Source organism: Oryza brachyantha, chromosome 5 (genome assembly GCF_000231095.2).
Source record: "Oryza brachyantha chromosome 5, ObraRS2, whole genome shotgun sequence".
Classification (NCBI taxonomy): Eukaryota; Viridiplantae; Streptophyta; class Magnoliopsida; order Poales; family Poaceae; genus Oryza; species Oryza brachyantha.
In genome coordinates, this window is record NC_023167.2 from 12,911,180 (window position 1) to 13,052,749 (window position 141,570).

The window sequence follows — 141,570 nt, forward strand, 5'->3', positions numbered from 1 at the left end:
TTCGATCAGAAGTTTTGATGATAATTATCAAAAGTTTCGATCAATGCCCTCTGCCAAGCAGAGTGAGTTGATTAGAAGTTCTGATCCAGTCTTCTAAGAGTTTCTCTAAGTGCTAACTTGAGGTAACGATGGGCTCTATCAGAAGTTCCGATGTTTGAATCTATGAGTAATGACTAGTTTTTCAGGGGTGCGAGTATTTAACTTTCCATCACATCACTTTAGGAGGTTGGTTCTCAGCTCATCCAAACCCACTCCCTAGTATCTTTCCACCTCTCCTAACTTGGATCTTGAGCCAAATCTTTGCATGAGAGTTGGGTTTGAGGTTTTGTGAGTGTATATTTGTATTGAGCACTTCAATATCAACCTCAGGGTTACGCTTTAAGCTTATTACTCTTGGAGATCGTTCTCCTTGCTAGCTAGGCATCGCTCGCGAGCATTCAAATTGATTGTGCCATAGCTCAGGAAAAGTTTGTACAAATTCTTCCTTAACTTTGCAAGGATAAAACATAACTATAGTGAGCATCACACTCATTTCTAGAAGATCGATTGGTAGATCGGACCACATCGGAGGTTAGAGTGTGTTGCTTGGGTTGATACCCAAGAATGAATCACTTTGGTGTGGACTTGAAGACCATACATTCTCTTGGTTGTAAGCTTGACGAGGTAAAGACCAGACCAGACCTTCTCTTGGTCTGACTCCTTGGAGTCCCTCAACTAAGAGTAGGATCTTTGGTGATCCGAACTTCGGTGAAAGAATCATGTCTCCTGCACTCTTGTTTATTTTTGTGTGTTTGCTTGCATGTCTCGTGTCACGGAGTATTCACTTTTGTTTATCGCTTGTTCCCTGTCTCAGTATGGGTGTCGTCTTGGTTGTATCCTTGTAGAAAAAATTAACACATGGATCAGGAGCTCCGGTCACAAAGATGGGAATTTTTTATCTGTCTTCTCTACAAAATAAGGAAGGCTGATTGGAAATTCAAATTATTTTGATCAGGAGTTCCGATAAGTAATTTGATTATGCTGCTAAGTTTTTTCATAAAAGTCTATTCATCACTTTCTAGACGACTCAACCGTCCTTTTAACTAGGAGGCACTAAAATTTTGTATTAAAAATTTGATATATTTTGATATCTTCTCAAGAACCATAAAATTTCTCTTATTGAAAAATAGTAACACAGCTTGCCATGTATCCTCATCCAATTTCCCAATCTATTCAGCGAAATTTCTAACAGGGTTCTGATACTCTTTTGCCAGCCACAGCCCACAAAGCGTGTAGCCGCTGGTCAAGGACAGTTTTCAAACGGGAAGGAAAATGAATATGGCTGAGAGAAGATCACTTCAACTAACTGGGATTTGGATGAGACTACATAATTAGCTAGACTATGTATGCAACGGAATATAGCTTGCTGCAAAATCTTGGTTTAGACATTAAACTACTCAGGTAGCACACTACTAATAGACTAGTGCAGTAGTACTAGTGCAGTAGTGCTCCGCATAGCTTTAAAAAGCGCAAATGCACTTGTTTGCCTGTTAGGTGGTAAGCACCTTTCACCTTCCTGTAGAGCTGCGCTGGTTAAGGCCTGTTTAGTTCAAAAAAGATTTCTCAAAAATCACATTCGAATCTTTGGACATCTAAATAACATAGATGAAATAAAAAATTAATTGCACAGCTAAGAAAGAAATCTTGAGACGAATCTTTTAAGCCTAATTAGTCCATGATTAGCCATACGTGCTACAGTACCACCTGCGTTAATGACGGATTAATTAGGCTCAAAAGATTTGTCTCATGGTTTCTAGACTAGCCATGAAATTTGTCTTTTTTATTCATGTACAAAATCACTTCTAACATCCCGTCAAACATTCAACGTAACAATTCTCTCAAAAATTATTGTCATCTAAACAGGGCTAAGCATGCGTTCTTCATTTATGGATTATCGTGTGCGGGCTTACTAACCTTTTAAACGGTATGACTTTTTATCAAAAGAAAATCATCTTAGAGAAAATCTTGCACAACCCTTAGTAAGTTTATGACATTAGGATTTTCAATAGATATTTTCTTCCTTTTGTTTGTTTTTAAAATCATGTGCAATGTTTTCCTTTTTTTTAAACAAAAAATCATCATACAAAACAATAGGCATGTTCGCAGGTGTTACATGCAGCTTGGCTAATTAGCATATGTAAAACGAGAAATCCATTAGCGTAGGTTTAGTTAAGTATTAACTATTACGATTTGGGAAATAAATTGATCCGATTATTTTAAGCAAATTTTATATAAACTTTTTTCAAAATATATATATACCATTTAGACACCATTCAGTGAACATGCGCAATAAAGAGGAGAAATTAGCGTCCATTTGCGTTTGCAAACACGTACAACGTTCTGTGTGTTGCGAGTTGTCCCAATGTTTTGTGTGTTCGTGAGTTGTGACCACTGGCGCCAATCATTTCGTTCTTTTCTTCTTGCTTTCTTAAGAAAAGACGGTGTAAGTATTCGTGTTTGTAATTTCGTTTCTACTACTATGCAACTTCCATCTTTTGAGCCAGAAGAGCTGCTGGGTCCGAGTGATTTTCCACAGCTTATTATCTGTAATTGATTTGATTGGAACGTTTTGAAGTCAACTCACCAGACGACAGTGCGACTCAACGACTCGAGTAGGGCAGCACCGCGGCAGGGACTCGACCTGAACTGTTTTTTGTACTTCTAGTACTAGTATAAGGATACAGCATAAATAAAGGGATGTTTAGTTTGTAAAATTTTTTTACAAAAACATCACATTAAAACTTTAAACACACATGTAAAGTATTAAACTTAGTCTAATTATAAAACAAATTTTAGATTCCGTCTGGAAACCGCGAGACGAATCTTTTGAGTCTAATTAATCCATTAGCACGTGTTGGTTACTGTGGTACTTATGGCTAATCATGTCCTAATTAGACTCAAAAGATTCGTCTCACTATAATCTTCATAACCATGTAATTAGTTTTAATATTTATAATATATATTTAATGTTTTATTTAGATGTCTAAAGATTCGACGTGATGTTTTTACGAAAAATTTTTGGTAACTAAACAGCCCCTTTCACTTAGCTACTACTGCTATTACTGCGAAAAATTTAAGATGTACTACTATTACTCTATTAGCTACTACTGCTAAGAGACCAACGCTCTCTTCCTTTCACTTCGGATGTGTTTAGTTTTTAGAGATGGGACGAGTCTCTTATCCTGTTTAGTTTAGTTGGTGCATGAGTGGATAGGTTAGGTCATGAGAGGAATATTTTTCTCCGATTCAGGTTTAACTCGTCCCACCAAAACAGTGGAACGGGTCAATCTCAGGACGATCACAACGACGCACAGAGGGCTGTTCATTTATTTATTAAATTTATTTAAAATATATTACTTGTATAAATATACATCTAATTACTTTAGGTTATTCATATAGTAATCCTAGTATTTAATATTTTATTTTGGATATGAGAGATAAGCTCTATCCCATCTCATCCCTTCAATAAAAAAAACAGGTCTAGCTCATCCCTTCTATCAAATAAAAAACAGGGCTCAACTCATTCTATAATTCAAGATGGATCTAACTCAACCCATCTTATACACGAACCAAATGTATCCTTAAAATATCAACCACTGATCATGATCACATGAAATAGGCACGACTGTAACTTATGCAGTCCACTCCCAACTATTGGATTTAAATCCCGGAGCTTTTAATTTTAAATTTAGAGTTAATTTTGGAGTTTTTTTATTCTAGTTTATTTTTAGTCCTTGTTTTTATAGTTAAGAGCATGTATATAAAAATTTTATTTAAATTTTTTTATTTAAAAATATATCATTTGTTTTTTTTGAAAAAACTAATCGATGACCCCCTTTACTAGGATGAGTTAGTACAGCTTTAGCACAACCGCTCAATTTGTACGTACTGACTAGAACATGCCAATTTTCCATCGCTTATTCTGTTGTACCGTACTCCCTATGTCTCTAAATATTTGACGCTGTTGATTTTTTTTATACATATTTGACGTCTTATTCAAATTTTTTTATAAAATATGTAAAGTTATATATGTACATAAAAATATGCTTAACAATAAATAAAATGATATAAAAATAATTAGTAATTATGTAATTTTTTTAATAAGACGAATAGTCAAATGTACGTTAAAAGGTCAACGACGTCAAACAATAGTATTAGTTAGGCCCTGTTTTTTTTTCAGTTTGAGATTATTATAATCCAGATTATTAGGAGTAAGCTAAAAGAAACAAACAACTTATTAAAATAACTTATTATAATTTGGAGCCCAGCTTATTATAATCTGATAAGCTCGTTTAGGTGAGCTTTTTTCAGATTATTGGGTAAAAATTATCCACCATGCCACCCCACTCTCTCTTTATGCTTGAAAACGTCTATGCTCTAATAATTTAGGAAAGAAACAACTCACAATTTATTTTACTATAGATTATAATAATCTAGATTATAGTAATCTAACTTAATAATCTAGATTATAATAATCTTAAACCGAAAAAAAACAGGGCCTTAGTCCAGTTGAGCTATGGCGTGTCGGTGTGGCCACTGGCCAGGCGGCAGGCAAGTCATTCGTGAATAAACATCACGACCTATAATCATCATTAAACTGCAAAGATGTAAATAGCACACCCTTTGTTTCGTATCAAGATATTTAACTTTTCCTTATGTCAAACTTTTTGAGGTTTGATAAAAATTCATAGAATAAAGCAGGAATATTTCCAACCCAAAAAGTATACTATCAAAATATATTCAACATTGGATTAATTGAACGGAACTAATTTAGTATGGTAGATTTTGAATATTTTTCTATAAATTTATTCAATGTTTTGAAAATTGACTTAAGAATTCAAAATAGCTTACGACCTAAACGGAGGAATGGTTTATTTTAGCTTGAGGAGAAGATCACTCGCTTCTATTTTAGTTTTTGCAGAATAGAAGTACTTTTTCCTGAAAAGTTAGCAGTTGTATCAACAATTCCGCACCACTATTCATGATGAAAAAAATGGTGTTATTTCTAAGTACTGGTGACCACACCGACTAACCGACCTAAGCATAATATATACGCTCTATTCTAAAATATAAGCGTATCTACTATTTGAATATTGTATTAAGATATAAGTATTTTGGTATTATTCGTATATCTATGTTATCTCATGGATCAATCCGTATCTATTAAGGAGCAAATATAGTCTTTTTTTTTTTCATAACCTTAATCTGAGCTGAATAACTTACGGATACGTATATTTTAGGACGGGTTAATATCATAGGTTGACGGGGATTATTCTGATGCTTCACTGCAGCAGCACTAATCATGTCCCTCGTCCTGTACTCTGTCTAAACACATAGGCCCATTTTAATCCAATCATGGATTTTGGGACTTAGGGATACTTTCCAAACTATAATCTATGTACTTAAAACAAATTTTCTATATAAAAGGTTACCATTTGCTTTTCTTCTAAAATATTTTTTTACTCAATCATTTATGTAGGATCGAAACAGAGTTAAATAGACTTACCAGAGGGGGTGAATGGTAGAGAAAACCAAAACCTAAAAATCTTTTGCGGAATAAAAGATTACCTCTGGTTAGCCTCTCCTGCGATTACCTTTGGTAACGCCGTCCTATGCCGCCAATCTGGTTACGCCGCTCCTGAGATTAATTTGATCGCGCCGCTCCTGTGCCGTAGATCAGATCGTCGAGATCCACAGAAATACCGGTAGATGAAAGCAGAATATGTAGATTGAATATCTAAACTTTATTGCTTTCACTGGTATTTACAAAGTGCACCAACAGCACTCTTATAAAAATTATCGATCTAAAATAAAAACTAAATCTCATAAAAAAACACCAAAGACATACCCCTCGGTACCTACTTATATAAAAAAAACTATCCGACTCCTACTCCAACGCACGCACCGCATGGGCCTAAAAACAAAACGAACACCGCTCCTGACGTGCGGCCTGCACAGCGTCCGAACCGGACTCCCGCGCATATACGGCCGGGAGACCAACCAAATCAATCGAACCCCGTACGGCGTACGGTGCAGCACATATACCAGTCCTGCTACAGTACGTCCGTATACTGTAGCGCGTATGCAGTGTAGCAATTTCCTTTTTCTTTTTTCTTTTATCTCTTCGTCGATTAAACTCCAATTTACTTCATGATTTTTCCGGCGCTTACACATGCAACATGTGAAGCCCGTTATGACTCTATCCCACACGGTGTTCCTCCACCATGTGTCATCTCGTATTCAACATCGTCACCCAGCATCCTCGATCGTCCAGACCTCAGCTCCTCCCTGAGCTTAGTCACGATCCCACTGCCGTTGACCGATATTGACCTCCGAGAATCATAACTTTAGTCCAACCATGTCACATGAGATCCTGATCATCCAGACCTCGGTTTCTCCCTGAACTTAGTCATGGTCCGCATCCCGACCATCCAGACCTCAGTTCCTACCTGAACCTAGTCATGGTCCTCACCAGCCATTGACTACAGTTGACCTCAAGTCACCTGCACACACAGAGACAAACCAACCGCTTCCGGGCACAGATATCGAACCTGACCCACATTAGTCACACACACTCACACCAACACAATAACTGTTTACAAACTAAATCTATCAATTTACAAGCCAATTGTTCATCACAAAATATAGTGGCTATGATCTTACAATTTATCTATAGTCTACTAAAATAGTCGTACATTTATGGTTTTATCTCATTTATCGTAAATTACATGTTTATTATGTAAGGACATATACAGGAACGAGTTGTTTAAAAACCACAAGTAATTTGTTTCAAATCACAATAGCATGTATAATTCCTTTTTTCGGTAGCAAAGCACATATGTGTTTCAAACACCACCGACTACGGGTGTGTTTAGATTGCAAAAAAAAAAAAATGGTCACATCGAACGTTTGACCAGATATCGGAATAAGTTTTCGGATATGAAAGGAAAAACGAATTTCATGGCTCGTCTGGAAACCGCGAGATGAATCTTTTGAGTCTAATTAATCCATCATTAGCACACGTGAGTTACTGTAGCACTTATAGCTAATCATGCATTAATTAGGCTCAAAAGATTCGTCTCACGATTTCTTCCATAAGTATACAATTAGTTTTTGATTTTATCTATGGTTCATTTAAGTGCCTAAAGATTCGACATGATATTTTTATAAAAAAGTTTTTGGGAACTAAGAGCCTGTTTGTTTCCTCCTTATTTTTTTTAAGTCCCTTTCACATCGAACGTTTGGACATTAATTAAAAGTATTACTTTTTTAATCCCTGTCACATTAAATGTTTGGACATTAATTAGAAGTATTAAATATAGACTATTAATAAAACTCATCCTATATTATAGAATTTTTCGCGAGACAAATCTATTAAACCTAATTAGTCCATAATTAGCGAATATGATGCTACAGTAACATTAGCTAATTGTGGCTTAATTAGACTTAAAAATTTGTTTAATAAAATAACCTTTATTTATATAATTAGTTTGTTATTAATCTATATTTAATACTCGTAATTAACAATGTCTAACGTCAGACATTCGATATAAAAAGGGACCGTCTCTAGATCCAAACCACCGCTAAACGGGCCCTACGCCCGCTGTTTGATCAAATTTGGAGTGCTTAAATACGATTCGAATCATTCGCCTTATCGATCCGGCCCCACACTTTGCACAAAGTGCACGCGCGCACAAGACAAGAAGAAGCGAAGTCATGGGGCAATTGTGGTGCACAGTGTGGATCTGCAAAAAACTGTAGCCACACTGTGTCCGGTTAAGAAAAATGTGGAATACGACTACATCGTTTGACCCCTAGCACACATTGTCCATCCATTTTAGGCTGTGTTACGCGTACGGTCGCACATTTAAAGTATTAAATATAATTTAATTATAAAATAAATTTTAGATTTCGTCTATAAACCGTGAAACGAATTTTTTGAGACTAATTAATCCGTCATTAGCACATGTTGATTACTGTAGCACTTATAGCTAATCATATACTAATTAAGCTTAAAAGATTCATCTCATGATTTTCTCCATAACTGTGTAATTAGTTTTAATATTCATATATATTTAATGCTTTATTTAGATGTTCAAAATTCGATGTGATGTTTTTAGAAAAAAAAATCTAGGAACTGAGCCTTAGTTCCAATAGGACAGAACTGTTTCAATCCTTCTGCTTATGTTCCTACTTAATTATATGCCAACATTTAAATTTTTTACCTATTTTATTTTTGGTTTTAATTTTAGATCGCTAAGAAAATACATATTAATTGTTAATAAATTGTTTTACTTATGCTTATAATAAGCAAAACAACGAGCCTACAAAGTTACGCTACTGTTTATTTCCCAACTTCAGTTCAGTGCCTCAAGGCCCAGTACTTGCGTCCTACTTATAACACATGGCTTTTGTTGAAAGTACTCAATATTTGCACGGATTAAAAAATGTTGATTTTAAGACAACAACTTTGGGCATCCTATCAACGGAAGGATTTAACGGGTTTATAGAATTCTGCCAGTGTTTGGTAGTTGGTATATCAAGACCCAACAATCTACTGTTCGTATGGGAAAGGGAGGGTGGTTTCTAAGACGGAAACCCTCATTGTCCTGCTCGCAACAAACCCAAAAATACATGATATTTAACTATGCTGGAACCTCTCAGAGAATAGTAACATGACCGTACGTACTTCATAACTTGGAATGTGGATTTTTGAGTTCTACGTAGAGTTAAATCATGAAGAACTTACAATTATAGAGTCTACTTCTCCTTAGAACTATTGTGCACTTGTCTAACCCTCTACTATAGGAGTACCAAACTACCTAAACCCTCCCTCGCAAACCCCAAAAATATAGTGTATGAGAAGACACTGTGGGGTTGTTTAGATGGAGCTAAACTTCATCACATCGGATGTTTGGAAACTAATTTGAAATATTAAATATAAACTAATAAAAAACTAATTTCATAAATGAGAGCTAATCCGTGAGATGAATTATTTAAGCCTAATTAATCCATAATTAATAAATATTTATTGTAGTATCACATAGGCTAATTATGGATTAATTAAGCTCATTAGATTCGTCTCACAAATTAATCTAAGATTATGAATGAGTTTTATTAATAGTTCATATTTACTATTTATGAAACATCAGATATGACTACGGAATAAACTTTAGTCCGTATAAACAAACATATCATTCTTTACATTGTTATTATTGTTGTCGTGTCACTGTAGCATACGATTCTTTCCGGTCACATAGCCACGCTTCCCCTCGAGTAGCCCATTCCATGGTGCCATGGATGAGTGATGTGACTGTAGCGTTCAACTCGTAGCTAAAATAGGTCGATCAACGAGAGAGGTGAGTCATTTCTTCTGTAGGTCAAGTCCCGTCCTTACCGAGGGAGTTCACGCTCTATCCCACGCTCCACGTAGAGATTAATGTGTCAGTGCTTCCATATGTTGGCTCCACTTCTACTAGACCAAGCCATCCATGATGTATATCGAGCCATGACAAGATGGATCAATATCTTGCCTCCCTGCTTTAATCGTGTAATTAGTTCTAATATTTATATGTATTTAATGTTTCATTTAGATGTGTAAAGATTTGATGTGATGTTTTTAAAATTTTTTTTTGAAAACTAAACAACTCCTAAATGTTGGTTCAAAGATTTGAAGCATTGAAAGGATAAGGGAAAAAAATTCTTCATATTCAACGAGAATTCTAGCATAGGGGCCATCGTTATGTTTTCAAACTGCCTTGAAAGTTCTAATACATCTTCTCTCTATCTCTTTCCATTCTCCATCTAACAGATCGATTTTGTATAATTCTCCATCTAACAAATCCATATAGTATAATTCACCATCTAATACATTTTTCTGATACATCCAAACACATGTTTGGGTAGTACTTTTCTTTAATCTAGGATTTAACATGGCATGTCATTTTTTGTTTTTCATATTCATGTATTTTAAGAATATTGTGTTTAAAAGGAGCCACAAACTCTAACCATAGTAATAATGTTCCTCAGTTTTATTCTCGGATTAACCTGACCTATAAAAGAGATGACTTACTGATAAATCATATATTAGGACACAGTTCCTCTAACGCTACAAAGATATGGCCACTTACATATGAACCTCACCATTCAGAACCTCATATGTCAACCACGGAGTTTCTCTAACTTTACGTCAGATGATAGTGTTTCCACATATTATATGGTTCCAGCCGTCCATGTGACCACAGCCCACAGGCGACATTGCAGTATGAAATCTGAGGACGACCTGCAATTTCGTGTAAGCACCAAGTCAATGACACTATCGCAATAACAGAAAAAGAAAAGAACAATCAACAACGCTGCATGTTCCATTGGTCCCGGTCGGTTCCACCAGTCCACACACACCACACGACTTCCTCCTCCGTCTGCCTCAAGTCGTCCTCACCCTGCTCTGCTCTGCTCGCTCGCCCGCCAATCCTTTGCCTCGCAATCGCCGTGATTTTCCGTGCGAAACTTCGCTAAAACCTATATAAATCGGCAACCGCGACATGCAGCCACTCACCTGCCACCCCTGTCATTTCGCCGCCTATAAAATCCCCTCGCCACCCGCGCGCCGATCACTCCAACCATCTCGCACCGCGCACCGGAATTACATCACACGCGCCTAGCTTTACAGCAGCCGGCAGCGACAGCCATGGCCACCGCCACCGAGTCGCGCTCGACGCAGCAGGTGCAAGCCACCGACGCCGGGGAGGTGGCGCCGGCGGGCGGGCCCAAGGTGGTGGACGAGGTGTCCGGCTGGATGCGCGTGCTGGACGACGGCACCGTAGACCGCACGTGGACCGGCCCGCCGGAAGCGCTCCCGCTGATGCAGCCGGTGCCTGCCTACGCCGAGCCCCGCGACGGGCTCACGCTGCATGACCTCCCCGGGGAGCCCAGCCTACGGGTGTACCTCACCGAGGTGGCCGCCGACGGGGTCGGGCACGGGCGGCGTCTCCCCGTCATCGTGCAGCTCCACGGCGGCGGGTTCTGCATCTCGCGCCCGTCCTGGGTCATGTACCACCACTTCTACGCGCGCCTCGCGTGCGCGCTCCCCGCCGTGGTGGTCGCCTTCGAGCTGCCCTTGGCACCGGAGCGCCGCCTGCCGGCACAAATCGACGCCAGCCTCGACGCGCTCCGCCGGCTCCGCTCCATCGCGCTGTCTGACGCCGGCTCTCTGAACGACCCAGCGGCCGAGCTCCTCCGAACGGCCGCCGACTTCTCCCGGGTGTTCCTCATCGGGGACAGCTCCGGCGGCAACCTCGTCCACCTCGTCGGCGCGCGCGTCGGCGAGGACGGGGCAGGCAACTGGGCGCCCCTCCGCGTGGCCGGCGGCATCCCGCTCCACCCGGGGTTCGTGCGCGCCACCCGGAGCAAGTCGGAGCTAGAGCCAAGGCCGGACTCGGTGTTCTTCACCCTCGACATGCTCGACAAGTTCCTCGCCATGGCGCTGCCGGAGGGCGCCACCAAGGACCACCCGTACACGTGCCCGATGGGCCCGAACGCGCCGCCTCTGGAGTCAGTCCCGCTGCCGCCGCTGCTGGTCGCCGTCGCCGAGCACGACCTCATCCGCGACACCAACCTTGAGTACTGCGACGCGCTGCGCGCCGCCGGCAAGGACGTGGAGGTACTGATCAACCGCGGCATGAGCCACTCCTTCTACCTCAACAAGTACGCCGTCGACATGGACCCCGCCACGGGCGAGAGGACCCGGGAGCTCGTCGACGCCATCAGGAGCTTCGTCGACCGCCACTAGATCGACGTGGAGCAGCTAGGCGCACCTCCTAATTGTTTCTCGTGTCATGCGCGTGTCCGCCATTGCATTGCACGTTTGGCTTGACCACATGTGTGGCTGAGGCCTCTGGCCCAGCCGAGCTGTGTGCCGGTTGCTCGCTGTCTGTGTGTGTCGAGTTGATGCCATGTCTGCATCAGTGGCGCAGGCATCGTGTCATTTTATAGCCGTATTGGTGCAAATAAATGTGCTAATTGGGTCGTGTGACGGTGTCGGTGTGAGTGATGTAGTATCGAATAATAAGCGTGGCAGACTGCCATGGATGTGTATTATTACCTCCAAAATCTGAACGGAAATTGAGTCGTATGTATTGCGTGCGTCCAGAACGGCCCATCAACATGTTCTGAATTCAGAATTGGTTGTTGGCCCACGAGTCAGCTTACTTTCTAAACAAACCCAGTTAAGTGGTGTAATCGGTGTGGAATAAGTTCATCTAAGCTTCCCTATCTTGTCGACGAATTCGATTTTCGCTCGCCAATTAGAAAACCATATGCAACGGGTCTCTCAATTATCAAAACCGATGTCAAATAAGTAGCAATGCGGTTTGGACAATAGTTTAAGTTGATGTGACGTCTACATAACTAATTTGACTTGGTCTTCATCTGACATGGCATATAAAGCAACTAAAAAAATTAAACAAAATATGTAGGGCAAGGATGATGGGGAGGAAGAGAGGAGGTGGCCCTGACTCATTGGGAGAAAGAGGGTTGTGTGGGTTCCACCGTTTTTGTCTAACTAGTATTGAGACCCCAAATTTTTAAATTTCTATTTTTTATATTTGGCTTTAAGTGCCACGTTGCTGTCATATAGAATGAGGACTAAGTCAAACTAGTCACGCATACATCACGTAAGCCAAAACTATCATCTAAACCACCTAGGAATCTTGTATGCACCGGTTTTAAAAGTTAAGGAACCTGTTGTATCTGGTATTGCGGCTCCGAGACGAAAATCGAACTCGCTGTCAAGCTAAGGGACCAAATGAATTTATTCCAATCGGTGTGAATTAGTGGTACATTTGGTCGGCCCGGTCATGATCTTCTGTCAACAAATCAAATCTATCTAATGCTAAAAACTGAACTCGTTAGTGTGGTGGTAGGTCTGTCATTTCATTTGACAGTACTCTATCCCGAAGAAAAGTTTGATAGTGATATATCTCAGATACTCATGATGGTTTCTTTGCTGGGGTTCTATACTTTTTTTTTACCTTTTCAATGATCTATTACTCGTGATTGAAATCAGAGGTTTTCCACTAGCTGATTTAATCCCAAAAGTATTTATTTACCTTTCAATGATATATCACTCATGATTGAAATGAGAGTTTTCCACTAGCTCATTTAATCCCAACTGCATGATGGCACATCCAGCGCATCCTTCTATATGGTGCATAACGTATTTTACGATTGTATTGTGGCTTAGCAAACCGACTCATCTAGTTTTGTCGGGATGTGCCAATTTTGCATTTCTAACAGTTGTTTTTATAGATATGATTCACCATGCAAATGAACTTCTCAACAGCCAAACATACTCTTGTTGGCTACTTATTTTATTGAGCCAACTGTGACATGGCTAGCAATGGGTGTGGGGTGGCTAATGAGTAATTCAGGGTTGAATTGGATCTAATTCTAAAGCCGCATTCGTTTGACGTAGGTTGGAGGTAAGTTATCTGGCGTAAAAAACGTAATAATAGATTAGTACATGATTAATTAATTATTAAATATAAAAAAAATAAAAATAGATTAATATGATATTTTAAAGCAACTTTCCTATAGAAAATTTTCGTAAAAAACACACCGTTTAGCAATTTAGAAAATATGTGTACGAAAAAGAGGGAAATCTGGGTTAACTAGGTGCACTACCGAACGTGGCCTTAGAGCATCCACAACGTTAACATAAGGAGAGTCATATGAGTAAAAAAACTTCTCATGGTTGGTTGTAAACATTGTGGCAATGGATCATAAGATATTAAATGTAAAAGTTTGCTGTAAGCTTATGGTGTGGCCATAAGAAAAAACTAATACATGGAAACAGTTACACCATGGAAAAAATGAAGCAAAACAAGGAGAGAGAAGCAATCAAACAGATAGAACTAGTGGATAAAAACTATTTTTATAACGATATGGGCCCAATCATAATGGCTGCCACTGGCTATAAGCATTGCGCAATGTTTGATATCATTCAATGATTCTATTGGGTCCCAGCTTAAGTGTATTTTAGCTTTACACACATCGAGGATGCCCTTAAGTCATTTTCGGATCGATCTACGATTTAGGTCACGTTCGGCCGTAGGATAAGTTAACTAAGCCCTCTTGTTTTTCGCACGTATACTTCCCGAACTGCTAATCGGTGTATTTTTTACAAATAAATTATATAGGAAAGTTATTTTAAAAATCATATTAATCTATTTTATATTTTGTAATAATTAATAATTAATTAATTATGTACTAATCCATTACAACATTTTTCATACCAGGTAAGTTCCTCTCACCGCTGAACGTGGCCTTAGACATGCCCAGCGTGCTCCAAAAACTAAAGTGGTCCACAATGATCTAGACATGTCAACAATTTAATATACACTATAATATGTTATTTATAAGGATTGCCTTTCGCGGCATGATCATGATCGTCACATTTGGATCCTACTGGAGGATGCATACAGTGCTAGCTCCAAATTAAGACACCAATCCCCACTCTAAAGGCTCCAATAAAGATTGCAACCATTATACTGTGCATGCATGTGCAGCCAATTAACTAACAACATTATCCACCCTAGTGAAATTCTCTCCTAATCTACCTACCTCACACCAAACCTCCGGCGCCGGCGCCGCCATTTTTGTGGACGGAGGAGAGCTCACACTCCTTCTCGTCGCTGTCTTCGTCTGCCACCTCCAATGGCTTCATGGTGTAGAAATGGAAGCAGAGGAGGTAGTATCCAAGGTTGAGCACCATGAGGGTAGTGACGAGCCAGTAGTAGCAGTCCAGCCTGCCCCGGTTGATGTTGTCCTGGAGCCACTCGCCGCCGCCCCGCGTGGCGCGCTGCACCGCCGTGACGAGCACCGTGCCCATGTAGTTGCCGAGGGAGCTGGAGAGCCAGAAGAGCGCGGCGGCGCTGCTGCGCATGCTCTCCGGCGCCTGGTCGTACAGGAACTCCATGTGCGCCACCGACGAGAAGGCCTCCGCCACGCCGTGGATGGCGTACTGCGGCACCAGCCAGAACACGCTGATGGGCACCACGGCGGCCGGGGCGTCGAGCAGCCCGTGGCCGGCGGCGGCCCCCCTGCGCTTCACCTCGACGAGCGCGGCCGACGCGACGCCGAGGATGGAGATGCCCAGCCCGATGGCCATGCGCTGGAAGTAGGTGATCCCGGAGCGCAGCCCCGTGACGCGGCGCGCCAGGGGCACGAAGGCGCGGTCGTAGAGGGCGAGGCTGACGAGCATCGCGAGGGTCGTGAAGATGGACATGGTCGCCGGCGGGATCTGGAAGCGAGGGGTGAGGTGGCGGTCCATGGTGCGCGCCTGCTGGATGGTGAAGGTGTTGTTGTGCGACGCGGCGGTGGCGAGCAGGATGCCGGCCGACCAGATGGGCAGCAGGCGGACGATGGACTTGAGCTCCTCCACGCGGTGCACCGTGGACAGCCGCCACAGGTCCGGCTCGCCGGAGCCGGTGATGTCCCCCGGCGTTACGATCGCAGCTCGATCGAAGAAGCTGAATGAATTAAGACGGCACAGTTACTGCTAAAGTGATACACCAGGGTTAATCGCAAGAGTTTTTCTTTAACCTTAACTTACCATATTTACCATATATTATTTTTGAAACTTAGTACCTTTACATAACATGTGTAGGGAGGTCTAAAATTTACGCTAAAAATTTAAAACATAGTACATCTAAGTATATAAGATTTTTCTATCACAAAGGGTCTAGAACTGCTACACCTTTAGTTTTTAATAGATAAAGCCATTTACTTTTTATATGTTTGACCATTTATCATAAGTAAAAAATTATGCAAATATGCAAAAATATATGTTATGCTTCGTTTTGCTAATAAATTCTTATTATATAATTTACTAACAAAACAAGTAAAGAAAAAATAATTATATAAGTTTTTTTTAAATGATATAATGATCATAGGCGTGTTTACAAATCAACGGGCTCATACATCAAGGACTATCGCACCTCAAGTAACGGTACAAGATAATGGCTGAATAAGTTGACAAAATCATTTATCTTGTTATAATTATATCTTCATAGACGACTCGCCAGTCGCCATGGTCTAAATGTTTTTTTTTAAAAAATTCGTTAAAGCACCATATTTTATACATGCATAAACTGAATATATTTATCTTTGAAGACTGTTAATGGTAGCTTAGTACGTACTGCCATGGATAGTTACGAAAATTCTACTGTGCGAGGTTTTAAGATGCCCTTTTTATGCAGTGCAGTGCGCTCTTCGCACAATCTCTTTTATAACATTGTTATATTTAGATCAGCTAATAGCCTAATACCATACATGAATGTGGCAGTAAATTATTATTTTCTCTTTCTTGAGAAGTTGTGGAGTGAATCAATTGGTTTTTTTTTACCATTTTTAATATGGTAACTTGAGACACCATAAATTCCAGTGTAAAAAATTGGTACCTTTAGGTACTAGCTATGGTTACTAAAAATTTAATATCTTGGGTTATTTTCTCAATGACTGTGAAATTTCACAAATCAAATATTTCTTTGTCATATGATTTTTTATTTTTTTTCTATTTTGTCAATCTGATTTATCTTTATGCTAATACATATTTTCTCCTTCTCATATTAACAAATCCTATTTAACGTGCACAAAAAATTCTAAAATTGTCAAAAGGAATCCTGAACATTTCTATAGAGTACAATTAATATCAGTCCCACTCCTTTTATGTGGCCGACAACACTCTCATTACACGCGGATGAAAACAACGTTGAGAAACATGATGTGATTATTATAGTTTACAGCCGAAACCTTTAAACTTAGACATCATCAAGAAAATATTGAAATTTCTTAAAAGAAACTTTTAGTACCTTAGAAAGTTTTTAAAAAACACGACTAAATGTGCACGTGTAATACATGTTTTTACAATATAAATTGGTAAAAAATCACCAGGTTGTTCTGAAATAAGTGTTGAGAGTGACCTGATAAAGGCTATGTTACTTTATCTTCATTTCCATTTAAAGTGAAGTTGAACGACGGCACATTTGTTTCTGTTCCGCCTCCGAAACACAAATTAATGACAAAGTAGTACTAAACTTGGCCTTTTCTTTAATTTTTATACAAGAATCATCATTATATGGAGAAATTAAAACAAATCCACTGGATTAAAAGAAAATTTAAGGTTTATTCAGTTTTGAGGAATTTCACGGGAATTTATGATATCAAGTGGAAGCAACGGCCACGATACAATGTATCAAATATGTGCGTATGCATCGATTTAAACTTTAAACCTCAGTTTTTCTAGGTTGATCAGTTATATGATCACACACTGCAACAGACCAACCCACCAGACCCTTAGTCCATCCGATTGTTGATAGGCTAAAAATATATGATAAACGTAAAACACTGGATATTCCGGTGGCTATGTACATATGTCATATGGGAAGAGCGGACAGACACAATGAAACGTAGGGCAACTTCACTTTTCAAGTAGTAGAAATATATAATGAGAAATATTGTTTTAACAGCTCAAAACCGCAACATTTTTTTTTCTAAAAACTGGAAATGTTATGGAAGAGGGAAAACTAAGAGATGGTGTTTAGTATTCAACTCAATCTAATTTATCATCTCCACTCCTGCAGGTTTCGTTATATATTACAAGATATTTTGATTTTCTTAAAGTCAACTTTCTTTAGGTTTAATCAAGTTTATTCCCATGTTCTTCAAATATAAGAACCTAGATTATTCTAGCACTACGAGTTTGGACATGCTCCTGTCTATATTCGTATTATAAAACGTTTTGATTTTTTAAAAGTTAAACTTCTTTCAAGCTTGATAAAGTTTTTAGAAAAACATAACAAAATTTCAACATAGACCAAATATACTATCAAAATATAAAAATCAAATTTACCATCTAGTCATCGGTTTGTTAATATTGGATGGAAGGAGTAGAAAAATTGGTTAGTGTTTAGCAACATCTATAACATCAAATTAGTTTCATCAAAAGAGCATTGAATATATTTTGATAGTTTATTTAATTTACGTTGAAATATTGTTATATGTTCTCAATAAATTCGATCAAACTTAAAAGATATTTAGTTTTAAAATAAAATCAAAACATCTTATAATATAAAGCGGAGTATATATAATTTGATTTGTCACGGCATTACACACAACAGCTAGAGATAGAGATGTGATACCAAATATGAACTTTAGGGAGAATGCTTGCGAGACCGTGGCTTCGAAAGGAACACACAAAGTGAGCAACGACAAATAAATGGTAAGAAAGAGGAAGCACTGTCAAAGCGACGCGCACTCCTCGCTTGGCTTTCTCCCTTTGTGCCCTATCAATGTAACTACCGCCAAAAGCAGCCAGCATGTCCATACTGTGTGCACGCAGAACGCCAAGACACATCACGTGCACGCTATGCTAAAATGTTACGGCCTCAAGCCAAGAAAATGACACGTACGGGAAATCAGAGAAGGAGAGGGGCAAAAAGAAAAAAAGCAATTTTATAGCACTTGAGGATGTACTAAGAGATAAATTTGGTATCTCCTAATATCTGGCTACCAAGAGGTAAAAAAATTTACACTGAATTTTTATTATCTCTTAATAGCTTATTAAGAACAGTAAAATTGCTCGGAAGAAAAAGGCTTACGTGAGCTGATTGGTGTGCAGCAGCCTGCCGTTGGTGGAGATGAGCGCGTCGAGCTCCTTGTCCTGGAACAGCATGCCGGGGTCCTCCGGCACGGCGGCGCGGCGCTTGTTGAACGCCGCGGCGACGACCTGCGCCAGCCGCGTGAAGGGGCTGCCCCCTGGCTTTAGCCGGACGTAGAGCGGGTAACCGGCCAAGAACACCACGATGGAGACGAACATGGCGATGGCCGGGATCCCGAAACCCCACCCCCACCCAACGTTCTCCTGGATGTACACCACCACCGTCAGCGCCAGCAGCACCGCGAACCCCATGGTGAAGAAGTAGAGGTTGAAGTACCTCCGCTTCCGCCCCGCGGCCTCACCGCCGCCCTTCTGCTGCTGGTCGTCGAACTGGTCGGCGCCGAACGCCACCACGCACGGCCGGATGCCGCCGGAGCCGAGGGCCGTGCACAGCAGGGCGAGGTACAGCACGGCGAGCTGCCACCCGGTGGCGCGGCGGCACGCGGCGCTCTGGGGCGCGCACGGCGCGGGCCGGAGCGAGGGGAGCAGCGCGGACGCCACGAGCGCGACCATGCCGACCTGGTAGAAGACGGACCCGGCGATGATGGTCCAGAAGCGGCCGGCGAAGGCGTCGGCGGCGAGCGCGCCCAGGATGGGCGTGAGGCTGGACGTGCCGCTGAAGTTGGTCAGCGTGTTCGACGCCTCCACTAGCGGCAGGTGCAGCTGCTGCGTCAGGTACGTGATCAGGTTCGCGCCGAAGCCGGCCGTGGCGAACCGGTCGCAGATCTCGTTCGCTGCAAACGGAGACAATCCATGAGACTCTCGGCGGCAACCATACATTGATCTTCTCGTTCTACTTCTCGGCGCGAGGTGAGCGATTTGCAAATGGCGAGCAACTGTAACTCAAGTTTTTTTTTTTTTTACAGCATGTGTGGATAGGAAGAAGTGACATATAAACGATGCAATCCTCTTGATCGAGAGAATGTTGTTTGAAGATACAAACAATTTGTAAAAGCTCGTTTTGGTTATAATTATTATTTGAAATATTGTGTTGGATTTTGGACATACGTGATGAAGATAATATAGCTAAGTTCGTCATAATAAATACTCGCTTCCATAATATCACATTTCTCTATGTCTTATTTGAGTAAATGAATTCAATAGCAAAAATCATGTCAATTATTTTAGAAGATACACTGTTCAAAATTATAGTCACTTCAGGAGTTTTTCTTAGAGATTAAGGTGAAATTAAATAAGCAATTGTTACGATTTTTCTGTCTCCAGTTCCATAGTTCATATAACATTTTAGGTAAGATTATGACCCATCTTTTAAATATTTAACTATTAATAATTTTTAAAATATTTAGCTTGAAGACACTAAACACATGTACCTAGATTAGTTTGGGAGAAGGGTATACAAAACTGATTATTTTGTTACCGGTGTGTTTAGCTCACTCCCTTCTGCCGTTCGAAAGGAAAGATGAATAAAAAAACTAGAAATAAACAAAACTAGCAAAGTTACTGGCACCGGCAAGGCACCAGATCCAGATTTCCAACAACTGCGAATCGTACGTTTTCGTGCAAACAAAAAACATATAAAACGCAAACCACGGGCGAAGTTATACAACTAGCTTTGGACGGAATTACCGCCCAAATCGAGCATCTGTCTATCAGATATTGGGATTGCAACTTTTGACCCGGTTTAGATTTTTCTCGCATGATTCCCAAACCACTAAATGGTAATATACTTTTATATAGAATTTTATTATCTTATATTCGTATATTTTCTATCTTATTTGTTTTATTTTTTTTCCACAATCTACACGAAGAGCAGCTAGCACATGCTCCTGATAGCATGAGCAGCACCTATCTACAGAGCTACCACAAGTGGATCAAAAGAACATTTCATCACCAGATATACTCGGTTACTCACCCAGTATGAATGGCATGGTCCTGTAGCCTCCCTGCTTCGTCCTGTTCTTCTGCTCCTCCGCAACTCCATCCTCCCTTTCCACCGTTGTCGTCGGCATGGCAGATAACTGAAGGTCACTCACTCAGCTACAAGCCTACACTGAATGAGTAGGGTGGCCAGATGCTACTGACCTTCACATGCCCCTACATGTGCTGCGACGACGGAGCCATGTATATATAGCCAGCAGGCAGAGAAGGCGTCACGGCGTGGCCGACCAACCGTGACCATTCACTGTACAATGTTAGTTCAGACCAACCTAGCGTACGATGTGGTTTAATTGTCGAGATGTGGTTTAATTCACGAGGGGTTCTCTGGTATATTTTACTGGGATTATAATTTAATCAATATAACTGATCTATTTTTATCGAACAATCATGATTAAATTATACTACTAACGATATTACGTGCAGTCCAAATTTGAATGGGGTAATATCGTTCTTTTTATTTTGATCTTTATTAAAAAAACAAAGTTAGAAAATACTACTAATCAATTAATTAATAAAGTAAAAAATATCTTTTTTAATCTATGATTGAGATTAATTCTACTGGTGGTGTACTGGAGAGAGAGACTCTTGATTGTTAGGTTAAAATAAAACAGAGGAAAATGGAGGAGGGGGCTCCACGGTAAATCGATCAGCTTATCAAGCATAGTGGTCTGGTCAGCAACTCAGACTCAGCGTTATCCAGGGCCAGGCACTTTTCGGTGCTTGGTTGTGCATGTATCGAGCTGAAAAAAAAAGCTTCCAGAAACCTCTGGACATGGCATTCTGAAAGCTTATTCTATATCATCCTTTTCGGTTGAGTGATGACTAGGTATAAATTGCAAACCACAATTCTACCCATACCCCCACTAACATTTCAGGACTTCCATAGGCCAGCCACCCACTATCGAAAGATTGGATATTATTGTAATCAGTGGAGATGGTTTTCTGTCCCTCGAGGGAACCCCCGTCTATATCTTATATCATGTGTTCTTTTGTGATGAATGGTTAGAACAGAGAATGATATTTGGGACAGTTATTTAAGCGTAGAAACGAATGAAATAACTGTTATTGCATGTAAAGTTGAAAATATATTCAAAACAGTACTTCAAAATCATATACAGAAACTTGTGTAAGAATCATAGTGCATGAGTTTGGGATATATTCATCTGGTAAGCAGAAAAGAAGGTTAAGAAAATATTTTTTAAGAGCAAATTATGCTTTTGGTCATATTTTATTAACCAAGTTACACTTTGAACCACTCTAAAAATATATCTTTTCATCTTTAGATCGGGTAAATTTGACATGATTATATTTTGGATCACCCTAAATAATTTTTTGGTACACATGTGTTGTCGGACAAAGATATGGCTATGGTCTTTGAGGATATAAGGTTCAACCGATGCCAAGATATTCATAAGATTGTAGTGAGAAGAAATATATTGATTTTTTACAGGTTCAGCGCCTCAGATGATGGGTAATAGTCCTACTCTAGTTTATAATTATTTGATGAAAGTCATGTAGCGCACAAGGCGACAAGATTGAAGTCGGCGACTAACAGTGAGTTGGCTGCTTGAATCATAACTCAATGTGGCTTATGTTTGTCTTGAGATTCGATCCACCCCCTAGAGTCTTGTATTTATACTACTCTTAGGTGCCCCGATGTCCAAGTAGAATTAGGAAAATAAATATAAATACTATAGAATAGTCTTAGTAGAAATTAAATATGATTTTGCATTTGTTTTCTTATCGAAAACTTCTTCCTTGTCTGCATAGAACTTTATCCATGTGTATGAGCTTTCTTTCCGTATATGATTTCACATGTAATACTTTTGTCGATGTAAGTCCATGTCTATGGGCTAACCCATATATATATATATATATATATATATATATATATATATATATATATATATATATATATATATATATATATATATATATATATATATATATATATATATATATATATTACATTGACAACATCAACGACCGCAAACACATCAACTCTGATACAACAATGAACTCTCATCTATATGAAATCATTCTTAAAGATTTATTTGTAATGAATATAATATTTTAATTGGATCAAAAATATGATAAGTGAGTTAGGGAGAAATCATTTGAAGCTTCAAATTATATGCGTTGTAGCCAATCAAGATAGGGCACATCACTATGGCCGCGTTCAGCATGGGTAAGATAAGTTAACGTAGAGCATTTCCAACCGTTCATCTATCCCATACTCTATCCTGAAAATAGATGATAAAAACTATAAATTAAGCTCCAACAGAACATCCATCCTATCATCTACTTTTAGATGTCATCTATATTAGGAGAGAGAACCTTAATATTTGGATGATCTCTCTCCATCCTCCAAAGAGATATAGAGAATGTCATATATAGATGATTTGGTGGAGTACAAAGAGATATAAAGGATAAAACTGTTTTAGATGATCATCTAAATGAAGATATGGATGACAAAATTTAGATGAGCGGTTGGGAATGCTCTTATACCTGGCACGGAAAATGTAGTAATAAATTAGTATATGATTAATTAATTATTAATTATTAAAAAATATAATAAAATAGATTAATATGATTTTTTAAAAATAACTTTTCTATAGAAAATTTTTGTAAAAAATACACTGTTTAACAGTTTAGGAAGCGTGCACGCAGAAAACGATGGGACTTAGTTAACTAGTTGGCTGGGACGAACGTGTCCTATATGCAAAATATGGATGACTCTACCATACTTATCTGTGTTGATTCACTCATCCAAGATATTGGGTAAATGTTTACTTAGTGTCCGCCTCATCTTACGCTTGCCAACAAACCAAACACATAAAAAAAAGACGGTCATCTCCCATCCAATGATCCAACTAAACATCCCATCTCTCATCTCCCAAATCATCCACTTCCAATCCCAAGGCCAGTCTTGAACATATATAGACCATGCTTAGTCAGCAAGAGGGTGACATGATGCTCTTGTTAAGTGCAGCAAACTCCGTCACGCGTAGAGATGTGATAGGAAATTCACCGTGAAGGTTACATCTACGTCCTTACCCTGAGGAAATTAAAACATACGGTCCATGTCTCTACAGTCGGCATCCAACAGGGGAGAGGTAAATAAACGATGGTTGATAGCAGGTCGGCCTCAATTGGCAAGGTAGATGAACGACGGGATGGTGGTAGATGATGAGGTGGTGGTGGGCGACGAGCTCGTGGCCGATGGGCATCCTTGGCTCCTAGCGGCAGATGCTGCGGATGCACTGGATAATAGCTAGTCATCTCCAAGATGGCGTTGCGGCGTTTAATCGCTCTTTTGGATCTGGAGAAAGGAGGACTGGTGGAGGGCGTGTAGATGGATGCGACTATGGTGAATGGATGATTGGGTAGGTCTTAGGTTAGGAAAGGAATTACTTCCATATTTGGCCATTGAACCTTGACTCATTGGCTGACTGTACATGTTCGTATTGACCCGTGGCTATATTATTGAAACATTTTTCCCTGGGGGATGGGGTTGAAAGGTAGAGGATAGCTAGTCTTCGCCTCGGCCATCCTTGATGGAATAAGTTTTCTTCCTATTAATTTCACATGAAGGATGGATTGTAACCATCCTTATCCTCTAACGCGTGGATCTCCGTGGGGAATTAGGAAAGAAGTTTTATTGCCATCTCTAGTCACACGGACATAGCAGCCGGGCATCTACTGGTGCTGGTCATTCCCTTTTCTTTCACCAGCTGAACTAATGTTGTAGCAGAAAATTTTCCCCGATCGGTAATACCAGAACAGCATGCATACGCACCCATCAATCTAGAATGGGACCCGTCGACATCAAGCTAAGATAGGGAGCACCGGAGCATATGATTTATTGGTGGAAATGCACAGCACGGTGGTGTTGTTTCTTAACTGTCTCCAAATATAACTTTTTGTCACTCTTACGAGGGGTCAAAACAAATTTGTCTCTCACTGTCTATGACATGTGAGCCCTCATGAGTCTATAACATGTGGGTCCGGTGACAAATCTGTTATGAATATCAGTAAGAATGGCAAAAAGTTAAATACCCCCGGTGAGAGGCCGTGTGTGACCGTGCCACGTGAGAGGGCTACGTTGCAAATGTTAGAATTGAACCTTCAGGAGTCAGGACTAGAGCTCCTATCGTTTCGCTTTGTAGAAGAAAAAAAATGCGAAAACGTGCTTTTTTTTAAAAAAAAATTACGGGTAAAACTTTTATATATGTGTTCACGAGAACTCAAAAGCGAAAGTTATAAAAAAAACACGATGAAAAAACCATAAAATTATGCCTAAGATTACATTCTAAAATTAAAATTTTAACTTATAAGCAGTTGTAACTGTAAAGCGATTGGAAGCTAGGTGACAAACGGTTGTTCATGGTACATTTGTACCGGTGGCCGGAAACACGGCGAGCACATATCTTGGTGTCTATACACCGCAGGCCAGTTGGTTGGTACTGAGAGTCATGCTGTCCCGTGAGTACACTGTACTGGTCCAGCAGATCCTAGTCCATGTAGGGAGACTAAAATTAACGTTGATAGGGCGGCCGGAGCATTGAGGTTGAACACACGCTACTACTTTGTCCGATTATTTTATTTAATTGCATTGTCTCTTATATCTATGTTTAAATATTTCTTTATTTAAAAAGTATATAATTGTTAGTTATTTTAATAATTTGATTTATTACTAAAATAACTTTAGACATGACTTATGTCTTTGTATATTTGTACAAATATTTTGAATAAGACATAATCAAATAGAAATCAAAACGTCAATGGCATCAAATAAAAATAGGAGAGTACAAATCATGTATTGTACTCTATAAGTATTTCCAACTTGTTTAATATGGATTAAAATTGAGAAGAAAATATTATGGTGCCTCTTAATACATAATGTTGGATGGGGGTGAAAGGGTGCATAAGGATAAAATATAAAGAATCTTGTATGACAAATGATTAATGAGAAAGTGGAAGTGCTAAAAATACTCATATTTTGAGGAAAATTTAAATCTTAAATATATTTATACTATGAAACGGAAGCAGCATGCAGTATACTCCGTGGTAGTCTTGTTTGTAGCACTGATATCTGAGGAGCAAGATGCACGTGATGGATCTTAGATGATGGGTCTGCGATATGTTTGCCCGTTGAGAGAAAGAGGTAATTGAAAAAAAAACAAACGAGATATTTATAAATAAAAAATAATATATGAATAAAAAATTTTATGTACTTGTTCTTAGTGAGTAAAAAACTAAGGCTGAAAAAAACTATGATGAGAGCATAAAATCTAACTTTAAATTTAAGATTAAAAATTTAATTTTTTGGCTTATAAGATTAAGCAACATCTAAAATATGAAAATAAAATTCTCCGACAACCTCGTTTTTTTGCTTTTGCTTATAAATCAAAATTTGAATTTTTGAGTTGATTTTAGGATTTGTTTTTCACCAAAGTTTTTTTTTGTTAGTCTTTAATTTCAGATCGGTATCAACATATATATTAAAGTTAAAACACGACCTAGTAGAAGCGACGAGGTTGCTTACCGTTTGTCGACCTGACAACTCGGCTACACGTATATATATATATGTATATGTATATATATATATGTATATATATATATGTGTAATATAATAAGTGATATAAAAGTCAATGCTGAAAAATAAACTATAAAAAAATCTTAAAATCAATTTCAAATTTAGTGTTAAAAATTTAAATTTTGGCATATAAGTATAAACAAAATTCAAACGTGCATACAAATATATCTTATAAACCAAAATATAAATTTTTATCCTTAAATTTAAAGTTGATTTAAAACCTTTTCATCATAGTTTATTTTTTATTTGCTTTTAGGTCAATAAGAATACATGTATAAAAATTTTATTTATAAATTATTTTTATTTATAAATATGTCGTTTGTCTGTCGTCCTCGTAAATAATCACGGCATGACAATATTGACTGATGAATCATCACGAGAAAGGCGCCAGCCGGATTGTTGAAGGCACAAATGGACCTGTACAAGTTTCTGAATCCAATTGAGTCGAGACAAGAAGATCCTGCGCTGGCTGCCCTGAATCATTCGAATGTATTGGCTTGCATGTCTTGATCGACAGTTTAAATATATCGTACTAATGTATGCATCTCTTTCTTTATCAGCGTCGTTGTTTTTCTCTAAATAATTATAAGCTAAACAACTTATTAATAATTAAAAATAATTTATAGATAAAATATTTATATACATGTTTTTAACCAAGTAAAAAAACCTAAAATGAACTTTAAAACTTTAAGTTTTTTTTAAAAAATTAGCTTATAAGCATGAAAGTGAAAAGCGAGCGGCTAACTACTCGCGTTCGTTTGTTCACATTAGCATTTTGTCTTTATGCCGGTCCTCTGCTTGTAATAGGCCAGGTGGTTCTTTTCACTACTTGTGTATGGCTGGCTCGGCATTGCAATCACTCCATCGCTGATGGCTCCATGCGTGACAAATCAGTCTATGTATTATTTATTATGAGCAATTATAATATTATGCTAGTTACCATTATGCCATAAGAGAACTATAAACTTGTGTAGAGGATAAAGAAAATGAAAAATATGAATATTTGCTTTCAGGTAATTAAAAGTTGGTTCTGCATATACTCCAAATAGTGGAACCAACCTCATGGTGAATCTATTATATATATTAGCTCTAAGATAAAAATATAGCAAGTATTCTACTATTAACTTACACTTAGGTAGATATCTTAAAATCACAGTAGCTTTAGGATTTCGTTTCTGCCTGCCACTGACCCGACTCACAATAAAAATGGAATCAATAAGATGGAAATACAATTTACCTTTAATTTTTCTAAAAACAAGAATCCAGGTAGAAATACAATTAACAATAAAAATAAAATTATAATAGTGCTAGGATTATGTTTCTACTTTTTTTAAAGAAACCAAGTAGATGTTTCATCTAAATAGGACATAAAATCCGTGTCCCATTCAAATTTCAGTCCACCGTTACATAATTACACGATACATGTGGCTTGTGCGGGGATAAAAAAACAAAGTGTCCTTGTTTACAACATTCTTCTTTCCCATAATCCTATTGTATTCTCTATTTAATTAAACTACGTGACTACATGCATGTCCTATTTGTATAATTGGTCTTGCAGAGGGAATAAGAGAGAAGAGAAAATAAGAAAAGGAAAAGAAATATAAACGAAAAAAACAGAAGAGAAAATAAAGAGAAATGTAGGAAAAGTGGAAAAATAAATGTTTTCAGTAACAGTCATTTTGTGCTATTTAAAATTAAATATTAATATCAAATAAAAAATCAAAGGGATAGTACTCAGAGAAATTGGTTGAAGATGACCTAATAAGATTTAGTATGTCTATATCTTCCTTTGTTACCGAAAATTAACCCATCTTATTTATTTTTTATGATGTTGAGAAAAAACTACTATTTTTAACTATAAATTTTCTGAAGCAAAGTATGCTTTCCAAATCAATTACTATTCATAACTTGACACATACTTTATTTTAAAAACTTATTTTTAAAATTAATTTATATTATTAAAATTAACTTGACTTGGTACAACATACATGTATTCTGCTAGTAATTTGTGTTATATGGATGTGATATTACAGTTGTGAATGCATCTACTAGCCACTACTGATCATGGGACTAGCACGGGATATGCATTGGGAGGAAAGATGGAATCTAAGTCCCTAGGTTTATGTCCCCATAATTGACAAATAAGACGCACTTAGAAAAATTCATTTTTACTGTTTAAATGGGTTATGTTTGTCAATGAGCAATGATAAGTCGATAACACATCAACATCTGTATGGCATGTCACATTAGCGCTAAATAGGATCCTAGAGAGATGTTGTGATATGAGACTGAAATGACACATTTTAACAAATACGTGGATGTGTATTTTGAGATTTTGAAGACCCACATAACACACAACTAGTACAAATTTGATCTCATCTTCTACCTTAAAGCTAGTGGCATATCTTCTGCAAGTATTATATTAACCGATAGGAACATGTCTTTGGAGAGTCGTTAATGTATCTCTTAGGTTAAATATACCAATCAATTTTGCTCATATGGATGGAGGTTGGTGAATGGAGTTCAATCAAAGATTGCAAAGACAATTCTAATAGGGGCATCTGCTTTATGTTGGGTTCCATGGTTGAGTAGCTAGAAATGATATGGTTTTTGATAAATCTCCATCTAAAACATATATACTGGTATTATTCAGGGCAACATATTGGTTCTGGTTTTAGACGCAACTACAAAAGTTCGATGAGATCAAGGACTTGATCTATGATGTATGCTGGAGTTTTGAATCTACTGTCGTGCAAATCTTTATGAATTTCGGTTGGAGATTTAGCAACAGGATTTGTTTTTGATTTGTTATTCTCTAGTTGGTCTATGGTTAGAATCCAATGTCTTATTGTCATCACTTGTGTCTTGAATCTTGGTCATTTTTTGCTTCGCTTATGTGTGAACCTTGGGTTATAATAAGCGGTGGTAGCTTCTTTTGAAATTAAAACCAGATTATCCATTATTTATAAAAACCGATAGGAACATGTCTGTCGTCTGCACACGATAACCAGGCAATCATTCACCACCAGCACTAGCTAAGATGGTCCATGACTCCATGTTTGTATCGATGAAGGTGCAGCGCCCATGTCCAAAACTCCAAATTACCGATCAAAAGCACGCAGTGTGGTAGCAGCTAGCAGCTAGCAGCGAGCAGTAGTGCGGCACAGCAGGCCCGATCCCGATAGCGACAAGGCGATACGGCCGGTTGCTGGCTGCAGCGACAACTCTCAATCATTGGGGGCTCACTTTACAAGCGTCGAGGGCACTAGCGATCATGGTTGGTATCACGGCGCCCGGACCTTCCCGGCCGCTTGCTCCGCTCCGGCTCACTTTACAAGTGATGTGGCAGATTCCGCCGTGCACTCGTCGCGCGCGGGCTGGCCGGGTTGCATTTTCGGCCGGCTAGCTCCGGCCGCAAACGAGAGGATAGCGTGGCGGCGCCGCGGTGGACGCACGCACGCACGCGCGGGATTAACCGATGCCTCCGCGCCGCGCGCGTGTTCCCGGCCCCGCGACCCGCCGCCTATGTAGCTATTAGTACGTGCGTGCGTACGCGGCGGCTCCAAGGAAACTAAACGCGCGTCGCTGTCGGGTGGGGCGCGAGCGCTCGGGCCAGGACAAAATTGGTGGCGTCCTGCGTGACCTCACCTCGCCGCGCGCGGTGACCGGTGGTGTATTTGCCGACGAGGCGGGCTGATAGCGTCGCGGGACCGTGTGCGTGTTCACGCGCGCGTCGCGACCCCGCGTATACGTGGTGGCGCGGCGCCGGCGTACGTCGTCGTGGGTTGGGGGAGGAGCTAGGAGAAGGGAAGGACCGACCGAAGCGGCCTTCACGAACGTGTGCCTTACAGTCGTGATGGCCTGTGCGGCTGTGCTGCTTGTCTCGGTCGGTTGGAGTGGCTGAAATAGGATTCTCAAACGTGGGTGTTCCCGTTCCGTACGTGGAGAACTGGAGAAGGCCCATGTGTGTGGTGCGCGTTTGGTTAACACTGCATGGCAGGTTAGCCATTTGTTTAAGGGGAACGTATCAGGTGAAAACTAGAGAGCCTGTGCAACCTTGGAAACTCTGTATCACATCCATAGGATAAGCATCCGATGGCTAGGGACAAAGGTGGGCTAATTTTGCAAAAAACAGCCTGCCAGCCCCTTTGTCTGTTTTGCAAAACACCCCCTGTGCCATCCGCCTCCCATCACTTTTGCGCCCAAGTACCCCGTGCCTGTATCATCTCACCACGACTCGCAATCCAGTCGTCGCCCCCCATCCGCCGCGCCGCCTCAGATCCAGCCACCGTCTCCAATCTAGCCGTGCCGCCTCATGAGCCTCACATTGGGCTTCGCCAGCCACGCGGTGGTGTTCGGAGGTGGTCTTGCTGGCGGTTGACAGGGAGATGTCCTCGGCGGTGGTGGAGCCACGGGCAGCAGCATGGAGCATCATCAGCAGCAGTGCTTCACCGGCAGCTGCGCATCGCCGGCAAAAAATGAGAAGGGGCTTCACTCCCAGCGATTACTAGGACTCATGAGCAGTGAGAGGCAACGTGATAGGTTCCTACAGGTCAGGCTCGATGTGCAGCAGGATGCTATTTTGTCACACATGTGCAGCAGGCACCCAAGGAAAGTCCTGAACAAAAGGCATCCTCGTCTGGGACTGTAATGCATGAACAAAAGGCTCTGCAATGGCAATTATGCCTCCTATGTAATGAACTTGTGTGTGGAGCAGTGTCTGAAATTCATTGAAAAATTGTACCTCAGTTGCTTATATCAGAAAGCTCATATCATTGAAAATTCATACTGATTTTTTACTGATTCAGCAATGGTGCCTCATATGTAATGAACTTGTGTGTGAGATTGAAACAGTGAAACATACCAGAATGGTCATATCATTGCAAATTCATGCTGAATTTTTACAAGGTGTTTACAATCACTAAAACACTGAAACATTCATGTTGATTTTTTCAAGCACTGAAACATTGAAAAATCCATGCTATATAACTCACTGACACCATGAAAATTAGCACTGGTATAAAAAAATGTTTACAATCAGCCAACAACATTGTTTGGGCAATTCCGTGCATCATGATCCACTACTTGCTTGCATTTTCCACACTTGCGTTTTTTTGGTGTCGTCTTCTCCTTGCTCTTCTTAATTCTTTTGCATCGCCCTTTGGACTTGATATCATTTGGTCGATGTATCTTGACTTCATCTGGAATTTTGCTGCCAAGGAATGATTCAAACTCATCCTGTTTATTAACTGTAGCAGCAGGAATAATCTTTTGGAGAGGTTCTTCAAGGTTGGATAAACTAGAATATAAAAACTCTATCCCTTGTTCAGAGTTCTTGGCCATTTGGATAAGATCTTCAAACTTGTTGCGTGAATCTGAAATTTTTTTCCGCGTTTCCACCTCCATAGGATCTTTAGCCTTTTCATCCAGAAGGTTACCTTCGTCGTCAAAAAATAGTTCTCTGTGAAATTAAAGATCCGATCAACACTATTGCACATAGAAAACAAAATAGTCATACAAACTCACCTTTTACATATTTTCTCCCATCTCTTCATAATATAAATCAATGGTATCTCATTTTGCTTCTCGCCTCTAAGCACTTGAATGACATGACGGCACGGGATGCCATAGGACTCATATAATTTACACGAACATGTACCAAACATGTTTGACTTGTTCATCTGAACCACTCGTTCTTTTCCAGATAAGCTGCTGATGGTGACAGTTTTCATATCTTCAGACTCTGAAATTCCTTGAATAATGCAATGGTCTCTTGCAACTATGAGTTGTTCCTGAAACTTACTAAAAACTTCATGTGTATATATATCACTACATTGCTTCTCCATGGCCCATGGTGTCATCAATTTTGGATTGGTGTGAAGACTTGTATTGTCGGCTTTCAACTCCTCTTGGCGTTGGCACTCCAAAGCTATGTCAAACCTTAGCCAAAACTCAACAAATGTCAATTTTCGATGAATGAAACGGTTAAAAAAAGAATTTGCACTTTCCGATCGTGATGTAGTCCTAAGGATTCCCGCTAGAGGTATGTCCATAAAGTATGCCAGAATCCATGATTGCCGAATATCAAACTTTGTGGAAAACCATTCATTTCCAATGAGCCCATATTTTGCCATGATAGAATTCCATTGAGACTCAAAATCATCTGAATCCTCGGAGCCCCAAACACACTTGTGTAATCTATCCCAAAACTCACCATCCTGTCTTATGGAGGGCCCAACCTTCTCAGGTACCTTTTCCATGATATGCCACATGCAAAGTCTATGAATTGTATTTGGTAGAATCTGAGCAATAGCAGCCTTCATGCTTGCATCTTCATCTGTTATGATTAAACGAGGTGCTACTCCCCCCGTAGCCTTAAGAAAGGTTTGAAACAACCATACAAATGACTCAATCTTTTCATCAGCCAAGAATGTTGCCCCAAGGAAAACACTTTGCAAGTGATGATTGACTCCAGTAAATGGCACAAACTTCATATTATATTGGTTAGTGGTATATGTTGAATCTACCGAAATCACATCACCAAAAACACTACAGTTTTTCCTGCATATGGCATCTGCCCAAAAGACACGAACAAGTCGTCCTTGTTTATCCACCATAAACTCATAAAAGAAGGCAGGATTTACTTCCTTCTTTTGCTCAAGTTGTCCTACAAACATTTGTGCATCAGCATCCTTTATTTTGCTCCTCAGGTCACGGTAATAGTTCTGCAAATCCCTCAGTGTGCACCCAACATTATGAAATCCACCGTCACTGACTTGGAGAAGTCGAAATGCCTGGAACGTGCCAATGCTAGCCTTATGACAACTGAACAAAGTACTCTTTGCCCTCTCACTAACAGCACGGTTGGATCTTAGCAAGTGCCTCTTATCTGGCGACACAAAACCATGGCTGTGCTCCTCAACAATTGAAGATATTCGATACTTCTTGTCACTGCCAAGCTTGACAACAATATGTGCTTCACAGCCACATCTGGTTTCCATCACATTTGGTGTCTTTCTTTTTGTTTTCCAGATTCATCAGTAACATCTTTCATGCTCTCCTTTCTGTACCCTTCCCTTGAACAGTAATACCGCTTGAATAATATTTCCTCATTTTGCTTCTTGTGCTGACCAACACGAACAGAGAAACCAGCTTTATGTGCATACGATTTGTAAAATTTCTCCACATCTGTAAGTGTATCAAATATCATTCCAACCATAGGCTTCAAATGTTCTTTGCAACTTTCTGCTATACTCGGAGAAGATGTTGGCTGTGGTGTACTTGGTTGTTCAAGGTGGGCTACAACTCCGGCGTCGATGGCATCAACGGTGATGACGGCATGATCCATGGCGGCGGCCTCACCGTAGGCAGAATCAACGGCGACTACAGATTTACCGTCCACGGCAATGATCAGATTAATTTCTATCGAAGTCAAGATGCAAGTCTTACAAGAGAAAATTACGACGACATGAAAGTCTTACCGGAGTTGATCAAATCATCCATGTCACCCTTGTGGGGCAGTACGTCCTTTCCTTGTGTAGGAGTCCATGGCGTCGCGGAAGAGGACTCCATGCCGGCTCGCTGGCGTGCGGACTTGAGGGCTAGGTCGGCGGCGCCTCGTGTACGACGACAACATCCACTCACGGACGGCGGCGGCAACGACTCGCGAACGGGACGAGAGAAACAAAGAGGCGTGACTTTGGGACTGCACGGGAGAAACAAACCGGCAGCGTGCATGCTAGGGATTAGGGGGAGGGGTGATTTGCAAAAAAGCAAGATTAGTATGGCTAATAGCAGGCTGTTTTTTGCAAAATTAGCCCACCTCTATCCCTAGCCATCGGATGCTCATCCTATGGATTTGATACAGAGTTTCCATGGTTGCACAGGCTCCCTAGTTTCCACCTGATACGTTCCCTTGTTTAAGACGGTATTATGATCTATACTAATAAATTTAGACATATATATAATAAATATGGATAGAACTAAAACATCTTTATTATCGTCTTTTGGCATTTTCTTTTAAAAACTCAAATGATATATTTGCAACAAAATAAATTATATGAATAAAAATTTATATATGTTTTTAGCAATCTAAAAGAAAATACTAAAAAATAAAGAGTGAAGTGCACCAGCGGTCCCTAAATTTGTGTGCATGTGTCATCTATGTCCCTGAACTCTCAAAATGCATTTTTACGCCCCCAAACTTATCCGGGGGTGTCATATAGGTTCAAACGGGCTTCAACCCGCTCCATCCGCTGATGTGGCATGCCACGGTGGCGCCTACGAGAAAGGAGAGAAAAGTATAAGGAGAAGAGAGAGATACTGACATGTGGGACTCATATGACACCACCAACATGTAGGCGTCACCGTGGCATGCCACGTCAGCGAATGGAGTGGGTCGGAGCCCATTTGGACCTATATGACACCGCGGACAAGTTCGGGGACCCAAAAATGTATTTTGAGAGTTCAGGGACCTAGATGACACATGCACACAAGTTTAGAGACCGCTGGTGCAATTCACTTAAAAAATAAACTATAAGGTACAATAATCCCAAAATATATGTTAAATTTAAGATGAAAAAATTAAAATTTGGCTTATAAGCCCAAACAGAAACAAAACGGCGATACAATTTATCATACGAAGCAGATGGTGTACTTTTTGAGTTGTATATAGTGTCAATATTACCGCTGTATGTAACTTTATAAGATGGCACCCTAATCACCCCATATTGGTCTAGATATGAGATATCCCCGTTCCTAATTAACCTAGCGGCCTTATTCTCCAATTCTTTCACCAAGGAAGTGTGTTTGGATGCTGGGCTCGTTTAGTTCACAAGACAAGTCCAATGAACAGAAAAGACATAGAGAGAGCATCACGTAGAAAACAAAGGATTAAAAGATAAAAAAATATATATGAATGATCGGTTGGATACTTGGATGGTTGGCACGAAAAATGAGTAGTGCTTAGTATCCCGCACATCCCCGATTAGTGTCGATTCTTAAAAAGCTAACACTAATAAAGACTATTAATATTAGTTCATCAACAAACCAGTTAGACATCAAGAAGGAGGGGAGAGGGCATGATGGTGGCCTGGCAAGAGGAGCAGTGGTGAGTCATTCATAAGGAAGTCCATTAATATTAGTTCATCAACAAACCAGTTAGACTGTCGTTGTGTGGACTTCGGTAAACGATGGAATGAATGGTGACGCCAACTGCAATAATCTCTTTTTGATTTGTGGTTCGATCTGTTGCCTGAAATTTCTGTTGATGGTCCGTAGGATTTTGAAATTATTGATACATTGAATTTCTTGATCTGTTCTCGGCACATGGACGAGGTTCTGGTGTTTTTTTTTTTGCCTTCTCTTATGATTGAATCTGTGGTTGACGTTTTAAGAGATCGATTCTCGGATGAATTCGACTTTGTGATGGATCGACTCGAACCTCCTCCCTTTTTTTTCAAATTGATGAAACTTATCAAACCCGGTTCACAATCACCATTAATGCTCAGGGGTGATTATTTTAATTTTTTCCTATAAAAAGTCAAACGACATATTCATAAACAAAAATAATTTATGAATAAAATTCTTATATACGTTTTTAGCGATCTAAAAACCAAGCCTGAAAATAAAAGTTATCTTATAATTAACTTTAACTTTAAAATTTAAAATTTGTCTTATAAAAATAAACGGAGAAACATGAGGGTGCTAGTATCACTCGAGGACTCGGTACGAACAAATCTTCCCAACTGACACTAAGGGTTTTTTTTTCAACGCTAGTGAATACATGCAGTACGTAGAGCACCTGTGAATTGTGATTCGTCACGGCACGCACGCTCGACGTGTGACCTCGTCTCCTGACCGATCGACACTGATCCCCATAGGTTCGACGCGCGCGATGGCACACGACACCGAGCCCTGCGCCTTGGGCTTATGGCAACGTACCGTTACATGGGCTCCAGCCAAGCTGGCTAGAACTGGGCTTGATCAATCTGTTGTCTACCCGAGCGTACCGGTGTACCCTTTGCTGATTAGGAATGTCAATTATATCATGGGTCTAAAGGCCCTGACGTTAGAGATTTGTACCCATGAGTTCGGAGGTATAGAGCTCCATGAAGCTATGGGTTAGGTATGAGTTTTAGATTTAACACGTCCGTATCTATTGGGGCTAAAAATCTAGTAGCACCTTAAAATATTCGGCAGTGAGCATGCTTATTGTCCGATATTACAAGTCAGGAGTGTGAGACCGTTGTTGGCTTGCATTGATATGATTGGATGAGCTTAGCATTACTTGCTTTCTATGGTATCTTTTTTATTTTCTTGTTGCTATATTAATCAATTAACTTTTGTTTATTTGCTTGTTACCTACAATTAAATATTCAAAAACCATAAAATACTCATGAAGATGTCTCAATTAATATATCTTTTGTTTGACATGGTTTCACCCGGTGGGTATCTGTTGGGTTTCCGATACTAGCGGGTATGGGCACGGGTTTAGTTTTACACCCATGAAGATTTACGGGTATGGGTTTAGCTGATAGTCATGAGTTTTATGATGGGTGAGTTTTTACAAATCCCTTTCCAAACCCGACCCATTACCATCTATATTCATGATCTCCTAATCACAATCAGCGACTAACGGTTCCAAAGTCACTTGCACTTAGCACATGTTTGGTTGCTGCTTAGAGGTTGATTGTTTGGTTTTTTTGAAAAAATAAAACAACATAATTACAAATAAAAATATTTTGTGAACAAAACTTTTATATATGTGTTCTTAAAGATCTAAAAGACAATACTGAAAAATAAATACGATAAAAAATTATAAATTTATTTCAGATTTAAGATTAAAAATTAAAATTTTGCATAAGAACGAGGGAAAACACATGGGTGCTATTGTGCTGATGTTACCACTTGACACAACTCAGCTCGTCCGTGTTAAATGTTAAACAATTGCACAACATGTTGGTGGACTCCCTAGCGTGTACTGCAGTTCGGTAGAAGACGAATTGACTTGCTGCTGCCGATTGCCGGTCTTCCATTGAAGAAGTATAAACAAAGATATGTCAGATCTATAGTTCTGAACTACTAGTCGGTCTTGTATGATTTCCTTCTCCACCGGGTTCGTCGTCTCGCACTCACGCGGGCAACTTTGGTTTCTTCTCATTGTGCAGCTGCAGGATTCGCTGTTCCCGAATTACTACCAGCCAGTCAGTCACGCCTGGTAGTTCACTGACCCCCCGAAGCTTGCACCGTTGCAGTCTAAAATATGTTGCCACTTGGACGCAGTTTTTTTAGCACACGATCCACCCGTTCTTACATGTCATTTAAATAATTATTAAAAATATGAAAAAATTTGATAAGATAGATTAATATGAGTTATATCATTCCACGAATATGCAAATTTAAATTCGACTTCAACACGTGGTAACAAAAATAATTGTGAATGTGAGTATAGTAGTTTCAGTTTTTTTTTATTTTTTACTACAACTTATAAAAGTTAAATTTAAACTTGCATGTTTGTGGAGTGATATAACTCATATTAATCTATATTTTCTAATTTTTTTCATATTATTTTATGATTATTTAGATAACATGCAAACACACGGGTGGCCACCCGTGTGTTAAAAACAGTTTCCCAGTTGCCACTTGCCATGTGCCCAAAGACAGCATGGGTCACTCCAGTATCTAGTGCTTCCAAGATTTAGCTATCCGCGGCTCTTGAATTGTGATCATCTACTAGTACGCCATTGCTCGTGAACCGCGGTAAGGTAAGGAGGATTCGCATCGTCTGCAATGGCGGCTGCGAGGGTGGCCGAAGAAGATGGGTCGCCGAAGAAGACGAAGCAGGGTGGCTTCAAGACGTTGCCATTCATACTAGGTGATCCTCGTCATTTCCACTTGCATCTTGATTCTTGATGGAATTCTACATCTTAAGCATATGATGCAATGTTCTGAGAGCACTCTGTCAGTGCAGCGAACGAAGTGTGCGACAGGTTCGCCACGGCCGGCTTCAACGCGAACATGATCACGTACCTGACGCAGCAGCTGCACCTGCCGCTGGTGGAGGCCTCGAACCTCCTCACCAACTTCAACGGCACGGCGGCGTTCACCCCGGTGTTGGGGGCGGTCGTCGCCGACTCCTTCGCGGGACGCTTCTGGACCATCGCCGGCGGCGGCGTGCTGTACCAGATCGGCATGCTCGGCCTCGTCGTGTCCGCGCTCGTCCCTGCCCTCCGCCCCGCTCCGTGCGGCGCCGGCGCGGCTGCCGCCCCGTGCCAGCGCGCGGACGGCGGGCAGCTCGCCATGCTCTACCTGTCGCTGCTCTGCACCGCGCTCGGCTCCGGCGGCATCCGGCCGTGCGTGGTGGCGTTCGGCGCCGACCAGTTCGGCCTGGGAGGGAGGCGCCCCGGCGGCGAGCAGAAGTGGAGCTACTTCAACCTCTACTTCTTCAGCATGGGGCTCGCCGTGCTGCTCGCGCTGACGGTGGTGGTGTACATCCAGGAGACCGTGGGTTGGGGCTGGGGGTTTGGGATCCCGGCCATCGCCATGTTCATCTCCGTGCTGTCCTTCGTCGTCGGGTACCCACTCTACGTGAAGGTGAAGCCCGAAGGGAGCCCCTTCAAGAGGCTGCTGCAGGTCGTCGTCGCCGCGTTGAAGAAGTTCAAGGAGCCCGTGCCGGAGGACGCCGGCATGCTCTACCACAACAAGGAACTGGACGCCGCCAACGCCACCGACGGGAGGCTCCTCCACTCCGACCAGCTCAGGCAAGTAGTTCCAAACTTCAATGCTCCGTATGCGTCGATCTCCGTGTTCTTTTTTATGTACGTAGCTCGTTCGTTAGTTTGGGGGTGAGTATTCTAAACCCAGAGAGGATCTATTGCATACCATTTAAATAGTTATTAAAAAAATTAAAAAAATTTAAAGATAGATTGATATAAGATATATCACTGTAAAAACACACAAATTTAAATATGACTTATACAATCCACAACAAAAATAATAAATTAAACTCTGAATAGTATACATATACTCACAGTTATATTTGTTATTTTTTATGTATTATAGAAGTCATATTTGAACTTGCATATTTGTGTAGTAATATATCTTATATTAATCTATCTTTATAATTTTTTAATATCTATTTCGATAGCATGCAATAAACGAGGGGATGTTCTCTCAAGGGATTAAAATCTACGCTCGTTAGTTTGAGTTTTTGACGTGTCAGAACATTAATAACGTATTTCTCGCGCGTACTTGCCCCACGTGAAGATTCTTGGATCGAGCGGCGATCGTGACGCCGGGGGACATCTCCGGCTCCGGCGAGCCGAACCTGTGGCGGCTGTCGACGGTGCACCGCGTGGAGGAACTCAAGTCCATCGTCCGCATGCTGCCGCTGTGGGCGGCCAGCATCACGGCCGTCGCCGCCGGGTCGCACAACTTCACATTCGCCATCCAGCAGGCGCGCACCATGGACCGCCACCTCACGCCACGCTTCCAGATCCCGCCGGCGACCATGATCATCTTCACCACGCTGACCATGCTCGTCAGCCTCGCGCTCTACGACCGCGTTTTCGTCCCCGTCGCGCGCCGCTACACAGGCCGGAAGTCTGGCATCACCTACTTCCAGCGCATGGGCGCCGGCTTCGCGGTCGCCACCCTGGGCGTCCTTGCGGGCGCGCTCGTCGAGGCCAAGCGGCGCGCTGCGGCGGCCGAGCACGGTCTGCTGGACATCCCGAGCGCCGTCGTGCCGGTCAGCGTGTTTTGGCTGGTGCCGCAGTACGCGCTCCACGGCGTGGGCGACGCGCTCGCGACGGTGGGACACATGGAGTTCCTCTACGACCAGTCGCCGGAGAGCATGCGCAGCTCGGCGGCGGCGCTGTTCTGGGTCGCCGGCTCCCTCGGGAACTACCTGGGCACGTTGCTGGTCACGTTGGTGCAGAGCGCCAGCAGAGGGGAGTGGCTCCAGGACAACATCAACAGGGGGAGGCTGGACTACTACTACTGGCTCGTCACCTTCCTCTTGGTGCTCAACCTTGCCTACTACGTTGTTTGCTTCCATTTTTACACCTTGAAAACGTTCGAGGTGGACGCTGGAGACGAGGCGCAACGGCAGCGAGATGCTGCCGAGAGTGTAGAAGCGGAGAGTGAGCTCTCTGCTCGCCATGTTGATGTTGGGGTGTCCGGAAATGGTGGTGTAAAGCTCTAAGCTAGTGTAAATTTGTAATGAATTGGAGATGGATTTTTATTTCTCAGTTGAATATTTCTTGTATGTCATTTAAATAATTATAAAAAATTAAAAAAATCAACAAAATAGATTAACATGAGATATATATTGCTTAACAAACATACAAGTTCAAATCCAACTTCTAAAGGATGTAACAAACAAACAAAATTAAAAATAGTATGCACACATATATAGTTAACTTTTTTTATTTTTATTATAACTTTTGGAAGTAAAACTTGAACTTACAAACAAATGTTTGTGGATTAATATATCGGAGATGGATTTTCGTCGCTCGGTTAGATATCCACTGCTTTCTTGCATGTCACATAAATATTTATTATTTTTTTAAAAAAATAATAATATAAATTAATATGAGATACATCATTCTACAAACATACAAGATTAAAATCAACTTCTACGAGTTGTAATAAAGAAAACAGATTAAAATGAAACTATATGCGCATATTCAAAGTTAAATTTGTTATTTTTATTACATCTTGTAGAAGTCAACAATGGCCATGTATGCTTGTGAAGTGATATATCACGTATAATCTTTCTTGTCAATTTATTTTTAAATTATTCTAATGATAATTTAGATAACATGTAATAAAGTGTGGATATATAATCGAGTGATGAAAATTCTTTTTTGTGATATATCTTATATTAATTTATTGTTGCAATTTCTTGATAACTATTTAGGTGACATATAAGACAAAAATGGATATCCGACCGATGAAAAACATATTTCCCCTAATTAATTAAGGAGAGACTAGTTGGCATCAAACCGTAAGTGTTGTAATTTGGTGAGGACAGGCTCTGTTTACCAAGTTTATATCCCATCAAATTTGGTTTTTGGGACAAATAGGTTGGCACCACTTCCTTACTCTTTTTCATTTTTTGTGTAGACATGCACTGATCAAACATATGGGAAATCCTTTGAAGACATGAGCATATACACCTGTTGAATATGACACATAAATATGTTCTATTTGCCAGAGAGTTCTTAAAATCTCGGCAATTTTAATGGTGCAATTCAAGCATAAACGATCTAAAAGTGAACATTATTTTCGATCCAAAGCCGTCCAGGAAATTGAAATGCACCGTTCTACCTCAATCTTCCTCCCTTCTTGGTGTCGTCCTCGTTACAATTTCCACGGTAGAGCTCAATCTCCTCAGGTTTCACCGTCTCCAATGGCTTGAAGGTGTAGTACTTGACGCAGACGAAGTAGTAGATGAGGTTGATACCCTGCAGCCCGACGACGAGCCAGTAGTAGTTGTCCAGCTTCGCTCTGTTGAGGTTGTCCTGGAGCCACTGCCCGCTCCGCTGCGTCTTGGCGTGCACGATGGTGACCAAAAGCGTGCCGAGGTAGCTCCCGATCGACATGGTCAGCCAGTAGAGCGCCGCCGCGGTGCTCCGCATGCTCTCCGGCGCTTGGTCGTAGAGGAACTCCATGCGGCCGACGTCCATGAAGGCGTCGGCGACGCCGTGGATGGCGTACTGCGGCACCAGCCAGAAGACGCTGATCGGCAGCGAGCTGCCCTTGGGTGCGTCGAGCATGCCGCTCGCAGCGGCCACGGACTTGCGGCGCCGCTCGACGACCGCGGCCACCCCGTTGGCCACCATGGCGATGGTCATGCCGACGCCGGCGCGCTGGAGGTGGGTGATGCCGTTGGGGTGGCCCGTGAAGCGGCGGAGCACGCGGACGAGGACGCGGTCGTAGAAGGCGAGGGTGAGCAGCATGGCGAGGTTGGTGAAGATGAGCATGGAGGCCGGCGGGATCTTGAAATGCGGCGTGATGTCGCGGTCCATGGTGCGCGCCTGCTGGATGGCGAAGCTGCTGTTGTGCGATGACGAGGTCACCAGCAGGATGCCGGCCGCCCAGATGGGCAGCATGCGGAGGATCGACTTGAGCTCCTCGACGCGGTGCACGGTCGACAGCCGCCACAACTTCGGCTCGCCGGACGGCTGCACGTCGCCGTCCGTCACAATGGCCGCCTTGTCAAAGAACCTTTGCAAGAACAAACAGTTAGCTCATAATCGCATCGCCAGGTCGCCACTTGTTGCTAGGAAATAAAACTTACTTTAGCTGGTCGGTGTGGAGAAGACGACCGGTGGTGGAGATGCCGGCGTCGAGCACCTTGTCCTCGTAGAGGCGGCTCGGTTCAGGCATGACGGCTTTCCTCTTCTTGAAGGCGGCGGCGGCGACCTGCGCTAGCCGGACCAGAGGGCTGCCGCCGGGCGGCATCTTGACGTACAGCGAGTAGCCGGACACGAAGGCGATCACTGCGGCAAACATGGCGATGGTGGGCACGCCGAGCCCCCACCCCCACCCGATGTTCTCCTGGATGTACACGACGACAGTGACGGCGGTGAGCTTGGCGAGCTCGATGCCGAAGAAGTAGAGGTTAAAGAAGCTCCACTTGGGCCCCTTTCCCCGGCCCCCGCGGCGCCCGTGAGCGTCCAGCTCGAGCTGGTCGGCGCCGAACGCCATGATGCAGGGGCGCGTTCCCCCGGCGCCGATGGACGTGAAGAGAAGCGACACGTAGAGCACGGCGATCTGGGAGGACGACGCACGCTGGCAATCGGCGGCGTGCTTGGCGCACGGCGGCGGGCGGAGCGAGGGGAGCGCGGCCGAGAGGGTGAGGAAGACCATGCCGAGCTGGTAGACGACGGAGCCGAACGTGATGGTCCAGAAGCGGCCGGCGAAGGAGTCGGCGATGAGGCCGCCGACGAGCGGGGTGAGGTTGGCGGTGCCATGGAAGTTGGTGAGCGTGTTGGAGGCGTCGACGAGTGGCAGGTGCAGCTGCAGGGTGAGGTAGGTGATCAGGTTGGAGCTGAACCCCACCGTCGCGAGCCGGTCGCAGAAGTCGTTCGCTGTTTGTGTGGTGGTGGACGGCGGGAAATGTTACCACTTCAAAAATTGTTAAGAGCATCTATATCGAGGATGAGTTCTTTTATGCCAAAATGAACTGAACCAATTTGTTGACGCAAAATAAGTTGTGTCATTAGCGTATAATTAATAAAGTCGTTCTAAAACCAAAAACAAACTTATTTTTTGAGTTTAAAATAATTAATAATTAATTAATTATGTGAGAATGACTTAACTCATTTTACGTGAATAAATTGGTTCAACACATTTCATGCAAAAGAACTTGGTATAAAAGAAGTTAGCGGTGATACATACTTTTATTGTATTTTTAAATTTAATCATTAACTTATTAAAATTATTTTTATATATAGTCACATATAAAATTAAATTAATGTTAATATTCCCTATAAAAAAGGATGGCTGACATATTTCATACAAAATATAATTTTACTTATTTTAGATGGTGTTATAATATATTTTGTTTTATGCATAGCAAAGCACAAGCATTTAGCTAGTGTTTTTATGTCAACTATGTGAATCAAAACTTATGCAATTACTGCAATTTTCGTTCCACTATACCTTTGTGCTCTACTCGTACGCTAAAATGGGATTGTAATCTATTTTCTTCACTATTTTGTTAATGAAGTTTACAACCCAGCATAAAAAATTACAGGAAAATTTTATATTCCAGTCTACTGATAGAATTTCTATACTGGAAATGTAAGTCTGATATACTCAGAATCAGACACACAGGGACAGATCCAGATTATCAAATTAGAGGGGGCTAATTGTCTTCTTCCTCTTTTAGCCTCCCCTACTCTTTATATTTTCTCTATTTTTCTTCCCTTCATCACTCTTATTTTTCATGGGAATCCAGCGGGTAGGGGGGCTTGAGCCCTCCCAGCACCCACGCTGGATCCGCCCCTGATCAGACATATTATTAAAAGTACGGTGTCGAGCTCTCTCTGTATATTTTATCATTCTCGTGTACGTTTCTGGTGAGGGGTGCCATTAAAGTGCCATACTCATACTTTAGTTTTCGAGCTCTTTTTATATTGATCACAAATATCTGCAGATTCCTTCTCTTATATATATAGTGAAGTAGCAACTCAAAGGGGAAACTTTATTACTCCAGTTTAAATGTTTAACCTTCGTTGATATGTAAAAATGGGTGCTTCAATTTAGTGGTCATAAAAGTTTGCCGTATATCTAATTCTGCAGGTATCAAACGCCTAGAAAGGTTGCAAATGATCGGCACCAGCATCACTATTCACTACCACATGATAGCTACTGCTTGGCATTTTTAGGACTTCGCTACGCGTAAAGGTGATCCTTGATGCTGTTCGACAGGTCGAGTTCTTGGACATGATTCCAAAAAAAACGTCCTTTTCGGTCCTATATACACTCATGGGACCATGCAATTTGTCTTCGAATGTCGTTTTGCCTAATCTAGACGCTTTGGTTGACTCTATGAAATCAGAAGTGCTCCTCTATGCAGCTGCAGCCTGCTGGTATCCAGGCATCCAGCCAGCCCAAGATCCCAAAGAACACCAAAATCTAGTGGATCGACCTATGCCGAACCTGAAATCGCTAGTTCTGATGATCTAATCTTACATGAAACGGATGTGAGCCTGAATCAAGCTTGTGTAAGAAAAGCAAAAGAAAAGGGAGTGACAGTTCTGAAGCAAGAAATCAGATTACCTAGGATAAACGGCATGGTCCTGAAGCCTCCCTGCTTTGCCTTCTTCACCTCCACCACGTCCATGCCCTGCTTCTCCTCTCCTCTTCCATCCTCAGCCATTGCTCTTCTCCTTCCTCTCCTCTGCAGGCCAAGCTTCACTGCTGCAGCAGCCTCTCTCTCTCTCTCTCACTAGGAGCAGTGAGCTCTCAATACCGTGTGGGAGATGGAGATGCTTTTGTGTGCGCTCTTTTTATAAAGGGCTCGAGCTAGGCTGAGAATGGAATTTGGAGCTTTGGATATGGCCGAGTCCCGGAAAAGTCTCTTGGGACGAACAGGCTCCACCACTGGAAACAGTTTTTAGGGGTGGGTGTAGTCGTATGTTATGTAAATAGTCATAAAAAATATAAAAAAATTGACAAGATAGATTAATAGTTATATTACTCTACAAACTTATAAGTTTTAATTTAACTTGTAGTAAAAAATAAACAAAACTGAATCTAAATATGCACATATTTATAATTATTTTTGTTATTTTTGCTATAACTTGTAGAAGTTAAATTTAAACTTACATGTTGGTAGAACGATATAACTCATATTTTACTATCTTGTCAATTTTTTTTATATTTTTTAATGACTATTTAAATGATATGCAAGGTGTACATATGTCCATATGCTAAAAAATTGCTTCCACTCCACCGCTTGTTGATTGGGATATGACGCCATTGAGGCTATGCGTCCACTGCAGTCATGTCGAAAGGCATGAAATCTCCACTACTCCTATAAGTTAACGGTTTTTTTCCTGATCCGTCAATGATCTTATTACTTTGGAAATCCAGCTGGAAATGCGCAATCAGCATGGCTAATCATTTGCTCAAGATTAGTCTCAAGTCCAACTAGGCAACTACAACCAAGGCAAACAATATGTTCGTTCTTTTTCATGTTTGTTACCTTTGATATCGTCACATATCACCATTAGTCAATCATACTAATTGAGAAGTAAAATATGACCATGTCCTAGTACTACAATGCTCATGTGAACTCGAGTGAGTCAGATCCCTCACTCCTGTATAATTAGGATAGCATTTTTTAATGAAACTTTATTGTCTGATTCGTTAGCGTGATCAGCTTTTCCCCTTGATTGATCAGCGCGATTAAGGCCTTGTTCCCAAATTTTTTTTCCAAAAACATCACATTAAATTTTTGGACACCTAAATAAAGCATTAAACATAGATGAATAAAAAAACTAATTGCACAATTATGGAAGAAATCTTGAGACGAATCTTTTGAGCCTAATTAGCCCATGATTAGCCATAAGTGCTACAGTAACCAATATGTGCTAATGACGGATTAATTAGGCTCAAAAGATTTGTCTCGCGGTTTCTAGGCTACCCGTGAAATTCTTTTTTCATTCATATCCGAAAACCCCTTCCGACATCCCATCCAACATTTAACGTGACATTTTTCTCAAAAATTTTTACTATCTAACCACCACCCAAGAGTGACAGAAATCCACGAGCTAAGCTACCGGCGTCACCGTCGACGGCGACGGCTCGGCGTGCAGCGATCAGCTAGCGAGCTAGCGCAGTGGCAGCACCACCACTGCAGCAGATAGCAGATATTGCGATCTTTCCTGCTGGTCCGCTAGCCACTCTGGAAGAATTAAAAGAGAAGGACACTACTGCTACTTGCTTCCTCCGTCAGTTGCTGGAATAAGCGGGTGTTTAGATAGGGCTAAAATTTTTTAGTTTATGTTATATCGGATGTTCGGACATTTGCTATAAATATTAAACGTATACTACTTATAAATCTAATTATATAAATAAGAGCTAATATGCGTGACAAACTTTAAGCCTAATTAATCCATAATTAACGTGTGTTTACTTTAGCATCACATAGGCTAATCATGGATTAATTAGGCTCAATAGATTCGTCTCACGAATTAGTCTGAGATTACGGATGTGTTTTATTAATAGCCTATGTTTATATTTATAATAAATATCCAAACATCCGATATGACAGGACTAAAAATTTTTTAGCTCTATCTAAATACCACCTAACTTCTTACATGGTCCTCTGCATTATGTGTGGTGCTCTTCCTGCCACTTCCGGCGATTGGGAAGAATTGCTGGAGTCAACCTTTGCACTTTAAAGTTTGGCGCTAATCGTATGTGAGAGGCAGAGAGCCAGAGATATTTCTGTGGCAGTAGCAAGTACTACTGCTACCTGAAGCATATGCACATCTTGGTTTAAGACTTTTGAAGGGTTTAGTTTGCGTATCTCATCTGGTGGTTACTTGAACAGAAGTAGCTAATACTTCAGGCTCTCTTTAACATTACGATGGCAGCAAGTCAGAACAACGAAGGCCGCGTTTGGCGGGTGGTTTATTAACCGGCGCGAAAAATATAATTACAGATTAATATATAATTAATTAATTATTAATTTTAAAAATTAGAGAAATAGATTAATCTAAATTTTTAAAGCGACTTTTATATATAATTTTTTAAAAATTATAATATTTGGCAGTTTGAAAAACATGAAAAAAAAGAGAGAATATGGGTTAGTAACCCTCACTGTCGAACGCTGCCGAAGAAATATCTAGTTGTGATCAGTCAGGCGGTACACTGAGCAAGAAAACGCTCCAATACAGGGTTAGCACTGTTTGTAGGGTGACCGGTAGGCTACAATAGCTATAAATAAAATTTATACTGCATCAACTTTGACATCATGTGAGTAAAGAGATCATAGATCCTTATAACTTAATTTACAGAGTAGCAAAATTAGAGTCGGGGTAGTCAAATATGACGAAGTGTATGTCGATATAGTGGAAGTAGTGGATCTAATCTTCTACTCTACACGCAGACATCTCGCCCTTGCGCAAACTTATCCTTTTATTCCCACGCTGATCAACATCGCAACATAGTAGCGCTTCTATCATGCTAACTCCCTTGCACTGCTAGTGTTTTGCTCGTAGGGGAGGTGTGGCTAGGGTTTGCATGTTTCAGATATTATCTTTTATCTCAATCACTCGCCCCCATATATATATAGATAATTCTTGATTGGGCTCAAAGGCACATCCGGAATCATGCTTTGATCCCTATTGGAATTGTGCATATGTCGAATCTCCATCCAAATCTCTGTTCCAACCAGTTAATTGTGTAACCCGGTCGATTCATGCATACTTGGTTGCAACCTAAAAATACATTTTCGATTCATATATCAATGATGACCTCTAACAAGGAATGTTGATGGGCCAAATATACATAAAAATCACATCGACTGAACCTACAGTGTGTTAATGTTTGACTCCCTTTACCACACAATATCGACTAAGCATAAGATGAGGCATGTCTCATTCTTTCAATAGCTTAATCATTCACTCGATCGTATTGTAGAATACTTTTCTCGTGATTGACTCCTCAAACATTAGGCATAGTCATGTACTTCGGTAATCTATTAAACTGAGGGGCTTATGAGATATCTCTCATATAAATTAGAGGACATATCTCATCTTAATCATCCACATCTCACCGTATATTTCGTAGCAAACCCGAGATCACATTTATAACTACTCATTCACGGTGCATCGTTTGGCAGTCCTAAGTAGACCATTACACATGTGGAGAACCATGAAGATCTCAGGTCTAAGATGTCGGCATCATCGCTACTTGACACCAACTGATGACATATAGTAATCCTTGCAATTAGGCCTGTTCAAAACTTGAGCCGAGCTTGCAAAAAGTTCGGCCAAAAAACCAGACCCGAGTCTAAAAATTTCAAAAAAGTCAAAGCCTAGGCCCGGCTCAACACCATGTTTTTTTAGTTTTTTGGGGTTTTTCATAAGTTTCGTGCTTTTTTGGGCTTTGAGATTTAATATGTAGGCTCCGATCTAGCCTGGTGCATGGTCGGGCTAAGTTGAGCTTCGTTATTTTGGGGCTTGGCTAGGCCAGGCTAAGGGTGTAAGTGGACCGGCCCGCCAACCCGCTTATGGCCAATTAAGCGGGTAGCCTGCCGGATTACCCGCTTAATTGATCTATAAGCGGGTTAGCGGGCTTGCCCACTTACACCCCTAGGCCAGGCTTGAACATACCTTCTTGCAGTGTCTCATATGGGTATGTCCAACATGTTCTTTAAGATGTATCCATATTATTGATTTGTTATATTCCTATCATGATTCAGGAAACATGATCATTACTTAAAGATGTGTTAAACTTAGAACGGAATTCGTTCCATATATGATTAAGGATCAATATAACACATAAAAAATCTTATAAACGAGTCACATACCCATTTGATCAATAAGTTATCTATTTCAAAAAATAATATAACACTTTATTTGAAATATGCATAAATAATTGATACAGTCTCTATGGCACATCAGTAACACAGCTGGTGACTTGGTGTGCAGGGTCTCAAGTGGTAACATGCACTTCCAATATGGACGATCGAGAGGCAGTTGGTGGCAACACTAAGCTGATAGAAGCCACCATCCTAACATCATTAATGAGCAGCGAATATCAGACGCATGAAGAAGATATGATGCTCCTATGGTTTCGGTCTGATTTTTTATATACATGTACAGTGACAGCGAAAGGCTGGTGAGAGGAGGGGAAAAAGAAAAAGAAGGTCCATTGAAAAAGATAAACGGTATATTTGTAAACTAAAAATAATTTATAAATAAAAATTATATATTGATCTAAAAAATCAGGCTAAAAATAAACTTTGATAAAAAATCTTAAAATCAACTTTAAAATTAAGTTTAAAAATTATAATTTTGATATATACATATAAGCAAAAGCGAAGAACCAAGGCCAGAAGATCCTAGGAAGTACCTTGCTTCAGTTCGAAATTTCCACTGAAACAGTGAAAACTATCCCTAAACAAGGGTAAGAACCCGCGTCCCTACCAAATTAGAGAGATATGCTGGTTAACATAAAAGCTCAACAATAACAGGTCTTATATGTCAACGATCAAGTGACTAGCACAAATACATACTAAAGAGGAGGCGCAGCATCTCAAAGCACTATGAAGCAGACCTGAGGAGAATATTTCTGGCTATCTGGGAGCAAAGAGAAGCAATACCTAAAAAAGCGACATAAAATTTTTTTTAGAAAATTACTCGTCACCAACGCATGCATTATATGGGGCATTATAAATTTCCCAGGAAATAATTACTTAAACTGATATATCATATATTGAACCTGTATGACCATACGTACACGTATAATTTCAACGTTATGTGCTTTAGGGTTTGATTTTTGTGGATATAATTCCTAAGTTTTTAAATTGTTGTTTCATGTAAAAAAAACGTACAAAAGTTCCTCATATTATTTGTAGGGCAAAATTTCAACTTTATAGGTTACGTTCTTTTGAATAGATTATTACTCGGCTTTTACACACATACTTTCTAAATTACTTATACTAAACGATGTATTTTTAAAAAAAGATTTTAATAAAAGTTGATCATCCCATATTTCTAAATAGATTTTTAATTTTGTAGTAGTTAATTTTATTTTTTATATTATGAAATAGCTATCACATAAATCAGATATTTTTTGTATCTTCATCTAACAAAAAAAAACACAGCTGCAGTAATTAAATCGTTCGCCCATACTCCATGCACTTAATGGAAGAAAATTACATAGGACTAAAGTCTTACGAGGAGCCGTGCGCATTAATCCCCCAAATTATCTATCTCAAACAGTATCTAGGAGCCGTGCGCAAGCATGCCTACACAATACGCTTATGCGCGTATAACCTATTGATCGTGTGGGTCATTTTTTTTAAGATCAAGGCCATGCTCCCGTTTCCCCGTTTCCATTACGACAAATGCAACATGGCTACAAACTTTTTAAAGACAACCATCACATGTACTTATCTATTTTATATTATAAGATTTTCTAGACCTACCTAAGTTCCTATGTATGTTAATAAATCTATAATATAATATATATCTATATTTTAAAAATCTTATAATACAAAACAAAGAGGATACTAATTAGAGGCTTAGAAGATTGTGTGTCCTTCTACCACTTTAAAAACATACGTCTCTGTTCCCAGATAAACGAATTTATGGGGATAAAAATTAACACATAGTTGTCCATATTATTTTTTTTGAAAACCGGCAGAAGTACTATTAATTATATTTCAATAAGGAAGAGTAAAGACCCTAGACGGGTTACAGAAAGAGAAAAAACTCATGGCCGGAACACCTCATAGGCTCATAGCACACGAGCAGCACAACTCTACACCACCAACAAAAGACAAAGGTGTAGCCCAAAGGAAGACAATGTGGTTAAGTTTGGTTGCAGGCGACATCAAGGTTCTGATTTTACAATACCCATGTCATTGTTGCCGAACTTGCCGCCAAGCGACATAAAAGCTTCGACTACATGACTATTGTGTCATCAAGGACAAAAAAGTTGCTAAGACAGACCAAACCAGCAACAACGTCCCACGGTGGACCTCAGCCCAAACTACCAAGCACCAAAACCTACACCCAGGAAGCACTAGCACCTTTGAAAGGAATCTGTAACGCGTTATCGTTGTCAAGCTTCGCCGCACCCCAAACAACAAGACAGCTCTGACTCCACCTAACAACAACCAAACAAGAGAGCTGGTCATTCACTAGAAATAAGGAGGGACTAGGGCAGTGAAAGCCTCGCCGAATATCCTAGGCTACCCGAACAACACAAGGCAGATAGAAGACCAACAATGCACAAGTAAGTTTCTCCAAAGCGGTGCCCCCAAGGAGGGCACGACGTGAACGCCATTACCTCTCGTCCAAAGAGAACAAGGTTTTCCCCAGGAGAAGAGGCTGGGGGAAGGACGCTAAAAGTGACGTCTCCAAGTAGGGCAACAGTGCCTAGGAGGCGTCGTTGTTAGGTCAGTCGAGGGCGACCATGGTTTTCGCCAGCGCATTCCACCTAGCCCTACACAATTTCCCGCATGCCCCCGATCAATGCCTGCCACCCATGATGTCCTGGCGTCCGCATCCACATGCCGTCATCGTTGAAGTCGATGAAGAACGACCACAGTCCCTTGCCGCTGGGCGACGTCCCGGCATCCCTCGTCCACACACCGTCACCAGAAAGTGGCCGCAGTTCCCTGCGGCTAGGGGGTGGAGAAGGGAAAGGGGAGCGTGGGGCGTAGGGCAGGGTGCCGCCTAGATCTAGGGCAGTTTAATCCCCGCTCGCCCCCGGCTGTCGTCGTCACGCTTAGATTTGCCATCGGCCAAGCAAGGCCGCATCCTCACCCGTCTCCAGCCACCGCCGCTCAGCACGCCGATGTCGCTATGCACGCCACCGGTCTCCTCCATTGCGCCGTTGAGCGTGGTAGCACGCCCCTTTGGGCTCCTCCACCTCGACGGCTCCGGTTCCTCTGTCCCGGGCACTTGGGAGACGGCGAGAGCCCTGTCGCCGCTGTCATTGCGGCTGCCGACGGCCACTCGGGCGATAGCGAGGAGAGTGGGAGAGGACGGGGGATGGCAGCGGCGTGTGGGTTTGGTCACCCTGTCGCCCTAGCCCCTAGGGTTGGGCGACGGGGTGACTCGTGAAGTGCCTTTTTTTAGTTGTTCATATTCATTCTCATAAGTTAATTTTTTAAGTCCAACAGAGTATATATAACACATTTTAGTTTGGTTCATAGTATCAGCAGGATGTACAATGCAACACCCGCGATGGTACAGAGAGTTGACTACCCAAATTAAGTGACGAGACCAATACCAGATTTGACATATTTTAGCCACCACACTAGACAGTCTAGACTAGTACAGTAGGACCATCATTAGTTCACTACGACACTACTGTAACGAGTCTACGACCAGCAGGAGCAACTAAGGGGGTGTTCGTTTCTAGGTAGTCGTATCGGATATTTGGACATTTATTATAAATAGCAAACGTAGTCTATAAATAAAACTCATGCATAATCTTGGACTAATTTGCGAGACGAATCTAATGAGCCTAATTAATCCATAATTAGTCTATGTGATGCTACAGTAAACATTTGCTAATTATGGATTAATTAGGCTCAAAAAATTCGTCTTGCGGATTAGCTCTTATTTATGAAATTAGTTTTTTATTAGTCTATATTTAATACTTCAAATTAGTGTCCAAACATCCGATGTGACATGGGGCTAAAAAGTTTAGCCTCATCTAAACAACCCCTAAGAGCAAGTTCAATACTATAGCCAACCACTGGCTCCACTTCATCATCAATTTAATAGTCAACTCATACCATAGTTAACTACAAAACATCAATATATGACCCCATATGTCATACATATATTTTGTCTTGGAACCCATATGCAGCTGGCTACAAATTAGTAGTCCACCTCTCTTCTCTCCTCTCTTATCTATTTAAAATATACTTATAGCCTGCTATACCTGCTCTAACAAGTGCGCTTCCCACAACGCCGGTGCTCTGTAATGCTCGAAGATAACGTTGAGTGGGTTACGGGATCAAATGATTCTAGGGCATTTTGGTTAGGTCGCTGAAAATTTGATCAATTAATCAAATTGGAGTACGTACGGCGAGATTATATGAACTTCTTGTTGTTTGTCGCCTGATCATTCAGTGCATCAGGAAGGAGGATGGGAGGGATACGCTTCAGTTGCTCTGGTTGCATGCATCAGCAGTTTATCATTTCTCAAGTCTCACGTTGTGCTTTCCGTTGATGGAAGCAATTAAAAATTACTGTAAGTAGTAGCCCACATGGGCACGGACAGCTAAGAGGTCAGATTATGATACTGATTTCTTGAAATTTATCTGCCTCAGGAGCTGTGGATCGATGTATCGTCTGCCATTCCTGAAAGGCTGAAACTAACAATAAACAAAACAAAACAATGACTAATCTTGGAAAAATGTGTCCAGAATCAACGGAAACCAGGGGGAGGCATTAACCAAGAAATGTCAAAAACATGATCTTCCCTTTAAAAGATCTTTTTTTCACCGTTTTCATCGTCGAGGGATCTGAGGATCTTCGGCTTCACGGCTTGCAGCAATGTCGGAAGACGAGAGCAACGACGTCGACGCCGGCGAGCAGATGCAGCTGGGCGGCATCAAGACTATGCCGTTCATTCTAGGTGAGGTGTTCCTCTTGCTACCCCCATTTTGTTCTTGTGGATCAATGCCTGGACCCCCCCGAGGTGAGATTTCAGATTTCTGAGCTGCAGCGAACGATTTCTGCGACCGGTTCGCGACGATCGGGTTCAACGCCAACCTGATCACGTACCTGACGGCGGAGCTGCACCTGCCGCTGGTGGAGGCGTCCAACACGCTCACCAACTTCAACGGCGCGTCCAACCTCACGCCGATCGTCGGCGGCCTCATCGCTGACTCCTTCGCCGGCCGGTTCTGGACCATCGCCGCCGGGTCGGTCGCCTACCAGCTCGGCATGGTCGGGCTCACGGTGTCGGCGCTCCTGCCATCGCTGCGGCCGCCGCCGTGCCGCGGCGAGGCCGGACAGGCTTGCCAGCGCGCCACCCCCTGGCAGCTGCTCGTCCTCTACCTGTCGCTGCTCTGCACGTCGGTTGGCACCGGCGGCACGCGGCCCTGCGTCATGGCGTTCGGCGCCGACCAGTTCGAGCTGGGAAAGCAGCGGCGGCGCGGCGACGGCGAGGCCGACTCGCCGAGGTGGAGCTTCTTCAACCTCTACTTCTTCGGCGTTGAGCTGGCCAAGCTGGTGGCTATCACGGCGGTGGTGTACATCCAGGAGAACGTGGGGTGGGGGTGGGGACTCGGCGTCCCGACCATCGCCATGCTCGCCGCGGTCACCGCGTTCGTGGCGGGCTACCCGCTCTACGTCAAGATGGCTCCGGGGGGCAGCCCACTGACACGGCTGGCCCAGGTCGCCGTCGCGGCTTTCCGGAAGAGAAAGCTGGCCGTGCCGGCGAATCCCAGCCTCCTTTACGACGACAAGAAGCTCGACGCCGGCGTCTCCACCACAGGCCGTCTGCTCCACACCGACCAGCTCAAGTAAGGTCCCCGTTTCACATCAAGTCCCCAACTTAATTAACTATATGAATTAATGAAATACGACGCGAAGGCGTGCTTAAATTATCTACGCATGGCGTGTGGTTTGATGTTTTAAAGATTTTTTGACCGGGCTGCGGTTGTCACGGACGGCGACATGGAGAGGGGCGGCGTCCCGCGGCCGTGGCGGCTGTCGACGGGGCACCGCGTGGAGGAGCTCAAGTCGATCATCCGCATGCTGCCCATCTGGGCCGCGGGCATCCTGCTCGTCACCTCGGCATCCCACAACCACAGCTTCGCCATCCAGCAGGCCCGCACCATGGACCGGCGCGTCACGGCGAGCCTGGAGATACCGCCAGCGTCCATGCTGATCTTCTCCAACGTCGCCATGCTCTCCACCCTGGCGCTCTACGACCGGGTGCTGGTGCCCAGGCTGCGCCGCCTCACGGGGCACCCCGCGGGGATCACGCACCTCCAGCGCACGGGCGTCGGCCTGGTCATCAGCACCGCCAGCAACGCCGTGGCCGCGGTCGTCGAGCGGGCGAGGCGGCGCGCCGCGGCGAGGCACGGGCTCCTCGACAGCCCCGGCGCGACCGTGCCGATGAGCGTGTTCTGGATGGCGCCGCAGTACGCCATCCACGGCGCCGCCGACGCGTTCATGGACGTCGGCCGCATGGAGTTCCTGTACGACCAGGCGCCCGACGGCATGCGGAGCACGGCGGCGGCGCTGTACTGGCTGACGATGTCGGCGGGGAGCTACACGGGCACGCTGCTCGTGACGGCGGTGCACGAGGGGACCAAGGGGGAAGGGGAGTGGCTCCAGGACAACCTCAACAGAGGGAGGCTGGACAGCTACTACTGGCTCGTGGTGACGCTGCAGCTGATCAACGTCGTCTACTTCGTCATCTGCGCGAAGCTGTACACCTACAAGAAGGTGGAAGTAGTGGATCAAGAGAGCGCAGGGGGCAGAGATGAAACAGTTGATCAAGCGAGCGTAGGTGAGAATGAGATGGATGATGAGAAAGGAAGCCGTGTAGAAGATGTAGAGCTTCAGCCTCTGCTGCTATCAGATGTCACGCTAGCTTAGAGATGTTTTTCGAGATTTCAGGGGGTGATTTTGTCGTTGGAGGGTTGGAGGCGACTAACGTAGGATCAATATAACACGTGAACGTTCACGCATCCGTTAACCGTACGAACATATCTGCATGTTTACAAAGTTTATTTATACAAACTTTTTCTACTTTATGTTTGTTTGTGTATATAAAGCTTCGTTTTTTACATAATATAAAGCTTATATAGAGAAAAATTATACATAGAAATAAATTTAACATATAGAGTATCTAGTAGAAAAAACATCTACTTTAAAAATATTATTTTATAAAGTTGTGTATATAAATATTATGCATAAAAATTGAATATATAAAGTATGAATATAAAAAATTTATTTACTATCTCCGTCCCGAAAAAAGATCGGTTTTCTATTTTTTTGATACAATGCTTTGACTCTTCATCTTATTTAAAATTTTTTTACGATTAATATTTTTATTCTTACTAGATGATAAAACATGAATAGTACTTTATACGTGACTAATTTTTTTAAGTTTTTATATAAATTTTTTAAATAAGACAAACGGTCAAACGTTAGGCATGGAAAAACAAAAAATGAAATTATTATGGGACGGAGGTAGTATAAAAAATTACACATGAGAAGTGTTTACATGGATTAACGAGTGCACGACATTCACCTGCTAGTCTTTTCGACTAAGGACCTATTTACCATCCTTAAAAAGTATTTTAAGTATTAAGAATTTTAGTATAAATTTTTAGTTTCTCAAGGTAAAATATACCTCAAGATACGACATTTTTTACACTAAAAAATATGATACCTCAATTTTTTTAAGGACAGTAAAAAAAGCTCTTCGACTAACGCAGCGCCGAGTTCTCCCCTCTCCTCCCATGGCCACGCCTTACCCTTGGATGTCCTGCTCCATTTCTTTCTCCCCCTTAAATTTTGGTCCCTCGATCCCACCACAAATAGGAAACCTTTATGTCCGAAATTTTTAGAATTTTTTCCCTTTTAAATTTGGTAGTATTTATTCGAATTTGACCAAAAAATTTAAAAGTTTCGCATTGTTTCAGACCAAATATCTATCGAACCGGTGCCCCCCGTAAAAAAAGCAACCATTATGCCCTGTCCGCACCATTGGTGCACCGGCTCCTACACTGGCCAGTGGCCACTACCACTCTGCCTCTAACCCACACATCATTACATCACCTGTCTCGGCTCTCAAGACCGGCCATCACAGGATGCAAGTGGGTAGTAGACAGTAGTTATTTCTATGTACTGGTAAAAATGTATACATAAAAACAATTACCCGCCTGCATCATTTTATGTTGAAGATACTTTGCTTACCCAATAGTAATCATTAAACTTGTTTCTTCCATTAAAATATTAGGGGCTTTCAACAGCAGTTTTTATATAATTGAAGGCAGAATTCATGGTCAAATCAAAACGCAGTAAAATTCGGAAGTAACCAATCGATGTAATAACACGAAAGCTGACAAATATTAAACAATCAGAAGGATCGAAGCCTACCTCGGATGGGAACGGTCCAGGATAGAGTCAAGATCAGGTTGGTGCCTACCTCAGATAGAACACTACAGTCAGCATTATATTAGAGATCCGGATGATCCCAGATTCCCAGGTTATTTTTTTTTAGTATGAACCGGCTGCTGACTACATAAATATGTTAGCAATCATTTCTCATCTGTATATACATAAGTTTGTATTAGTACAACAGAGTTCTAAAAGGGCGTATATTGTTTTCTAACCATACATATCTACCTCACGAAAATATAACGAAGACTGAAATCAAAGCTGGGGGGAGATATCTGTAAAGTGCAATAGCAGTACACGAACTGGCTGAGAAATGTAGAAGGTCTAGAAAATATTTATTCGTACAGAGGCACTCGAGACATTCACAGAAAAAATGTGGACAGCACTATTATCTAATAATCTACAAGATTAAAATGTCATCCTGTAAGTTGATTACTAGTATATTGCTATTCCTAGCCCGAGATTTAACTAGTTTGTTACATTGCAACATGGCATAGACTCCTATTATCCTATACCTTTGATGTCCTCTACATAGCACATACACCAATTAGGCTCAATGTTTTCTATGCCTTCAGTTAGTACACCTGCTCTCCATAAGGAGATTTCCTATGTAATTTGCTACCATGGTGAGTTTTTTTTTTTCGATATATGATACCCGCTATGATCAATTAATTAGGGATTCATACTCAATATTTTACGAAGCCCTTTTGTTTCTGTGCTTTGCCAAGAGTTGACTCTATATCACCATGGAATAGAGAAAGCTGTTTGGCTAAAGCAAAACCACAATACATACCATCCACAGAAGCACTCAATATACCCCCTGCATATCCAGCACCTTCCCCAATAGGGTACAACCCTCGCAGTGATGTGCTCTCATATGTACTGGTATTTCGTGAAATTTGCACTGGGGAGCTTGTTCTTGTCTGGAAACAGGTAGAAAATTGCAATAAATAAAAGCAAATGTTAGTTAAAAAGATAGCATGCTAGTTAAACGGAAGGTGACACAATATATAGGTCCAAGCAAATGTTGAGTGAAAGATTGGATTGCTTTTTGAGAAATTATCTTATGCATTGAACATTTCATCAGGTCACCAGGGTGTGAGGGGCAACAAGGCAGTAGAAGACACTTGATCTGTTTAATTTCTTATGCAGAAGGTACTGCACAACTTAAGAAAGAAAAACGAGAAGCCTACATGACTATGGTTTACATAAAACAGTGAACAGGGAAAGAAACTGAATGTATTTTACTTCATACTGGAACTATTTTTCATTTAAGGGGTTATTAATTCTAAGAGCAAGGTAATAACATAAAATAAAAACGTAGGGATAGCCATAGCGAATATGCAGAAGGAATGGTAACTAATAAGGACATCAATGTTAAATAAAGCTCAGGGATAGACCTAAATTGGAAGGATAACTGAAGTGACGAGAAGGTGTGGAAGGTGGATGACTTAGTGAGAGATGTCTTTACAATGGAAATAAGTATAGGTCCAGTAAAAGTAGGGAATCTAGGGATGAATCCATGTATAGTTGCTGTGTTAAAAAATGATGAAGATTATTTTAAAGTCGAGCAATAAGAGAATCCAGGGAGAGCAACAAATCAGCAGTGTACCTCTTTAGGGAAAGTGGGAAACTAAAAAAAATTATGTCCCAATATCATAAAGTGTGGATTTTCCTGGCTAGCTAGACCTGAAGCTTAGCTTTGCCCAAATAAAATTAAGCAAGAGGTCTTTAAGAAGCATGATTCAGATGTAGGCTAATTCACAAGGGATTGCCCATAAACAATAAGTGATGAATTTATAGACGTATGGGCAAGTGCTGTGAGATTAAGTAATGCTACCATCCAATGCTCATGGCATTTATGGGATTGGAGTCATCAGACTATTTTTTATCTAACACAACTGGTTTCGGGATTTGTTGAATGAACCACAATAGGTTCATAAAAGTTTCCAGCTTATTGCATAAGAATTTGCATAGCATACCTCCACACCATGAAGTAAGGCCTCACTAGAAACAAATCCTGGCATCTGAACATATTGTGTTGCAATGTGTCAGAAAGATGGTGTTAAAAAACACAGAAGAAAAAATAGTTTATGTCAAACCTCTTCGTCAATCATTATTATTGATTGCTGGAGAGCTTCAGTTATGTGCGAAGGGAATAGCTCATGGAGTTTGGATGGCCGAACCCCCAGCCTGTAGCTTGATGGCGGGAGACTTGTAACTGGAACAGACAACAAATTTTAAAAAAAATCAAAAAGTATGTACTCCATATCGTTACCACCAAAATAAATCTTAGTACCTGACAATCTGTTACTGAGAAAATCTGTGACACACTGTGCAGGGACTACAAAATTCCCTCCCCCCATGATAGCTGCTCTTCTTTCAAATTCTCTCTGTTTCCATGAACAAATACCTCTTAAGCTTGCAATTTTGGGGAATTGAACACTAAAGCAAGGAAGCAAGCACACGAGACATAATTCTACTAAAGACTGGAAAAATAAATGGATTTTTTATGAGACGTGCAAGTCTTTTGCGCGTTCGAGAAAAAAATGAGTTTTGTCTTTACCCATTAACAGAAGAGGTTTGGGCAAAAGGCAGCACATGGCATCCCATATTCATGAGTAAAATAGACTGCGAGCAGTCGAGCACATGTGCACAGTAATCATAGTAATGACTCTAAGCAATAAGACCCCTCTACCATGTTGCATAACCAATCTGCCATGTTTGGAGAAATTATGTACTTTTGGTTATTTTATTTTTTCAGTCTTGATAATTCATATTCATATTAACCTCTTCCATACCACCTTATTGCTAAACTACTGGGTTAGCATGGTCAGAAAGACCATTCCAAATCCCAGTCCTGCACATTTATGTAGCTGTGTCTACCTTCATTTCTGCTTGCATCTACAGAGGGGTTATGTGTCACAATAGAATGCTCGACATTGCGCACCAGCAGTGATGCTCCCCTAGTCCCTCCCTGCACAGTCCAGGGTCTAGAATGGGAAATAGCATGAGGCCAAGGAAGAACAATTAGCTTATTTACCCTAAGGTCAGGTAGCAACTGTGCTGCTTTGGTTGCTTGACATAAAGCAAAGCACCGTATCTATTACTGCAACTAACATTCCAAAATGTAGGTAAAGGAACCAAACCATTGGTCAATCAAAATTAAACCCAAATTGTTTATCTTGTAAACGTTATTGAACATTTTGCAGAGAGTCACTACAGTCAATAATTGAAGAATTTCTGTTGTTATTATATGAGATTTGGAACAACTACCTGGAATTCAACACCTGCTAGAGAACCATGGTATTCAAATGGCTTAAAGTCATGAGATGACACAGTGGCCACAAAAGCTGAGTTTGCCCACTTGGATGCGCGCCTTGAGAATGACATACCATTGATGCACAATTCTGATGGGTTTGTACTAGTTAGAACAACCTGCAAGCATGTTAGTATTAGAATTTAGAAGAAATACGATTGCAATAAGTAATATATTAGAAAAGGAGGGAGTGAAACAAAAAAAGAGCAAATGACCTGTCCACCAGGACACATGCAAAATGAGTAGCAACTGCGATTTTGCTCCGGTAGCTCTGCATCTCCTTCACCAACAGACTTCACTATCTTATAATCTGCTACAGGTATCCGCCCACGCCCTTTATGTACTTCAGTAGCCAATTCAGAGTACTGCAGTTCATGCAAATAGCACATACCATATAAGACGCCATATGAAAACACAGTATGACACTAAAACCTTGTACGCATAATTGTTGCAGATTATCAAACTGGTAAATAATCAAGCGCTTACATGGTTTATGAACTAAACTCTCAATAAGATTATATATCAAAGGAGCCTGGTATAAGTAACTGTACAGGTCCCTACAGAAGTTTTTACACGTATGACAACATATCATTGTTACCACATGGTAAACAGTAATTTTACTGGTATCTATGTCATAGAAACACTTGTGGACGCAAGTCCTGGCCCTGCAAGCAAGGCTAAGCGCCATGCATTTTATAACTGAATCATCTAATATATACTTCTGTACTTCCCTAGCTACTTCAGTATCCAATTTGAGAAAGAAATGAATAAATACTTGAACACCAAAATAAGTCATTTCTTAGCTTCTTGATGTACCATTTCAGTCATAACAGGCAGTTTCACGTTTTTCACAGTTCAGAAATAGATTGTGCCAATAGTATGTCTCAGTAAGATAGCAACGTCTTAAACTTAAGTTCAATTTCAAGATTGTAGGGTAAGAGAAAAATAAACTAATGTAAAACAATGGGATATATGGAATAGTAGTAAGTATCTTTCAGAAAAACATTTATGTCAACAAAAAGGAAATATGTCTTACTTGGATGTTGTTTATCAATTCTTGGGGGTGTTCAATTCTTAAGCCAACCTGTAAGAACAATCGTGTTTAAATAATTGAGCCACATGGACTGAAAAGAAAGTATTTTACTATTGTTACCTTCATGGTAGAAGAATTAGTAATTGAAAAGATAAGGTTTCAACATATAAAAGCACAAAGCATACAAATTCAAACCCCAACCACTCTGCATTTCAGTGACCAAACAACAAAAGGCGTATTTTAGTGCCAGATTGATGAATGAATGTACATTAACCAGTTTGAAACATTAGTCTAACTCGGGTATTTTATGTTAACCATGTTATTTAATCGTCCCCTGCAACTTTTCAAACTTATATGTTAGCACTGTGAAACAGGGTATCGATAATTTTTAAGAATGTAACCAACTAAACAATATATTAGAAAAATTGTAATTATTGCAATATCATTTCAAATTATTTCCCTGTGCTAGTTTTTACTACATGTACTAGTTTCCTCTGAATCATATGCTTTATGGATTTGATAAAATAAGTGAACGAACTCTGATTAATATCTCTGGTTTTGTTTGGTTCAGAGTGTGATGTGTGTTTTACCTCTAGTACACAACAGAAATATGCCCTTAAATTCCTCTGTATGACTTGTTTCCCATGTAACCATCACATGGTCAGCTTAAGCCAACCAAAGTAGGAACTGCTCAAAGTAGCATAAGAAGACTTACAGCAAAACTCTTTGGGTTCATATGTACACTATGCCTCAGAAGCATACTATATGTGTCACGAGCTGAGTGACCAACTGCCAATACAACTGCATCAAATGATAATGTCTGGTCGGGAGAACCTAGCTGCTGTCTTGAATCAGATATGACAACTCCTTTTACTTGCCCACCTTCCACTACAAGATCATCTACTCTAGTATTAAATCTTATTGTAACCTGTAAAAGGAAAAGAAAACACATCAAAATCCATGGGGCCTTCCAGAATAAAAATACAATGAAGCTTAAAAACATATGTTCCACTCACACCCAACTCTTTTAAGTGATGCCTGAAGTTCCGGAGCATAGGGACAAGTTTATCTGTACCCAAGTGAGGTTTCCCATCAACTAGTATATTTGGAGGAGCTCCAAAGTGAACAAATGTTTTCATAACCTGAGATCCAGAACCATAAAGCCAATAGTTTAAACTCCCACACACACACAAACACAAGAAAACAACAGTGAACTTTGAACTACTAAGACTAGGATAACAATTTATGCAAATGCAGGCTCTTCTATTTCTAGTTGCCAGTTGGCGTTTGTTCTAAACATTTGGCTGAAACCAGCCTCCATGGTCGGCTCACAGTTGCAATCTCACTGCACACAGGATCTTGAGGTTTGTAATTTTTAATCCATGATCAGTGCATCAAGAAGTACCCAAAAAATATTCCATGAGGTTCTTATGAGTATGAAATTAAAATTGCTTTAGTCATTTCGGGCGGTTGGCCCCTGTGGAAGCATCAAAACGATTGCATTTTTTGGTGGGGTGGCTCCTAGCTAAGTGTTCTTGTTTTTGCCAAGAAGGAAGGCTCGTGTTTGGTTGATACTCGTGACTGTCCTTCTTGCTTTCTTGACAGCTGGAGTTTTAGCGTCCAGCCTTGGTTTATTATGTGTTTGGTTGCTCGTGTTTATGTCTGTTTTTGTTTCTTTGGCACACGTAATCCTAACTCCTTCTGTTTGAGTGTCTTATTTCTGGTTTTGATTTTCTTTTGCCACTCTTTTCTTCTTCTTAATATAATGATGCGTAGATCTCTTGAGTGTTCAAGAAAAAAATAAATTGCTTCATTAAAAAAAAGGTAATACCTATGGCTCTCAACATATTGACATGCTAAACATTAGTTGATAGGGAGCAGGGAAATAATAACAGTCCAAAAACAGTGATAAGAAAATGGAAAATCTAACTGTATTAATACAATAAACAGTGAATAAAGTAAAGAAGGAAGATTCTCACAGCCTGAACACCATCAGTATTTCTTCCTATCCTGGTCACAAGCTTCCCATCACTCCATGTACCTGCACCACCCTGTTATGATTAAGAGCAGAAGATCAAGGGTTGATGTGCTCAATCTTTGTATGAACATTGAACAAGGGACAAGTGTTTTGAGAAATCCTTCACTAGTGGGTAGTTCAATTGGAAAAGCAGAAACCAAGTACTTGAGAAGGGAGATCACAAGTTGAGCATACTGCACAGTGTACAAGTTCAATTTTGATCTGCTAATTTATAAGGAGCAGGTAATATGAAAATAGAGAGACAAAATGGTAATGATATATGAAGATTATGGCAGAGGAGTTTCCAAAATAGCATGATCATTAACTAGATTTAAATCATCCTTACATTATTTCAGATGCACATAAAGTCTAAACAATGTCACTGTACGTATTTTGCATGTCGGGTAATTAGGATAAATGCACCAAATGCCTTGGTCTGAAATCACTAGCTGTTACCACAATAGTACCCAAATGGACGTGGTAGTTAATTATATGTTTATCAAAAGATATATATCGCTAGCTGTTAAATGCCTCGATCACATTGTCGACAAAGTACCTATTTGAATAATTCTTTGGACAATTCTATCATGTATTTAGGGATGTCCTGTAAGCAAAATAGGGACCAGTAGTATACCTCTCCAAAGCAAAAGTTGCTTTCTGAACGGAGAATTCGTCTAACTGCTAATGCACCAATATCACGCCCCCTTTGTTCAACAGGTTGACCACGCTCTAATAAGGTAACTTCTGCGCCAAGTTCACCCAGAACAAGGGAGGCAAACAAACCAGATGGCCCACTTCCTACAACTGCCACCCTTGGTTTCTGAGTACAGATAGAGCCATTACTAACAGAATCGTTGATTCCCAGTTCACTATCAGAACCTTGCTTATGAACATTGAGCATATTGACCAGATCAGATGCTACTTTCTCATCAGGCATGTATTCTATTATTCCAAGTTTCGGCTCCAATCTAGCAATAAAATCCCACGTTCTTGGCTCCATATCCAGAAGTTTCTTAACATCCACATCAACAGTATATACAAATTGAGGTTCTTTCAAAATCTGTCATGTAAAACTTGGTTTCTTTAGTCACAGAGAAATTATAAAAGTGGCAAACTAATCAGTGTAGCAATGATATAAACAATTATCAACACAGTAGAACCAACACTGACACATGATTACAAATGCAACAAATATGAAGCAAATTGCCAATTGATATCACACAGAGCTTTGTAGAAGAAAATTATTAGAGTAATTGTGTATGACATAATAACTACAATTGTACAACAACGTTAAAAAAAGTCACTGCAATAAGGTAGTTGACATAATTGAAGATGTGTTTAATTCAGAAAAAAAAAGTCTACGCAACAAAAAACAACAACTTTAATGCAAAGTTAGAAACATAGATGAAAGGTGTAAACCAAAATCATCAGAATGTGCATAAATTCTTATAGCATTGAGCATAAAGCCACATGCCCACAAGTAGATGCAGAACACAGGGGGTGATCATTTGGCTTATTCAGGGAAAAGGTCAAACGACATATTTGCAAATGAAGAATAATTTGTGAATAGAAATTTTATATATGTGTTCTTAGCAATCTAAAAGCCAAGGCTAGAAAATAAACTACAATGAAAAAACCCCAAAATTTTAGGTTGAAAATTCAATTTTTGTCTTATAAGCATAAGCAGAAGCGAAAAGATAGGACTATGTGACTTCATCCTAGTCTTCAAGATCTGATATAAGACTCTCATGAATGACCGAACGAAGAACAGCCAAGCAAGACATCAAGATAAATGGATTTAGTAAAGAAGACCACTATTCTGAACAAAATACCAGGTACCATAAAAATTGTCACTGTTCTTGTTTTCGTCCTTAAACCCTCAAATGATTCTGCCACATCATAAACTGCCATTACAGGACCACCTAGAACTATTTCAAACTTGGGATGCAAATAAAGGTTACCTGGTGTGTGAGTACAGAGACATCAACAGAAAGATGGCATGTTAACAGGAGATCTGATATGGGAGTTACTACATTAGGTTTCTGTTAATCCAATTTGTGTACACTATTTAGCAGTTTCACATCAAGCATGTGTGTTATAACTAACCACCAAGTAACAATCCCATCTCTTTGCAGGACAACAAATACTAAATAAGATAGAGACAGCATCATTCCATAAAGAACCTTTCGTGCATCAAACGACTTGCGAATAACAGTGAAGGCCTCTTCAGGGAGCAAAGAAGAAACCTGCAGCAGAACAGAATATATTTTAGAAGCCCAACAACTTTAGAACAAGTCTAAAACAACATCAGCAGCATAAAATATGAGCGCATATCGACAAAAGATGCAAAGGCGTCTGTCACAAGATTCAAGGCATATCAGATATCACTAAAATATTATACTCCTCCAGTCATAAATATTTGACATTTAGAACAAGATTTGGTTAGACTTTTAAAATTTTGACCACCGGTTTTGTATTACAATAACTTTACAAAATCTAATAAGTTTATGATATTACGGTAGTACTTTATTGAGGCAAATCTACACATACCCTTTTTTGTTTTATAAACTAAACATTTGAGAAATTATTGATCGTCAAAGTTTCAAAGGTTTTGTTAGAGATATGGTTGTTAGAGTCGTATTAGGATAGGATTGATTTATGTGGACTTCTTCTATATCTGTAATCCTTCCTTATCTCTTCCCCATATACTCCTATATATACCGGCCCCCCGAGGCTCAATACAACAGATCCAATATTCGCAGTATTCTCTCCCTCCTCTACTATCCAACATGGTATCAGAGCGGGCGATCTAGAGTTGCCGCTCACGCTTCTACAGCCGTCGCCCCCGGGAGAGATCTAATCTCTCGGGGGCGGCCACCCGTTTTTTTTTTTTCCGTCACCGTCATCCGGGCTTTTTGCATCAACACCAGCAGCAGTGATCTCGCCGTATGGATCTACCGATCGTCATGGCCAGGCCACGTTGCTGCCATGCTCCTCGTCGAGTCGACGTCAAGCAGGCCGCTGCCTCCTCCTCCACCAAGCCAACGTTGTGGAAGGACATGTCAAAGGCTTCTGTTGACTAGTGCAAGCAATAGAAGATTGCTGCTGCTACTGTTCTGCTGCTTGCTGCACCTTTTTTTGGTTTGCTTCGCCCACCGCCTTGTCGACATTTGCGTATCTCCGACATTGGCTTCAACTACATCGTCCTGCTCCACGCATCGACGGACTGATCACCCGTTCAAGCGCTCGGCTACGACGACAACTCGCCGCCGATTGTCTTCGACTACGCGTCTACGCCAAGCTTCGGGTTGCCGCTGTGTCTCCCCCTCGGGCCGTAGCGCCGCTGCCTGTGGTCCACACATCCACTGGTTGTTGCAGTGCTGAGAGGCGTCCTCAGCATGGCGACATTACCCGTGGACTTCTCACCGCTGCATCGACATGGAGCTACAGTTGTGTTGTCCTCTCGGACCTCAGCTTCGCTGCTTTTGTCGTCTTCATCGCTGTTCGTGCATCGACATCCTCGTCCTCCGCACTGGTCATCGTCAGCCACTCAGGATCTTCTTCCAGCATCGCCGCCGCATCTCCGGCTACTATCGCCGCCGTCCTAGGCCGATAGTTAGCCCATCCTACATGGCTACCGACGTTGCTGCTCCAGGCCGTTGGTCCCGCTACTTTCTCTTCGTCTTCGTCCACCATGCCTCATCGCCAACATCGTCGTATCTTTCTCGACTACACTTCGCGCTTCTCCGGCAACTGCGTGCTGCTTCGGCAATCCCCCCCTTATGCCGTTCTCGCGCCGCGACCGTCCCGGAGGGCTTCTCTGCTAGTCTCCTTCGACATTGGCAATGACTCATGGTGGTCCCCTGCCTAGCCTGCGTGGTATTAGCAACACCGTTGCGCACGTTCTTCCCGAGTTGTCTCCAGGTCTAGCAAACCCAGCGTGACGTCTTGTCCTTCACGGTTTGACTACATCGGCTCTTCGGCGTCATCTTCCTCAACGACCGCCGCGGTTGTGTCACCGTCATCGTCTTCAGCGCATCCTCGCGCACCTTGGTCCATGATGCCCTCCCGTGCGTCCACGACCACTCTATGGCGCCCCATGCGCACCTTGCGGCTTGGCTACCTCGACATCAGCTTCCCAACTTCGGCTACATCGACCACGACCACTCTACGCACGGCTTCATCGACCACGACTCTCTCGCACCCATCGCTTTGGCTACGTCGACAATGGCACAAAGGGCTATCATCCGTATTGAGCACTCTTGTTGGTTTCTTCTCCAGTCCAAGTGTCCGCGCTGCTCACGCTTGGGCTGCGGGGGATGTTAGAGATATGGTAGTTAAAGTCGTATTAGGATAGGATTGATTTATGTGGACTCCTTCTATATCTGTAATCCTTCCTTATCTCTTCCCTATGTACTCCTATATATACCGGCCCCCCGAGGCTCAATACAACAGATCCAATATTCGCAGTATTCTCTCCCTCCTCTACTATCCAACATGTTTAACCAAATCATGCCCTAAACATAAGATATTTATGACCGAAGGGAGTAGTTTAAATTTTGAAATTACTCCAGAAACAATTGGATATTCGATAATAAGTTTGCACGCATCAACACTCATGGGAGTTCACGCGCCCAAATCCTCTGTTTCATTAACGTCTATCTATTCTAAAACCTCGGCAATTTCACTGCGTTTTTCACGAGCTACTACAAAATGCAATAGATTAGCGCACCGGGAACTTTAGTGCTTTGGCGATGGCCTGGAGGAGCGGCGGAGAGACGCCATTGAAGTCCTTCCCGGGATCGTGGCGGGCAGGCACGGCGAGCTTGGAGAGCCGCCAGTACCCCGCCTCCCGCCCCGCCGAGCCCTCCTCTGGTGCGGCCTGGCGGAGCAGCTCCTTTTGCCGCCTATCCAGCCGCTTCTTCTCCGACGGGTACCGTCGGTTGCCCGTGCGCTTCGCGCAGCGCACCGCCCCACGCGCGCCGCCGCGTCGGGGGCGCCACGCGAGGGCATTGGCCAAGCCGAGGCTGAGATGGCTAGGGTTTGAGCCCAGGAGGCAAAGGGGCGGGAGGGAGGAGGATGGGATGTGGAGACCTGAGGCAGCGGCGGCGAGCGCCATGGCGCGGGTTGAGGTGGAGAGAAGAACGGAGAACTCGGTTGCGCCTGAGGATAACGTGGGTTTTTAGGCTTTTAGCCAGTGCGTGACAGGTTTCCGCGGGGTCATTCTATACGAGAGAGTTAGGAGATGACGATGACAATATTAGTACGTCGTTTCATGTTTTTTTTTCAATTTTTTTATGAGTAACGGCTAGTATTTTCACCCATTGGTGGTGCTCTTTTCAATTTTTAGATTATTTAATTTCTATTGCTCACTCCATTTTAAAATATAGGACCAACAAAATGGTTTTAACCAAATATTGTTTTTCTAGGATATAATTTTTTGACACAAAATTAATATTACTATATTCATATTCGAAATTACTTGTCTTATTTACTATTATACTTGTGTGCCACATTAGTGATATATTAAGGACGTAGAGAATGAATTAAATTAACTACTAAAAAACTAGTAAAATCATATTATCATATATTTCCTTCGTTCTACGTTATGGGTGTGTTCTTGAGATCACATCTAATCTAATAACTATCTCTTTTTCCACGTGCGCACTTCCCCAACCGTTAAACAGTATGTATTTTGCTAAAAATATTTATATAAAAGTTGTTTTAAAAATCAAATTAATCTATTTTTATAGTTATAGCTAATATTAAATTAATCATATCCTAATGATATTTCTCGTTTTATATGCATCGCTAATTCCAACCACAACACTCCTCTCGAATGCGTCCTATAAGACTTTCTGCTCTTATTTAGATTTATTTGTTTAATAATAAATAATCCGAACCGAGAGAATCTAATTATGAGAAAATCTAAAAATATCATTGACAAACGTCTAAGTCTAAGAAATACTATTGACGAATACGAGTTCTAACAAATGTCATTTAACAAATAAATTTGTCTAAGAAATGATACCGCCGTTGGGGTTCCGTCCGTTTCTCCCGTTAAATACATTGTTCATACTATAGCACTTAACAGAGAAAATTTAGACGAAACCCTAACACCGATAACATTTCTCAGATAAATTCGTTTGTACGATGACATTTCTTAGAACTCGTATTCGTCGATGGCATTTCTTAGAATTAAATGTTTGTTCAATGGTATTTGTTAGATTTTCTCATCTATTATAATATACCATACTTGCGAAAATCTAAAATATAGCACAGAAAACGAACGAGGCCTTTGATTTGAGATTACGAGGGACTCCTAGATGCTTGTAGGTTGAGAACTTCACAATATATGTTTGGAATGGAACTTGTGAATAGCACGATGAGTCGACACAGAGATTTTCCTTCAATGTATGCTCTTCCTAGCAAGCTAAAACATTCTGACATGGGAAATTCCTTGCGAATTCATTCTAGGACATGTAATAGTTTACGCAGATCAAAGCTCGAGGAAATATTTCGCAGCAACCTGACAAACATTTGTCCAAGATAAGTTAAGAAGAAAAGCATGTATACTTTGCACTTGAGTTCTCGTCTTTCCATATTACTAGTTGGACTTTTATCTCAGCGCTCAAACAGTATTACCTGATTACATCACCGTTACAGTTGGAGTACAGCATAAGAACCTGATTATCACAGCGGTGCAAACCGCATTCATTAACTAGACTTGCACTCATCACTCCGAACCTTCGACAAACTAGAATTACCTCAGGCTGAGTGCATAGAAAGTTTAGGCCTTGGTTAGGAAAGATCATCAGATCATGGTATAAATCTACATCATCTGTCAGATTATGGTGAACTGTGCAGCCCTCAAGCACTAAAATCCCATGATTAGTTCACAAGATGTGGGCTGGCACTCTTGAATGGAAGCGTGCAGGAGTAAGTGACATATCTGGCACCATCAACAAGAACAACAACAAATATCTTGGATAGAGGTTTTGGAGATACTCTCGGATCGCCATCCCCGTTACCTGCCTCCCTGGGATCTGCTAGCACCGAAACAACAACGGATGATGCTGGTTTGCTATCAGGCAACTTGCTGCTGCTTTCAGAGGTTCTGTTAAAAGGCTCAGTGTTGTTCGCCGTCTTTCCAGTGAGTGGAATCGCTTCATTATACATGACTCTTCTGTTTTTCAGCTTGCCTTGGTAGGCAGCAGAATGTGCTGGAATTTTCTCCGTAGCATTAACACTTGACGAGTTCACAATAGGAGACGCAGGTATAACGCCACCAGGATTGCTAGAAGCTGCGGAAATGTCAAACTGAAATACCTCACTGCACATTCCTGAATTTAATATAGGTCCTGCGAAAGTTGTTGATAGCAAATAGAGTTAGGGACAGTGTTTTAATGATCAGAGAATGAATAGACAAGGATCATGGTAGAATAGGATGTAAATTAGTTTGAACCAGCTTTAGCACTGGCTAGTTTACCACAATTTCAGAAAAAGCGACCCCCCCCCCCCACCCCCACCACCACACACACCAAGTCACAAGAGCGAAATCAGGGATCACTACAAAAAGAAAAACAGTCCAAGTTGAAAATTACTCATTACTTTTTGGTCACAAACTAAAACTAAAGATCTAGCCCACCACACTGGAAGGATATGTTCGCAGAGAAATTTATGGGATAAAGGATTAACAACACAAACAATTTTTCGTGGTCTATGAATACATGGTTATCACAATTGAAAGCAATTCCACATTATAAATGGCTAATCCACTGATTCATTTTTATGTGCCTAAGCAGTTGTTAAATTTAAAGACGGCAAAATTTTATGCCATTTCCTTCTATTTTCTTCCAAGTGAACTGCCCATTTTGCTCTATATTTCACATAGATAATCAATCAATTTGACTGGAACGGTTCATAGATCAGACACAAATGCAGCATATCAACCAAGACATTGAGCTTCTATCAGGTGCAGAACAATCTGCTTCCAGCTCTCCGCTACAAACGCTGCTACCCTCCACCCATGCGAGTCCTCACCCCATGCCTTTGTACTTGGCCAAAGTTGTCCTCTGCATCCATTGCTGGCTAGCTGACCCCCCCCCCCCCCGGGCTTTCTCCCCATCATGTGCTCACTACTGCGCATGGCCGGCTCAACATCGTTGCCCCCAAGTAGCCACCCTCCTCAGTCTCCATCACCAGCTGGTATTTCCCTTTGCAGCGTGGGATCCGTTCATTCCTTCCATGTGCTCAGGCAACAAGAATGGCAGTGATGAAGAGATCCCATGATGTGGAAGCCAACAAGGAATAGCAGCAGCAAAGAACAAATAGTTGAATTGCTGCAGCACCATTTTAGTAAAGGGTAGAAACCGAATGGGTAGTTCAGTTGAAAAGAAAACAAGAGGAGAAGAGAAGAGAAGAGAAGGAAAGGAAAGAGCTAAAACTGATAATGGCATGATTCAGAGCAACAAGAAACCTAGGTGGTATTTCCAGTTCCAATAAACTGGGTGGTTGTCTCAAAATACATCTTTCAGAGTGCTGTAAATAAAATAATATACCCAATAGGGGCCTTCAATAAATAATATTCCCATTTCTAAATCAGTTGCAGTGCCCGATTATTACTTCACAACCTTAAATGCATGTTTCATTTCAGTATTATATATACGAGTATATTTGGATTAAACAAACAAACCATAGCTATGATCGAAATATTAAATTCAAAATTGTGCTGTCATAAATTAAATTCACAAAAAAACAAGAATACAAGATTGCAAACATATTGATCTGCTTACCTGCCATTCCTTCACGAAACCATTGTGGCAATGGCCCATCTGCCGAGGGTGTCTCCTGTCGATTCATATCCCTTCCAGGCAGTGAAAGATAGCGAGCTATGGCAACACTAGTCTCTTTGTGATCTTTAGCTGACTGGTCACTATCACCTTTTGAGGCCTTATGTGCCACCGCTTTCTCGCTCGCAAGCACAGAATGAATAATCAGGTTGCCATTGATCTTAACATGTTTTCCATTCCTTGGCACATACAACAAAGCAGGCAGGATCTCACTTGAATTCTGTGCAGGCTGATGTTTCTTCCCTGGCCCATCAGCATTCCCCGCCATCTTTCCAACATCAACACCAAACATCTCACTATTGTTTAAACCACTTTTATCCTGGCTACTGACACTCAACACCCTAGCATGAGACTGACCAAAATTCCTAAACACTACATTATCACTCTGCCCACCCATTCCAAAGTTATGATTGAACCCTGGAATGAAAGCACCAAAGACAAGCATAATAAGCAGCAAACCAAGAAGGCTAACACTAGCCACCTTCTTGGTCTTGGTCTTGGTCTTATTCTTGTTCTCTCCACTCTTCTTGCTCTCTGGTTTCTTTGCTACTTTGGAAGCAGGCACCGGCTGTTGCGGCTTCAACCGGGGGATTGGCACAAGAGGTACATGGGAACCATGGGGTCTCATCGCGTACCCCGGGGGCACCCATGGGAAATGCATGCCGGGAATTGGCGGTGGATAAACCCCAGGTGGTGGCAAATTCGCACTTCCGCCACTGAGCTGCTGCCGCAGCGTGGCGTTCTCGGCCATGACAAAGGATATCCTAGAATTGAGGTCATTAATCACCGAGTTCATCGATTTCACCTTGTCCTCCAGCTCCTCCACGTACCTCTTCTTCCTCTGCCGAGAAAGCTGCGCACTCTCACGGTTCCGCATCAGCCGCGCCGCTCGTCGCTTGTCCTCTTCCTCGCAGACCGTTCCCCCCTCGTCAGAATCCACAGCAGTCCGCGACGCCGACGCCGACGGAGAAACATCACCATCCCCGGATCGGCGGCACTTAGCCACGTCCGAGCTCAGGCCGGGGCTCGACTGCTTCCGCTTCAGGCTCCACTTGGGGTCAGCGCCGCTCCTCCCCTCATCCGACTCCTCGTGCTTGACCTCGCAGCTGCCGTTCGCAACGGCCGAATTGGACGCCGAGGTGGTCGGGGAAGACGACGGGGAGGCGGTGGGGCCGGATCCAGCAGCAGAGCCCTCGCCGGAGTCGTCGCGTTCCGGAGACCGGAGGAGGAAGTCCTCCACGGAGAAATCACCGGGCAGGTCGAAGTCGAGCCCGTCGAAGGCGCCCAGCGGGAGGTCCTCGTCCCCGCCGGCGGCGAGCGGGAGGTCGGGGTCGAAGAGGTGGGCCGGGTAGTGGCGGAGGTCGAACGGGGAGGGGTCCAGCAGGGCCGGCTCCGCCATGGCGGTGCTTCCGTCCCGCACTAGGGTTTTTGCATCGAGAGGTGTAACAACAACGGCGAGAAGTTGATAGGGAAATTTGGAATTCCGCGACTCGCCGCAAGTGACGAGACGACGAAGTCGTCGACGACGAGCTCGTGCTCGGCTTTCCCCTACCCGTACGTTTTCCCGACGCGGCTCTACTTAGCCCCGTGACATCTGGGACCCACCTAGATATGGGCCCACAAGTCATTGACAGTTTCGTCGAGGTGAGTAGGTGGCTGCGTGGGTCCCCGGGGTGAATGGCTAGATCTAGGATTTCCGTTGGTGGGGGGTGGCTGGAAAGTGCAGGTGTGTTAGTGTCACGTCAAATATTTGATCGGATGTTAGAAGGGGGTTTTTGGACACGAATAAAAAACGAATTTTACGGCTAGTCCACAAACTGCGAGACGAATCTTTTGAGTCTAATTAATCCATCATTAGCACATGTTAGTTACTGTAGCACTTATGGCTAATCATAGACTAATTAGGCTTAAAAGATTCGTATCAAGATTTCGTACATAACTGTGTAATTAGTTTTTTGGTTCCTCTATGTTTAATGTTTTATTTAAGTGCTTATTCTATTTAGGTGCCTAAAAATTGAATGTGATGTTTGTAGAAAAAAATTTTCAACTAAACAAGGCCGTAGTACTACTAGGACGACGCGAGCAACGCAAAAGTTAAGACACCTGGGAACTGTGTGCGATGGTATGTGGGCCGTGGGCCCACGGTTGTTAGGTGCAGGTGAGGTGGGTAGTGATGAGAAAGGTAAGAATAGTATAACAAGGGTTCTGATCGGGAAGGTTCTGGTGGGTGGTGCAGGAAATGTGACAAATCTGGGCAAGTAATTTTAGGTCTGCTTAGATTGCACAGGGTTTTCAAAAACATCTATCGAAATTTTGGATATTTTTAGAGCATTAATATACATAAATATTAAAACTAATTATATAGTTATGGAAAAAATCGTGGGACGAATCTTTTAAGCTTAATTAGTACATGATTAGCCATAAATGCTACAGTAACTCACATGTGCTAATGACGGGTTAATTAAGTTCAAAAGATTCGTCTCACAGTTTTGTTTGTAATTAGATTATGTTTAATACTTTAAATGTGTGTCCGTATATCTGAGTGATGGTTTTGAAAAAAAATTGCATGCTAAACGCGGCCTTACTATTCTGTGTTATTTTATTGGATTTTTCATATACGTCCTCTAGAATATGCTTATTACAAATTTTATTCTGAAAGGTATTCTTTTTACATCTTCGCTTAAACCTCTTAAAGTGAAAACACTAGTTTTTCCGCACAATTTACATAGTTATCTCAGTAAAAATTAATGGGTAGGTTTTAATTTGGAGGTAGTGTATGTAAATCAACTTGTAGATTTAAATCTACGTATCGTGTAGGTGCGAATCCAATTGTTTTTTTGATAGAGATAGTACAATGAAGTGGTATAGCTTTATTATACAACTATATTTATGTTTCTTATACAATAGTTTCCACGTAAGATATATGTCTAATCAGTTTTACACCATTAGAATTCAAACCCGTTGTGCAATCAACATGGTAAGTCATTTCTTTGTGATTAGTTGGTTTATAATATGTATTTGAATAGGCTTATTTCCTTGGTAGCACATTTGGCCAGGGTGAATATATCAGGCATATTCACCATTGTTGCCCAAGTAAACCTTACAATCTATTGGTAAAGCCAATATTTGTTATTGCCAAAGTCTTGTCAAGGTCAAATATGGTATATTTAGTTTGATACCTTACCAAATTTTGATATAGTTTTGTGAGTAGAACTTTTTGAAATTACCAAAAATATTGGTAAGGTTGTGATGGCAAGGTTTAGTTTAGTTTGTTACCTACAAAAAATTTGTGATTGATAATATTTGGAATGGTTAATTTTTGGTATTAAACTGAATATGCTCATCAGCTCTTGATGGCCTAGGTATACGACATGGACTAGGTTTATATTTCCTTGGTAGCACATTGGTACATTTGGTTGGCAAAATATATATGGTATTCCTTTATCCCCTTGTGGTAAGTTATACCCCGTCCTATTGCTTTTAAATGTGCTCAGTCAATCGGTGAAAACTTAATTTAGTAGTATATAAAATAAAATAATATTTCATATGTAAAAAATAACATAAATGGATAAATTTTATATTACTATTATCTTATAAACTATAAATATAATGTTAGAAAATGGATAATAATTATTTGTATTGTACCAATATCCCAAATGACACATGAAATTGAATAGAAGGAGTACTTGATAGGAATTTTATTCATAGGAATAGAAGTCTTTATGTTTAGATGGTTTCAAATGTGGCACTATGATGTGTGCTAATTGACACTTTTAACTTCAACTTGGTTCTATTACATGGTAAAGTGTGCATAGTTCATTGTAGGTACTCATTTAGAGCATCACTAATTTTTTTCAGACCCTTAGAATGTTGTTTGGTTTCATGGTTGAGATGGGTTAGAACTAGGACAAAGTCATCTTGTTTTTTACCCTATTTGATTTGAAGATGAGTGGGATGGTCTCTGGGAACAGGAACAGAACACCGAGGGGCGGAAATCGGGATTCAGAGGTGGAGATTGAACATGGACTAACATGGTGGACAAATATTGTCCATCCCATTCCTCTTACATCCCTTCTACCAAACAACAAACATGATTCAATTAATCTATCCACTCTAACAAATAGAATAATAGAACCAACTCATCTTATAATTCTGAGATAGCTCTAACCCATTTTAGCTAGTCCACAGACCAAACAGATTAGAATCGAACAAATGCTTATAATTATCCCACAGAAAAATGTGAATTCCCACGCCATCTATCCTTACTCCATTGTGTTCCTTGTGGCTAAATGTTAACTCATTTTCCTCTATGACTCCTTAATCAATCTTTTACTTAATTATTACTTGTGGTGGTTCTTTCTTTGGGAAGGGGGCTGTTGTCAAAGTGTGCATTTTAATTATTTTGTGATGCTAAATAAAAAAATAGGGTTAATTAGATCCGTGCCATTATAAATTTGCAAGTTTTAAAATATACCATTACAATTTGACTAATGGTAAGAATACCATTATAATTTCAGAACTATTAGAAATATGTCACTCCATACCCATTTTTTGGACCATATTGCCCATCTATTGTTTACTGTGACTTTGGCATGTGCAAAGGGCAATTTGGTCTAAAAATGGCATATCTGAAATAGTTCTAAAATTATAATGGCATATTCACAGTTAGTCGAATTGTAATGACATATTTCAAAACTAGTAAAATTATAATGGCATGTATCTAATTAACCTAAAAAATAAGTCGGTACCATATTACCAAAATCAGTGTTCTTATAGTACTTGATCAGGACCGAAATCCCAGAACACACATAAGCATCTTCGAGTTTACTTTTGTAATGTGAAACTATATATTTCTCAAAAATGTTGAGATGCAGATGCACCTCTAAAATTAGTGGCTTAGGAGGGTTTATCCGGAATATGCACAACTCTCGGCCCACTTCTTCTTTCCGTGGCCGTGTTGACGCCTGACGGAATTTCCTTTTCCACGGAACATGCATGGAGCTTTCCCAGTATATGCAATCGATGGCCGCGTTTTTTGCATGTGACGTGGCTTCATCATTTTGGGGCGTGAGCTTTCCCTTGCGTAGAAGCAAGACAAAGATCAACTCAAAAGAGGTGTAAAGGTCAGACCAGATGGGTATGGATCTAGTTTGGTTTGTTGTTTACCTTTTTCAGCCGGACAAGATACAACAGTCCTCTTCGATCACCCCATCTTTTTAACGACAGATTTACAAAAATGACATTGACATTTCAAACATGTACATTCGGCAGATGACATGTGGGTCCATTTGTGTCTATGAAATATGGTCCTAGTGTTAAATCTGTGAAACAACACAATTTGAATGTCATTTTTGCAATTAACGGCTTTTTTCGTATACTTATATTTATAAACCAAAATTTAAATTTTTAATCTTAAATTTAAAGTTAATTTGAGGGTTTTTATTACAGTTTATTTTTCATCCATATATTTTAGATAACTAAGAATATATATATATATATATATAAAAGTTTTATTCACGTATTATTTTTCGTTTACAATAGTCGTTTGGCTTTTTTTTTTTTTGAAAAAGCCAAAAAAAATCACCCCTTATAGAAGAGTCAATGGGGAATCATATAATTTTGAGAATTATCAGCTTTGGAGTTGTGTAGCCAAGCGCTCATTCAGTTGGAAGGAAAATTCAACCTATAAAATTAGAGAAAAAAGATGAAGGAATAGAAATGTATGCACACACACTAATTTATGGGATTTTTTTTCACAAGATTTGAGTGGTTGTATAATTTACAAGAAATGAAATTGTTTTGGTTTTTCTATATTCCTTTCCTACCAAATGAATGGCACTTGTAACAGTTCTCTTAGAAATTCTAGTGCTTTGTTTTTTTTTTCTAAATCAAACATGTCAGTGTGGCTTCTGTTAGACCTGGGGACTCATGATCTCTGAATCGAATGGGTGCATGGGAGCAAGCAGCCAGCAGGCACATATCGATATGCGACTGGGAGAATCGTTCGCAGAATTGGTAGTTATAATCCTCAAATTTTTACTACTTCAGTAGACAACAAATTAGGAAAATTCACCCTTGAGAAAGAAATGGATAATTTTTTACTTGGGTGGGAGATTCTTTCATCTGATTATCACTACTCTATTTAGGATACAAGCAGCAATAAAGTTATGGGTTCAAATCTTCATAGTAGCATGAATTTTAGATTAAGATATTTGAGTGCTAAGTTTCCGAATTTAAAAAATAATGGTATATATCCGATTGTATACAAAGGCCGAGTAAAAATATCATTCTCTAAAATAAAACTACTCTATTTAGGATAGATTGAAAAAAAAATACCCGAGAAGATAGATTTATCAAAGGGTAAGAATCTGTCCAACGATACCCTAAATAATGTAAACATATTCCCTATAGATAAATGTTGGTAATATGTTAAGACCAAGTCTTTAATAGGTATCTAAATTCACTTCAAATTTTGCCGTACGCCTGATACCGATGTCAATTTGACACCCCTTGATGCTCACAATCAAACAATCACGTGGAGAAACATCAACATTCAAGCAAAAAGGACACACCTGAGATGGCGTGGCCAAAACATTACCCATCTCGGGATGGCATAGTTGATTTAAAGATTTTCGAAACCAAAAATAGGGGACTATTGAATGATGTGGTTATTTTTTGGTCTATTTTTATGGCTCTAATATAAATTAATTGGAAGTAAAATATTAGATACTCTTGGAAATGATATACTCACTTCGGATTTTTATTGACGTCGTTCATTTTTATATTTATGTTTAACCTTTCGTCTTAATTAAAATTTTTGTGTAAATAGGAAAAATTATAAGCCATGTTTAAAGTTGCCTCGGTAAAAAATCAACTCATAACAGAATAATTAATAATTATATACTTTTAATAAAAAAATAAAAACGTAGACACAAACATCAACGAAGTCAAATAAAAGAAAAGTGGAGGAAGCATAAGATATCCTTTCGTTTATTTTTGTGAAAGTTCGTAGCTTCTCTTTAGTTGATTTTTAGTGCCATTCTTTCAGTAGGTGAATGTATATAGAGTTTCTTCTCATTTATTCAATCCACAAAGAGTCTGAATAGATTATGTGTGATTTATCTGCCTCGGTTAAGAGTCCCAGAGATAACACAGATATCATGACCACCCATCTGGATCTCATTATAAATATCAAGTCATCACCTCTATGCAAAACGCATGAAAACAACTTAGGTTTGCCACCTCTCTTGTACCGTGTCATCGTACGTTGTCTACTCCTTCATGCTCATATGCTCATCGGCGTGCACCTGTGGATCGGGACAATAGGTCGTCAGAATTACTCATTCCGTTCTATATTATAAGATTTTCTGAATTTGCTTAGATTCATTCATATATCAATATATATGTTTTATATATATATGTCTAGATACATTAGCATATATGAATCTAGGTGAGATCAGAAAGACTTATAGATAGAACAGAGGGAATATTGCTCTGACGTACGTCTTGCACCAGGAGTTTTTTTTAAAAAATACTATACATGGCTACTTGTTGTCCATTTACTATGGCATGTCTTCCTTCTCCGCAGTAGCCCTGTTACGAGAACCATATTGCCACATATACAACATGACCAAACTGCTCTAGATTAAGTTACGATGGTTGTTCGAATTTAGGGGTAATTTAATTGACCATAATAGTTCATGAGATAATTCTTATTACTTTTAAGGAAAGAGAGTACCATTTCCTACTCATGACGGGCGTGCCACTGTGGCAGTAAGAGACCGTGTGGCTTGTGCAGTTGTGCGTGCTTGCTAGCCCACACACACAAAAAAAAAAAAAAGAAAAAACACGGCAACTTTACGTCCGTCGCCCGCTGAGAAAACGGAAAAGGTTTTCATGTGGATGCGCGCGGTGCTTCTCCTTGATGCCGAGGGCGAGGCGCCTGCGTGTTGGACCGGAAAATGGCCGAAAGGTTCGCTGGGCTACCCGCCGACGGAGCCGCTCAGGCCGGCTGGCCGCACACGGGCCTTTCGCTCGCCAAACCTGTCATGTCATACCCAAGCTGTACTTGTACAAAAACTTAAAAAATGCGAATGTGTGAATTTAACAACTTGGCACGTCACGTAGGTGTAATATAATACAGGAACTCAATAAATGAACGTACGTGAACAAAAACTTGGACAGTGGGTGTGATTCTGGCACGATAACTTAAGAAGTGAGCTGTGTCGGACGCAACTAGATGTGGCTGAGATACTCGATGGAAAAAGCTATATGCAACACAAACCATATTATATTTATATTGCAAATACATAATTAAAACAAAAATAAATTGAGAAAAAAATATCCGAGACAGTAAACCTTATTTGGAAATGAAACAATAATATTTTGCATAATATGTAACTCATCAAACATAAAAAGATAGTTGTAAAACTATCAATTTTAAAAAATAGTTAATTTGTGAAACATAAGTAATAATTAAGCAATCATCAATCTTTCAAAATTTGGATCAGTAGATGAGAAGACATACACCACTAATAAATCAGCATGCCCAGTTCCTGTAGTAGAAGGACGTCTAGGGCCTTTAGAGGCTTGAACAAATTTATTCTCCAATCGCACATGGTTTGAAACCTCTTGTTATCTTTATTAAAATCAAGTCCTCTGAAAATATATTTCTCAATACATAACAAGAAATCAAGTCATCCATGGTTCATCGTATTACGCAAATTGGTTTTTATTATTATTCTAACTGAGAACGCTCTTTCAACATGTGATTGTACGTTACCGATAGAAACATCGCTAACTTTATAAGATGGTAAATCGAGGAAAAAACAATATGATTATGTTTTAATCATTTTAAGGCCAAACTACTAAAATCATCACAAATTTAGAAATTATCAATGGTAGTAGGGGCCCGAAGATGCGAAACAACGCAGCCAGCCAACCCACCTGTCCAATGGGTGGGTGTGTTAGTGCAATATTTTGATTATTTTGAGCAGTTTTCTATACACTGTCAGTTTGTGAATAGATATACTTGTGTAGTTTTATATAAGCATACTTAAATTTATCGTTAATTGAAAGTCAATTAAATTTTATTATGAGGAAATAGTATATTTGGTTGAGGTTTCGGAAAGTGAAAAAAAAAGCAATCTGGTGATGCGGATAGAAGTAACGATCGAAATTCTATTCAAATTTTAGCATATTTTAATCTAGATATTGAACGAAATAAGCATGAATCAGATAAACATGAGTCATCTAGGGCTAAATATGTACTCCATCTATTTAACAGTATAAGACTTTCTAGGCTTGTCTATATATATATATATATATATATATTAGATTCTACTACCAGGTATAACTACTCCCTGCATGTCCATGATGAAAAATATTTTTATAACTGTTTCTGTTTCTATTGAAGGGGTTAGCTACACCTGGTAGTAGGATAGAGGCTATTCTACACCCCCTCTCTTTCAAGACCTCTCAAGTCACATCCCACCTCTCATCCCTTTTACTAGGCCAAAAATCATCTCCACCTCAATTAAAGGTTGGTCAAAAAGTTCCCCTCGTAGGTCAACCCTTTATGGGCTTCTCCTCATGTTTATCTAAGCCCAGCCCTCGTCTCATAGGAATTCTACAGTAACACGGCTACTAATTCGCAGTAACAACGTCGAAACATACCCATGAGAGATCTATTTTTAAAGCACTTTTTTCTAACAACGTGGTATAAATATTTTTTAAAAATAATATATGAGGTGAGAGATAAAGTCATTTAAAGTTTGAAATCTTAAGAAATATCTATATAAGATTTGTATTAGTATACACTAATGCTATGGCAGATAAAGTTGTTTAACAGTGTCTTGAAATTACTGCTCCCTCCCTCCTAGAATGTAAGAGCTTTTTAGGGAGAAAAATGGACAAGCATCCTTAGAATCCCTTATATTTAAAGATGGAGGTAATATGTTGTTAGATTTACTAAAACAAAGGTTTTTCAACTTAGCAACGAAGGTGACATATAAAGTAGCACAATTCTTTTAAGGTACTTTTGGTGCAATCTAGTTGCTAGAGTCAGCTACACTGGATTTTATGGGTTAGCCAACAGCAAAGGGGTGACAGTGCAAGATTGATGCGGGATAGAGCTGTACATCTATACCAGTATGAAAAGTAGGACTTTGAAATTTGTACTATAGCTATGGATTTAATATGTTGTGTCTAACCGTTGTATCTAAATCATGCGATCTAAACTTATAGTTGCATCAAAATCCTTATGTCAGTAGGCTACATTCTTTTAGAATATAAAGATAAAAAAATAGAATATTCTTTGATTTTTAATATTTATTTTATGATATAACTGATAATATTAACTACTGCAAAGTTATAAATCTACTTTAGAAATATAGGATGACGAAGTTCCATGTACGAACTTTTGTAAACTATTTATTGTTTAGCAGTTCGAAAAACCTATGTGAAAAATTTAAGAAAAATCTAGAAAAAAAACACAACCTAAATAATTGTCGTACACAGTAGTTCTCCTTTACCACATTTGCTTGTCAAACCAATGGACTAGAGTTATTTGTGCCTAACCAAGAGGTAATGCCCTTAATCACCTTTTACCCTCTTCATTCCCCTTCAGTCTAATGAACAAGTTTGATAGGATTTTGTCATTTTTTGCTTGTTCAATGTAAAGTTCTGAATAAGATATGAAGAAAAATGTCAATGTGTTACACTTCTTTTATATAACAAATGTCAATGCCTAACCAAGAGGAAATGAAGCTTTCACAATGGTTCTGTTGGATGGTAAAATAATAAAGTTTATTTTGTTAAACTAGAAGCCCTCGCAATGATTCTATGGTAACATTTACGGAGTATGTTGGATCATTTCTCACGTTTTTTAGAGCGGTAAGCAGGCATCAATATGCCCTAACGCATCTACAGTATCTCTTACGTGTGCACATCGTCCCCTGCAATATTTTACATGCTAACATTTCCAGCCCAGTCTCCTTTTCTCGTTAGCTTTATTTGAAGGCAAATTTTGCTACAAAATTTTGTGATTTTATAGAATTAGCTGGGGACTGCACTACTAAGAACGAAAATTAGCCAATGGACACCGCTCCTATTATTTCAGTGCATTTGGTCTAATGTAGGGGGAAAGAAAACATATTTTAAATTTGACGAGGCCAAATTATTCCTACCTATTTGCGATACATGGAGATGGTTCGGTTGCAACATAGCACGGCACATTCGAGGAATAATTTCAACATATTGCGGTGCAATCCAATTGATCACCAAATATATCAGGCCATGTATCAATCAAACCATCTCTACATGTGCTCAAATGGATAGGGGCGATTTGGCCTCGTTGCGTCTAGAATTTGGCTCTCTCCACGTTAGACTGAATGCACTAAAATGATGGGGGCGATGCCCATTAGCTATTTTTCACTTTTCAATAGTGCCTTCCCCAAAATTTCGCTTCGACAATATCATCTAGTTAACTCCATCGTGATGTCGTATATCAAAATTTGCCTTATTTAAAAATGATAGAACTCATCACACTGCCCCCTCAAGCAACAGTGCAATACGTGCACATATATGCATATGGCTCCACTCTATAAGCTAGATATATTAGATATATTAGAGACACGTAATCTCTAGACCGAGTAGTGCATATACATAATAGCTCTATCATTCACAGCACATTATGTCAATTTTTAAATCACACAACGAGATATAATCTATTAGATGTAAAAAAAAACTTGACCAGTGGACCAAGACGCTCCATGGCATTCAACTAAATCGAGAAAAATTCGCCCATAGTTTACCGGTCTTTACAACATGTGGCCAATAGTTTAAGACGACCCGAGGCATTCAACTAAGCTAAAAGAAATAGCTTTAAATACATCGTGCAACTTGACACACTTTTATACTAACTGTTAGGAGATTATGCTTATATGAGCACCAATAAGGGGAATTTTTTTTAAGAAAACCCGAGTAAATGTCCTCTCTAATAGTCTCTACCATTTATGAGATGGGTGTTCACTACTCGATACATGACATAAAAAGCCAAAACTATATGAAGTTGGATACCTGAAACACCCTTCAAGAATACTATATATGTTCTGAAATAACTATACTTTTTAAGTTTATGTAGTTATTCGAAGACGTAGAGAATAAGAGACTTCCATAAGTAAAAAGCTAAGTAATAATGCAAGTTACCATAAGAAGGTATGACCGATAGAGCTTTTCGAAAGTAGGTAAACATAGTTACATAGTAATAAGGACATATACAGAGTTGTTTATTAGTTGACTCTCTCAATCGACACATAAGTAAATTTGATGATATGGGGAAAGAGAGGGAATGAGAGAGAAAAGCCGCTGTCATGGCAACGACATAGAGTCGACTCTAGCATTTATTAAAGTAAACTTTTCTACATGAGGGTGGATAAAAAGGAAAATAGTATAATAAAAATTATTTTATTATATTAATGAAGAAAACATATCTGACTCTACCTTTATACATATTATTATAAAATAGGATCTTATTGTTACTGTAGATCAGATAAAAGTTGATAATAACTCTACATTTAAACATGCCCTTTCATACCAGATATAAAATAGAAATGTGTGGACCTGACAGCTCTCCGAGAGTAGATAAACAACACGGTAGTATAATTCCTATTCAGACTGTGAATAGGACCAAGTACTACTCCAAACTTACTTTGGAGCGTCGGATCCCACGCGAACGGTCGACGCAACCCGACACCGAACCTGTATCCAATCCACCCAACGCGGCGTCAAAAATCCGGAGCCGTGCTGCCGCTGCGAACCTCTCGCTCTTTCTTCCTTTTTTTTTTTCTCGTTTTTTCTTTTGTGCTTTCCCTCGGGCTACGCCTCGCCTTCTCCGCAGGCCGCACCGCAGCCGCTTCGGGATCGGGAAGCGGGAGAGGAGGGGAAGGGAGAGGGGCGGGCGAGTCGCAACCCCGGCCGCGCAGCTTCCCGCCCTCTCTCTCTCTCTCCGCCGCCCCCCGCACCCCATACTACCCCGCGCGCCTCCGCCGCCGCACGATGAGCTCCGGCGCCGCCTCACCCCCGCCGCCCGCCGCCGACGAGGGGCGGGTGACGGAGTTGGGCGGGAGGGTCACCTCGCACGTGGATCCCTTCCTCGTCGAGGCGCTCGACAACCCTCGCCACCGCCTCATGGGTACGTAAGCGCAGGCTCTCACCTTATCTGATGATCTCCCCCCCCCCCTCGACAGCTCTCTGCCCGTGGCTAGGGTTTCGGTGGTTGCCCCCGGTGTGTTCGTGCGCGAATACGTTGGTTGCGGTCGGATTAGGGCTCGGATTTGCGCTCACTGTTGCTAGAGTTTTGGTCCTGGTGTACTGGTGTATTCTAGGTGTGCAATTTGGGGACTAGTTTTCCCTCCGGTTTGAGGTAGCTTGGGGAGGGGTGGTACAGTTGATTTGCGCAAGTCCGTTCGAAATTGGATTGAATTCCACCAATATGTATACCCCCTAAGCTTGAAGTACATTCCTTGTTGCAGTTTGCTAAAAATTTGTTTAGTTATGCTGCTGTTACACATTTTTATAAGTGAAAGAGCCATGCTAGTGAGCCAGGTGTGCCTTCATTATTGGCTTATTGCTGTTATTTGTAAATGCATGGATATTATTGCTAATTTTTGTGGTAGGGAAATGAACTCATCAATAATGGTTGTATAAATATACGACTGATGCTGAACATAGGTTATAGTTTAGAACTTACATAACACATACCTGATATTTAACATATCGTTGTGTGTGCAAATCCATCTTGAACGGTAACATACTATTTGAACCTGTTAAATGTCTTGACAAGTTGATTCGGGAAAATGGTAGGCGTCAATTATAGGCATCATAACCTTTTAGTGAAATTGTGTTATACCAGCATAATATGTTTATTTCTAGTTCAATGCATTGTGACTACCATTCTTGTTTGCATTGGCTAGGGAATTATATTTCCAGCCAACTTGTTATTTGCACTATTAATCTGATTAGTCTATTACCAATAGAGTCATTCTTGGTGACATGACTGTTATAATTAAGTACAAGGTGAGAGGATGATGATTGGTGAGCCTCATCTCAGTATCGCCAAGAGAGGATGAGTATGAGCTGAACTCCTTTCACTTACAGCTGTTTTTCTTTATTATTTTCTTTTTCCGTTTCTTTTTAGTTCATATGGATGATGGGTACCTGGGACTATGCTGTTTATGGTAAGTCTGCCAGTCTTGTTGTTATGGCTGGTGTTCGTAGAACAAGGCTGCCATGAGGGAGTATGGTTATTCCTCATTGGTGAGCTTCATTTTAGCGTCTTCATGAGATGACGATTATCAGATGAGCTCCTTTAGTTTGCAGCTTATGCAATTTAGGACAACTCCCTTGTGCTCTTTTTAATTTATCTACGCGCGGCGCATTTTGCCCTTTGCTACTTTTTTTCCCAGTCCTGGTCCATGTTTGGCAGGGAGGCACCTCAAAGACATTACTATCAGATGCCTGGCCATGCTTCATCCAAGTGCCGAGGCAAAGCATCCAGCCTTTGTGTCTTTCAGCACTATGTATATGTTCTGCATCATACTACATTTTGTGCTAGTGTTGTCATATTACTTTTGTATGTTTGTATGTACTAGCTCAAAAATCTCCATGACCTCATACTGTGAAACTTGCACCTGAATTAAACCTGTCCTTTTTGTGATCCAGTTTGCCAATAATTTATTTTTTATTTGATTACTTTTCTGATTACATAGCTCACTGTCATACTATACTTAATTGCAGTTTTGCGTATGGAAATGGATATACAGAAATTTATGCAGAATCCTCAACTGCATGAATTTGAATTCCAGCATTTTCCAACTTCTTATCTCCGGTGTGCTGCTCATCGTGTTGCGCAACACTATGGTTTAGAGACTACAGTAGCAGATAGCTTAGTAGATGGTTCAGTTAGCAAGATAGTTGCAAAGAAAACACCTGAAAGCAAATTTCCAGTTATTGCATTGTCAGAAGTTCCCAGTAAACAAACAAGAACTGAGCATGAAGCTGCAGAGAAGCTTAAGTTTGTTATTTGTCAAAGGCCTAGGGCTTTCCAAAATGGTGCAGGTGATGCTGGTGCTAAAAACGGTGCAGCAAAAACCGTTGAAGAGAGGATAGAGGAATATAATAAAGCACGAGCACGCATTTTCAATGGTTCCATTTCAGATATTGAAGGAACAAGTGATTTGGGAGCTTTATCTGTTGTGAGAGATGAACCAGTTAATGTTGAGCCTCCCATTGATGAGAGCAAGGTCAACACAATTAACAGCCGTTCCAGGGTTGCTGTTTTTAAGGATACTGAAAAGGATCGTACTGATCCTGACTATGATCGCAATTACAAAAGGTTAGCATGCACACCTGTCAAATTCTGTTGCAACTACTGGATTTTAGTGACGAGATTATGGAAAAGTAACATTTAAACTATTGCAGGTACGTTAGGGGCCCAGTGCACGACTTCAATGTGAATCCTGGTGGCTTCAATTTTGTTGTGCCACAGTTTATGCAGTATGGTGTTGGTTTTATGCAGTCTGCTAATATGTCAAGAAACCAACCATCTATGTACTTTGGTCAACCTGATTTATCCATGGGCTCCTCTTCTGGAACTGCTGTCTACCAGTGGCCAACCTCAGCAATGATATACCCGCATTGCTATGACAATCTTGGCCATATGATTTCTCAGGTGAGCCTTTCACTGGGTTTTGACCTTTCATATTGTTAAGTCAGTACATCCTTGCAATTATTGCCCGCATTATAGCGTGCACTTTATCCAGTCTAACTAGATGTGGATTAGAGTGTTTTTCAAATCTTGCAATAGTTGCCCAATTTTGGAAGGTCGTAAAGTCAATGACTTTAGACAGCTGGAAACCTTAGAAATTCTACTACTGCCATTCTTGTTAGCTAGTTGCATAAGTATGTTCCATCGCTCCGAAAGACCCAAACAGAATAAGATGTTATGATAAGTCTTACTCATATTCAATGAAGCTTCCCTTGATTTATCCTAAAATGCTTTGTTTAGGGTAGATTTGGTTACTTGTTTTTGCATATGGATCGTTCACAAATTGATTTTTACTGTGGTTGTTATGCCAATAGTTGGAATATGCCCTTGCAATCATCATTTGATGCCTATTTAGTTGGTTCCTCAAAACAGGTGTAAACATTTGGTTTACATCTCCGATAATCTATTTGAAGTTGGTAAGCACTAAAGCAGGAATGTGGTGTTCCTTTTGCAGGTCCCGGTTTACCAGTCCTTCAATCATGGTTGAGAGATCCTACTTGCTGGACTCCAAGTTTGTTAAAACTTGCTATGTTGTGTTGTCATATGCTGAGTCTATTTGTACTTTTCCATCGTCGAACTTCCGTGTAGCGTCAAAAGATAGCTGTATAAGAAGTCCTATTTCGATGAGACGTTATTGTGCACTGATTTACAAACGTTCGTACTAGTCTGTGTGCCATATTTCGCTCGCTCACTGATCCATCTTGCTAAAGCGGTACTGGACCGAAACCGTCGACTGCCGCCTGACGTGTTAAAATTCGCCAGCGTAACTGACTAAATGCTTTGCTTCCCTACCATATGCGGGCCTGGATCTTTATATATCTGTTCGGAAAACAGTGGCAATATCCTACTCGCAGAATTTCCAGCTTCGCTTATTTCTTAAAAAGAAAGAAATCGCTCAGGATGCTCTTAAGAGGAAAAGCAGAAATATATTTTCACTGCATAGGTCTAGGGTTCACATGACCGTAGTTATCGCCCAGGTAACCACGGTGACCGGGCTTATTGCTTAGATGGGGTAACGGTAGCGAATGGTTTTATTTGGATGAAATTTGTCAATTCAATTTATTTTTGAAATAGTAAAAGTTTGAAAAATTAATGGTAATAGCTAGGGTTTACAAAACCGTGTGGGTTGGGGGGGCGGGGGGTGGGTTACCGTTGAAAACCACTATTAAACAGCTTAAAACTACACCAAATTTAATGGAAAATTTAAATTAGGATGGTTAGGGCATGATCAACGGTAGAGCCCATTGTGGGTTCTATCTCAAGCTATGTCAGCAACAAGAGTCTATCTTATAATGATACGTACGAAGGTAGAGTTAGGTGTAGTTTCTTCATTAATGTAATAAAATATTTTTTATAAGCTAGTTTTCTTTTTATATATTGCCATGCAAGAAAGTTTTCTTTAATAAATGCTAAAAATCGACTCTAAGTTAGTTTTTTTCTCTTTCTCTCTCTTTCCTCCACGTCATCAAATTTATTTACGTGACGACTAAGAGAGTCAACTAATAGATATCTTTCTACGTGCCCTTATCGTGGTTTTACCACCACAACCCGCTAGTGACAGCGCGATATCCACGATAAACACGTGGTTTTATAAACCCTAGTAATAGCTAAGAAATTGTAGAGACCTCTAGTGAAAAATTTACGAAAATAACATAGGTAACATCAAATTCCATGTCAAAATTAAAAATAGTTCAGAGACGTTAATACAAGAAATTGAGAGTGTGCACGGTTCATGGAGGCCCAATGCAGCCCAACTAGAAGAATAAAAGAAATAATATTTGTATTATGAGACTATAATATTTTCATATTAACATTATATTATCCTATGTCGATGAATTTCAAAGGTCAATCGTGTTATATATTGGCCGGTCAACCACAAAATTGTGATTTAGAGCAAGGTCAATAGGACGCCCGCTGCTTGCTCCAATTTACTGTCTAGCTCAGCAAGAGTTAGCTTATAGCTAACAAAATACAACAAGTTAGCTTTAAGATGTTAGAGACTAAAACAGTAAACTATCATGCATGCCAATAGCAGTTGTTGTCACTGGCATGTATATCTGTGGCAAACGGGAGGGATGTGATCTGCCTAGGGGCCGACGGGCTTCAAGGGTGTACGGGATCGATCTGATTTCTGGCGGGACCCATAAACCGTGTTTTTTTACCACCCATCTCGACTGCAAGCAAGCACTATCACCAGATAAGGTGTGTTATAGCCAGGCGACAAATTTGTCGCTCGCTCTCCACTCTTTCCTTAATCATTGCTCCTCCATGTAGGAAAAAAGATGAGTTGGCAATTTTTGGAGCCAGTGAGTCAGCCTTACTGTACCTGCTCGAATGTCCAATATTCGGTAAAAGTTATGCTAAATTTTTCTATCTAGCAATTAGTATGTCTTGCATATAGTGTGAAACTAGAGATTTACTACATATGGGGCTTAGTATCTTTTGGAGAAATTTAACTAAAACATAGTTAAACGACTAAGAGCATCCCTAGCAGCTCATCTAAATTTGGTCATCCATATCTTCATTTGGATGATCATCTAAAACACTTTCATCCTTCATATCCCTTTGTACTCCAGCAGATCATCTATATATGACATCCTTTATATCTATTTGGAGGATTGGAGAGAGAACATCTAAATATAGAGTTTCTCTCTCATAATATGAATGACATCCAAAAATAAATGATGAGATAGAGGTTCTGCTGGAGCTCAGCTTTTACTCTTCGTCCTCTATTATTAGGATAGAGAATGAGTAGGTGGACTGTTGGGATACTCTAAGCAGGTACAATAAGGCCCACGCCTGATACCGACCCTGCTTGCATGTATCATACCTATCGTAACATTTTTTATTTTCTTAGTCAGTTTAGCATTTTGCCCTTTCAATCTCTTCTCGGTTAAACTAGCCGTGTTTTTCATTCCAAAACATTTTATTACCACGGTGAAACCGCAACAAAATCATCCATACCATAAATTTTCAAAATTTAAATTTAAATTCATCGTGGTTTCACAGTAACTGTAATTACCATCCAATAATCATGCTACCGTTGAGAGATGGTAACGGCGTGACATACGATACTCCAAACCCTGCGTAGGCCACTGAAATGGACGGTGCTTTTAACTTTTTGCCACTTTTACGAATGTGCATAACGATTTTTCAATAGACACATATGTCATAGACTTATGAGAGCCCACTTGTTATACAGCAAGTGGCAAAAATTTATTTTGACAACTCGTAAGAGTGGCGAAAGGTTAAATTTCCCAAAATGGATGATGAGCCAACGAAGGCTAAAGAGTTTAGAAACCGGACGAGCGTACAATTCCTTTCCAACCGTTGGACTCAAGTTGGGCTGGGCCGAAGCTAACCAAAAAGTAATAATCTCTCAGGTTGGGCTTTGGCTACTGGACAAGGCAGCGCGGAGCGTGCGCGCGTCCTTGGCTTATCCAGCAGAAAGCGATGCATCCGACCGAAGAACCACTCCAGTACTGTTCCGACCACCGGGCCCGATCCACGACGCCACGCAAAGTACGCAACACGTGACGGCCTCAGGTGCGTGCGACGAGACACAGTACAGGAGCACGTACACGCGTTACGCCGATTCGACCTGACCGACCGACCACCGATCGAGCGAGCAACTGCTCGGCCTCCCCCGTGTCAATCCAACATCGTCATGACAATCCATGTCCGTCCGAGCTGGAGTACTGCTAGGAGCAAGGTTAACGAAAAAGCTAGCTGCTAATTTTAAAATTATTTCGTATCATTAGAAACTAATATAGAAACATTTTTTACCATATGTGCATATAAATATAAATTATCTCATTATATATGTATGATCTCTTCTACCCACATTATCTTGAAGTCTATTTTGTACCTATTTTATAGCTGACTGTAAACTTATAACTCGTTTTTCTTCTCTTTTTCTCTCCACATAAATATAAATACAATATGATAATTTTTTTTAGCATTGCTTACGTTCACTCTATCTTTTAACTTTGGGTTATATATATAATCAAAAATTTCAATTTTCAACCTTATATTTAGAGTTAAGTTTGAGAATCTTCACTGAACTTTATTTATAAGCTTAAGCTTTAAATTTACTATAAGCACGTGTATAAAAGTTTTATTTAAAATTTATTTTTCGTTTGTGAATATATAGTTTGATTTTTTTTCTATCTTTACAGCCTAGAAATGACCCCGTTATTTCGTGTGCTCACTCTAATCTAGTGTCGGGGCGCAGCGCGGCGTCCGGGGGTGCGACAGATCAGTACTGGCCACGTGTTTCGCACGGATCACGGCTCTACCCTTCGGGCAGCTGCAGCTGGGGTCTGCAGGTCCATCGTGATGATTCTTTCGGCGCCGATAAGGCGTGATCGCGGAGAGGTTGGGGGCTTGGGGCCTGGGGGGCCATATCATCCATTGATTGGTGTACTTGATGCTGATGCTGCCGCCACAATCGTGTTTCAGCCTGAAATTAAATCCCACTCATTTCTATCAGTAAGATACCACGTATTGTGCTGACATTTCTTGGTTAGATTAAAATGTCTCGGTTTATTCCGATCATCTAGTCTAATTGTATAATTGCTGGTTATCGTATCAGATTCAGCTTAGGTTATTCCTATATCTTGGATTGATGTGATCGACCACTTTGGATGATCTACGTTTGTTTGATATTCAGGAAACCTTAGCATGGGGGGACGTCCTAATCCTTTTATTAGAAATATTTAATCTGATACTGTCTCAATTCGATCTGATCTATTAGATTGCATTTATCAGATAGTTTATATCATATCAATGTATCTTGCTCATTGTTTTATCGGAGTACCAGCCGATAAGTTATTAGTCATTGTCTCATCGGCTTGGTAGCAATATAGATCTGTTTAGTATACATTGCTAGGTGTAATCTTGAATTTTCTCGTTTTGGTCCAATCTTCTATGATTATTCTTAGTAATCTAGGATAGATATTTTATAGATCTTGATCGTTTGCCAGTCGTTTATAGCCGATAATATTTACCGATCTATATGTTCATTATATTTATATCAATAGAGTAGTCGAATGTCTTACTGCATTGTTTTTACACCAATCGGCTTGATTTATTTAGATCGGTAGTTATTTACGTTGCATCGACTTATGAGAATTACATGCTAATTGATTTTGGCCGGTCGTAACAAATAATTTACTATTTATTTAAACTATTTGAGTTTACATATATCAGATTCTCAGCCGATCCAAGCTTTCAACAGCCGACCGATCAGTCTATCGGCTTTGTTATATCAACGTCCGATCGGCTGGTTTCTCAGTTACCTATCGGCTCGATAGCCGATCGGTTTGTTTTACCGATTATGTTGTCAGTTGTAGGTCAAACTAACTGGCACGCCCGTACATTCTAAGAATTTAGGTCATGCACTAGAGTTCTAAGAAGTGATTCCCAGGCCTTCGTGTGTGACACGTCATCGGGTCAAATTTTGACGTCAAATAGAAACCTAATCGACAAACATGATCTAAATTAGATTGGTTTCGCATGAAACACGGCTAAGCAAAACAATGACTTACACAACGATCTACAGTAGCCAACAACAGAGAATAGCAAACTGTGCGAGAAACAGCAGCGGCACACCAACGTCAACACATGGCCGGCAGGAGCAACAACAAGAGCATCTCCATGCGAAAGTAAGGTTTCGCATAGAGAAACAATGCTGGTGCACCAGCAGGAGGCACGGGCGGCTGGGCAGCGACCGAGGCAGCTAGCACGTGCACGAAACTCGGCAGGGTGCACGCTAGGGCTGGAGGGGCTAGCGGCTTGTGAGGGTATTGGTAGCCTATCTTGTATTGAGCTTTCATGACCATTTTGCACAACTTCGCAAATATCTCATTTCGAAGGACCAAAGCTTATACCAAACTTCTAAACACGTTAGTCCTTCTTAGGGCATTACAATTAATGCTTCTACGATTACAATTAATGCTTCTACGTGGTAAATTATCTCAACTCACCACGTAGGAGTGTAGTCTTGTCAGAACTGGGGCAAAGCCGTGCTCGAGATACACATTAGGAGAGCGAAGACATGTGGGGACGTACTTGCCCTGACCCTACCGTCACCGCTTGATCGTTGTCGCCTATGTTGGCCTAACCGGGAGGAAGCCTTTCTGCACCCCAAAAGCTAGCCCATGAGTGAGGGACCCCTCCTCTTTTAAGTTGGTGCCACTCCCCCTAATTTTTCAATATGGGACTATTCCCAACAGCCTAAGCTCCGCTTTCGTAGCCTAATCGCCGCCGTCGTAGCTTGACCGTCACCGTCTCCCAAGCTCCACCGCCGCTGCCCATTCTATGTCATTCTCGCCCGAGATCCACACCCTAGCCCGATTTACTCCGTCGACGTCACCCGTTTTGTGTCCGTCACCGCCGCCTTACTCTGCTAGGCCGCCGGCTAGGGAGGTGGGAAGGAGAGATAGGAGAGTCCTCTGGTGGTGCCGCTCGCTGCCATGGCAGGGAGGAAAGTCGTCTGCAGCATCACGACAAAAGGAGGGCGAGAAAATCGTTGTTCACTGATGAAAGGGGAAGGGATGAACCGAGCTGTCAGATGGTAGGGGTTAGGAGGGTTAAATTATATGCTTATTTCATGTTACAAGGTTTAATGTGCTAATTTTTGAACTTCTAAATAAAATGAAATGAATATAAGGACTAAATTAAAAAATATCAAAGGCTGACATACAAAACTTGCTGGGAGAATTTTTTTTAAAAGCCTCCTCAACTTATGTGGCATCTAAGACTACTCGATTGAGTGGCTGTTTGGATTCAGGGACTTTTTGTAGTCCCTTGTCACATCGGGTGTTTAGACGCTAATTAGGAGTATTAAATATAGACTGAACAAAACTAATTGCATAAATAAAGACTATTTCATTAGACAAAATTTTCAAGCCTAATTAATCCATGATTAGTAAATGTTTACTGTAGCATCACATTTGCTAATCATGGACTAATTAGGCTCAATAGATTCGTCTCGCGAAATAATCCAGAGTATGTTGTGAGTTTTATTAATAATCTATATTTAATACTTCTAATTAGTGTTCAAATATTCGATGTGACAGTGACTAAAAAAGTTAGAGGGAAACAAACAGGGTTTGAGTTCACTTGTATTGAATGTCCTTAAAGCAAGGCTAATAATATAGCCAACAAGCTGACTATAAGACTCTTTGTAGTTTTCTTATAGCCCACTCATACAGTAAGTTAGCCCTTCATCATTAATGCAGGAACCACATATCTCTCACTGAGGTTTTTTTTCTTTTGCCTAAGCTAGCTATAAGCTTACAAGCTTATAGTCCGCTTCCTCTCTCTCCTCCCCTCTCTGCTCCACATCAGTATTTAGCCTACTTATAGCTTGTTATTATATTTGCTCTTAGGGCACCACCAACGTATATTTTCTTAGTAATGTATAAATCTTGACACATGATAAGATTCTAAGTTAGGTAAATATACTCCAATGTTTAGACCTATATAACTCTTACTAAGATGGGTCCCACTATATTAGAAAAATGGTATATTCCTCAATTTTTTCCAACATGAGCCAATGAGCCAACCAAATGCTAAACTAAAATTATTTTTTCACCTTAGCACTAGTTACCCAAACAAGCAACATGTGCTTAGAATTTCTATCTTAGCACCTATGCTCTAATGTATAGCACATCTTCCTCTAGTTTATGTTTTCTCCATGCACCTCCTTGGCAACAACATTGGAGCTGACTTTATGTCACCTCTAACAATAGAGATAACATAGGCCTCGTTCGTTCACAACCTTAAGTTAACTTATCCACTCGTTTTCCATGCACACGCTTTCTAAACTGAGAAAAGTTGTTTTAAAAAATCATATTAATATATTTCATATTTTTTTAATAATTAATAATTAATTAATCATATATTAATCTATTACTACGTTTCCGTGCCTGGATAAGTTAACTTATACTCACCCAAACGAACGGGGTCATACTGTCTCTAAACGTTCTAAAAGACAACTTCTTCAATGTTCTAGCTCTTAGCAAATAACTCATAGCACAAATGACCCCACAATTCATTCTCACTTGACATTAAAACATATGCAAGAAAACATTTGATTAAGAGATAACCTTTATCTCTTTTCTATTAAAAAATTATCTAGTATATTTATAGATAGCTTATAGATATTTATGTGGAGATGTCTTTTGTCTCGAGCATTTAGCGAAGCACAGGAGGCACAGGGCGAGGCGACGACGCGATGATGCTGTGGTCCCTGCTCACGCGGGGCACGAGCGAGCATAGCATAGGCAGTGGCGGCAAGCAAAGCAAAGCAGAGCAGAGCAGCGAGACGGGCGAGTGGCAGAGCAGAGCAGCGAGCCGGGCGAGTGGCGCCTGCTACGATCAGATCCCCGCTTTCTCCTCCTCCTCCTCCCCTCCTCCACCCCACCTTGACAGCTAACGACTCGGGGGGCATCGATCCAAGCAGATAGCGCGCGACGAGCCGAGATAAGGACAAACTCAGATTCTGATCTCATCTGCCGCTGGCCCCACCCCAGCGTCCGTCCGTCACTCATCACCCACAGCGGGATCCGGGCCCACCACCACCGCACCCCCGGCGTGGGGCCCACCTGCCTGATGGTCTCTCTAGGGACAACAGGCAATGTTTATCTGCAGAGGCGATGAATGAATGAATGCGATCTCCTTGATTTGCTTTGCTTTCTTTTTTTTTTTTCTTTCTTTCTTTTGGGTTCTCTCTTCTCTCCCTGAGTCCTGACGGTGGTGCGCAGTGTGGCACATGTTGTTGGTGATATCTCTCGCTCGTGTACTTGCTGCGCCTGGTTCTGGGGGTTGTGATCCTGGCTGCCTCGCTGGCTATCATCAGGAGAAGCAGGGTACATTGGTCGGGATCCATCAATCATCCTCTCGAGTCTCGCGTGCGTGGGTTCCGCAATTAAATGCTCACTCATTACCACTTTTATAGTAGTAATTACTGCATCGATCCCTGACATAAGTATTTTTTAAGTTGTTTAGTACAAAATAAGGGGTGTAAAAAAGTATCTTTTATGTTATTTTAGTGGTTGGTTTTTGAATTTTGAATTAATTATATTATTTATCTAAGCATATGATTAGGTATGGAACAAATGAAATGATTGAAATCATAGGAATAATTACATAAATGTTTATATTGTTGTACAAAATTTGAATTCTAAACATAATTATATTTTGAATGGAGGCAGAGTTTTTTTTACATCATGCTTAAGAGCATCTCCCAAAATATTGCTATTTTTCACTCTCTAAATTTTCATTTGTTCAGGTTGCCAAAAAAAATGGAAGCCAAATTCTATTACGGAGAATTTTGTAACCTCTTAGACCTCATATGACTAGAGAGAAAAATCCCTATTACGGAGTATTTTGCAAATTTTATTTATGCATGGTTAATTAAAATTTAAAATTATTTTCTCACTATTTTCCAAAACTACGCCTACTAAAAATTTAAAAATATACCTGTGTGGACACTTAGTTGTGGCAACATCCCTTGTCACCACAAGTAAGTTGGTTAAGCTTTATGAGTTCGAGAGACTCTTGTCACCACAGGCTGTAGCGACGAGGTGTTGTTGCCATGGGCTATAACCATTTATGTATATATTTTTATTTAAAAGACTGTATGTTCTAAAAGGTTGTAAGAAAAAAGTATATTTTGAAAATGGCATTATTATAGAATTGCTTGATCAACTATTATAGGCTTATAGTTTCATTAAACATTTACTCTCATCATTTGCTCTATAACTCCGTGGAAAAAAAAACTCTCAATCTCAAAATGTAGATACTAAGGACCGGATACGAGGATTCCTAGTAAAGCGAATCCTTGTTCTACTATAGTATGTCATATCTGATCCTAGGTAAGATATATTTTGGAATGAATGGAGTAATTTATAGATAAAACTTTCATGTTTTAGTGATTTAATATGTTTAAAAACTGATGGAAAAATAATTCAACACTAAAATAAGTTTTTAATTTTTTTTTGTTGGACCTGTTAATTCAACGATGAAAGTGCTCGCAAGTACGTACAGGCAGTCTTCAATTTCCTTAAAAAGGTAAAAGCAAAAAAAGATGTGTTGCTGTTTGGTTTTTCCTAATGGAGAAGTTTCCCCGCAACAAAAACAGTTCAAACACGTTAAGTACAGAAGTTTAACGTGTGAATGGCGGTGACAGCACAATAGAATAGCAGTGGCAGCCACTAGTGGAGACCTTGAAAAATTGACAGACACGTGTTTTATCACTAAAAAAAGCTAATAAAAAAATTTCTATTCATTAAAAAAATTTCTATTCATTACGGACAAACGGGGGTATTAGATCAGCTAAACACATCCACAAGGATAAATGGTTTAATTACACCCTGGTGCGTTAGACCGACAATAATTAATGAGAAGATCGCTGTGGCTGCTAGCTGTTACCAAAGACCAGATGACAATCTACAGAATAAGATATTCTCATCACATGGCTTTGCCAATTGCAATGCTTGTAGATTGTGTCTTTACCAAACTAGTGCAATTTGGGTTGATCTAGTGCCCACTTGTTAGGTCCTAAAAACTACTATAGTTATCTTCCTTGTGTGATTTTGCCACTTTTGGCCAAACATGGAGCTCTAGGAATAAAGATCGCCGTGAAAGACGCTCTTATCTCTAATTTCGGTATTGACAAGTCGATCAGGTCTCAAATTCAGCAATGTCGTACTCATAATCTGCTCCTCCGTTGTAGCTTAAAAGGGTTCAGGTGTTAACTTCACCAGCTTAATCTACCCAAGCCGGGTATGTACTTCTGGCTGGATCTATCATCCACTAAGCACCAAACCACGGTACTCATGCCTTACAGGGAAAAGCGTGGTGCCCACACAAAATTGCAGTTACGAACACTTGTAGCCACATCTTTTAGCTGTCTAGAAGTACAAGTAAAGGCACTATTAATTGTTAATTTGTGGATGATTTTTTATACACGTGTTCTTAGGCCGGTTTTTTTTATTTGATGAAGATAAAAGATTATCTGAATTTGTTATACCTATTTTATGATATAAACAATAAAATTAACTATAATAAAGTTGAAAAACTACTTTAAAAATATATGATGATCAACTTCTATATAGTAACTTTTCGCAAAAAAATACTGCTTTGCAGTTTGAGATACGTGCATGCAAAAGCCAAGGAATGATTTAAAAGTAAATACTGAAAATAAACCAAGATGGAAAAATCTTAAAATTAACTCCAAATTTAAGTTTTAAAAATTACATTTTGGACTATAAGCGAAAATATGAGGGAATGATTGTTCTTGGTTTTACCCTTGTCAGTGTACATTAAGCCATCATCTCGATAAATTGATCTAAAGCTCAAGCGGTGTTGAGAAAGTCTACCAAGACACGAGGGACGATTGTTAATTTATTATGTGTCTAATGTTATAGAAATGTCACATTATCTTAAAAGGAATACTGTCTCCATCCAACTTAAGGCTTGTTTTGCACTTTATCCTAGAATCTTTAACTCATCCAAACAATCCATATTCACAGATAGATCCTAAGAATCTATAGTTATATAATATAGAAAAATAAAATAAAATAGAAATAGAAATCAAAAGCTGAAAGGCTCAACCTTTTCAGATTCTAAGAGTTGAATTCTTACCAATTGCTTCTCCAAATCCATCCTAAGCTCCTCTAAACGGGGCCTTTGATCTACCTATAAGAGAAAAAATTATGAGATTGGTAACTATATAATGTTTTGGGAGCCACTTATGACTCGGTAGGCTGCATGGGTTCCTTCAAGCCGGTTGTGGAGCCAATGCATCGAATTCCCTAAGCACCCTTTCACATAACATGTATGATGTACGTCTACGATGAGATTAGAACAAGTTTAGTAGTGTAGATAACTTGATGGCTCTAAAAGTTGACTTGCCTACCTCTCATGCATATAGTGTTTTGGAGCTCATGTCACAACTGGTTACAAATCTATAGCTCATTTTTTCCCTCATCTTCTCTCCTATCCATCTAAGCATAAACCTAATATGGTTATTTTAGAGTCTACTTATATCACTTATTATTCTCACTATTAGTAAATAGAATATATGGGAGTTAAGTTATCCTCAATCTTAGTGATAATACCTTACATGTTGATCAATGCAGCATGGAGCAATACATAAAACAATAACTACAATCCATTGAGAACTTACCTTTTCAAAATAAATAGCGTTTGAGTAAAACCATCAACAATCATACCACAAACCATACCACTCATCTTTACTTTTTCAGATTAGTAGATATGCCATACACTATGATCATGCCTACAAGGTTGTTAGAAATATCATATATCTAATATCATATGGAAAGTGATAGTATGATAAGGATATAAACACAAACATAGAAAAAATGTTGTCCTATATTTGGAAAGTGTGTGGTAGTCTGATCTAAGTATAATGGGGCTTACTCTACTTGTATGAAGGAAGGGTGTCCCGAGGTCCATTTGGAGAAGGGATCACCCACTTAAGAATATCAAGGGCTCCATGAAGGGGACAACATCAAATCAAGACCAAGACAATCCAAGTCATGTCAAATAAGTCACCAAGAAGATATAACCTTTAGCCCTCGACTACAAGTCAATCTTCTCACCAATATTAGTTGTTAGGCTATGTTAGACGCTCCACATATATTGTAACTTTGTGTGATGTCGTCATTCATGGCCCATATAATCTAGACTAGGGCTATTATCAACATTGGGAACCTCGGTCATTATAAAAAACACATTTTCCACTTTTCCCTCTACATATTATTGTGAATACCTTGGTACTAGAGAAATATACATCCCCTGAATACCGTAGCCGATATCTTACTTATCGATAGCTTTAAGTCTAGTAATCATTCCTAAAATGTTCCTATTATCATTAAGTGCATGTTAACCATCGAATGCATAGAACAAAAGTTGTTTGAAGCTCGGTTGATGCGGTGTTGAAGTCATACATGCTGAACATGCCTAATTTCATACATAAAATTTAAGATTTAATGTCTAGTACAACTACAAATATATGGAGGTTTTCAATAAGAATTCTGTGGTGTTTATGGATTTGGCATACCCCTTTTCTATTTGAGTGTGTTAGGGTATTCATAGTGCAAGTTATTTGTAGAAGTGATATTAGATAGCAATGTAGACAGAGGCCATGTCTAAAATATGTCTTTCTCATAATGCAGAAAATGCTCTAAAGGTTTCTTCAATTTTTCATGTCAACTTATTGAAGTCCGAGGGAGATAGCCTAGAGGGGGGGTGAATAGGTGTCCTGAAATTTTCTTCGAAACAACAGCGGTTAGTACGGTCCGGACCGTCCAGGCCTGAGGCCAGACCATCCGGTCGGCACTCTCCGGTTGAGCCGAGAGCTCTGGGCGGACCGTCCTGGTTAGAACACCGGACCGTCTGGTCAGTGAGAAAATGCAGACTTGATAGTCTCCTTTTTCAGTGAGGTTCTAGAGAACGTGAAGTGCTCATGTGCAGAAAATAAATGCAGAAATATTGCAGGAATAGAAAGAACACGAAAATCACAAGAACGAAGACACGAGAGATTTTATTCCGAAGTTTAGATCTTTCGATCCTACTCTCCGTTGAGGCGCTCCTACGAGCAGGATCTCTCTCAATCCTTTCCCTCTCTTGGCTTCCTCCCACAAGACCAACGCGGGTCTCCGAATTCACACCTAAGGACTAGCAAGCCCTTGATCGACCACCAAGGTCAAGATCAAAGCGCCTCGCCCAGCCCTAGGTTACAACCCGCTCTACCCTGCAACCCTCTATGAAGAAACACAAGAATCCACTATTAATCTTACCTATTTCCTTGCGGATGTTAGGCACCAACCTTCACAACTTGCTCCCGGGCGATCCACAAGAATCGGAGACTTTAGGGCGACGTCTATCTGTCTAGGAGATCAATCTCAAAGAGTAATAGGCCACCTTGACTCCACATGCATCCATCTTCACCCAAGAACAACACTCAATCACTCACTAGCCTAAATCACCTTCCTAAATCATGATCCAAGGGTTAATCTCTCTAGGAAATGTTTTGGGTTAGTGAGGAGGCTTGAGAGGTGTTAGGTTAACCCTAGAAACTAGTAGAATCGAACAGAAAGCCTCACCAACGGCTAGATCCGAGGGGGTCTTTTATAGACTGATAGATGTCATCTAGCCGTTAGGAAAAGTAACCTAATCGGACCGTCCGGCCAGCACTTAACCAGACTCGACTTGAGCAAGGGCTAGATAATGGGCCGGACCGTCCTGCCACCGGACTGTCCGGGCAAGAGGCCAGACTGTCATGTCCCTGCTTCTCATGAAATCAGCGACAAGCCTCCAATTTAGACTAAGACTCAACCCAACTCACTCTTGGATGCATGTAGAGATTTCAGTGATCCCTCTTAATAGTACAGAGATCCTACGACTCAAAAATGAAAAATAAAATAATTCCGCCTTCGATCATTTTCAACTACGTAGAAACTTTGCTTTGGGTCACGTACGCTTCAAATAAGATCGCGCACTCTTTTAAATAAAACGATTTCTTTCCTTCTTTGCAATCACACAACATTAGCGCACACATGCTTTTCTAGCATTATCATTAATCATCCAAAACTCCGTTTAGGGACCAGATACACTTTCACTCATAACATATTTTCATTTATGTCCACATGCACAAAGCAACATAAAAACAAGGAAAAAATTCTCACCTCTCCAATTCCCTCCACTATCATTTCTTTTCCTTACCAATGACGATCCCCCCTTTCTTCATCATTGCTATCTCTCCCTTTCTCCCGAGGGTCGTCGTGTTGTTGCTAATTACTTCTCCCGATGGACCTGGTCCACACTGCATCGCACTTTTCCCATCACAACATCTACATGGAGCTTATATCTATGCCCTTCTCTCCCGGATGCTAGGTTGGCAAGTGGATCAAGGATGAAGCTTGGTGGGGGTGATGTGGATTTCAGTGGCGCAACCTCGATGAGCTCGACAATGTGGAGGCTCGACGACGCAGCGCAGGCGAGCTCGACGACACAAAGTAGTTCTATGCACAAATCCTGCTCGAAGTCCTTCCCGGCATGGTTGCTCTCCTTTGATGTGTCACTCAAAATTGCCTCGTCGTCATCATGGGACGTCCTGATTTTATCCTCGGTGACCTAATTTGTTTCTTGATCGTCCTATCTAAACCATGTTCCGCTTACTTTCTCTCCTCCCTCTCCCTTTTCTCTTCCGGACCACCGAAGCACCGTCTCTTTTGTCGTGGTCAGAATATTCTGATTTGGCAAGACGAGACCACTTGCTACATTTCCGTATGGTATACGGTTTTAGAGGCACACTTACATGTGTATAATACGCTGCACGTGTGCAGTGGAGCATTTATGCTTTTTGAACGTAACTAGAAAATTCCGTCAGCACCCGAAAGGCAATTCGATCAAAAAAAAAATCCTACTTGCACAAGAACTGAAAAAAAGAAACCAAACCCACCACCACCTTACCCGAAGAGAAGCCCCATCGACATCAAGAGGCATCAGATGCGGAGCTGAGCGAGCCCATCCGTCGCCGAGATGCCGGTGGCCTTTCGTCCTCGTCCGTCGGATAACAAAAGGCGCAGCATTTCGCTTTTTGGCAGCAGCAGCAGCAGCAGCAGCACATTCCCCCTGCGCCAGCGCCGGCCGGCGTGGGAAGGAGGGAGGGAGGGGGGATCGTTGATCGCGGCGCAAATCGCAACGGCGAGCTGCCGCTGCCGCGCATTAGATCCTAGCTTTTGTCCTCGCTCGCTCTCGCCTTTTTTTCTCCCTCCCAGAACTAGCAGGGGGAACTGGCCTTTCTGCAGAGCACATGAGGGAGATGAGGTGCAAGAGGCTTTTTGCAAGAAAAGGAGCAAAAGTAGATTGGGTGGATAAAAATAAGCAAAGTACCAAGTGGCTTTTTGTTGCCCCAGTTGTTGCAGAAGCTAGTAGCAATAATGCAATGTGCTCTTGGCTGGATGAATGCTGATGCTGCTGTCACACTGCAGTGGTGCAGATGAGATGGGAACTCTTTTTTTGTTTTCTTGCTCCTCATTCTTTTGTGACTTTGCTTTCTTTTTACCAACTTCTTGCTCGGGTAAAGGGTGAAAAGGGGGTAAAAAGAACCGATCAGTTGCAGGGAGGGAGAAAATCGCGGTGAAATTTGCCACCGTACGAAGGACGCAATCAGTCACATGTCCACCCTATTTGGGGAGACTGAAATTGCCAAAAACCAGTGTATGAATAGCTGGAGATAATAGGAGAATTTTTGGAGGTCGAAGCTTCTCTCATAATCTTTGGATTCTCGCCGGGACTACGAGAATCAGTAAATATAAAATCTAGAAAAATAAACTAAGTCAGAAACTAACAAATCCAGCTTTTGCAGATTTTCATTTGTTGCTTCATATAATCTCCTACTTCTTAAATAGGATTCAAGTTTCTAGCTTCTGATTCGTTTATAAAAAATAACTAGATTTTCATAATTTAGGTAATAATCTACTATTTAGGAAGTTGTAGATTATAGAAAAAAAATAATAGCTAGAAGTTCTCTCAAACAGATCATACGTATAGTAATATGAAGAAACATTATTGGTGCAGAACTTGTTTGACGAAAAGCTCATGGCTTGATAACTCGATCAACTCAACTTGTTTCAATTTCTTAACGAGTCAATCATCATTTTAGCTTGTTTAGGATAACGAGCCAGCTCGAGCTAGCTCGCGAGCTAAATAAGCAATATCAAAGGAATAATTTATATTGTTTTATACTTTAATACTTAGAATTTATGCAATCTTGATCATAAAATTATTGAGGCATGGAATTAACTTAGATTGTTTTTTTATATTTGAATTAAACTTATATTATGTTTTCTATGCTTACATTTTTATAGTCGTTGCAAATTTTCAGTGCAAAAAATTCATCTAAATATAATGGCTCACGAACCTGACGAACTAAATCGAGCTGACTAACGAGTCGAGCGGAGTTACTAACTGTTGGTCAATGTCCCCTTATCAACCAATTCTGTAAGCTCGAGTTAATGTTGGTCAATGTCCCATAAATATCTTTTATGATCCTTGACCAGGTTTGTGAGTGCGATAACGATCGAACTGATTCACGTAGAACTACATTAAAAAAATCACACTAAAATTAAAAGAACTCGTAAAATCGACAACCATATCACACAGATGAAAAGGAAAAGAAGCCGAGAGCTAGGCAGGCAAACACAGCCATGTCCGAAGGGCGGAGCGGAGGGGAGAGTGGAGACAGGAGCGACAAACTCACCTGACCTGAACAAAATCCACACGCCTCGCTTTCGCGGCCTCGGCGCGCCGAGATACACACAAGCCAGCAAGTCAGTCAGTCCGTCCGTCAGTCAGATTTTTTCTTTCTTTTTCGCATCATCAAAACCTGGTCCGCCCTCGTGGTCACATCACTTAACGCCTCGTCACGCTCAGCATGCCCCTCTCCCTCTCGTATCGTGTCATCTCCTAGCCTCCTCCTCGGAGAATCATCAATACCCTCCTCCCCTCCCCTCCCCTCCCCTCCCAACGCATCCTGAAATCAACGTAGCAGCGACACGCCTCCGTCTCGTCCACATTTGCGCAGCAGCAGCAGCATGAGGAAGAATCTCTGATCTCTCTCCACTGGCCGGCCATCGGTATCAGGAATTCAGGATACTCCCCATCCTTGGACTCGTCAACCCCTCCCTACTTGGATCAGATCAGGTGAAGAACATCAGTACTCGGTACACTGTAGCTGTACTAGTTTAATCGATGAGCAGGTTCACAGCTTGGTATATCCGGGTTTCGATCCTCTGTCATTCATTATGTTAATACCACGTTCTCCTTCTTAGAGCAGGTAAAATAACAGAGTATAAAATAACAGACTATAAGTTATAAACAAATTCTAAGAAGATAAGAGAGAAGAGTTGTAAGCTCTACGGCATGAAGCCATGGACCCAAGACACGATCTGCGTATGACATATGAGAGGTAGTTATTATATGAATTGACTATTAGATTGACTATAGATGAATTGAAGCTATTAGTTAGCTATACTATTGAACTTCTTATGTGTGTCTATATGTCAGTGTGTAATGACAGTACTTCCGATTGAGGGTTAGATTTTGACTCTTCACTTAAGATAATTTTCAGTAAATTTAGATCACATTCAATAGAATTTTACTGTTTCAAATTTGAATTGACAAAATTATTTGAAATGTCTGTCAAATATTTTTTCTTCTCACACGAAAACCTCAAATTTTCACGGTTTTTCGATCTGGAGTAAGAAATAGAGTGGTGAATAAATGCACACGCTTCCCAGACTTCTAATGGGGAGATTTTTGTGAAAATTTTTTATATACGAAATTTTCGAAATCTGTTTTTAAATCCATTTTTTAACTTTATAATAATTAATTAATTAATTTTTAAATTCGAATAATTATCACGAACTCTTCTACTATTCAGCAGAAAAGAAGATGCCCGGTTGCCCGTAGTAAATTATGGTGATTAAGATGGATAAAGAGCTCCATTGCTGAAAAGCGACATGTTTGTCATCCACTAGGGCATGAGTAACTACAAGAGTTGCAGATAATGTGAAAATTTTGACTTGAACTGAACAGCGTTCAATGTACAAGAACACAAAGCATCACTGTACTAGCACACAACTCAAGAAGGTCTTCTTCTCTTCTTTCTTTCATCTCACGGCTACGAGGAAAACGAAAGGCAATTTACCGCTGATTTACAAGTGATTGCTACTACAACGAACTCCAATTCGAGTTGCTCTGCCCAGGGGGGGCTCTGAAACCCTTCCTACACATACTCCTCTTTAGCTCTTCATCACATGGAGGAGCAGGACAGTAACACCGAAGAAGAAATTAAGCTATGGATAATCTCTCTGGCCTCTTAGATGATTTGAGCTCACTAAGAGAGGCCTGATTATCATCATCCACCACAGCAAATAGGAGCTCAATCCTCAGAATTATTCATCTCCTGGGTGGGTCCTTGCAATTATTCAACCCTCTGCCTATATCACACTTGCCACTTACACCCACGCAATCTCTCCGGTGGCAGTTGATTGCATCACTTGTTTGGTTGGAGTTGTACTACTCAAGAACCAAAGTGTGTGACAGACACCAGGATGAGCAGAGCAATTTGACCCCTGGATCCTCCTTGGCACAATCACAGATATTCAGATTTTCTTTCTTTTTTTCCGACGAGGAGTTCTTGGACGACTAAGATGAAAGTACCAAACTGTCACAATTCCTTTTTTTACCCTCTAAATAATCCTCTCTAAGACTAAGTTTAATTATGTCATCAAAGAAAAGAACAGGAGAAGGGGAGGAGGAATTGGAAGAGCAATGACAAATAGCAGCAACACACGAGGCAGCAGCAACAAATGAGGGGGGGAAGAGGTTTGGAGCAATACGGATTGGATTGAGACATGGGGGGTGGAGTGCTAATTCCCAAGAATTCTTGCGACTCGATGATGCGATGGGACTTGCTCGATTCCTATGCCGATCTGGTGGGGAACTAGCAGAGGAGAGGAAGCGAACGAATTGTATGTACCCGAGGACGGAGGAGGAGGCCGCCCGGTGTCCGTCGCCGGCTCGCCGCCGTCGGTATGTTGCCTCAGTGGTCGCCGGACGTCGGGAACAGAGTAAGCTCGCGCCGGCCGCCGCCGCCGCCTCCTCGGGACCCGAGCTCCAGCTCTTCGGCGAAAGGGGATGGTGCCATCATGGCCATGCCGGCGCCGGCGCCAACCATGCGGTGGTGCATCCCTGGCGGCCCGACCGGCGGCCCGCCTCCGCCGACGGCGCGGCTGAGGAAGCCGTGGTCGAAGCCGGCGGCCGGACCGGAGCCGAAGTGGCCGAGCGGGCGCGCGGCGGGGTGGTGGAAGTGGCCGATCTGCGACGGGTGGTGGTGGTGGTGGTGCGCGGCGGGGTGGGTGGCCGGCATGGGGGCGAAGGGCGGGTACGGGTCTCCGCCGGCGGGGCCACGGCCGGGCGGGAGGAAGGGGACCGGCCCGGTGGCGAACAGATGCTCCGTGGCGGCGTCGGTGCCGGAGCCAGAGGAGTGGCTGCCGCCGGCGCCTCCTCCTCCGCCACCGCCGCCGTTGCCGACCCCCTGCATGCGCTTGAGGTAGAGGCGGTACTTCTGGAGGTGGGAGGCGACGTTCTCGCGCGTGAGGCCGTCGACGCTCATCAGCTGCATTATCGTCTTGGGGACGGCGTTCTTGATGCCGAGGTGCGCCACCGCGTCGACGAACCGCTTGTGCAGCTGCGGCGTCCACACGAGCCGGGGCCTCTTCAGCGTCCGGGCCGGCTCGTCCCCTCCCCCGCCGCCGCCGCCTCCGCTCGACCCCGCCGCCGACGACGCCCCGCCGTTCATCTCCCCGCCCCCCACGCCACCTCCCCCTCCTCCCCCCACTCCCCCCGCCCCATCACCCCCCACAACACCCCCCGCCATCCCACCTCCCCCTCCCCCACCTCCACCCCCATGCGTCGGGATATCAAACGCCACCGCAAGATCGGGCGTGATGAGCGACTGCGACAGCGGCATCAGCTCGTCCGGCGCCGGCAGCTGCTCCTCCCACCGCGCGAACCAGTTGGGCTCCTCCTCCTCCCTCATCCTCGCTCCCCCACCCCACCAATTCTCCCTCCCTCCCTCGTCACCGCACCCCGCACCGCAACGACGAGGAGGAGGACGAGAAGTAACTGAGGAGAGGGAAGGCTACTAGTTCGAGGTGGATCTCTCCTCTTCAAAGCCCTTTTTTTTCTCCCCTCTCTCTCTCTCTGGTTTGGCTGGGCCTTTCTCTCTTTCTGCCGCTGCTGCTGCCGTGATGATGATACTACTACTACCCTGCACACTCTCTCTCTCTCTAGTCTGATACTCTCTAGGCTGATGAGAGTATCAGATGGGGTTCGGGAGTGGTGCGGCCGTGTAGTTTAACTAGTGGCGCCTGCGCTGCCTCCCTCTGCCTGCTGCCCCCCTGATGCCTCCTTTGCCCCTCACACCTCTCTTCCTTAAAGCTATTTTTGTGCCATCCTCGGTTGCTTTGTTTGTTTCCTCGCTTGTTCCCTTGCGAAAACGAACAGAGATCGAGAGGAAGACGAACAGCGATCGATCGCGGTGTTGCGAGCAAGGGGAGGAAGAACGAGGCAGCCGCGGTGGTGGGGGGATGCGTGTGCGCGCGCGCGGAATGGATGGATGCGGTGAGATGAGATGTGAGGAGGAGGAGGTGGTGGTGGTATCTTAGCTGGAGTTTGGTTTGTCCTCATGTGGGCATGTCGCCCCGGATCACATCGATCGATCTCGGCTCGCTCTCTCTCTCTCGAACTGATGATCTCGTGCCTGCCTGTGACCTTGGCTCGTGCATATATCTTCGAGGTGGATATCGTCACGTTGCTGGCTTGGCTGGCTGGGTTGGGTGGATGAATCCGCGGATTTTTATAGTTCCGGTGCGAGCACCATGTAGCGCATCTAGGAGAAATATGCGACTATTGTACGCCTACGTATGGTACTATTGTGGCTTTTATGGGGGTGATGGAATTCATGATCGGCTAGGTGGGGTTTCGTTCAGCCTTCCAACCTTAAAATCCAGTTTGGGAAGCACTCGCTCCGTTTCCAAACGTAATGTATTTATAATAATATCGTAAACGGTATAAAAAATCCTACTTTGTTCTAAAAGTATAAACTAATGTAAAAATTATTAAAATCATTGGAAAATATCCGGTTGGCTTTGGAATCACTAGAATTATTAAAATCATGGGAATCAATGAACAAAAGTTTATATTTTGGAACACAGAGAATTTTCTAGAAAACTAGTGTAAAAATGATATGTTTTTTGAGCATTTATATTTGTAAAATTTAGGTTTCTTAAACGTTGTATTGACGTCGTCACTAAATAGTTAAATTCATGAATATGAAAATTTTCCAAACCATTTTTTAAATATAATACGATATGTTTCTGACCGCATTCATCCATAATTTCTACTAGTATTTGGATTTTTTTACAAATATAATAACTTTTGGTATTTTACTTTACTAATCCAATCACCACTCATGATTCCTCGCATTTACCGCTGGACACGATCTTTCCTGTAATTTCGTAAATTTTTAAGGGCGTCAAAGTAATTTCACTTTAACCTTAATGTCCGCTAAAACTCCAATAAATGTTTGTATCTATGGACAGCGTGAGTCATTAGGTAAAGATGATTTGTCGAAGGACATCACATCATATTTTGAATGTACACAATAAGAAAGAATTAGATGAAAATGATAGAAAAATACAGCAAGGATAAATGTGGGTCTCAAATAACAATGATATAGATTAACAAAATTGTTTATGATTATATAAAATACAATTATATTATTTAGACATCGCAAACGTGTGGGAGGCATTGCAATGCAATTTGATTTTATAGACTGCGTATGAAAATAAAGACAAAAGAGAATATAAATAGGGGGATTATTTGGGTGTTTCACCGAAAAAACCAAACAACATATTTACAAACAAAAAATAATTTGTAAATAAAATTTTATATATGTATTCTTGGCGATCTAAAAGACAAAGAGAAAATAAACTTCGATGAAAAACCCCTAAAATCAACTTTAAATTTAAAGTTAAAAATTTAGATTTTGACTTATAAACATAAGCGCATGCGAAAAAATAGAGGTGCTAGTCATATAAACACATGAATTATCCTACTGGTTTTGATGATGAAACGGATACTACGGTTATCTGTTACGTGTTACTTAGCTCTTTAACCGCGCGGTTGTTCCACAGAAGTTTCACGGTTATTTTGGACATGAGTTATATTCCTGCCATTGTTGAGGGTTAAAAAAAATACTGATAACATATTCCAGTCAAAGTGGACATTATATAGAGACAAACGTGCATATCCACCGGCTAAGAACGTTTTTTTTTTCTAAAATAGTAGCTGAGATTCCGAGAAAGAGATGCATTCAATTCAGTTTTGTTCCGGTTGCATTTAACATCCGGATGGTTTCTAATTTTGCAGTTCAATGGCTTGTGTTTTGGCCGGTGTTGTTTCTTTCCCATGATTCTAACCAAGAACCGTTGCAAAAAGGATGAACAGCTGCTGAAAGGCTGAAACCACCAGAATTGTGTACCGGACTACCGGTAATTCAACGGAAACAAGGATATAATTAACGAGCCAAAAAAAGTATTTTTTTTAGAAAAAGGCAAATAAGGATATGTATTGTAGAGGATAACTCTACATATTCACTTGTGGTAGCTACATTTCTCTTCCAAAGAACAATATTTTCCCAATAAATATGCATACATTCAATTCAGTTTTGTTCTAACTGTATTTACTATCCGGATGGTTTCTAGTTTTGCATTAGAATGGCTTCTTTGGATCAATGTTTTTGTTTTGTCCCTTGACTATATCCAGGACCAGGAGCCATTAGAATTTACAAACAAAAAACATGCCAGATTAGGATTGTTTTTTTTCCAGACCTCTCATGACCTACTTGTTAGCCTATCCACCACAATCAAAATTTAAAACATATTTGTAGAGTTGGTTTTGTTATTTTTATTGTAGTCTATTTTTTCTTTATTTGTTTCTCTACATCTTATCAACCGGCAGCTGTAGCTCGAAAAAAATACACCAGTATTTTAATATGATCAAGGACATAGTCGATGAAACAAAAAACATGGCTTTTTTTTACTCTTAAGAAAACAAATATGGATATGTGTGTGGTATCTATATAGATGTTGATTGGGTAGAACCAAAATCATGTGGGTCTGTTTCAAAATTACTGCTAATTGTAGAAGCCACTATCATATATAGCTTGGGAAGAGAGAGTTTGATGGTGAGGCTTGTTGGGTTCCTCCTTTACATCCTTAGATTATTTTCTTGCTTGTCTCTATCATGTTTAAGGTATTGCTTGACCTAGCTTGCTGGTTAATGTCCTGGACGCGCCTAACCAAAAAAGTACAGTTGATATAACATACCTTGAGTTCAATTTTACCTTAGATTAGCTTTTTACCTTAGATTAGCTTCCATACATGAACAGAACCAAATCACAATTACTAGCACGAAAAAGACAATGATGTTATTGTGGCATTCAAGATTTTGAGTACCAAGTAGGCAAGTACTAACAAGAACAGTTGACATGTCAACCGAGGAGATACTACCATCCTTCAGATAGGTACTGTACCAAGCCATCAGTTCCTCCTCATTGTTTGCTGGTACTACACTACTACTGCACATTGCCCATAGAATATCTTGAGCCACTTTAGCACCCTATAGGCAAAGCTCCCCCTTTTCTTAACCCTACACCTCTCCTTTTCACAAGACATTGGCCTTGGTGAAAAAGAGGCAGGCAGGCAGGCAAGCATGCTCTTGGGAAAAGAGGATCAATCAGGGCCAGGGCAGCAACCAAATCAGCTCCTAATCATTATCTGCTGGGGAAAACGCATGCAGGATGTAGATTTGGAGGTTTAATCCCTTGATCCTTGGGGGGGCCAAAAAAATGCCATGGAAAAAGGAAATGCAGATCAGCCGCATGCTTTGTGCAGCCCAGTTCATGCTCCACTCTGCCCCCTTGCAGTAGTCCCCATTTGCCCCCATCAACAAGAATCCATCACAAAGAGGTGAGCACGCGCTAAGACTGCGGCAACTACCAGTGGCATGCTCACAATGCAGCAACAGGTGACCACAAAATAGCGCTTTCTTGTTACAGAAAGAACGTATCGACAAGCTATCCGATTTATCCGCATGATATATGTAGAGTCACTGACGTATGAGCCCACCAAATCTTTTTCTCTACTACAAGCTATCCGATTTGTTCTTATATTGCTTTTTTTCTTGATATTTTACATGCACGATTCTTGAATGCTAAACGGTATAATTTTTTTAAAAAAAACTTGTTATATAGAAGTTCATTATCTTTATAGTAGTTTATTTTCATCGTTTATACCATTAAATAGCTATCAAATATTTTTTTATCTTTCAACACCAAAAGAACACGGCCGAAAGTCTACCACTAAAAGAAGAACACAAGCCAAGAGTGACCCAACTACCACCTACATGCTCACTAAGTAGAACCTGGTAACCACAAAGTGGTGCTTTTGTTAAAGAAAGAGCACGTCCAATTTATCCATGTGTACTATTTGTGTGAGCTATTGCGTTATGGGTCGCTAAATATTAGCCTTTTAGTGCATATTTGATCCGCTCATAGTGAAAATGTGAAGGAGCGAAAAACCAGTAGTTATGCATTTGGGATAATATTGCTACCAATGATAGGTCCTGGAATTGTAGTGTCTATCTTATCCTCCCCAGCTTCGAGTTGCATTGGTTCTCATAGGCTTTTTCCCAATGTGATTGGCCTTCACCAAGCCCATGGAATATGGGAATGGACAGCCGGACATGACCGCCATTGGAATGTTCTTGCTTCTCTAAGTGGTATAGGCGTATAGTGCTTGAGCTCCCATGATCCACTTGAACTCCTGATGGTCCTAGGAGTGGATGTTTACGGATGCATCCATGTACAATTCCCCAGCCAAAGATTATCAACGGATGAGCTTGCTTTTAGAGCTAGAGTGCTTAGAAAAGTTTTGTTTGGATTGAAAGAAATTAAAAGGATTCTAACTTAGAATTTTTTCCCCATATATGTGTTGTTTGGAACAAAGAAGTTGAGCATGCCAAATTCCCATGGATTGCTGTCCTATGCTGCTCACCACTTCCATGGGAAATTATGCCATGAGTTCAAACCTCATTATATTTTCTTTTGAGAATTTCAGTACATCTTTTCCATGTCTCTCTTCTCTGTCTTAATTCCATCAAACCCCTATCATTAGATGCCTATAAACCATCCAAACACAGATTGTTTCAAATTCATGTGTGTTGAATTCCTACAAATTTGCCCGTATGTGGCATTTCGAATATTTATCTTCCCCGTTCATATGTGCATTCCAATGGAGCCATAGGAGGTATTTAGGCCTCCAATTTTAGAGGGATCTTGTGAATTGTTCTAATTGCTCTGAATTCCATGAAATGCATGTGTTCTGAACTAGTTTTACACCCCTATTGTTTGGTGTTTTTTTTGAAAAAGTAAAATGACATATTTACAACAAAAAGGTAATTTGTAAATAAAAAATTTATACGTGTGTTCTTAGCAATCTAAAAGTAAAGGCCGGAAAATAAACCATGGTAAAATAACGTTAACATTAACTTCAAAGTTAAGATTAAAAATTTAAATTTTGACATATAAGTATAAGAGAAAGCGAAAAGGTGAGTCCCTTTACTTCATGAAATTTTCTTCTGTTCCGAAAGGATTGTGACGCGCACGTCAGTTTCTCTTCACAGGTACCTTGAAGGCCTGATCAAAGAGGCCTTTTCAAATCATGTGACAAATCTCGGTGGAACATATTATCAGGTCAATTAGACAATCTGTGTAATGGACAATACACTGTATAGTGGCTGTTTGAGCTTATCCCGCGGTCCCGCCATCCAGCATGCCGTTGGTTTCGCTCGCTTATCTAATAGGACAAATCCTAGTGTATTTTCTGTGTGAAGATTTTTTTTTAAAAAAAATGTTTGTATGAAATATATGAATATATCACTTATGTGCCACAAAAGTATAATAATAAAAAAGTACTTTTGAATATGAATCTAATAATATCAATTTTATTTCATAAAATTTATATCCTAGTATTAGTATTTTTTAATCAAACCACTGTCCTAACAGATGCCATATATTTTGATTTGAAATATAGAGAATAATCTCTTTGAAAGAAATCATCTTCACAGACAGAAGGAATTGCATAGCCAAAACAATTCTGGTCAGAGGTCATTGGTTGAATAGGTCGGAGTTCCAAGATATTGTACTACTAGGAAAACATTAGCATTACTGAAGAATCAAACCACAAATTTATAAGAATAATCAATATCTCTTGTTTTGTGAAATATATAGCACATCGTGTCTTAAACTACTTTGGTCGACGCCGAATCTTTATCCCCTTGAGTAAACAAGCCAGCGTGCAATCTCTTGCTCACTCTCGCAAAAAAAAAAAAAACAATATTTATTTGGGCAAGTCATCGATACTCTGTTCCTCCTTATCATCATGGCCATAATTGATTATAATTTTGTGGAGATCAACCATTGAAGTTTTTTTAAATCCTGTAGGTACGGCGGTGTTCATGTTCGGAAAAGCCAATGGATTGATTAACTATCATGCCATGGCTTTGCTTTAGCAGTAGTAATAAACAAGTGGAAGTTGGAGATTTGAGCCCATCAACTAGCATGGAGATTGCATAATGACAGCGATTCTGTCCAGTGATGGTGACCTTCAGATTCTCTCCATTTTATTCACTGAGAAAAGGACATGGTGGTTTGACACCGGAGTTTGTTCGTTTACCTGCTTGTACAAGGTATTGATGTGGCAGAACTGAATCCTCTGCCCTCCTTCACATGTTTTTCATGAAATTGACTCAGAAGTTTTCAGGGCTACGGCTGCCATGATTTGTTTATTGGCTTATCAGCCACAGCTAAACTTTAAATTTTGGAACTTAATTAATTTTAATCGTTCATAAAACTTAATTTAATTTCTGAGCTGATTTGATTTTTTTTGTTGCCTTTTTTAGACTTGTCTTTTATAAAAATATACATATAAGAAAATTCTACCCACTTTTTGCTTTTTATAAGTTAAGTGAAATAATTTATTAATGATTAAAAAATTATTAGTAAAACTTTTATATACATGTTCTTAGCATTCTAAAAGTAAAGATTGAGAAAAAAAAAGTATGATGAAAAAACCCCAAAAACAACTCCAAATTTAAATGTTAATGTTCAAATTGATTGGCGGCTATTACTTCATTCATCTTTGTATGGTGTGTTAGACTTAACCCATAAATTATTTTTAGTTACGTCATTCGTATTTATAGAGTTTAGTTTATAGGATCGTAAAGGGTCTTTCTCGTCTCAAAATCTAGCCATTGAGATGAGGGCTCCATCACTTATATCCTAGATCATTTACCCCTCCACAACCAATGTGGGACCATTCAACAATCTCTCCCTTCACACATTAGTGTCCCTCAGCCCTTCACCGCCCCTTTGCCGTATTCGGGCTACCACTAGCTCACGGTCCATAAGTATACATGCATCGCATCCCCGCAGGCACCCTACGATTATTCAGGCCTTCAACAACACAATATGTCTATCGGGCCAGAGATGTTAAACTAGCCAGGCTCTGATACCAATTGTAGGATCGTAAAGAACCTTTCTCACCTCAAAAACTAGTCATTGAGGTGAGGGACTTCTACACTTATATCCTAGGTCTTTTGTCCTCCACAACCAATATAAGACTATTCAACATAGTTTACACTAAATTATCAAAATAGATAGTGAAGCCGTTAATTCTGCAGTTCCCAAGGGAACAAACAAATTCGTCTGAGCTGTTTCATCCCAGTTTGCAATTGCAGACCTTGGATTCTTGGCCATTTGATGGTGGGCCTAGATTGTAGATGGTTGCTTTCTGTATTCATATCCTGTCGGCCCTTGGACAGTTATTGGTGGGTATAGCATCTGCAGATTCGTCTAGAAAATCTAACTTGTTAAAAGCTTGCAAATTCCCTGGAGTTAGGTCCAAAGTTTCACGCGCAGGTGAGGTCTGGTCAAAACTGCGGCCAGCGCCAGCTTTCACTTAGGTTTTTGGAGGGAATAAACTAGAGCAAACATGCTTGCTTTGTGATGTGAAAAGCAACATTCCCTTACTAATCCCTTGTAATTTAATCCAAAAGCTAGCTGATGGGTGCAGCTCTAGTCTTCCTCTAGATGGGAGGATAAAAAGTACTAAGCTGGGAGCTAAGCATTGCCTATCCCTTAAGCCACTCTGCCTGACAATTTGGTTTGCATTTGTTAATTATTAGTCACCATCATCACAAGCAGGTGAAAACTCTTTCATGTACACCCACTGCTGCTGTTTGTTCCTCGCACATCCAAGTGGTCCTCTTGGGGTTGAAGTTAACAGTGACAGAACTTAGTTGTGAATTTAAGTTATATAGTTTCTCACTTACTATTTGTGTTTATTTCATCATCTAAAAATTCTGTGATTATGTACAGTGATCCTATGTCTTTCTACATTTATAAACTGATGTTCATCAGTTAGGAGGCTAATGGACAAAAGTGAGGTTGTTTTCCAATATTGTCTTCTTCTAGAATAACGAGAATATGGTGGGAAAAGAGGGAAAATGTTCATGTCAGCCTTCTTGCATGACAACATCGCCTTTGTTTGTTTGTTTGTTGTTGACCCAAGTTCCCAACTAGATAACTACTCCATTTTTGCAGACAATGAACAACTTTTACATTTATTCAGAAATGGTCCCAGAATCTAAGCTGCAAATCCATCTTATTATTTCAAATAGGAGATGGTTTGGAGGGGAAAAAAGAGAAAGTGAACTATCAGAGTTAATATTATTTCAGATCACATCATGGCACAAGCTAAGATGCCGACAAATTTCTGTGTTGCCCACTTGCAGTGTTTTATCTTCAAGAAACTAGAAGATCTGATTCCTAGTTATGATGCATAATATATTTTACTGCCCCATCTCAGTCCACAATATTACAAGCTGTGCCAGATAAACCTCCTAGTGATGCATGTGTAGCGTCAGAAGCACATCCACTCATCCAGTTGCTTAGTGCTGTACTGGTGTACTGTTTGTTGTAAGGTCATCATCTTATTGTCGGCCCAGGGACATAAATTATATTCTCGATGCTAATCAACCGGGTTTATAATATTCTGAAGGACCATGCCATGCGTCCCTAATTGCTTCCTCCATTGGCAGGTAAGCAAGCTGCCAATGAGAAGAGATCCACACATAAATAGTGAAGTGACTGATTCTCTAGGCTCACTTGGACAGGTGGACAGAAGGGGATCATCAAAGGGGGTAGCTAGCTACAGAAACATCATGCAGTAAGTGGACAGTTTTAGTAAAGAAAATCCCTTTTATCTTTGTCCATCTATATCCTGCATATGCAGGAGGAAGCTTCACAGGATCTTCACAGGCACCATCAGAGCCAGGCACCTCCAGGGCACCAAAAATCTTGCAGGATCATCAGAATGTGCAGGTGCAGAATACAGAGGCAGTAGATGCTTCTTGCTGGGGATACAGCCACCAGAAGATGCTGCCGTTAGATATCTTAATCGTGGCACCATATGCCCAGCTCTTCCATGAAGGGCTATTTAATTGTTCAAGGATCAAGATCTCGTACACTCACATCACACACACCAGCAGCGATTTTTTTAATTGGCTTTTGTTATTGCATTTTTAGGCCTACACCTATCATCGAGAGAGGACGGGATAAGTTATACTAGTACGTGCCAGCCACTGGCGTGTAGCCGAGGCTGGGAGAATCTGATCGCATTTTATATGCGTCCCACTGTGTTAGTGTGAGCTCATGCCGTAATGGAATGAGTGACTAATCTATCCCGGAGATATGGGCTAAATATATCTATACCTACAACGTAACAGTACTGTCTGGTGGCCACATTGGCTCTGGATGTGTCTGGTCCGAGGTACACTGCATCTAGAGACAGATTATTACATTAGAGCTCACGGTAGTTTTAGTTTTAGTACATGTCAAAGAAAAGGTGTTTTAAGTTTCCCAGAGAAAGAGAGCTACTACTTCTGGTCAAAATGCACGTTATTTGGGGGCATCAAGAAGGTCTTCAAAGAGCAACATTGGTCACTAATTCATATCATGATATGATTCTCATACATGGACCAATGCAGGAGTAAATATTTAAGAAGATGACTGGTACTGCTCCAGTAGTTAGTTTGGAATTGGGTGTCAGGAAACCAGGTGGCCTAGTTCTGTTACCGTTGGGCTGCGGGGGAATTGGTGCTGGGCTGTTTGGGAAATGGGCTGGACCAAACAAACACCAACACGACATCTGTCCAAGGGCTTGTGAAGTTCAGCGCGAGGTCTGGGCCGCGCAGAGAATCCAAAGGACTTCTTTTCCTTTTGATTTGCACGAGTGGGCCTCGTGCCAATCCATTGTGCCTTCACTGGGGCCTCGACGCCTCGTGCGGCCCATGAAGACTGCTGACTCGGCTGGCTAGGAGAGCATGCTTTCGTTCCAAAACGACACAATCAAGGTCCAGTCCAGTCCAGACCGCACCACGTCTCCTATACCACTCACCGTGGCGGAGGAACCGAAATTTACCTTTGGCTGTCTTCCTTCTCCATATTATTATTAGTTTTTCTTTGTTTTTTACCTCTTGAGTTGTTAAATGGTATGTTTCTTTAAAAAAAGTTATATGAAAAAGCTCATCATTTTATATTTTAAAATATATTTTTAACTTTATATTAGCTAATCTTATTGTTTACACTATTAAAACTATAAAAGTAAGATAATATTTCATCAGCCAAGGGTAAAAGGCAGTACAACCTTAACAAAGCAACATATGCATTCGCAGTAGATCCAGGCTCGACCAGGAGCGCAACTTAAAAAAATTTAAAAAGGCTTGACCAGGAGCACGATTTCATCAGGGTGGGGGAAGATCCACCATCCGGATTATTAGGCGCTGTTTAGTTCTCGAAAATTTTGTCAAAAACATCATATCAAATCTTTAGATACCTAAACAAATTATTAAATATACATGAACATTAAAACTAATTACACAGTTACGTAGGAAAGCGCGAGACGAATCTTTCGAGCCTAATTAGAACGTGATTAGCCATAAGTGCTACAGTGTCACACCCGGAGTTTCGTCCTAAGCCTAAGTCGTAAAAAGAAATCCGTAAATAACAATTGGCTTAATTAACTCAGGAAAAATCCCTCTAAAAGGATTAATTCACTTAAATCGAGGCTCGCAAATCGACTAACAGGATTTAAATTCAAATTGCAGAAGTATAAAATTTGGCCAAACAAATTAATTTAAAACTCGGCAAAAGTGGGGTTTTCCTTTTTCCCTCCTTTTTCCTTTCTTTTTCCCTTCCTTCTCAAATTGGGCGGAAGTCCAATTTTCCTCCCTCTCTCTTTTTCCTTTTTCTTTCTCTTTTTCTTTTCCTTCCCGGGCCGGCCCAGCCGAGCCGGCCCATCCTCCTCCTCGGCCGGCCCAGCCGACCGGCCTCCCTCCGCCCGCCACCGCGCGCTCCGCCTGGGCCGCCGCTCGGCCCAGCTAGCCGCTCGCCCGCGCCGCGAGTCCGCGTCGCCTCCCTCCTCTCTCCCGCGCCACTGACAGGTGGGGCCCACCCGTCAGTGACTGTTCCGCGCCCGCGCCCGCGACGCGCCGCGTCCGAGCCGAACTCCGCCGCCGCGCCGCAACCACCGCCGCCGCATCTGCCGCCGCCGGGACCGCGTCGTCGCCGACTCGGTCTCCAACCTCCGCCCGCCCTAGCCGGTCGCCGCCACCCTATAAATCCCGAGTCGCCGCGCGCCGTCGCTCGCTTTCCATCGTCGCTCGAGTCGCCGCCGCGCTGCCGCCGTTCGTCGCCACCGCGCAATCTCGTCGCCCGTCGCCGGTCGTCGCCGCTCTGTTGCGTCACCACCTCCGTCCCTCTGTCGTCGACTTGTTGCCGCTCTCGCCGTCACCAGGGAGCCTCCTCGGCGCCGCGCGTTCCCTCGTCGCCCGGCCGCCGCCGCGTCTCGCCCGTCGCTGCCGCCGATCGATCTCCACCGCCACCACCGATCTCCCGCACCCGCCCGCGTCGCCACCTTCGCCTCGGTCTCGCCGACCCGTCCGCGCCCTCGCCGTCGCCGGTGAGCCACCGCACCCTCCTCCCCTCTTTCTCCCCCTTTCCGGCCGACCGCCGCCGAGTCGCGTGCCGTCGCCGGACGAGGCCGAAGCCCGCCGCTCCCGTCGGCCACCGTGGTCGTCGTCGCCTCCGCGTCGCCGACGTCTGGCCGCCGTCTCTTGCGCCCGCGCGTGCCGCGCTGCCGCCGCTCGCCAGCCGCCGTCTCTTGCGCCCGCGCGTGCCGCGCTGCCGCCGCTCGCCAGCCGCCGTCTCTTGCGCCCGTGCGTCGCCGCCCCGGCCGTCGTTGCCGTCGCGCCGTCACCGCTCGCCGGTCGTCGCCGTCGCCGTCGCCGTGCGCCGCCGCCGCCGCGTCGCCCGCCGCTCCCGCCGGTCGCCGCCGTCCGCCGAGCCGCGCGTTCGGTCCCCAGCTCTCTGTTCCCTCTCGCTGACGAGTGGGTCCCACTCGTCAGTCACTCCCCGCGCCCGCTCTCTCTCTCTCCTCCCGGGTCCCGCATGTCAGTCTCTCCCTTCCCCCTCTCTCTCACCGACAGGTGGTCCCCACCTGTCAGCCGTCAGCTTCCTCTCTCCTCGCTGACGTCAGCAGCCCCATTAATTGCGCAATAATTGATTTAGGACTTTTCTGTTTAGTTAAAAAACCGAGAAAACTTCTAAAATTCATAAGTAATTCATCTAGTCTCCGTTTAGGTCCATTCAAATTTCATTAAATTCATAAAATTATCAAGAATCCATTAAAAATAGTTTCTTTTGCTGTTTCAGTAGAGTTTGTGCCTGTTTTATTTATTTTTGTGCTTTGTCGCTTAGATTCGGACCCCGCCGAAGAGCCGGTTTACTTCGAGATCGTCGCCGAAGTTCCCCAAGGGCCAGAGCAAGGCAAGTGACACTCATCCTTGAACATATTGAACCCATTATTGCAAATTCCCCGCTTTATTATTTCAAATATGCATTGTTTTAATTAAAGTACTTACTTTATGCTATTTTCGGGTAAACCTTATTATTATGCCGTTGTTTATCCAACTTTGTTCATTGCTGGACCAGGGGTAACTTGATTAGAGTCAGGCCTAGGTTAATGCTTAGCCATGCTTAGAACAAGTAGCTCATGGGATCACATTTAATTGTGCTTAGTTCTGAATAGCCGAGATAATGATTCACTACCCGGTTCGGGTTAATGTCAACTAAAATATTGATAATGGTGGGCTGTGGGTGCATGGTTTTGAGAGTCGCACCCATGGCGATTAAGGACCGGTTCACGGGAAACCCTGGAAGTCGATAAGTGCTAACCACATGCCGAAATGGGTAAGGTGGGATTTGGAGCATGACTTCGAACTATTTGACGTACCCAGGCAAGGGTAGGCGTGATGGAGTATGGACGGGCAATCGTGGTGTAACGAAAGCTTCTCCTGCTTCCGGATCTACCGAGGCGCAAGAGGGGACTGCCCGACTTGGTGTAAAGGAGGGGGTGAAACCTGAAGTGTGGTACGATTAAATAGGGAGGGTTGTGTAACGGGTCCTATCACGGTCTCCTTTCCGGTATGCCGTGGTGGTATGTCGGCGCACGTTCAAGTGTAGTGGAGTCGTGTCTTGTGGGTACAGTAGTACACCTCTGATCAGAGTATAAACTATTCGAATAGCCGTGCCCACGGTTACGGGCGAACTCCCAGCTTCACTGTGATTAGTGAACCCTAATAACTTGAGTAAAATCTGTTGTCACTTGGGACTACTGCAGCGTGGGGTAACGTTGAGTAGTGGTTGGGCCTGTTGCAACGTGGTGTAACGTTGGACAGTGTTGTGGTATTTTACAACTGCTTATTTTATTTATGCTTTACTGTATTTAAATTACCTTTATTTCTTTCAGTCTCTGTTATTTATTTAAATTGCTGCTTTGTCGCAACTAACCCGAGCCTGTCCTTGTTAATCCCATTGCATCATTTGTTTCCCCCTTGTCCGTGTTACTTGTTGAGTACGGTGGTTTGTACTCAGCCTTGCTTACCTTTCCCAACCCAGAGCTAGAAGCAGAGTCCGATGGAGGTGCCTCTCAGGAGTGAGCTGTTCCGCCGTCGAAGTGTTGCCTGTGGACTGGAGCCGTACCCGCTGGAGCTAGTCTGCCCCTTTGTTTTTCTTTCCGCTGCATTTCCGCTAGAATAAGTGTAATTTTTCAGTTGTTTATAAGAACGATGGTTATGTAATCAACATTGTCTTTTTGTGTACCCTGGCTGGTCCTGGACAGGGATTCAATACACAATTAAGTTCAGAAATTCGTGTGAGTAATTTCTGGGCGTGACAAGTTGGTATCAGAGCCTCCTTTGACCGTAGGATCAGCCCAATGGAAACCCTAAGAGCCCTCTGCTTTTCATGTTTGTGCATAGTTTGCGAAAGTGGGAGTGTTTTTCAAAAGCGTGAGTGATTTAAAAAGACAAAACCCCTTTTGTTGAAAAGCGTGAGTAAATCGATTTACGGGTAAAACTTTATTTACTTTTTTTTTCTTTTATGATTTATTTATCTTGAAATAAAATTTTGCATCTATTGATTCCAAATCCTTGTGCTCTTTAGATGGCTGACCACCCCTTGTACCATCGTGGAAACGGAATGGCTGGATTCGTGGCAGAGTTGGCAAGAGTCTCATTCACCGCAGGATACCCCTATGAGCCGGAGTACACCACGATCCATCCTCTTGAAGGCGAGTTTCCCCACCGAGTAAGATTGGAGCTACATGGAATCCCCGGTTTCCTCCCTAACTTGGAAGCAGAAGGAGCTGGAGGTTCGCATGAGCATGCCTGCCAGGAAGCTGCCTACAGTCTGATGACAACGCTCAGGGCCAGGCATGACCTGACGTTTCGGCATTCGGCTTATCGGTATCACCCTGGTCGTGGATCCAATTCCATGGTCAGTAGGTTTCGGTCTGCCCGAAGTGAGCAAGACCCTACCTTCGGTAGGATGTGCACGGTGCTGCAGGGCCTCGACCAGATGCATCACGACCTCCACGAAGCGTCCAAGGCTCTAAACGACGCCAAGCTCACTCAGATCGCTCGTCTGCAAGATGAGGTCGACCGCTTGAAGAAGGAGAATGCCAGGCTCAAAGGACTCCCAGAGCCCGAAGGTGCAAGGTGTCGCACGACGGCAAGGAAGCGAACCCGTGGACCGCCCAGAGTTCAGTCCTACCCCGGTGCCCCGGATGGATCAGGACCCCTGATGCAGATAGTGCCAACCTCTCCGACCCCAGTGCCCGAGGAAGGTGTCTCCCCGTTCAACGCAACAAGGAACCGCAACAGGGTCGTCACGGTCTCGAGCAGCAGCGAGTCCGCTTCTGGTGAAGATGAAGATGGCCTCCCCAGCAACTCAAGAAGCCGCTCTGAAGACGAGGAAGAAGATCCGTCCCCTGTCGTCGATCGTCGCTCTCCTTCCGTGCCCTAGACGCCGCCCTTAGCTTCGTTTTAGTCGTTGTGTGCTAGTTTTGGTGTGTTAGGTTTGCTTCGCTTGGGGCTAGTGGTGAACCATAGCAGTAGTGGGGTTATGGTTGTGCCGCCAGGAGTTGTGTGGTTTTTAAGTGTGTTTCTTAAGCAAGACAATTACAGTTCACTAATTAAATAAAGCCCCTGTTTGCTTAGTCGTTTCTTTTTCTTCTTTCTCTTTCTGTCCTCCCGCCCCGCAGATGGTGAACACCCGCCACGGCAACCGCGACACCGACCAGTCCAGCACCGGAGGACCGCCCCCGCCGCCCCCGCCGCCCCCACCAGAGAACCCGTCGCTTGCCCAGGTTCTTGCTAACCAGACGCAGATGCTCTCTTGGATGATGCAGCAGATGCAACAGCAACAGCAGCAACACCAACAACTGCTACAACAGCTTCTAAATCAAAGTCAGAATAACCAGCAACAGCAGGGACCACCCCCAGTGCAGTCCAAGTTGCCGGAGTTCCTCCGCGTCCGTCCCCCAACTTTCTCAAGCACCACCAACCCCATGGAGGCAAGTGATTGGCTCCATGCTATCGAGAAGAAGCTCAACTTATTGCAGTGCACTGACCAAGAGAAGGTTTCCTTCGCCGCACATCAACTGATGGGTCCCGCCTCCGCTTGGTGGGATAATTTCCTGGCTACCCGCACTGCTACCACAGAAGTGACTTGGGCGGAGTTCTGTCTTAACTTCCGCAAGGCCCATATCCCTGACGGGATAGTCACCCAGAAGAAGCGTGAGTTCCGCGCTCTGCAGCAAGGTACCAAGACAGTGACAGAGTACCTTCATGAGTTCAATCGCCTAGCGCGATACGCTCCCGAGGATGTCCGCACCGACGCCGAAAGGCAAGAAAAGTTCCTCGGAGGCTTGGATGATGAACTGAAGAAGCAGTTGCTTTCGGGCGACTATGCTGATTTTGAGAAACTAGTGGACAAGGCCATCCGTCAAGAGGACCAGCACCTCCAGATGGACAAGAAGAGGAAGGCTTCGCAGTTCAGGTCTAACCAGCCGCCTCCTCAGAAGCCCCGATTCCACACCGGTCCCTATCCTCAGAATCAACAACACGGGCAATCAACCTTCATTGTCCGCCAACATCGTCCTTACAACCCCAACAACTTCTCCAGTGCTTCGTCCCAGCGTGCTCCACCTCAACGCGCTCTTCCTGCCCTAGCTCCCCGGCAACAGAATGCTCCTCCACCGACAGCTCAACCTCCTCCAGCCAGGAAGGATGCGGGTGCAAAGCCTGGGGTGTGCTACAACTGTGGCGACCCAGGTCACTTTGCTGACAAGTGCCCGAAGCCGAAGCGCAGTGGGCAAAGGTTTGTGCAAGCTCGCGTGAATCACGTCACCGCCGAAGAAGCACAGGCTGCGCCAGAAGTAATACTGGGTACGTTTCCTGTCAACTCCGTACCTGCTACAATACTTTTTGATTCTGGTGCTACACACTCTTTTATTTCAAGGAAGTTTGTGGGAATGCTTGGGTTAAAAAGGGAAAAGTTAAGAGATCCGATGCGGGTTAACACTCCAGGGCATAGTATGTTTTCGGACCTTTATAGCCCTGTTGTGCCCATAGAAATCCAAGGGACACCCTTTCTAGCCAATCTCATCCTTCTCGAATCTAAAGACCTAGATGTCATTTTGGGAATGGACTGGCTTACCAAGCATCAAGGAGTGATTGATTGTGCCAAGCGTACAGTCACCTTGACCAGTGAAGAAGGTAAAGTGGTGACTTATCAGTCGCTGGAGTCAGTGTCAACCAGGACTTGTTTGAATCAGATGGAAGCCGAAGAGCAGCCCTCGGAAAAAGACAAAGACCCAAAGAAGTTGGAAGACATACCAGTGGTTTGTGAGTATCCGGAGGTGTTTCCAGATGATCTCACAACGATGCCGCCAGAAAGAGAGATCGAGTTCCGTATCGACTTGGTACCCGGAACCGCACCGATCTATAAGAGACCCTACAGGATGGCCGCCAATGAGATGGCAGAAGTGAAGAAGCAAGTGGATGAACAGCTTCAGAAAGGTTACATCCGCCCGAGTACCTCGCCTTGGGGTGCCCCGGTTATTTTTGTTGAGAAGAAGGACAAAACTAAGAGAATGTGTGTGGACTATCGTGCTTTGAACGATGTCACTATCAAGAATAAGTATCCTCTGCCAAGGATTGATGACCTATTTGATCAGTTGAAGGGAGCCAGAGTTTTCTCCAAGATCGATTTGAGATCAGGGTATCACCAGTTGAGAATTCGGGAAGAAGATATCCCTAAGACGGCATTCATTACTCGCTATGGCTTGTATGAGTGTACGGTAATGTCGTTTGGACTTACCAATGCCCCGGCATTCTTCATGAATCTCATGAATAAGGTGTTCATGGAATACCTGGATAAGTTTGTGGTTGTCTTCATCGACGACATTCTTGTCTACTCCAAGTCAGAAGAAGAGCACGAGCAACATTTGCGGATTGTGCTAGAAAAGCTAAGGGAACACCAGTTGTACGCCAAGTTCAGCAAGTGTGATTTTTGGCTGCATGAAGTGAAGTTCCTTGGCCATGTGATCAATGCCCAAGGTGTAGCCGTAGACCCCAGTAATGTGGAGTCAGTGATCAAGTGGACCCCGCCTAAGACGGTTTCCCAAATCAGGAGTTTCTTAGGACTTGCGGGCTATTACCGCCGGTTCATTGAGAATTTCTCAAAGATAGCCAAGCCAATGACACAGTTGTTGAAAAAGGAAGAGAAGTTCAAGTGGTCAAGAGAGTGCGATAGGAGTTTTGAAGAGCTCAAGCAAAGGTTGGTTTCGGCACCCGTGTTGGTTTTGCCGGATCAAACGAAGGACTTCCAGGTTTACTGTGACGCATCCAGATCAGGACTGGGATGTGTGCTAATGCAAGAAGGAAAGGTGGTTGCTTACGCCTCTCGTCAGTTGAGACCACATGAGGGTAACTACCCGACTCACGACTTGGAATTAGCAGCTGTGGTGCATGCCCTAAAGATTTGGCGACACTACTTGATCGGTAACAAGTGTGAAGTGTATACGGATCATAAGAGTTTAAAGTATATCTTTACACAACCGGATTTGAATCTCCGTCAGCGAAGATGGTTGGAATTGATCAAGGATTATGATCTAAGTATCCACTACCATCCAGGCAAAGCGAATGTAGTTGCAGATGCCTTGAGCCGGAAGAATTACTGCAACGCTGCGATGTCAACAGAAGTTTGTGAGCAGTTGCAACAGGAGTTTGAACGACTAAATTTGGGTTTAGTCGACGAAGGTTTTGTGGCAGCCCTAGAAGCGCAGCCCACTTTGGTGGATCAAGTACGCCAATCCCAAGCAAATGATCCGGAGATAGCCGAACTAAAGAAAAATATGCGAGTTGGTAAGGCTCGAGATTTTTCAGAAGATGAACATGGAACAATCTGGATGGGAAACAGGTTGTGCGTACCAGATAACAAGGAGTTGAAGGAGTTGATACTCCAAGAAGCTCATCAAACCCAGTACTCTATTCACCCCGGGAGTACTAAGATGTATCAGGACCTCAAAGAAAAGTTTTGGTGGGTTAGTATGAAGAGAGAGATTGCAGAATACGTCGCCTTGTGCGATGTTTGTCAACGAGTCAAAGCAGAACACCAAAGGCCAGCAGGACTATTGCAACCTCTCCAGATTCCAGAATGGAAATGGGAAGAAATCGGGATGGATTTCATCACTGGTTTACCAAGGACTGCTGCTGGTCATGACTCGATTTGGGTAATTGTTGATCGATTGACAAAGGTCGCTCATTTCATACCAGTTCACACTACCTACTCAGGGAAAAGATTAGCCGAGATTTACTTGGCTAGGATCATGTGTCTACATGGAGTACCGAAGAAGATCGTTTCTGACCGTGGGAGTCAGTTTACTTCAAAGTTTTGGCAGAAGCTACAGGAAGAATTGGGAACCCGACTGAACTTCAGTACGGCTTATCATCCCCAGACAGATGGTCAGACAGAGAGGGTAAATCAGATTCTTGAAGATATGCTCAGAGCTTGCGCTCTCGACTTTGGTGGAACTTGGGATAAGAATCTACCGTATGCAGAGTTCTCATACAACAACAGTTATCAAGCCAGTCTGCAGATGGCACCTTTTGAAGCATTGTATGGGCGAAAGTGTCGTACACCCCTCTTCTGGGATCAAACAGGAGAACGTCAAGTTTTTGGGACTGAAGTTTTAAGCCAAGCGGAAGAAAAGGTCAGAATAATCCGTGAAAGGTTGAAAACGGCCCAAACCAGACAGAAGAGTTATGCGGATAATCGTCGAAGGGACTTAGCCTTCGAAGCAGGAGACTATGTGTACCTCCGCGTCACACCTTTGCGAGGAGCGCACCGGTTTCAGACCAAAGGAAAATTGGCACCACGTTTCGTGGGACCATACCGGATAGTGGAACGCAGGGGAGAGGTTGCGTATCAGTTGGAACTCCCCGCTAACATGGCCGGAATCCATGACGTGTTCCATGTGTCGCAGCTCAAGAAGTGTCTCCGTGTGCCTGAGGAACAGGCCAACTCCGAGCACATCGATCTGCAGGAAGATCTAACTTATGTGGAGAAGCCAGCACGGATTCTAGAAACCAGTGAAAGGAAAACTCGGAACCGTGTGATCAGATTCTGCAGGGTTCAGTGGAGTCACCACTCAGAAGAAGAAGCAACATGGGAAAGAGAAGATGAGCTCAAGGCCGCCCATCCGCACCTCTTCGCCAGTGCCTCCGAATCTCGGGGTCGAGATTCCGTTTAAGGGGGGTAGGTTTGTCACACCCGGAGTTTCGTCCTAAGCCTAAGTCGTAAAAAGAAATCCGTAAATAACAATTGGCTTAATTAACTCAGGAAAAATCCCTCTAAAAGGATTAATTCACTTAAATCGAGGCTCGCAAATCGACTAACAGGATTTAAATTCAAATTGCAGAAGTATAAAATTTGGCCAAACAAATTAATTTAAAACTCGGCAAAAGTGGGGTTTTCCTTTTTCCCTCCTTTTTCCTTTCTTTTTCCCTTCCTTCTCAAATTGGGCGGAAGTCCAATTTTCCTCCCTCTCTCTTTTTCCTTTTTCTTTCTCTTTTTCTTTTCCTTCCCGGGCCGGCCCAGCCGAGCCGGCCCATCCTCCTCCTCGGCCGGCCCAGCCGACCGGCCTCCCTCCGCCCGCCACCGCGCGCTCCGCCTGGGCCGCCGCTCGGCCCAGCTAGCCGCTCGCCCGCGCCGCGAGTCCGCGTCGCCTCCCTCCTCTCTCCCGCGCCACTGACAGGTGGGGCCCACCCGTCAGTGACTGTTCCGCGCCCGCGCCCGCGACGCGCCGCGTCCGAGCCGAACTCCGCCGCCGCGCCGCAACCACCGCCGCCGCATCTGCCGCCGCCGGGACCGCGTCGTCGCCGACTCGGTCTCCAACCTCCGCCCGCCCTAGCCGGTCGCCGCCACCCTATAAATACCGAGTCGCCGCGCGCCGTCGCTCGCTTTCCATCGTCGCTCGAGTCGCCGCCGCGCTGCCGCCGTTCGTCGCCACCGCGCAATCTCGTCGCCCGTCGCCGGTCGTCGCCGCTCTGTTGCGTCACCACCTCCGTCCCTCTGTCGTCGACTTGTTGCCGCTCTCGCCGTCACCAGGGAGCCTCCTCGGCGCCGCGCGTTCCCTCGTCGCCCGGCCGCCGCCGCGTCTCGCCCGTCGCTGCCGCCGATCGATCTCCACCGCCACCACCGATCTCCCGCACCCGCCCGCGTCGCCACCTTCGCCTCGGTCTCGCCGACCCGTCCGCGCCCTCGCCGTCGCCGGTGAGCCACCGCACCCTCCTCCCCTCTTTCTCCCCCTTTCCGGCCGACCGCCGCCGAGTCGCGTGCCGTCGCCGGACGAGGCCGAAGCCCGCCGCTCCCGTCGGCCACCGTGGTCGTCGTCGCCTCCGCGTCGCCGACGTCTGGCCGCCGTCTCTTGCGCCCGCGCGTGCCGCGCTGCCGCCGCTCGCCAGCCGCCGTCTCTTGCGCCCGCGCGTGCCGCGCTGCCGCCGCTCGCCAGCCGCCGTCTCTTGCGCCCGTGCGTCGCCGCCCCGGCCGTCGTTGCCGTCGCGCCGTCACCGCTCGCCGGTCGTCGCCGTCGCCGTCGCCGTGCGCCGCCGCCGCCGCGTCGCCCGCCGCTCCCGCCGGTCGCCGCCGTCCGCCGAGCCGCGCGTTCGGTCCCCAGCTCTCTGTTCCCTCTCGCTGACGAGTGGGTCCCACTCGTCAGTCACTCCCCGCGCCCGCTCTCTCTCTCTCCTCCCGGGTCCCGCATGTCAGTCTCTCCCTTCCCCCTCTCTCTCACCGACAGGTGGTCCCCACCTGTCAGCCGTCAGCTTCCTCTCTCCTCGCTGACGTCAGCAGCCCCATTAATTGCGCAATAATTGATTTAGGACTTTTCTGTTTAGTTAAAAAACCGAGAAAACTTCTAAAATTCATAAGTAATTCATCTAGTCTCCGTTTAGGTCCATTCAAATTTCATTAAATTCATAAAATTATCAAGAATCCATTAAAAATAGTTTCTTTTGCTGTTTCAGTAGAGTTTGTGCCTGTTTTATTTATTTTTGTGCTTTGTCGCTTAGATTCGGACCCCGCCGAAGAGCCGGTTTACTTCGAGATCGTCGCCGAAGTTCCCCAAGGGCCAGAGCAAGGCAAGTGACACTCATCCTTGAACATATTGAACCCATTATTGCAAATTCCCCGCTTTATTATTTCAAATATGCATTGTTTTAATTAAAGTACTTACTTTATGCTATTTTCGGGTAAACCTTATTATTATGCCGTTGTTTATCCAACTTTGTTCATTGCTGGACCAGGGGTAACTTGATTAGAGTCAGGCCTAGGTTAATGCTTAGCCATGCTTAGAACAAGTAGCTCATGGGATCACATTTAATTGTGCTTAGTTCTGAATAGCCGAGATAATGATTCACTACCCGGTTCGGGTTAATGTCAACTAAAATATTGATAATGGTGGGCTGTGGGTGCATGGTTTTGAGAGTCGCACCCATGGCGATTAAGGACCGGTTCACGGGAAACCCTGGAAGTCGATAAGTGCTAACCACATGCCGAAATGGGTAAGGTGGGATTTGGAGCATGACTTCGAACTATTTGACGTACCCAGGCAAGGGTAGGCGTGATGGAGTATGGACGGGCAATCGTGGTGTAACGAAAGCTTCTCCTGCTTCCGGATCTACCGAGGCGCAAGAGGGGACTGCCCGACTTGGTGTAAAGGAGGGGGTGAAACCTGAAGTGTGGTACGATTAAATAGGGAGGGTTGTGTAACGGGTCCTATCACGGTCTCCTTTCCGGTATGCCGTGGTGGTATGTCGGCGCACGTTCAAGTGTAGTGGAGTCGTGTCTTGTGGGTACAGTAGTACACCTCTGATCAGAGTATAAACTATTCGAATAGCCGTGCCCACGGTTACGGGCGAACTCCCAGCTTCACTGTGATTAGTGAACCCTAATAACTTGAGTAAAATCTGTTGTCACTTGGGACTACTGCAGCGTGGGGTAACGTTGAGTAGTGGTTGGGCCTGTTGCAACGTGGTGTAACGTTGGACAGTGTTGTGGTATTTTACAACTGCTTATTTTATTTATGCTTTACTGTATTTAAATTACCTTTATTTCTTTCAGTCTCTGTTATTTATTTAAATTGCTGCTTTGTCGCAACTAACCCGAGCCTGTCCTTGTTAATCCCATTGCATCATTTGTTTCCCCCTTGTCCGTGTTACTTGTTGAGTACGGTGGTTTGTACTCAGCCTTGCTTACCTTTCCCAACCCAGAGCTAGAAGCAGAGTCCGATGGAGGTGCCTCTCAGGAGTGAGCTGTTCCGCCGTCGAAGTGTTGCCTGTGGACTGGAGCCGTACCCGCTGGAGCTAGTCTGCCCCTTTGTTTTTCTTTCCGCTGCATTTCCGCTAGAATAAGTGTAATTTTTCAGTTGTTTATAAGAACGATGGTTATGTAATCAACATTGTCTTTTTGTGTACCCTGGCTGGTCCTGGACAGGGATTCAATACACAATTAAGTTCAGAAATTCGTGTGAGTAATTTCTGGGCGTGACATACAGTAACCAATATATGCTAATGACGGATTAATTAGACTCAAAAGATTCATCTCGCGGTTTTCAGACGGAATCTGGAATTTGTTTTGTAATTAGACTACATTTAATACTTTAAATATGTATCCAAAAAATTAATGTGATATTTTTGCAAAATGTTTTTGTAATCGGGGTTATTTAGATAGGGCTAAACTTTTTAGCCCCATGTCACATCGAATGTTTGGACACTAATTTGAAGTATTAAATATAGACTAATAAAAAAATTAATTTCATAAATGAGATCTAATCTGTGAGACAAACTTTTTAAGCATAATTAATCCATAATTAGTAGATGTTTACTGTAGCATCACGTAAGTTAATCGTAGATTAATTAGGCTCATTAGATTCGTCTCATAAATTAGATTTTATTAATAATCTACGTTTATTATTATATTTATAATAAGTATTCAAACATTCTCATATATATATATATATATATATATATATATATATATATATATATATATATATATATATAAGACTAAACTTTACTATATAGAAACAAACGCGTACCCCTAGACAAGGCCTTATTGGATTCCTTTCAGCGACGACGGCGATCACCTCACGCGCATGCACGGTGCACGCACCTGACTGAGACTCCACGTCTCTGCCACACACTTGTCTCCCCAACTCGATCGTCCTCGCGATGCCGGGGGAACCGTACGTACCGGGGGGGGGGGGGGGGGGGGGGGGCGGCAATATTCTTGCATGCATCCTCCTCCCTCGTGCAGCCCCTGCCCCTACTAGAAGCCTACTCCATGGCCGATCCGCAGTATGCGTGCACGAACTCCACTCGCACGGCACGGCTCCATCTTTTTGACGTCGACGCACGGCCACAGTGGCGGTGGCCGGCGAAAGGGGAGGCCGCCTACGCCGTAGCCATGCAGGCGAGGCGCAGGGGGCGGGACACACCACCACACACATGCGGCTACTCCTAGCTAGCTAGCTACCTAAGGCTAGGCCCCGTAGCGTCGTCGCATGCACGGCTATCGATCGATCGATCTCTCTCCATTAGCTAGGGCAAGACGTGCACTCTCCTTCCTTCGCTGATCGATCGATCGATCTTTGCATGCATCATGAGGGATGGTTTTACGACGGACGGACGACGGGCCGGGCTGTGTCGTCCGTGCTGCCCGCGCCTGCGATCGAGTGACTCGCGATGTCGCCTCAAACATTGCCTCTTTTGAACTTTAGCCGTCAGGCCGGCTACTGTTCTCGCCTCAGCAACAACTCACCGAAGTGACGTGTAAATAGTTTTCGATCTCATGGATGAAATCAACGGCGCAGGTTTGCACTGCTCGCATCTGTAAAAAAACATTAGACGGAGGAGAAATTATAAGATTTGTTGTGTACTCATTGACTTTCGTGGATGTTATATATATATATATATATATATATATATATATATATATATATATATGAAAATTAGATCTACTACTAGGTGTAGCTATTCCCTTCACGTTCATAATGAGAAACATTTTTATAACTGTTTCTGCTCCCACCCAACAGAAAGTATAGACATTATTAAATCTCAAGTGAATGATACAACAACATGTATAGAGTTTGTACTTTCTGTTGGAAGAGAGAAAAAATATGTATAGATGTGTTTCTGTACTTTAGACGTGAAGAGAGTAGCTACACCTACTACCAAGTGTAGCTATTCCCTTCACGTCCATAATGAGAAACATTTTTATAACTGTTTCTGCTCCCACCCAACAGAAAGTATAGACACTATTAAATCTCAAGTGAATGATACAACAACATGTATAAAATTTGTACTTTCTGTTGAAAGACAGAAGAAATATGTATAGAGGTGTTTTTGCACTTTAGACGTGAAGGGAGTAGCTACACCTGATAGTAGGATAAATAAATAAATAAATAAATATATATATATATATATATATATATATATATATATATATATAAGAGATATAAACTTAAAGTATAAGACAATATTCTATCATATTTCTCTATAATTATGTATTTATCTCTAGAGATTTTATTGTATTCTGTTATTTTTATCTGTAGATATTATCTGTAACATTTCTCTCTCACAACGGGAGCGATGCGAACTAATACGACTTGATTTGAAATCACGTGTTTCCACCATCTTCTCTGTTCCACTGTCATAAATTGCATCTCTCATAGCCTAACATTTTCTTATTTGTTCCACCATTATCAATTACACCTCTCATCGATAACCCTCTGCCTTGGTGACTTGAGTCTCATTCCACATCTTTCACTTGTCTCACTCCTTCATTCTCTTCCGTAATCATTGTGGGAATATCATGCACGATAGCGATGACAATGACCCCTTTAACTAGAGTTATCAAGGACGATTTGTTGAAGATGTATGTCGAGATAATCGATCACGTGGTAGTTGTGGTCATTGTATACATGATGATGATGGTTGATGTAACCACGTATAGCCTAAGGCAAAAAAAATTGAGACTGAGCCACAATTATAGATAAGGTACCTTGTAGGTATCAAATGGTGTCATTAGATATGTCTTTGTATATGTCAAAGGATGGTCTTAGATCATCTTTCATATGTCAAAGAACATAGTTTATGTCAGCTCGCTAATTTTTTGTTTTGCTCTTATGCCATGAAGGAGATCATCATCGTAGTTATACTAGGTTGATGTAGTCTTTTTCTGTCGTAGATGAACCGCCATATATCGTTGTCAATAAAAGTGTCTCGCGGATATTCCTCTCAAAGGATATGAGATGTCTATCCTTGTGGACGACGCAACCATGATGTATTACCATGTTGATTAAGACCACTAGCGATACAATCGGTGTACATGATCGTGTTTATGATGTGAAGAGGTGGTAGATGCGATCCCAGAAGCTCGGTGATGACAGGTCACTGGATTTTGTAGCTAGAAGAAATTTATATAATGCTAAATATTAATAAAAATATAATCTAATCTATGGATGATTTATGGTAGCTAATGTATGTGATGCTCTAAAAAGATTTATAGAAAGATCATCTTTCTGGGACAGTATGAACGGGAGTTGTGATGACCAAGGATCTACAGACGTTGGTCTACGGCTCTGGTATCATGTGAAAAAATATTGGATAAGAGATAAATTTTAAGATCTAATGTATATTGCCCTATACTCATAAGGCGTATATATAGCGTACATAAAAGATAAACTTAGAGTAAAATATCAGTATTCTATCGTATCTATATAGAATTGTATCTTTTATCTCTAAATATTCTATTGATCTATGTTAACGGTAATATTTTATCTCTAACAGCATCTGTTTGTCTTGGTTACTCATGAGTAGTACTACTGCTTAATCCAAGCTTAATGGGTTTGTAGCTAAGTTCTGCAGGTAATATGCAAGATTGGAAAAGGTGAAAAGCGAAATGTTTACTGTAGCATCATATTCGTTAATCATGAACTAATTAGGCTTAATAGATTCGTCTCGCGAAATAGTCCAGAATATGAGGTGAGTTTTATTAATAATCTATATTTAATAGTTCTAATTAGTATCCAAACATTCGATGTGACAGGGACAAAAAGGAGGATCCAAACAGGCTCTTAGAATTTAGATGCTCTTGTTATAGTAGTACTACTACTACTTTAGTGTGCATATGGTCCTATGGAGTTTGTCATCATCAGTGAAAGTTTAAGTTGCTGTGTGAATGGCAACAATGTCCTCCTTGAGCCCCGTGATTGAAATGAGTGCGTATAGTAAGCATGCACATCCACATGGTTAATTGGATCCGCATCGTCAAAGCTCTGGGCTGGTCTTTCCAGGAAAAAAGTTTTAACAGGTACTCCCGCACTAGTTCCTTCATTGCTATCTTAGCTTGTTTAAAGAGATCCGCGCACGCTTGGTATAGTGCTTAGTGTTACATAATCTGGACAGTTTGGGATACACGCCCAGAGAGATGCAATCATAGTCAATGCTCCCGAGACCCTGTTTAGAGGCATTTAAAATAATAAATGACAAAAGTTTTGGCATGTATTTTTGTTGTTTAGAGGCATACAAAAATTGCTACTTTTTTGAGATGGTCTGCGTCCCTATGTATTTTTTGATGAAATTTGTTAGTCTAAACTACTAAATGCCAAATACAGTTGTTATTTTTTTTACTCTAGTGTCTAGTTCATTTTGTTAAAAAGCGGTTTTGTCATTTTGAAGGAGGTAAGGAGGGCCTCAGCCTCAAATCAAGGCAGGCAAGTAGTAGGGACATAGGCTTAAGAAAAACAAATCATTTGTTGTAGTATTAGATCACCTCGGTCCCTTGATCAGCTCCTCCACACTTAATTAGCTTGACCAAGAAGACGTGATCACGAAAGACATATCCGGACAATGGGTGGTGTCTGTTTTTGATAGGGGCGTTAACGGATCGGATCAGATCCGATCCGAATTCACTTAAATTTGAAGATGTGGTAGGTATTTGCAACTATCCGACGGGTATGAAATCAGATTCGAACAGTGAGTTAAGGATTCGGATACGGATGTGGTATCGTTAATACCCGGTGGATGCGAATTATCCGATTTTTTTACCGGACCGATAGTCATTTTGGTGGATAATCCATGTTTTTAGCCCATAAAACACTCAATCAAAAGTCTATCAATAGCACAAGTATTTTTCATCCAATATTGAATGGCAATGTATTGATTGCATGTACATATTACATCCGGTCATAATAATCTGTTTTCGAGCCAACTCCGCACCGTTTTCGACATCCATAATAATACGTATCCGCATCCGTATCTAAAAAGATCCGCATCCGTTTTAAAATTATGGTTTAGATATAGTATGACCACTTTACGTCCGAATCCGCTCCGTTAATACTCCTAGTTTTTTATTTTGGAGTGCTTCTCGTTCTTTGCCATGAAAATACTACTCTCATTTTCGAAAATATAAATATTTTTTATTTTTTAAAAGTAACTAAGATTAAAAAAGTTAAAGTTTTCAAATGGATACGGTTAAAGTGTAAGGGTAGACTGGGATAAAATAAAAAGAATTTTAAATAAAAATAATAGATGAGATATGTAATATTAGACAGATCAGGAATGTTTATATTTGCTATACAAAATCAAAGTTCTAGAAACAAATATATTTTGAAAATGAATATAGGAACAGTGTCCAAACCTCCCGTTGCGTTGAATCGCTGTAGCGTTGGACGATTTGGATAAAAAGCGTAACCCAAAGTACTACTATCACCACACGCCACCGCACGGGCCGCATGGCAGACGGTCGGCCCGAACTCACGTACGCCCCGCTGCGCCGCGCCGTGCCGTGCCACGCGCGCGAAAACGCGACACCAGCTGGCGCGGCGGGGGGCGTCCCGCGACGCGAGGGGAGAACCGAGGAGCAGATCGGGGGTCATTCCAAGGTGACGGACGGATGGATGGATGGATGGACGCTCGGGCTAGGTCACGTGTGCCCGCGCGGGGCTGATTTGGAGGGTGCGCGCGCGCGTGGGGCGTGACGACGCGACGCGCGTCGATCGATCGGTGGACGGACGGACGCGACGCCCTGGCCTGGCCTGGCACGGAAACTGTGCTCCAGGCCGGGGCGCGCGCGCGCTAGCCGTCGTTTGTCCACGGAGCCGGACGCGGATGTGACGCTCCGTCCATCCGTCGCCTTTAAATTTTTTTACTGTACCATGTGCGTGCGTAGGCACAGGTTTCCTTATGTGATTTGAGCGCGACAGAGAGGCTTAGCGAGGACAGATACCAGCACTACTGTACCTTTCCCTTCTGGCACTGGAAGCGTTCTAGGCACTGGAACACTCGAACAGTCCGGCTTATTTTGTTTTGGGTACTTATGGCCGCTGCAACCAGATGGTGTAGCTTTACGTGTAGTATTCGGTAAGTTACGGGGGGTAGGTGTGCCGAGTTTATGAGCATGGGCGCATCTGATCAGTGATCACCGTAGTCTCTACCTGGAAGAGGACACTCGCGGACTGTACCAGGCTAGGCCCACTTCCACGTGTGATTGTGTGTACACAGGCACAGGAATCTCGATGCTTTACGTGTGATTTATATAGTGTGCGCGCGTATTGGAATCTCGATGCTTTTGGAGATGGTGCAGAAGTGCGCGCTCCTGCTACGTGCGGATCCAAACGGAAACGGGTACGTTCTGTCATAATGACACAATTGTTGCATTATTTACGTGGACCATATTCGTCTGAGACCTTATATGTTACTATGGCTGTAAGAATATGTGAATTCAATCCCAAACACAAATGATGAAATAGAGGTTGCAGATGTACGTGCCGACGGCAAGGCAAAGGCACAACGCCGTTGTGTAACAGAGACATATATTTATTGGTTTTCTGAATATTTACTTCAGCGTATATAAAACCGTGGTACACGGGTGGTAATAGGGCTAAATTATTTTGCCAAAACTTAAGGGTTGGGTTTTATAATGAATATGTGGAATTTTATAGATTTTTAAGCATCCAATGTGAATATGTGATTTATTATCTCCTACATTATTCAAACGCATAAAAAAATAGCCATATATACTTATGTGTTCTATGGCGTGTTTGGTGTATGTATATTGAGCATGTAAGAGCATCTTCAATAGACAGTCTAAATTGGACTCTCTAAATGCCTATTTGCTCACTCTCTATTTCATTTGGCCACTCAAATTCGTTTTTTACTCTAACAGTCTCTCCATTCACCCTCTCTATTTCGAGTCTATGATAGCTACGTCCCGCATGTCATCCTTTTCTCAGTCTTTTTCTCTCTCTCTTCCTCGATCCCTTTCCCTTCCTCTCTCCTTCTCTTTCTTTCTCTTTCTCCAACAGACAGGCGGTAGAGGCGGCAAAGTTGGCGGGGAGGCCAGGCGACGCGCGAGGACCGACAGCGTGGCGTGGAAAGGCCCTGCGGCCCGACGCCAGGAGGCGGCAAGCCGGCGGCCCCAGATCAGGGCGTGGAGGCGGCGAGCTGGTGGCCCCGGACGCGGCGGTGGCGGCGACTCCCCGGCGACGTCAGGCGTGGTGTTGCTTGCTGTAGTAGTATAGTATTACCTCCGTTTTATAAGGTAAGACGTTCTAGCGTATCATAAATTCATATAGATATCAATGAATCTAGACATATATATATAAACAATATACATTGGTTAATAGATGAATCTAAGCATAGCTAAAACGTCTTACATTATGAAACGGAGGGAGTAGTACTTAGTACTGTTTGTGGGCCCATGCGTTGGGCCCATGTTGGCAAGTGTATTTCGGCTTGCCAAATTTAACCAGTGACAGGAGTAGTTTGGCCGGCCGGAGGTTGGCCAGTCTGTTAGAGAGTAAATTTTAGCTTGGAGAGTCATTTGATAACTCTGTTGGAGATGCGGTAAGCCAATATAAACTTCTCTTAGACTGGGAGAAAATAGCAGAGACGGTGTCCTCCGGATCACAAACTCACAATGCCTTCTTTTCAAGCTCATTATTGTGACAACTTTGGCAACATATCACTTTCTCTTCGACAGGCTATGTATAAGTTTTTCTCGTCAGCAATACAATCTATCATCTTTTCACTTATTTAAAGAAAATGACAAATGACATATTTATAAATAAAAAATAATTTATGAATAAAATTTGTATATGCATGCTCTTAAAAGCAAATAATGAAAAATAAACTGCGATAAAAAAACCCTAAAATTAACTCAATTTTAAATTTTAGCTTATAAGTATAAATAAATGTGAAAAGATGAAAATGAATATTTAATGAATCGGCTTGCTTGATACTACAACGATAGGGCAAGTATAACCATGTAGACGGTTGTTGTCTATTTGACACACACAGACAGCTAAATAGACAACTTGTCTATATGTTTGTCTGCAAAACATTTAATTTATTTTTGACACATAAATCAAGGTAATCAATAGTACTAGCGAATAGACGAGACGCGGTATACAACAGTACTAGTGGTGTCGGTTTGACATTAGAGCACGCATCCTATTGTCTCTTCGCGATGAGATGGGACCTTTTTACAAATTTCACGATATACATACGACTTAAAAAACAAATGTAGTATATGGCCTAAGAGCATACAACTTCTGCCGCACCTATGACTGCATCGGAATGAAACTAATAAATGTAGATCGCAGGCCGGCCGGTTGCTGTTTGCGCCCATCACTCTGCATTACTATTGGTGACCAAATATCGGCATAAATGATAGTAGTACCCTGTAGTCCTGTACGTGATCCGCGGCTCTGCAGTACTGTAGCTGTTGGCGCGCTGGGACGACGGCGAAATGATCGCTAACTGCCACGCATTTGGTACGTGCGTGAAGTTTTTGATTCTTGTATGGGGAGGGACACCAACCATTTTGTTCTATAAAATTATAAAATTTAAAGGCTAAATTTAAAAAGAGTTAAAATAAAATTGTATATAGTTTGAGATTAAAAAAACTTTTAAGAAATGAAATGGGTTGTGAAAAAACACACGAGACTTGGCCCATTTTCACCGCCAATGGTAGGGGTGGAGCTATATGACGCTTGAGGAGCAGTAACAAATCTTACTCCTACCCTTATCTTTGGCTTTCCCTAGGTGCTCATAAGCTAAAATAAATTTGAGTTAATTTTAGATTTTTTTATGGTTTATTATTTAGTTTTAGTTTTTAGATCGCTAAATATATATATATATACATATAT

The 141,570-nt window shown here is 42.0% G+C and overlaps 8 protein-coding genes and 1 pseudogene across 10 annotated transcripts; 4 read left to right on the forward strand and 5 right to left on the reverse strand.

The window, feature by feature from the left end:
* The first annotated feature begins 10,622 nt into the window (after positions 1-10,622).
* On the forward strand, positions 10,623-12,340 carry LOC102714465 (probable carboxylesterase 15). The gene has a single exon (XM_040524273.1). The coding sequence runs from the start codon at positions 10,730-10,732 to the stop codon at positions 11,828-11,830; it is 1,101 nt and encodes a 366-aa protein (XP_040380207.1). The 5' UTR covers positions 10,623-10,729; the 3' UTR covers positions 11,831-12,340.
* A 2,095-nt stretch (positions 12,341-14,435) lies between these two features.
* LOC102714741 (protein NRT1/ PTR FAMILY 3.1-like) lies at positions 14,436-20,846 on the reverse strand. Its single transcript, XM_015837885.2, has 3 exons — positions 20,631-20,846; positions 18,699-19,491; positions 14,436-15,569 (listed from the first exon to the last, which is right to left on the reverse strand). Exons 1-3 carry the CDS (start codon positions 20,725-20,727, stop codon positions 14,663-14,665), a joined length of 1,797 nt encoding a protein of 598 aa, XP_015693371.2. The 5' UTR covers positions 20,728-20,846; the 3' UTR covers positions 14,436-14,662.
* A 7,508-nt stretch (positions 20,847-28,354) lies between these two features.
* Positions 28,355-40,484, forward strand: LOC102704246 (annotated as a pseudogene). Its single transcript, XR_005811894.1, has 6 exons — positions 28,355-28,379; positions 34,343-34,365; positions 36,316-36,376; positions 38,026-38,130; positions 38,227-39,016; positions 39,522-40,484. The product of XR_005811894.1 is annotated as a protein NRT1/ PTR FAMILY 3.1-like (transcript).
* A 911-nt stretch (positions 40,485-41,395) lies between these two features.
* Positions 41,396-45,259, reverse strand: LOC102704521 (protein NRT1/ PTR FAMILY 3.1-like). Of its 2 annotated transcripts, none has more exons than XM_006654337.3 (3): positions 45,048-45,259; positions 42,559-43,351; positions 41,396-42,485 (listed from the first exon to the last, which is right to left on the reverse strand). In XM_006654337.3, the coding sequence occupies exons 1-3, from the start codon at positions 45,145-45,147 to the stop codon at positions 41,582-41,584; spliced, it is 1,797 nt and encodes a 598-aa protein (XP_006654400.1). In that variant the 5' UTR covers positions 45,148-45,259; the 3' UTR covers positions 41,396-41,581. The 2 variants fall into 2 exon arrangements, with proteins under 2 accessions (XP_006654400.1, XP_040380559.1); XM_040524625.1 differs by having other exon boundaries at positions 42,559-43,280; positions 45,048-45,129.
* An 8,766-nt stretch (positions 45,260-54,025) lies between these two features.
* LOC102715309 (protein NRT1/ PTR FAMILY 3.1-like) lies at positions 54,026-56,194 on the forward strand. The gene is made up of 3 exons (XM_040524616.1): positions 54,026-54,107; positions 54,198-54,999; positions 55,117-56,194. Exons 1-3 carry the CDS (start codon positions 54,026-54,028, stop codon positions 56,081-56,083), a joined length of 1,851 nt encoding a protein of 616 aa, XP_040380550.1. The 3' UTR covers positions 56,084-56,194.
* A 1,620-nt stretch (positions 56,195-57,814) lies between these two features.
* Positions 57,815-69,139, reverse strand: LOC102715586 (uncharacterized protein Cbei_0202). Its single transcript, XM_015837375.2, has 13 exons — positions 68,715-69,139; positions 66,166-66,228; positions 64,617-65,042; positions 63,945-64,016; positions 62,982-63,107; positions 62,681-62,893; positions 61,969-62,016; positions 61,148-61,297; positions 60,890-61,051; positions 59,913-60,006; positions 59,716-59,834; positions 59,596-59,640; positions 57,815-58,536 (listed from the first exon to the last, which is right to left on the reverse strand). Exons 1-13 carry the CDS (start codon positions 69,099-69,101, stop codon positions 58,300-58,302), a joined length of 2,142 nt encoding a protein of 713 aa, XP_015692861.2. The 5' UTR covers positions 69,102-69,139; the 3' UTR covers positions 57,815-58,299.
* Positions 69,140-70,532: 1,393 nt separating this feature from the next.
* On the reverse strand, positions 70,533-74,369 carry LOC102715860 (bZIP transcription factor 39). The gene is made up of 2 exons (XM_040524025.1): positions 72,778-74,369; positions 70,533-71,343 (listed from the first exon to the last, which is right to left on the reverse strand). The coding sequence occupies exons 1-2, from the start codon at positions 74,231-74,233 to the stop codon at positions 70,874-70,876; spliced, it is 1,926 nt and encodes a 641-aa protein (XP_040379959.1). The 5' UTR covers positions 74,234-74,369; the 3' UTR covers positions 70,533-70,873.
* An 11,314-nt stretch (positions 74,370-85,683) lies between these two features.
* Positions 85,684-89,324, forward strand: LOC102704805. The gene is made up of 4 exons (XM_006654339.3): positions 85,684-86,026; positions 87,631-88,228; positions 88,315-88,564; positions 89,115-89,324. Exons 1-4 carry the CDS (start codon positions 85,891-85,893, stop codon positions 89,145-89,147), a joined length of 1,017 nt encoding a protein of 338 aa, XP_006654402.2. The 5' UTR covers positions 85,684-85,890; the 3' UTR covers positions 89,148-89,324.
* Positions 89,325-107,261: 17,937 nt separating this feature from the next.
* On the reverse strand, positions 107,262-110,101 carry LOC121054508 (transcription factor MYBC1-like). Its single transcript, XM_040524467.1, has one exon. The coding sequence runs from the start codon at positions 109,305-109,307 to the stop codon at positions 108,309-108,311; it is 999 nt and encodes a 332-aa protein (XP_040380401.1). The 5' UTR covers positions 109,308-110,101; the 3' UTR covers positions 107,262-108,308.
* Positions 110,102-141,570: the final 31,469 nt, after the last annotated feature.

Bases quoted from the DNA above. Each gene is read 5' to 3' on its own strand.
- LOC102714465 (XM_040524273.1), top strand. From the start codon at position 10,730: ATGGCCACCGCCACCGAGTCGCGCTCGACGCAGCAGGTGCAAGCCACC.
- LOC102714741 (XM_015837885.2), bottom strand. From the start codon at position 20,727: ATGCCGACGACAACGGTGGAAAGGGAGGATGGAGTTGCGGAGGAGCAG. The intron at 19,492-20,630 runs GTGAGTAACCGA...CTCCGTTTGCAG, and splicing joins GACCATGCCATTCATACTGG to CGAACGAGATCTGCGACCGG. The intron at 15,570-18,698 runs GTAAGCCTTTTT...TAATTCATTCAG, and splicing joins CTGCACACCAATCAGCTCAC to CTTCTTCGATCGAGCTGCGA.
- LOC102704521 (XM_006654337.3), bottom strand. From the start codon at position 45,147: ATGGCTGAGGATGGAAGAGGAGAGGAGAAGCAGGGCATGGACGTGGTG. The intron at 43,352-45,047 runs GTAATCTGATTT...CCACACAAACAG, and splicing joins GACCATGCCGTTTATCCTAG to CGAACGACTTCTGCGACCGG. The intron at 42,486-42,558 runs GTAAGTTTTATT...GTTCTTGCAAAG, and splicing joins CTCCACACCGACCAGCTAAA to GTTCTTTGACAAGGCGGCCA.
- LOC102715309 (XM_040524616.1), top strand. From the start codon at position 54,026: ATGTCGGAAGACGAGAGCAACGACGTCGACGCCGGCGAGCAGATGCAG. The intron at 54,108-54,197 runs GTGAGGTGTTCC...TCTGAGCTGCAG, and splicing joins GACTATGCCGTTCATTCTAG to CGAACGATTTCTGCGACCGG. The intron at 55,000-55,116 runs GTAAGGTCCCCG...GATGTTTTAAAG, and splicing joins CTCCACACCGACCAGCTCAA to ATTTTTTGACCGGGCTGCGG.
- LOC102715586 (XM_015837375.2), bottom strand. From the start codon at position 69,101: ATGGCGCTCGCCGCCGCTGCCTCAGGTCTCCACATCCCATCCTCCTCC. The intron at 64,017-64,616 runs GTATACTACTGG...TAATCATAACAG, and splicing joins GCAACTTTTGCTTTGGAGAG to GGTGGTGCAGGTACATGGAG. The intron at 62,017-62,680 runs GTAAGTCTTCTT...TTGTTCTTACAG, and splicing joins TGAACCCAAAGAGTTTTGCT to GTTGGCTTAAGAATTGAACA.
- LOC102715860 (XM_040524025.1), bottom strand. From the start codon at position 74,233: ATGGCGGAGCCGGCCCTGCTGGACCCCTCCCCGTTCGACCTCCGCCAC. The intron at 71,344-72,777 runs GTAAGCAGATCA...CAACTTTCGCAG, and splicing joins GTTTCGTGAAGGAATGGCAG to GACCTATATTAAATTCAGGA.
- LOC102704805 (XM_006654339.3), top strand. From the start codon at position 85,891: ATGAGCTCCGGCGCCGCCTCACCCCCGCCGCCCGCCGCCGACGAGGGG. The intron at 86,027-87,630 runs GTACGTAAGCGC...ACTTAATTGCAG, and splicing joins CCCTCGCCACCGCCTCATGG to TTTTGCGTATGGAAATGGAT. The intron at 88,565-89,114 runs GTGAGCCTTTCA...TTCCTTTTGCAG, and splicing joins TTGGCCATATGATTTCTCAG to GTCCCGGTTTACCAGTCCTT.
- LOC121054508 (XM_040524467.1), bottom strand. From the start codon at position 109,307: ATGAGGGAGGAGGAGGAGCCCAACTGGTTCGCGCGGTGGGAGGAGCAG.